The following is a 140,016-nucleotide window of genomic DNA, read 5'->3' as shown; positions in this document are numbered from 1 at the left end:
ATAGTTTATAAAATTAGAAAAGTAATAAATATACACTCATCTGTTTTAAGGCCAATATATGGGTTGGCCAAAAAGTTCATTCGGATTTTCCTGTAAGCTCCTATGGGAAACTCAGACAAACTTTTGGCCAACCCAATACATATGTGCATAAATTTAGAAGTACAAGTTACTTGTGTTTCTACCAAAGCAGCAGCCCCGTTAACAGTTTTGGTGTGTATTCTTCCTAACGTCTTTCTCTACAGCAACAATAGGTATTTAAATAATGTTTCCCCTCAAAGTGGAAGCTACATACTGTTCTGTAACTTGATTTTTGTCAGTTACAGATTAATCTTGGCTGTTAAGAATGGTAACTTTTGCAAGTCAGTTTTTTTAACCTCTGTAAGTTGACAGTATATCACCATAGATACGGCTTCCTTTGGGAGTAATCCAGCCCCAACTAATGGGCTAGAACAGATAAGGCCTTTAGAGACATATCAAGTAGCTCACTCTGTGCAGATCATTTCTCCTGCAGCTCCAGGGTCTTGCACTTGGGGGACGTTTTATATATACATAGTTGGAGGAGCTTAGACTGGAGGGGAGGTTGCTGAGAATAATCCCAAGGAAAGAGGGCTCACATTGAGGCCTTAAAGGAGCCAGCACCTGAAAACTCATTTTGACTTTCAAAAGATTTGTCTTCTCACCTAATTAAAGGTGTTTTTTTTGTTGTTGTTGTTGTTTTGTTTTTAAGATGCAACCTTGAATAAATCTGCAAAGAGGAGTGGAGTCAAAACAGTGGGTGGACAGAAGTGGGTTCCTCTGTTTGCAGGGCAGGAATAGAGGCTTAGACATAGAGAGCAGGCGTGTAGACACAGTGGGGGCAGGAGAGGCTGGGATGAACTGAGAGAGCAGCGCTAAAACCTGTACATTACCATGTGGGAAACAGCTAGCTAGTGGGAAGTTGCTGTATAACACAGGAAGCTCCACCCGGTGCTCTGTGACAACCTAGAGGGTGGGATGGGGTTGGGGGAAGGAGGTTCAAGAGAAAGGGGACATAGACATACTTACGGCTGATTCACATTCTTGTATGGCAGAAACCAACACTACATTGTAAAGCAATTATCCTCCAATTTAACAAATTAATTAATAAAAAAAAGTCGATTTCAAGGAGACTCACCCTAGCTCTCCAGAAGTGGGATTGTCTGCTCTGCACACTGGAGCAGCTCCGCCTGCAGAAGGCTGGCCTGTTCCCCCAGGTGGATCTGCTGTGCATCGCCTCCAAGGACTGAGTCCTGCTCTCCCAGGGCCCCAGCCGGAAGGGGTGCCTACAGGTAGGGGGTGCTCTGAAGTGAAGGTAGAGGGGCTGCTCCAGGGTTGTCATGCAGGGCGGAGAAGTCTGCTTTATACAAACACGCCCAATGCAGAAGGCCTCCACTCACCGAGCCTTGTGTCCTGGCCAGGCTGCTTCTCTCTGGAGAAAGGGGCCCTTTTTCTTCCCAACAAAGGCACTTTCTGCTCAGCCAAGCCCCCAGGGGCTGCATGTGCCTAGGGTTGGGGGGGGCCTTCTTCCGAGTCAGCCCAGACTCTCCAGGCCCTGGCAGTCTTGCCTGGCACAGCTTCAGGAGGCTCCGGATGGTCTGCCTGGGACAGCCCTGACCCAGGAGGTTGGGTCTTCCCCAGCATCCTTTGGGGCCACCCTTGAGCTGCTCTCCTACTTGGGAAGTAACTTGAGTTCTGGGAGGGTGGCTGGGTAGCAGTTTTCTTGAATAGAATCCATTCTGTGTTCATTCAACAAATATTTGAGGCCCTACCATATGCCAAGGCCTGTTGTAGCTCTGAAAATAGGCAGAACAGGACAGACGAGGTCCTGTCTTTGTGGGGCTGGCATTCCAAGTGGGGGATGCCAGACAGGGAACAAGTCAAATGAGTAAACAAGATCATTTTCCAGAGAGCGCTGTGAGGAAAAGAAAATGCACAGTGGCCAAAGGAGCAATGGGAGAGGTAGCTCGTGAACAACACGTCCCTGAGCGGAACCTCACGGAGAAGGTGAGGCTCCAACGACAGGAAGGAAAGAGCCATGCCAACATCTGGGAAGACACCCCAGGGAGCTGGCAGTGCAGCGCCCAAGGCTGGGAGCCCAGGGGGCAGACGAGGAGAGTCTGAGGTGTAAAGAGAGGAGAGGTGAGGGCCAAACCGTGCGAGACCGTGTGGTCAGGCCGAGACGCTGCCTGTCCTCTTCCACAGGCAGTGGGCAGTCCCAGGAGGGTGAAGCAGGTGAGCGTCATGATCCGAGGGTAACTCAGGCCGTTCCCTGGGGACAGTTAGTGGGCAAGGAGGGCAGCGGGGAAACACTCGGACACTGCTGCATGGCCCAGATGAGAGTGGGGGACCAGGATATCTGCAGGGTGAGCTGGAGGGAAGACATAAACTGGGCTACAGGCTTGGGATTACTGCTGACTGACGTGTCCTTGCACAGAAGCAGGGCCAGAAGCAGTGGGATCACCGCCCTCTTGTTTGCACTGAAGGGTGCTGGCCCCGCCAGAGTGCTGAGACCCTGCCTCGCGGGTCCTGCATAGCATCCTTCAGCTCAGGCTCCCCGAGCTGGACCCCCAAGTGGGATCCCCCCCCACATTAGAAGGGCCCACTCACACCCTCCTCTGGCTGCTCCCTTCCCTCAGGGTGAGGACCCTACAGGCCAAGCAATTTTCTGCCCAAACAGCCCAGACCCAGCTGCCTGGGTCCTCATGGACCACTTTACCAGGCACTTGCAGTGTGCACACACCGAGATTAAGGGGTGACGGGAGGGGAGCAGTTTTCAAGGGGGGTGGATAACGCTGGAGCCCTGCACTGGGTATCTACACCCACCTGACTAAGGACCCCTTTGGTGGGGGATGGCACGAGGGGTGGGAAGAGAATGGGGTGTCCTGATACAACCATGTTCCAGAGTCCCGGTTCTAAATTGAAATCTAACCTTCTAGGACCCAGTGAAGATTTATTTGTCAAGGCAGGAAGGTAGAACGTATTTTATCTAACAGTTTCTTCATTGGATTGATAACATCTAATGTTTAAACAGATGGTGTGGGGGCTGCTACTTGTAATCTTGTCCCTGATCTCACAAAAATGTGGGGTGGGCTCCCCCCACCCACATCCAACAGCTTGCTTTCTGGAGTGTTCCCCAAATGCTGGATGGGCAGTTCTGGGGCCCACTATCTACCAAAGGAATTTTGTACCGAAATAAAGGACTTTTCCTAATTTACTAAACAAAATTAAGATAATGGAGAACTTTCCAAATTTTTAATTTTGACTCAATTTTCTTTTTCTTCAATCTTTGCCTATCTGCTAGCAGTTACAAGCACCTAAACAGGAAACATAACAAAAAACATACACACACATTAGAGGGGATAGAAATCGAGAGAAAACTAGAAACAGCTGAGCCTGACAGTGTGGGTCTTCTATGGACCTGAGTAACTCATGGTTTTGATTTTGTATGGTCAATATAGCCATCTTTCCCAACAGTTAAATCATTTCTAGCTCATGGTGACAGAATTAATTATGCCTTATCATATTCTGTGTGACTTCTCAGTGCTTTATCCTAGAACAAGCTGAGAATGCGCTCTAGTGAATTATTGCCCTCAGTTTACAGAAAAGGCTAAGAGAAATTCAATAACTTTCCTGAGGTCACCCTAGTATTAATAAATGGTAAAGTAGGAGTTGTAACAGGCCTGAGGAATCCTCCACACCACCTGACCTCTTGATGAGATAGAACACCTTGTCTAAGGGTAATAAGAATGTCTTCTCCTGAACTTTCCTGGTGGCCTAGTGGTTAAGAATACATCTTCCAATGCAGGGGAAAGTGAAAGTCCCTCAGTCATGTCTGACTCTTTAAGATACCATGGACTATACAGTCCGTGGAGTTCTCTTGGCCAGAATACTGGAGTGGGTAGCCGTTCCCTTCTCCAGGGGATATTCCCTTCTCCAGGGGATGTTCCCGACCCAGGGGTCGAATCCAGTCTCCCACATTGCAGGCAGATTCTTTACCAGCTGAGCCACCAGAGAAGCCCAAGAATACTGGAGTAGGTAGCCTATTCCCTTCTCCAGGGGATCTTCCCGACCCAGGAATCAAACTGGGGTCTCCTGCATTGCAGGAGGATTCTTTACCAACTGAGCTATCAGGGATCCAATGCAGGGAACATGGGTTCAACCCCTGATCTGGGAACTAAGATCCCACATGCTGTGAGGCAACTATGCCTTCATGCTGCAACTGAAGAGCTCACATGCTTCAACAAAGACCCAGCACAGCCAAAATTAAAAATAAATAAAAAGAAAAGAAAAGAAAAACAGAGCCTTAAAAAAAAATGAATGTCTTCTCCAAGTGCCCAGGTTCTGTTCATAATCGCAGTGCTGTTTATAATAGCCAGGACATGGAAGCAACCTAGATGTCCATCAGCAGATGAATGGATAAGAAAGCTGTGGTACATATACACAATGAAGTATTACTCAGCCATTAAAAAGAATATATTTGAATCAGTTCTAATGAGGTGGATGAAACTGGAGCCTACTATACAGAGTGAAGTAAGCCAGAAAGAAAAACACCAATACAGTATACTAATGCATATAAATGGAATTTAGAAAGATGGTAACGATAACCCTGTATGTGAGATAGCAAAAGAGACACAGATGTATAGAACAGTCTTTTGGACTCTGTGGGAGAAGGAGAGGGTGGGATGATTTGGGAGAATGGCATTGAAACATGTATAATATCATATAAGAAATGAGTCGCCAGTCTAGGTTTGATGCAGGGTGCAGGATGCTTGGGGCTGGTGCACTGGGATGACCTGGAGGGATGGAGTTGAGGGGGAGCTGGGAGAGGGGTTCAGGATTGGGAACACGTGTACACCCGTGGCAGATTCATGTTGATGTATGGCAAAACCAATACAATATTGTAAAGCAAAATAATAATAATAAATTTTAAAAAAAAGAAACAAAAAGAAACACTAGACTTTAGGTTGACTGTCCATTGAGTTCATATGTTTTACCATATGCACTTGTATTAAAAAGTAATTGGCATTTTGTTTTGTTTGTCTCCATTTTAGGAAGGTCTTTGAGAGTATTTTATTGAATTGTCATATTGGATATACTAAATTAGCCAGAGGGCAAACCATGATGGAAAATTATAGTTCTTGTCTTCTATCTTAATTAGAGCTTACTAATTATCTTAACTAGTACTGCTTTGGCGGAGAAGGCAATGGCACCCCACTCCAGTACTCTTGCCTGGAAAATCCCATGGACGGAGGAGCCTGGTGGGCTGCAGTCCATGGGGTCGCTAAGAGTCGGACATGACTGAGCAACTTCACTTTCACTTTTCACTGTCATGCATTGGAGAAGGAAATGACAACCCACTCCAGTGTTCTTGCCTGGAGAATCCCAGGGATGGGGGAGCCTGGTGGGCTGCCATCTATGGGGTTGCACAGAGGCGGACACGACTGAAGCGACTTAGCAGCAGCAGCAGTACTGCCTTGGAGTGATAAATCCTACATCTGTTTAGCCGTAGATAAAGTTGGTGGCTCAGCTGGTAAAGAGTCCACCCACAGTGCGGGAGACCTGGGTTCGATCCCTGAGTTGGGAAGATCCCCTGGAGGAGGGCATGGCAACCCACTCCAGTATTCTTGCCTGAAGAATCCCATGGACAGAGGAGCCTGGTGGGCTACAGTCCATGGGGTGGCCGAGAGTCGGACACGACTGACCACCTAAGCACAGCACAGCACAAAGTGAGAAACTAAATCAGGAGGGTTCATTCTGGCTTTGTTCTTCAGAATTCAACTGATTTTCAAACATAGGTACTAATTCTCTTGTAGGCATTGCATTAGGAAGGTTGAATCAAAGTAAAGTAAGAACTTCCTTACTCTGTCTTTTCAAAATGATCAGTGTTATGAGTGACTCTGAAACTCACGGAGCACCCAAAACTCAGGACCACGATTCAAGGGAGGGTTTGGCTCTCACCCACCCTCTCCCCACCCAGCCTGCCTGCCCCCAGCTCAACAGCCTCCTCCCCTGAGCTGTCTGGAGCATAATTCACACCTACAAACTGCATTTTCACTTCTATTGCTAATTTGTAAAAAGTAGAACCAGAGCCAGCGCATGCTTCTTCTCTCCCAGGGCCCCTGTGCTGGCAGAAGTCAGGTCCCAGGAGCTGGTGGCCTCGACGCGGGGTCCCTGCCCCACGTCCCCTGGCTAAGCACACTGCGGTCAGGGCTCATCAGAAAGCCCTCCCTCCACTCGCTCCTCGAGGACGGCCAAGTGCCATCAATTAAGATGAAGCAGAAGGATTGTAAAGGTGGTCAGATTTATGAGCCTCTCTTATTACTGGCCCTGTCTCAACTGAGTGTGAGCCACAGGGCTATCTCCCTCCCAAGTGACTCCAACCAAACACTGGCTGCCCACGTGTCCCATCAGGCCACGCCCCCTTCCATCTGTGGGCGCCTCTCATAGAAAGAGGCTCCAGTGACCCTGGGCTCTCCCCCAGGTACAGCAGCCACTTCTTGTTTCATGTCTTAGATGGCCCCACGACTCCCCCTCACCTCTGGGCTGCCTAGCCACAATCCACTGTGCGTGCGGGCACGCTCAGTTGCTTCAGTCGTGTCCGACTCTTTGTGACCCTATGAACTGTAGCCCACCAGGCTCCACTGTCCATGGAGATTCTACAGACATGAATGCTGGAGTGAGTGACCACGCCCTCCTCCAAGGGATCTTCCCAACACAGGGATTAAACCCAGGTCTCCTGCGTCTTCTGCATTCGCAGGCAGGTTCCTTACCACTAGCACCACCTGAGAAGCCCCCACAAAGCCACTGCCTGCCCTCTAAACTCCTTCCTCTTCATCCCAAGGTGTTCTCTTGGCTCTCAAAGGAAAAACTGGACTCTGGAGGTGGATCTTGGCGGCTGTTCCTGGGTCATGGTCCTGGCAAATCAGGCAGGGGTTGTCCTGTGGGTGGTGAGACCCCACAACCCCCGGGGATTGGGGGGAGACCTTCTATTTTCCCTGCATTACATATCTTGGGTGATGGTGACCCCAGCCAGAAGCCAGCCATTCAGATCCACCCAGACTCCAAGTTCTGACATCTCATTCAAATTTCATCTAATTCATATCAACAGATAGTCCCTGCCCTCTATCCCACCTCCAGGGCCTCGGGCCTCCTTTACTTCTCATCTGGTCCACCATCCCCTCTCCAGCCCCTGGTAGAGTGGCTTTTCAGAAAGCCAGATTGGATCACGGCCCTCCGCTGCTAAAAAATGGACAGAAAACTCCTGTAAGAGAGGCTCTCTCCTTCCCCGCAGTCTCTCTGGCCATGGACTCAGCCCCGTCTGTGGATCCAGCCTTATCTAGGCCCCTCCCCAGCAATACCTGCACTCCAGTCCATCCAACGTCTTGTCCTTTGTCACCAGAACATGACATGCACTCGCAGCTGCTCCACCTTTGCACATGCCGTCCTGCAAATTGCACCTCTCTTCTAGCAAATTCCTGCTCATCCTTCAAGTTGGAGCTCAAAGGTCCACTCCTACAGGAAGCCCTCTCCTATCCAGGTCAGCTTGAGCCACCATAACAAAAACCACAGACTGAGGACTTAAACCACAAAATGAGTTTTTCCCAGTTCAGGAGACTGGAAGTCTTTGAAGGGTGCCAGCATGGTCAGGCTCTGGTGAGGGCTCTCCTCCTGGCTTACTGATGCCACCTTCTCCCTGGGTCCTCACATGCGGGGTGATGAGTGGTGGGGAGACGCTCCCTTTTTTCCTTTTTTTTAATAAGCCACTAATCCTATCAGACTAAGACCCCACATTTATGACCTCATTGAACTGTAACTAGTTACGACCAACCTAGATAGCATATTGAAAAGCAGAGGTATTACTTTGCCAACAAAGGTCCGTCTAGTCAAGGCTATGGTTTTTCCAGTGGTCATGTATGGATGTGAGAGTTGGACTGTGAAGAAAGCTGAGCGCCGAAGAATTGATGCTTTTGAACTGCGGTGTTGGAGAAGACTCTTGAGAGTCCCTTGGACTGCAAGGAGATCCAACCAGTCCATTCTGAAGATCAGCCCTGGGATTTCTTTGGAGGGAATGATGATAAAGCTGAAACTCCAGTACTTTGGCCACCTCATGCGAAGAGTTGACTCGTTGGAAAAGACTCTGATGCTGGAAGGGATTGGGGGCAGGAGGAGAAGGGGACGACAGAGGATGAGAAGGCTGGATAGCATCACCGACTTGATGGACATGAGTTTGAGTGAACTCCGGGAGTTGGTGATGGACAGGGAGGCCTGGCATGCTGCAATTCATGGGGTCGCAAAGAGTCAGACACAACTGAGCGACTGAACTGAACTGTAACTACCTCCTGAGAAATCCATCTCCAAATGTAATTACATGGGGGGTTGTGGCTTCAGCATATGAATTTGAGGCAAATATAATGGTAACCCACTGCAGTACTCTTGCCTGGAGACTTTCATGGACAGAGGAGCCTGGTGGGCTATGTCCCTGGGGTTGCAAAGAGTCAGACTTACGACTGAATGACAAACACTTTCACAATTTAGCCTGTAGCACCTCCTCAGTTGGTTGCACCCTCCTTCAAAGCCATATCTGCCAGAGCAGGATGTTCCTTTACCACAACACACTCATCCTTCCTCTGAATCCATGTCTCCCAACATACATCTGACAGAGTCATGAATTTGTTGCGTCTACCCAGTCCCATTTCCTGCTCCTTCAGCACTGCTTCCTCTGTGAGGAGCCCCCTGTCTTTCAGCAGACTTTATATGACGATGTGTCTGTCTCCCCACCTGTGACCAGAGCTCTGAGAGGGCAGGAGCTGCTTCTCCCTCACCTCTGGGCACTAAACACCTTGCACAGAGCTGGCCTGGTGGGGAGCTTTCTGCTTCTGCTATGGGAAGACCTACAGCCCTGCCTCTGAGCCCCACCTGGTATCCCTCACTCCCACAGTGAGGTCTTACTAACAAGGTCTTATTCCAATGCTCCCCCAGCCCAGGAGCCTCTGCAATTTTCCTGGATCCTAAGAGGAGACTTGTCTGCTGTGTACACAGGGCAGCAGATGTACAAGCTAGAACAGGTCATTGTTAGTAGCCCTCTCTTTGTTCCTGCACTGGGGCAGACTTATTTTTAGCATCTCAGCAAAAATGAAAATCCCATTCCATGTTTTCCCTCCAGGTCTCCAGAGGTGCATGGTGTATAAATGGTCCTGCACGCTGGGGCAGAGAGCAGCTCCTCATATAGGCATTTATTGAATACATCCACTTTTACTCCCAGGCCAAAAGTATCAAGCTGAAAATATCTTATGTATGAGCTCTGGACCAAAACATGAAGCAACTGGGTTATTAATCATGGGTAATATGTTGAATAGGAACTTGATTAAAGCACAGTCTGCGTTCCCCAGACGAAGCTGCTTCTTTGCTGTGACCACAGTGGAAGTTTAGCCTCCCCCGGCCTTGCTTTCACGCTGCGCCTCCTTGAGGGCTCCTGGACGAGTGGTGGCCTCTTGCCAGCCTTTGGAAGCCTGCTGTCCGGGAGGGCTGGTCACCGGCTCAGCCCCAGGGATTCTCAAACTTCCAAATAGAGCCGGGCACTTAGTCGATAAGGAGCAATGGGGACTAGAAGCGGGAGCAACTTGCCGGCTCTCAAAGCCCCAAGGGAGTAGGCTGTCCCCGCGATCCCTAAGTAGAACGCGCGAGGCGCCACGTGGCTGGGGAAACGCGCTGCCTTTAACCCCTTCCCCCAGCAGCAGCCAGTGCGGAGGCGGCGCGGCGCCCAGGGGTCACCGGGGCCCGGCCACCTTGTTCCTCACAATTCCAGGGACCCAGCGCCCTGCGAACAAGCCCGCAGGGCTCTCACACTAGATGCTCGGACCGTGAGCCGCAGAGATTCGGAGGCCCCGGCTTTCTCCACAGCCCCGCTCCCGCCTTGGAGAGCACCTGAATGGGGAGTCGGGGAGAAGGTTGAGGGCCTTTGATCGCCGGCCCCGCTTCGGGATCCCCGTCTCGGAGTCAAATTCGCCTCCTCCCCCTATGCGTCTCCCCTCGCCCTGGTACCCCAGCCCCGGAATCCAGCTGGGCCCGTCCCGCTGGGAAAAAAACTGGCGGCCCCGCGCCGGGTAGCAGCGCCAACTCCGTGCACCTAGCAACACCTAGAGCTCGGGCAAGGAGAAGTAAATTACAAGAAAGTTTCCCAGCCCGGGCGGGTGGACAAATCGAGTCCTCTAGACTCCCGGATTGCGGCCGCCTCCCCTTTCCTCTGCTCCCCGCGGGGTCCTAGCGCCTGAAACTGCTGGCCCGTATGACCCTGGAGTACTTGCACGGGGCAAGCGGAGCGGAGAGGTACTTTTGCGCGGAATCTGTGCGGGTGCCTGGGTATCAGAGAAGCAAAATCCCGGTTCTCCTTGGTGTCTCCAAGTGGCAGCATGCACTGGGCCGCACGTCCGAAACTGTTCCCTGCCCCCTACCCCTGACCCCTTCTTTACGCAACCTCCTTGCAGAGTACCCGGACCCGGACGGAACCGGTTCCAGCTTTTAAAGTGAGTCCGCGCCAGGAAAGCTCAGAGACCAAGACCTGCCTCTCCGCCCACCCCAACCAACCCTAACCCCCTGTGTGGCGTCGGGTGTTCCGGGGCTCCCCGGTCTTTGGCTGGAGGTGGGTCCCCTGGACAGGCTACAGGAGGGGGCCCTGCCGTCGACCACTCGTGCGCGGGGGCGACAACTCTACCGAGGGTGGGGCACCGCGCGCGAGTCTCGGTTCGGCGGGCGACGCGGGAGGTAGTAGGCGTTGCCCCGCGGCCCCTCCCCGCCAGCTCTGAGCTCCAGCCGCACTCGCCGCCCTCTGCAGCCCGCAGGCGCTAAGACCCAGGAGGCGCTGCGCCGTTGTCACCGTTTGCACACTAGAGGGCGACAAACGCCCCGGTATAAATGCGGGCCCCGCGCGGGCCTGGCCATTCGCGACCGGGAGCTGAGCGGGCGCGAGCGAGTAGGGGCTCTGGGTGGGCGGCGGCAGCAGCGGCGCCCCGCGCAGGCTGGAGGCCGCCGAGGCTCGCCATGCCGGGAGGACTTTAGCTCCCCCATGGAGTCGGCCGACTTCTACGAGGCGGAGCCGCGGCCCCCGATGAGCAGCCACCTCCAGAGCCCCGCACACGCGCCCAGCAGCGCCGCTTTCGGCTTTCCCCGGGGCGCGGGCCCCTCGCAGCCCCCCGCCCCACCTGCCGCCCCGGAGCCTCTGGGCGGCATCTGCGAACACGAGACGTCCATCGACATCAGCGCCTACATCGACCCGGCCGCCTTCAACGACGAGTTCCTGGCCGACCTGTTCCAACACAGCCGGCAGCAGGAGAAGGCCAAGGCGGCCGCGGCCCCCGCAGGAGGCGGCAACGACTTTGACTACCCGGGCGCCCCCGTGGGCCCCGGAGGCGCCGTCATGCCCGGGGGGACGCACGGTCCCCCTCCCGGCTACGGCTGCGCGGCGGCCGGCTACCTGGACAGCAGGCTGGAGCCTCTGTACGAGCGGGTCGGGGCGCCGGCGCTGCGGCCGCTGGTGATCAAGCAGGAGCCGCGCGAGGAGGACGAAGCGAAGCAGCTGGCGCTGGCCGGCCTCTTTCCCTACCAGCCGCCGCCGCCGCCGCCGCCGCCGCACTCGCACCCGCCGCCCGCTCACCTGGCCGCCCCGCACCTGCAGTTCCAGATCGCACACTGCGGCCAGACCACCATGCACCTGCAGCCCGGCCACCCCACGCCGCCGCCCACGCCCGTGCCCAGCCCGCACCCAGCGCCCGCGCTCGGCGCCGCTGGCCTGCCAGGCCCCGGCGGCGCGCTCAAGGGGCTGGCCGCCGCGCACCCCGACCTCCGTGCGGGCGGCGGCGGCGGCGGCAAAGCCAAGAAGTCCGTGGACAAGAACAGCAACGAATACCGGGTGCGGCGCGAGCGCAACAACATCGCGGTGCGCAAGAGCCGGGACAAGGCCAAGCAGCGCAACGTGGAGACGCAACAGAAGGTGCTGGAGCTGACCAGTGACAATGACCGCCTGCGCAAGCGGGTGGAACAACTGAGCCGCGAACTGGACACACTGCGGGGCATCTTCCGTCAGCTGCCCGAGAGCTCCCTGGTCAAGGCCATGGGCAACTGCGCGTGAGGCGCGAAGCGGCGGGACCGCCCTGGGCTGGCCGCCGGCTGGGACCCAGGGAGTGGCTTCGGGTCTCCGGATCTCAAGACTGCCCGAACAGCGTAAGCCAGGACCAGGAGATTCCGGTGCCGCCTGAGAGCCTGGCCTGCTGCGCGTGCCCCTTGCCTTCCTCTGCGCCCAACACGGTGCGTCTAAGATGAGGGGTCAGGCCGAGAGGAGAAGCACCATGGGGCTGAGCCGGGAGCCCGGCAACTCTAGTATTAAAGGAATAACCCTGTGCCTTGGAAACGCAAACTCACCGCTCCGATTCCTACCGAGTAGGGGGAGCAAATATGTGCCTTGTCAATTTATCTGGAGGGTTCCTGCCCCCACGAGAGGAGGGGTGCAGGCCCCCGACAGGAGCAAGGTTCAGGGAGCTGAGATCCCGATAAGCCAGCCCTGGAGGCGGCTCCTGAGCGCCTGTCCTTGGAGGGGAGGAAACACAGGGACTTGGGGCTTTGAACCTAAGGTTGTTCCCCTTGTTCTACGTGAAGGTGGAGGGTCCCTAGTTCCTTGCCTCTGAACTCCCAGCCTGCAAAAGGCTGGGCTCTCCCAGGCAGAACTCACTGAGATGGATGTCACCAGGTGACCAGTGGGAGCCTGCGACCCCTAGGCAGATCAGAAAGCTAGGTCGAGGGTTAGCTAGGAGGACATATGTTCATGGGATTGGTGGCCTGGTGGAAGAGGGGAACCTAGAGATCTGGTCTGGGGGTCAGGAGCGGGTGGTGAAGGGACACCGGGACCATCAGCCTTGTCTGTACTGTATGTCGCCAGCATTGCCATATACACATGGAGCACAATCAGTCCATCCCAGAGGGACCGGAGTTATGAGAAGCTTTCCAAATATTTTGCTTTATCAGCCGACATCAACACTTGTATCTGGCCTCTCTGTGTCCCTGCGGTGCCTTGTGCAATGTGAATGTGCACGTCTATGCTAAACCACCATTTTATTTGGTTTTTGTTTTGTTTTGGTTTTGCTCAGAAACTTGCCAGAATGAGGCTCTTCGTCAGCAGCTGCAGGGAGGGTCTGCGGCTGTCTTTCCTTTTGGTTTTGGGATTGTTTTGCTCCCAGGGGAACCAAAGAGGCGAGGTGGGCTTCCCCTTTCCCCTCAGCTCTCCCTGGGGGTGGCTGTGGGCCTCGGTCCCCTCCGGCCTGGGCTGCCCACAGCCTGGTCCCCCAAGAGGCCCTGGCTCCCGGTCTGGGAGGGAGGCGGCCTCAGCCAGCGTTCACTCACCGATGCGATCGCTGGGCCTGGGAGCGGGGAGGGCGGCTTTGGTTCCCTTCTTTGGGGAGGACATAGAGTTTCATGCTAGGTGTTTTATGTATTATATCTATAATATAAACATATCAAAGTCAGTTTTGGTGTCTTTTTAAAACTAGAAAATCTACTTCCAAGGTTTTCTGTGGGCCAGGTCACATTTGTGAATAATCACAGCATATTCTTTGGCTGAGAGCCTGACTTTCATTAGCTCTCCACCCATCCTGAGCCCCTCTTTACATTAAAGGGGTGACTTCTCCCAACCAAGGCAAATAAGTGGCAGAAGGTAGACAAAGCTCCAAGCTGAGAAGGCCAAAGCCTGGAGAGGATCTGGGTAATATGTGGTGGGAAGAGGGGTGTGCCGAGGTATCATGGGGCCTTGGTGTGGCCTCTCAGCCCCTGGGAGAAGAAGAGGGACTTGGAGAGAGGGCCCTCTGCCTGAAGTTGCCACAGCCTCTCTGGAACGTGGGCAGGCCTGGCCCAGGAGCTCCAGGCTCCAGAGGCCCTTTGGCCACACTGACTTCCAGATCACTCACAGCCCCAGCTCTGGAAGCCTTGCTCACACCTGCCTTTGCCCCAGCCCTCCGGCGGGACCGTGGGCGGGCAGGGAGAGGCCACAAGTGGAAAGGACCCTCCACCCCTCCCCGCTTGCTCAGGCCCACGTGACTGCTGCCTCTCCCAGCGGGGGGCCCTGACGGGAGCCCTCCACCAGTCCTCCTCACCTGCCCCGCCCCAGCCCACCCAGGAAGAGGGACCCACAGCAGGCCTACACTGGATGTCTGGCCCTTCCCCACACACTACGGGAAAGGCAAGGAACAGGCCCAGCATTTGCTTCCCCACTGTGCCCACCCTGGACCAAGCCCCTGACTCCAACAACTGCCCCATGAGGACAGGTATTCAGGAACCCCCGGCAGCAGTGCTGGCCTACCAAGGGAGGGCACGCACTCATGCCTGCAAGAAGAGGGCCCAGCAGGAAGTAACCCAGGAGACCAGCAGGGCTTTCAGAGTTGACTCTCTCTGAGGGTAAAAGGCAAAACTCTTTGCCTTCTGTTTTCACCCCGAGACTGTTCACTTGAGCAGCTGACACCGTATGCCAACGTGGGATGTAACCATTTCAAGAAATTACACATTCTTTCTAAATTCTGAAAATTTTCGCTTCACCTGCCCGTGTGGTTAATGGGGTGACTTAGCCACCTCCCACCCCACTCCCCCACCCCCTCCGCAGCCCTATCTCTGGGTCCCTGTCTTGCCTCCTCCTCACCCTTGGCCGCCCTTGGTGGAGGAAAAGCCGGGAGCCCCGGTGAGGAGGCGGCAGCCTGCCCCACTGCCTGGGAACCAAGGAGGCAGAGCCCCACCGCCTGCCTAGAGGCCTGGGGCAGGCCACAGCTTGCTAGGCCCCAGCAAACCCTCTCTGAGTTCAGTGCTAATTCCAGTTTTTCTTGTTTGAGGGGGCCAAGCCTCGGCTTCCCCCTTTGCCCCCAGAACAGATCCCAAGACAAATGGGGGAGGGGCGCCCCTCCTGCCTCACACCTCTCTCTCTGGTTCCACTGTCCCAACTCCAGGGGTTTCCTCTTTCAAAGCTGTCTGCTCACGAAAGGGCACCCTTCCTGTCACCGACCCTGAGGTCCAAGGCAGGCTTTGTTGGGAACAAGACAACCCCAGGAAAAGGGTGGGGCCCATGAGGCCCCCAGTAGGGTCCCCAGTAGACAGAGCAACCCACCTGGGGGGAGGGGGAGCATGGGGTGAACCTGCCTGGCACTTGCCCTGTGCCAAGGCAGACGGGCCCCCACGGAGAGCTGGTCCTTACCACCCACTGCTTCCTGAAGGGGCCCTCATGGTTCCCCTCCTGACTGCAGCCTTCATGAAGACTTACTTCAAGAGTCTGGCACGAGAACACACCCCAAGTATTTATTGGATGCCTACTGTATGCTGGCAGCGGGTGGGGTGGGGGAGGCACGCACAGTCCTGTAGGCCCGAGATGTGCTTCAAGGGCGGCAGGGCAATAAGGGGAAGTTCAAAGTGGAGCAGAGGCCCCCAGGGAAGGCTTCTTGGAGGCAACAGTTTTGACCAAGACCCGGCCATGGGCCACATCCACTATGCCTGGCTGCCTCTCCTATGAGGGGCGACAGGGACCTCTGCCCCGCAGTAGGCCACTGGAGCCCAAGGTCCCCTGAGAGCGCTGTTCGGGGGAGCCAGCCTCCAGGGAAGGAGCAAGGGCAGAAGGCAGAAGGGAGGTGCCCCTTGGCACTGGATGCCTCCTGACGGTTGAGCAGTGTCACCGTGTGGCCCTTATCTCCTGGATCTCCTGGGAATCTGTGAACAGGGGTTTGGCCCTTACACCTGTGATGAGCCACTGGGACTGCTGAGGAGTGTCTGCCGCTCCCAGGTCTCCCAGCTCCACCTTCCCAGGCAGGAACCTGCCACATCTCCTCTCAGAAAGCTGCCGATCTCCTGGGAGGAAACGGGGAGCGGGGAGGAAGCAGGAGGCCGCTCGTGGAGCAGGTCCAGGGGGAGCAGAAACCCTGGCATTGCTCAGCCACGAAGCTCACCTTCCAGGCACCCACAGGCCTTCCACGGACATGGGGCTGCGTCCGTGCCTGGGCCGAGGCAGTGTTCCTTCTGTTCCTTCCTACGCTGGCGGGAAGGGCAGGGCTTTACTCTTCTTCAAATGAAGCTAAACCACCGACGCCTTGCCTTCGAAAGGTCTTTCTTGCTTCTCTGCAAGTCTCTCGCTGTCTCCCTTCTCAGGACACCCCCTGCCCCTCCCCCTCCCCCAAACGCCTTTCTGCGGATGGAGGATTTGACGCAAGCAGAGACATAGGAAAGATACCAATTCACTATCAAAGCATCCTAGCCCCATCCCAGAGCAATTAAAAAGCCAGATGGAATCTCTGGGAAAACGGCATTAATAACACGAACAATCTGTGCAGGCCGGCAGGGACCCAGGAGCTGCGAGCGGGGGCGGGGAGAGGCTGGGTGCTGGAGTGTGAGCTCAGAGCAAGGGCTCCGCTCGCTGTGGCCAACTGGGGAAGAGGCCTTCACAAAGGATACGTCTAGGCCTAGGTCTGGCCACAGCTGGGCTGTCCCCTCTGGCCCCTGCAGGGCCAACTGTGCATTCTGGATCCTGGTCGCTGAGAGCCAGGCAAATGTGGAACCCATTACTCAGGCAGCCACAGCCTCGGCCAGCCCCTTTCTGGCACCCAAGAGCTGTGCTTCTCTTCACTTTTGTTTTTGTTTATTATTTTTCTAGCCTTCTGGCCCCACCCATCTGAAACAGGCCTCCCTGGGTGCATGTCGCCCAAAGATTTCCTTTCTCTTCATTAGCTGTGTCCAAACCTACTGCCCATTCTTGAGGACAGCAGGAGGTGGTGTTGGGGACCCCCATGGGGCCTGAACCCCAGGCACTCCCCTTAGATTGCAGAGCAGCAGGCAGTCCTGGAAGGGCCAGCTGAGCTCTCAGAGGCTGGCATGATTGCTAGGAGAGCAGAGCACCGGGGGTCTGTGCTGCCTGGCTGCCTTGTGGGGCCTAGAAGGGGCTGAATGAACCCCACAGGCAAAGAAACTTTCGCTGCTCTGAAGCCTTTTCTAGGCTGAGCCAAGGCAGACACTTCCGTAGCCCCATTTTCCAGACCATAGTTTGGAGCCTCACCCAGGGTGGACTTAAAGATGTAGTTTTCTTATAGCCATCAAGTTGGGATGGGAATCGGTGTTATTAAAAGCATCCTTTGTGATTCTTACATACCCAGAGAGCCACTTTCTGAACTTCATCTTCTCCTTCCCCATCCTTACCCTCCACCGTCACCCTCCCTGGAAACTGTTCTCCTCCAGGTCACTAGAGCTAAAGCACGCAAGCTTGCCTGGGATCCTGCCTTTCTTGGCCCCTGGCTGAATCTGGCCCCCATGGACGTCCAGTGTCTGGCCCACAACAGGTCTTCAACATGTGTGTCTGAATGCACGGATCTCTCCGCAACTCATCTCTCACCCTTAAAAAAAACATCCACACCCTCTCCACTCCATGCAGGGTCTGGGGCAGGGGGAGTTGGCCTGAGGTTCACCAAGCAGGGGTTGGAGGGTCGGGAGGCAACAAAAGGGCACCAGAGATAAGGCTCCACCGGGCTGGCCCACTCTAGGTGAGTTGTTGCTTCTACCAAGTTAATTTTTAAAAGCAAGAATCCTACGAAAGGTGACCTATCCAGTTCTAGATAATCTTCAACACGTCTGTGTGATTAGCTCACCTCCAAGTCTAGCTGGGCCCCAGCAAGATGGTTATACTGGTGGGGAGTATACAGGGAGGAGGTGGGATTCCAGGAGAAAGGGGAGAGGGTTGGAGAGGGGCAGCGTGCACCAAGCCTGCGGGGGCTGCTCAGAGACACCGGGGCAGCTGGGGTCATGGTGTTTCTGAAGGAAAGATCTTTCAGCCCTGTATCTCCCCCTTTTGTGTCTCTCTAGGGTGACTGGCAAAGTCGTTATTGAGAGACTATGACCCAGGAGCAGAAAGCATCAGTGACCAAATATGGTGGCCTAGAGTCAGAACATGTCACCCAAGACAGGGTTGAAAGGGAATCATCAGAGCCTGACCCAAGCCTACTTCGTGGCGGGTGGCAAGAAAATATTCTTGCTTCTTGGCAGGTGGCAGCCAAGCTTTCACCAGGAAGTAAGCTTGTTCTTCTGGAGCAGCCCCTGGCTCTACCCTACCTAGCCAGGGAGGGCTCAGCAAGTCCATCCCCTTCCCCCAGCCAACACAAGTGTTTTCCCTGGAGCCCCTGGGAATCCGGGCCGCTCCGGCTGGTGAGGAAACATGGCTGATTTATGGCTGCCCTTCCGGCTCGCACACTGGGCATTCGTCTCAGCTGGATGTGACAGCCCCTGTCCCCGAGAACGGGGAGGAGAGGTGTCAGGGCTGGGGTGCCTGCCCCAGAGGGAGCCGCTGTGGCCTTCCACATCAGGTTCGGACCCGTCTCAGGTAGCCTCCTCAAGTGATTTACAATTTGCAAACACGTTTTATTTGATTCCTCAGTTTTGCTAGAGCAATTACAGTGACTCAGCATGACAAATCACTCCCAACACGGTGTCTACGCACTGTTAGGAAATGCATTTCCTTCACTATTTTGCCTGGTGCGGCAACATTTTAAAAATAGACTCACTCACTGTACTTGAAGGCAATTTGCTCCAAATTTTCCCACTAATTTGATTTTAATCTGATATTTAAAATTCGTGTGACCACATTCCCACTGATTTATAGGGAATAAGCCCTACCTGGCAGCAGTTTAACTGGCCTTTATCCAAGAGTCCACAGGATGAAGGATGTATCCTGGGACAATTCGAAGGCAGAGGAGTCTGTGCTGCTTAACTCTACGTCTAGTTCAGCCTTGCAGGTGCCTCTCACCTGGGGCCAGCGAGTGTGGGCTGGAGGTCGCTGCCACTCTCCTGCAGAGCCCTGGCACACGGTAGGTCAACAGTCCTTGTTGAGTGGATGCACCCAGCCCAGATGACCTGGCATGATACGCCCACCGCTGAGCTGGGTGCTAGAGGAAAGCACTTTGTTCACACTTGATGAACAGCAGTTTCGTCTTGCTCCCAACTCCCAACTCCCTAGGGTTGGAATGGGCCAGTGGAGGTGGGCCTGAGGCACTGGCACCACCGGACTCCTGGCTTTGCCTCTTAATGTCTGTGGGGGCCTCACCAAGTCTTTTCATTTCTCTGGGCTTCAGTTTCCTTTTATGCAAAATGTATGCAAAACAAGTCCCACATCATGGAGCTGTTGTGAAAGGTAAGCAGGCAAAGCTTGTGAGACACTTGGCTCAAGCTGATGAGATTGCCATCTCTGAGAGTTAGGGCAGGAGGCAGAGTGGGCGCAAAGGCCACGCCCGGTCCCTGAAAACTCTCCTGGAAGGAGACAGTCATCTGAATAATTCAGGGCAAAAATCCTTGTACCCAGAATAACCAAGTTCCTGAAGTCACTTTAGTGTCGCTTAGATTTTTTTTTTTTCCCCAGGAGACCTTCCATTTACTCACGAAGCATTTAATGAGTTCCTCCTGGGTGCAGAACCCTCTTCCCTGTGACCTTGAAGGGTGAGCAGAGGTCACACCCTCCTCCACTGCTCTCACCTCCACGGGATGAGAACACCCTGTGTGTGTCGTAGTAGAAGTTTCTTGATACTAGTGTAAAATCCTACTGGATGACTCCTGGTTAGTGAGGACAAGCATTCTCACACTTGGGGGGTGTCAGCTTCCCCAAGTCCTGAAAGACACTCCCTCCCCGCTCCCCTGGTCCTTCCCTCACTAACTCCTTTCCATCTGGGGGGCTGAGACCCCAGCTAGGAGGGTGGCCTTGCCTCCTCCGTTACTGCTGGATGGGAGTGGAGGGTACACCGGTGTGTCGGGGACACAGGGTTGAGGGGACACCGCCCACGCCCTTGCCTCCCTCAGCTCCCCACTGGGTCACAGCAGCCCTTGGCCAACCAGCTGGTTCCCATTTGCCAACCCAGCTCAAGCCCAGGAAGTAAGGGGAAAAGGCTGCCCTGGGCCCTGTGAGGTGGCCAGGCTGGGCTCACACGACCAAGGCAACCCCTGGGGTCCAAGGAGGCTGAGAAGTCCTTCCCCAGAGCTGGGCCCCAACAGGAAAGAGCTCTGGAACTGACCCTGCTTCTCCCTTGGCTGCTGGGAATGCCACCGTAAGAGTAACTCGAGTTAATGAGCAAACTCCTCAGGAGAGGGAGGCAGGCGGCCTTCCTCTGGGGCACCTCCACACAGGAAGCAGTTGGCTGCCACTTGTCAAGGGAGGGCTGGGGAAGGGCTAGGCTGCCCACTCCAGTATCCTTGGGCTTCACTTGTGGCTCAGCTGGTAAAGAATCCGCCTGCAACCCTGGAGACCTGGGTTCGATCCCTGGGTTGAGAAGGTCCCCTGGAGAAGGGAAAGGCTACCCCCTCCAGTATTCTGGCCTGCAGAATGCCATGGTCTGCAATAGTCCATGGAGTCGCAGAGAGTCGGACATGACTGAGTGACTTTCACTTTGTCAAGGGAGGGCAGCAGGGAAGCAGAGGGGCCGGGAGGCCCTCAACCATTGGCTCCTCCACAGCCGGTTCAGGCTGGAAAGGAGAGCGGGCAATTCCCTGGGGTGAGCATGGCCGTGGAGTGCAGGCAGGGGTGCAAGAGCATGCTGTGGACACATAGATTCGGCTGATTTCGAACCTCCAGCTGGAGGCACTTTCAGGCCCAGGAGGAGTGGCGGGTACTCCCAAGAGCAATTCCCAAGTTCACCAAGGCCTGACCTCTATTCCGGGAACGATCTCACCTGGGAGGGTATGTGAGTCATGGGCCAGGCCCCTGAGCCGAGGAGGGGAGGTGGGGACAATGGCTCCGAGCCTGAAGTATGTCAGAGGCGAGATGAGCATCTTGAGTGATGTGCGGTTTATGTAATTATGTGGGCAGCGCTGCCCAGGGTGTGTGTGAGGCGAGCTGGAAAGGGCAGCAGCGCTCTTGGGTCCTCTACTCACCAGCTGAGCTGTATCCCAGTCTCCCCGGGGCCCCAGATGCTCACCAAGGAGCCCAATCTGCCAGGACCAGTGATGAGACCCAGGGCAGAGGCAGTATCACCACCGGGGCCCCTATGCTCTGCATCCAGTGGGAGAGTTTCACCCTCTCCACCCCCAGATCCACCCAGGGGAGTGAAATGCTCATGTATTCCTAAGTCTCTCCTTACAGGCCATACTCCATGACACCCTCTCCCTCCCCTGCCTCGGCCCAACATTCCTCAACTTAATCTACTTGAGTATTTCATTTTAAAAATTAAATTAACTGCACGTTGCTTGGAATATCTTTGAGGATTTCAGAAATTGGAAGGGCATGTCTGAGACACCGCAGAGCCAGGTGTGGGGGCCTGCACAGGCACACCCGCCCCTCCCCGACCATCTTCACGCATCATAGGCTTTCCCCATGAGACAAGCCACTGGGATGGTACCCCCAACAGCACAGTGGTTTGGAGAGACCTGCTGCTGGGGGTGGGGAGATGGTTACACAAGGGCTGGGCCTGCATCGCCACCCAAGCGGGGGCGTGAGACCGTGAGTGTCCTTGCCCGATCACACACCGGCTGTGTGACCGAGCGCAGGTTTGGCAGCCTCTCTGTTTGAGCGTGCCTAAGAGGTGTGCCGGATTCCCAGAGGCAAGATGATGAATGGGTGTCCCTGCAGAACAGAGCAACCACAAGAACCTGATCCCAGGACGAGTCACACTGAGGAGGACAAGGACCAGGCCACCTGGCAGCCAAGAGGGTGAGTCAGAAACAAACTAGCATCGACACAGAAGCACTAACCAGGTGTAAAATAGACAGCTAGTGGGGAGCTGCTGTGCAAAACAGGGTGCTCAGCTCGGCTCTGTGATGACCTAGAGGGGTGGGATGGTGGGGTGGGAGGGAGGCTCAGTAGGAAGGAGGTCTGTGTATGCTTATAGCTCATTCACCTTGTTGTACAGCAGAATCTAACACAACATTGTAAAGCAATTATCCTCCAATTAACAATAAAAGAAAGAAACAAACTCTCCGCCTGCCAGCCAGGTCACTTTCCCGCTTTGCTAAGAAGCCAGAGGGAGGCAGGATCAAGGGTTGGGCATTTCCCCTCCTGCCTCTGCAGCCCAGCTTCAGGATCCTGGTGACGATGAAGACAACAGTGCTCCACGGTTCCTGGTCGGACCCGGGGTTGAAGACCCTCAAGTGGGGCTGGCATCATCAAGGCTTCTTTGCTATGGCAAGAGAACACTCTATCACCTCCTCTTTTAGATCCAGGCCCCCTCCACCCCTCCCCAGCCAGGATCAGATCAAATCAGCCAACGAGTCAGTAAGTCTCCAGCAAGCACCTCTGAGAGCCAAGATGGGAGTCCAGCCACAAGGAGACCAGGGTCAGAGGAGAGAAGAGGCGCAGCGTCTAGGAGAAGGAGGCCAGCGTAAGTGCTGAATGAGAATGCCACCCACCCATGCCACTGCACCTCCAGGTGACCTTGGAGGGACCCTAGGGACTGGCATTCTGTAATCTCCCAGTGACGGGTCAGCAAGGCCTGCAGGAGGGCAGAAGGGACAGGAGGCTGAAGCTAGGGTCATCTCAGGCCTTTCCCAATTGTTCCTAAGAAGGCAGGGGTGAACTGCAGAGGCAAGGGACAGGCAGGAGTCGATTTTTCACTTTTTTCGTGTCTTTTACTGCATTGAGCTTGGCATTGTACACCATCATGGCCCTTGGCCAAGAGCAAACTACGTCCAGAATCTCTCACGAGTATTTTTTGAGCTCGTCTGAAACACGGAGCTGTATCACCAAAGCACAACTACCCATTCAATGGGTCAGTGCCTTTCTCACATGTCCATTCACTGGCTCCAGAAAATCCTTGCCCATTAATCCTTAAAGCATTGCTTCTTCCCCACTTCTCTCCTCTCCTTGGGGGAAAATGTCAATTATATGCTACACCTTCTCTTCCTCTTTGCGTCATATCATCTCCTCCATGGGTCCTTCCTTTTGTCTCTGCGTGCCCCATTTGTGATCATTTCTTTGGACTTCTCTTCTAATTCCCCAATTCGCTTCTCTACGGTGTTTCCTCAGCTATTAGACCATGGAGTTCTTAATTTTAGTTATTGCCGTTTTTACTTCTAGAGACTCAACTTGATTCTTTTGCAGATCAACTATGTTACTTTTCATAGATTCTCATTCCCTGCATTTATCTGTAAGCATCTCATATTTCTTTAAACATCGCATGCGCAGTTTTTTTCATAGACAATAATTTGAAGTCTTAAGGGTCTATTTCTGTTTCCTGTTGAGTCTTCTGGTTTTTGCTCTAGTGCTTCGTTTTCTTGTGTGTCTAATCTTCTTTGACCACGTGCCTATCATTGTTTTAGAAAAAATTGTTCGCAAGAAAAATCTTGGATTTAGCACAACAATCCCTTCTGCTAGAGAGCATTTTTATTTGCTCCTGCCAAACAGTGAGGAATACGCCTAGTTCAAGGCCACCTTATTCCATCTGTAAGGCTAGCTCACCTAGGAGAAAAGACTTAGATTGCAAACTCGCGTGAGGGCTGGTCTACTTCTGGTTCACCCTTATCCTGAGAGTGTAGCTCTTGGAGTTCCATATCAGCATGGGGGTGGGGTGTCTTATTATCTGGGCCCACCTGTGTGAGCTCTGAGATTTGATTTCTGTCTGTCTCATTCATGAGGCTGTCAAAATAAAATTCAAATTGGTTGGGATCAGACAAGGCCTCAAGGGAAAAAAGTGGCTTCTCCTCTTGCTTACCTGTCTGGATTCCTTTCTCACCCAGTTTTGGCCTGGCAATTCCCTTTGATACTGCCAATGCTTCAGTGCCTTTAATACATTTCAAAATGTTATCCAGCATGTTTAGTTGTTTTCAGTGCAAGGATGGGCCCAAATCACCTAACCTGACATTACTAGAAGCGGGAAGTTCTCCTTCAGTCCTTTAGCAAGCAGTTGTGAGTGTCTGCTGTGTGCCCAGCACGTGCCAGGCAGAGCAGAAAACTAGACAGACAGAGTGGGCTCTTGAGGTACTCACCGACTGTCTCTCTAGGGAGACAGACAATAAACAAAAAGTTACTCAATTGGTTAGTTAACTACAGTTGTAAGGCATATTGCAAAGAAAGGAGATTTGGGAGTGACAAGAAGGAGCCCTTGCTGGCTCTGTGGTCTCAGGGAAGTCATTCCTAGGGATGCGGTTTTTAAGCGGAGATCTGAAGAATTGGTGGGATTTATAAATAGTCGGGGGCTGGATGGACAGCATCCAGACAGAGGGAAACGCATGGACCAGTCGCTGCGGTAGGAGGGAGCATGGCCTTCTAGGTCCTGAAGAACATCCACTGTGGCAGCCACAGGGCCTGGCACAGGGGGTGGAGGATGAGAGGTGAGGCCGGAGGTCAGCTGGGTCAGACAATCAGGCTCTCGAAAGCAAGGATTTGGTCAACAAGCCAAAAGCCGCAGGAGTCATGGAGAACATCAAGGTCAGGCTTGCTTATTACCGTGCCTCTGCGGGAGTGCGGGGGGTGGGCACCGGGCATCAGTCAGGCCACTGCAGGAGCTTGGTAGCCCAGAGGTGGACAAATTCCAGGGATGGTTAGGGGAACAAGAGAAGAAGGATTTCCGCCAAGCTTGACCATTTTGTTATCCCAGAATGCCTTCCCCAGTCCTGCTGGGTTTTCTTCATTTGCCCTCAGATCAACTTGATACCTGCTCCGTCTGCTGTCTGCCCTGTGAGTCTGGCCTAGGTGGGCCGCACCAAGGGTCTCCTGGGCCTCTGGCTTCCTGTCGGGCTTGGCCAATGGTAGGTACCAGCCAGAAATGAGATGGAGGAAGGAGAGAGAGACGGGGGGCGTTTTATCTCCGCTCTCTTCCTGCTGCAGCACCCCATCTGCAAATCGAGGAGACTACAGCCCCCCTCAGGTGGCCAGTGCTCCGTGCCCCATGGGTCCAGTTCTCCTGGGGCTCTGGCAGCACCGATGCTTGCCTCACCTCTGGAGCCTGTGTGGGTGCCTATTGCTGCTGCGGCCTGGGGGCCTCCTTGATTTCTTCAACCTGGGTCACACCCCGAAGTGGTCCCCCATTGTTAACATCCCTCTACTGGAAGCAGCAAGGTTGAATTTGGTTTTCTGCCAAGGACCCTTGAGTGACCACCAAGACTCAGGTTTTTTCGCTTTAAAGAATCTGGAGAAGCGAATCTGTCTGGCAATCCTGGAGAAGGGCCAGTCCCTCGTGGCAGCCAAAAGGGTGGTGTCAGAGCGACATGAAGGCCCCGCCGCCATCTGCATTCCGTAAACAAACACCCGCGTGCGTGCAGGGCGAGCCAGAGCCCAGTGACAACCACGGCTGTGACAATTTTATAGAGCCCCCATATCAGAGAGGACAGAAGTAATTAGGAAAATCATAAACATTTCTGGTGTCTTCCGTCCGGCTGCTGGGAGCTCCAAAGATGTTGCTTCCCAATCCGCAGTCACATTCAGGTTCCAGACACTTCTTAAAAGAAGTGTCCGAGCGGCTGGGGTCAGAGTGCATCTGATTTCTGGGGTGAATGTGATGGGCCTACTGCTGAGCTTAGTTCTGGAAGAATCCTGACCCCGCTCCCTGGCTCCCTGCTCTCTTCCTCACTCTTCTCCACTTCCCGCTTGCCCGCCTCCCTCCCAGGCTGAAGCTCCCTCTCTTTACTTTCACTTTGGAGATGTGTGCTTGGAGCACCAGCCTCCACTCAGAGGTTGATCAGAACTGTGTTCCCAAACATCGTGGGTTCATTCCCACCCCCTCCCCGTCTATGCTGAGGGCAGAGAGCCTAGGGCAAGAAGAAAAGATGAAACTCAACCTCATGGCAGAGGTTGCCTGGGTGGAGGTGGGTGGTCAGGGAAGGCCCCCCCTACCCCTGAGGAGGCAGTGTTCAGGGGACACCAAAGTGATGAGAAAGATCCAGGCGCTCAGAGGACTTCTCCTCTGAGAAGTAGAGAAACAGAACAAAGGTCTGGGGAAAGGCCAGTGAGCTGGGGTGGTGGTGGGGAGGGGGGAGGGGCAGAAGATGAAGCCGGAGAGCCAGGCAGAGACCAGCCCCTTGGTAGCTTTGGAGTGGAGCTGCCCCACATCCCAGCTGCTGTTCCAACACAATTGTTTATGCTACCCCCTTTGACTCACAGAGTACCCCTGCTTATTCAAGAAATGACATGGTGGTCTTCCTTACAGGATAGAGCAAAGAAATCTAGGTTTTTCATATTTTAATGGCCATGGGAAGCCACCAGAGGATTTCAAGCAGAGGAGGGACAGAATCCAAGCTTTTTCCTTCATTCACCAAATGTTTACCGAGTTGTCCTCCTCAGCTCTGGGGCACAGCACTGAGCTCCACTTGGCAGACCTGCCCTCACGGAGTTTACATTCCACTGTTAGAAATGCCAACACACTTCCAACAAGAGGGACTAACTCTCCACCCTCAATGCCCTCCACAACTGGAGGTGCCCATTGGACAGATGGAAAGATGAAGCCAAATCAGTGTCCTGATGGTTGGTTTTCTACATGCAATCATTGGAAAATCCTAAGCTACTTTCTATGAAGTCTGCTCCCAAATTGGCCCCTGAGGGAGGTTTCCATGGGGAGCCACTTTTAATATGGCTTGCCCTTGACTCCCCTTTCACCTACACACCTAGGTTTCCATGGTTGGTGAGCCTGGCTATGTGTGGTTTGCTCTGACAGGGCCCCTCGCTCCAGGCTGGTCCTTGGCTCTAGGTAATAGGCTTATAAACGCTTACAGAACCCTAGCTTGAGTGGTCTAAGCAGAAAGGACCATTTGATACTGGCACCTCTCACCCCAAATCCTGCCTCTGTGCCAGGCATGGAGCCAATGAGGAAGAGAAAACTTGGGCAGATGTGTCTTCAGGCACAGCTGGATCCAGCAGCCGGATTGGGTCATCAAGAGTCCTCTCTCACTGTATCTCCTGATTCGCCATCCTTCATGCTGCCTTCAGTTTCCCTTAAGAAGTTCCCAGGGACCCAAAACCTCTAAACAGCCACCCAGCCATCCAGAAGAGAGCTTTGATTTTTTTTATTAGTTCTGTCAAAAGTCCTAGAATTGGGTTCTCTTGGCCCATAGGCTCCTGAACCAGTTACTATCTCCAGGAAGATGGACGACCCTAACTGGCCAGTCCTGAGTCATGTTCTGACCCCTGCCACAGACCCTTTGGGAGGGGGTCAGCCCCACTCACACTGCATGGATTGAGAGTGGCAGAGAGGTAGGTGCTCCAGGGAAAATCCAGGGGTTTGGAATGAGAGAAAATGAGGCAAGCAAAACAGCTCGTGCCCACTGTCCTGTTGTCCCCGGTAGAACAGAGCCCATGGAGAGAGAGGACAACTGAGAGTGACTCCTTGCTTCCAAACAAAAAGCAAATTCACCTTCCCTGGGGGCGGAAGATGGGGGTGGGGGTGGGTTCTGGCATCAGCTGTTGCGACTTGGGCCCCAGATCCACTTCTGACTTCTGCCCCACCTCAGGCTGCCAGCAGCCTCTTCCCACAGGCGGCACAGATCCTCTGGGCCCCAGGCCATCCGTGAGACCTGTGACTCTAGTGGAGGCAGGGCTGCAAGGTGCACACGTGGTGATGGGCAGCTGCCCCAGCAGAGGCTCCAGGCAGCGGCCTCACCTCCTGCTCCCACTCAACACCTACCGGGGATTGGAAGCTGTAACCTGAGTCCTCTGGAGCCACCCGGTCCTATTCCCCCCTGGGTTAGTCACTCAGTCGTATCCGACTCTTTGCGACTCCATGGACTATAGCTCGCCAGGCTCCTCTGTCCAAGGGATTCTCCAAGCAAGAATACTGGAGTGGGTTGCCCTCCAGCCCTTCTCCAGGGGATCTTCCTGACCTGGAATACCTTGATCCTAGCCTTTCTGAGGGCTTCCCAGGTGGCTCAGTGGTAAAGAATCCACCATCCAAGGCAGGAGAAACATGGGTTCAATCCCTGGGTCAGGAAGATCCCCTGGAGAAGGAAATAGCAACCCACACCAGTCTTCTTGCCTGGAGAATCCCATGGACCGAGGAGCCTGGTGGGCTACAGTCCATGAGGCCACAAAGAGTCGGACAGGACTGAGCGACTTAACCACAACAACAGCAAGCCTTTCTGAGACCTCCAACCCTTGGGCAGGAATTCTGCTTCCAGCCCCTGGGACCAGAGTTGGGGGAGGCCAGAGGAGCACGGTGAGGTGGGAATGCTGACTGTGTAGGGGAGGTGAGAAGAGGGCTTCTGCCCTTCTGGCCTTAAGAACCTCCAAAGGAACAGGTTGCCCCTCATGCCCCTTGTCACCTGTATTCTTGGATACTGCTTGATGGTGGGGAAGGAAGGTCTTTTTCACTGAGCACCAATGACCTGCAGGTCCTTTTGTAAGCTCCTCGGCTGCTCTGGGGATGGTCCCACACCAGCCTGTCCAAGGGATGAGGGGGTAGGAGGCTCCGGAGGTTGACTGGACTTCAACCAGATTCTCTGACTGTACATGGTGAAACCGGTACCCACCATGCAGCCACCCCCTTCCCAGCCTCCCTCCTGCCAAAAAGAATGGGGCGTGAGGTCAGGGAGGTAGAGGCTGAGGCCCGGGGGATGAGAAGGCAGGCCGTCAGAAGGGGCATGCACTCATCTCCTCTGGGAGGGTGAGAGCCCCCAGCTCAGGAAGATTGGGGCCCTGCAGCCCAGGCTGGCGCATGGGAAGCCCCTCCAGGGACCAGGAGGAGGGCTTCCTCTCAGTGTCTTCATACCACAAGATGTAAAATAATCCCCTCGGCTCAGAAAAACACGTTTTATGGCCATCTGACTCATTTCCCACAAAGCTAGGTTCAACCCCCATCCCCGCCACCCCACCACGTGTAGAGCTTTTGTTTTGAAAAATTAAAAAATATGTTGAAAATTTCAAGATGACTTTAGACATAAATCGTTCCCTTCCTCACCCCCGTCCCAGACCCCCCTCACCTAATTTCCCAAACACTGGCTTCCAGAGCCTCAGGAGGATCCGGTCCAAGTGGGTGTGGGTGACTCTGGGCAACACGGCCCCCAGGTCCAGGCCAGAGAATGTCTGCTGGGCATGGAGGTGGGCCGAGGGGCCCTCCAGGGAGGCGGGCCTCCCTGGCATCTGCTGCGGTGCCCCGATCCTTCTGGTTTGGGGTCCCCCGTGGGCCCCAACACCCACTCCAGCCCTGCTGTATCTCCAGGCCCAGGCCCCTCTCCAGAGTTCCTGGGACGCAGGTAATGTCTGGCTGGTTCCTCCCTTCCCCGAATCTCTAGGCCAAGGGTTGCTCCCAGGTGATCTCAGACACCCAGCTGGGGACTCGCCCCAGCCCTCTCTGCTATGTGGCTCCTCCCGCGGCCAGCAAAGAGTGGTGCTGAGCCTGACTGCCCCTGAGGCCCCAAAACTGAAGCACAGGGCCCTCTGTTCCCCCAGCTACATCAGGGCTTTCCATTACCCCACAGGCGCCCTGGGGCTTGGCCTCTCGGCTCCCTCTTACTCTGCCATTGCTTTAATTTCCCAACGACCTCGAGCCGTGGGCATCGGTATCTCCATGTCTCAGGCAGGAAACAGAGCCCCAGACAGCACGTGACCCTTGTCAGATGAGGAAAGCCTGAGGGCAGACGAGTGGGCAGCCTCATGGTTCCTGCTGACTCCCAGATAGCCAAGGAAGTGCACCAGGGTCGAAAGGGCAGGGCTGGGTGGAAGGCCCCTGGTTTCTGGCATGTGGCACAGATATACTTAGAGAACACCCACCCCAAGAGCCAGCCTCCCCTCTTTGCCAGGCAACTAGTGCATTCAAGGCCCTCCACATGGCAGTCAGGTGGCCGCCCACACCTTCCTGATCTTCCCAGAGGGTGGCCTCTGGAAGCTTCCTAAGGGTCTCCAAGGGATGGGCAGCAGCCTGTAGCCAGGCAGGGGCACCCACCAGCCTGAGCTTCCATTGAACAAGTAGCCCAAGCCGGGCAAAAACCCACCACTCTTGGGCCGAGCATCTCAGCCCGTGGGCTCAGGCTCCTCAGATTCACGACGAGACAGAGCCACCCATTCCCCACCTCTGCAGCAAGCCTCCTTGGGGCCTGAGACTGTGGGCCAGAGGGCACCCAGAGCACACTCCCCGCCAGAGCTGCCCACTTCTCATCCATTGTAGCCCACACAGTCCACACTGGGGTGCCACCGGAGTTCCTGGTTCTCCAGGGCTCTGGGTCCCCACCCAGGAGCAGGAACAAGCCGTGGGAAGCAGCAGGGGGCCTGAGTATCTTACCGTCAAGGGCTCTGCGGAGAAGACCCTGGGGTTAACCAGAGGCAGGCATGGGGGAGTGGATTGGGGTCCTCCAGGCTGACTGGGCCCTGAGCATCAAGGGAAGGGCCAGAGGCGACCTGGACTTCCTTAACCACAAGATAATGACTCAGCTAAATTGAGGAAGATTTCCGTTTCGGCAGACTACTTTTTCCACTATGGTAAGAGCTTTTTACCCACAGGCTCCAGAGGAGCTGATACCCCAGAGAGGGGCTTAGGGAGTTTCGATTTGAATAGTCAATGCTGATTCTTAATCATTATTTTGAAAAAGCAGCTTTTGGTTTTCCAGCAGGTGGTTGGGTCCTGGGGAGTGAAGCCAGGTGTGTGTGTGTGTGTGTGTGTGTGTGTGTGTGTATACACAACTGCATGTTTGTGCCTTGAGGACACTGGGGCCCAGAAAGAGATCTAGTCAGGAGTTTTTCCCTTTGCCTAGAGACAGGTCTTGGCCAGGTCTCCAGAAATGACGAATTTTCCAGCCCTCAGAACGTGTTGACCTGAACAGGACTAATGGCTCCGTGGATTGAAGGCTAAGCTTGTGCCAGGCAGCAGGCTGGACACATGTGCATGTTATAGAGGCACAACCCACTCCTGGATGGAAAAGCAGAGTCAGATGCAAACCCAGGCAGCCGTAGTAGACACTGATCACCGCCCCCACCTGCCCTTCCTCCAGCTGCTTGTGTCTCCTGACATTTTCCAGGCTCATCTGCCATAGCAACCTGCAGCTCTGGGCTGCAACCTGCAACCAGTCAGGGCTGAGGGCTTCCCAGCAAGGGTCCTGCTCAAACTCCAGCCCATCAGCGATCAGAAGCTGGGCCTTGCCCTGGATTCTGAGATGTCAGGTCGGAGCATCTCCAGCGGAGCCCTGGCTCTCAGTGACCAGCCCAGTCTTGAGGCCCAAGAATGGGAGGTGACTGCTAAGATCTTCCCAGAGCAGAGGGCCCAGGCCTGTTCCTGCAACTTCTAGCCTAACGAACATTATGAGGACAAGGTGCTCATCATGGTCCAGGTGCTTAGTGAGGAAGAAGGCCAGTTGATCTGAGGTCCTCCCACTTCTGGTTCAGCCCAGGTGGGCTTCCTGGAGGTGGGTGCCAGCAGGCTCTGAACTGAATGACAACACTGATCACAATAAGGGCCTCCAGGACAGTGATTGCCCAGGCTGGAAGATGCTCCTCCCTATCCTCCTGAAGGAGATCCCCTAGTCAGCTCCCACCCTGGAAAGATCCACAGCTGAGAGAGGGTCCTTGTTTCTCACTGCCCCTCCCAGGAAAGGCTCTTCCCTGAGATCCCACTGAGAGGGGTGACAGGGCCATCACTGGCTGACCTCAATTCTGCTGGAGGTCACCCCACAACACATCTTGCTTCACCAACTGGGCTCAGTTTCCCAACCTGGAGTGGAGTGAGGGGTCCACTGCCTAGGCAGGAGCCTTGCCCTCTACTTGCTCCGGGAACCTCAGGGGACAGAGCTGGGCCTGGCCAGTGTGGCTCTGTGGCCAGCGCTCGGCTTCTGCCTGGGGCCAGGACACGTGTCCAGGCTCTGCGGCCTCCCCACGGTCCAGCCCGCTGGCCAACCTCCCGGGGGAGGAGCAGGGGCTGCAGAGGCTGGGGGAGGAGGCGAGGCTAGTGGCCCCCACGGGTGCTGGCAGTTCCAGGACAAAGGGCAAGACGCTCTGGCTGGAGTAAGGGAGCAGGGCAGGGAGCAGCATGAAGATGAGAGCTGGGCGGAGTGGCCGAGGGGCCTGAGCCCAAGTTCTAGGCTCGGTTCCTCCCCTGGGTGCCCGCCTGGGAGACAGAGAAGGAAAGCCAAAAATGGGGAAGGGGCTGAAATAGGCCAAGACTAAGGTAGCGAAAGGGAAAGGAACAGAAAAAGAGTATCAGAGGAGCAGCTTAAAGAGGAGGCCCCCAGCCAGGAGTCCCAGCGCTAGTAAGGAGATCTTCTCCAGGCCAGAGCCCAGAGGTCAGGCAGGAGCCTTGGAGGCGGGGCTCCCTGTTTATAGTCCTTGCTCCCTTCCACAGAGTCCCACACCTCCCCCTGCCCTGCAAGGCTCACACTTGATGGCCATCTGTGAGTGTGTCATCCATGTGCTGTGTCTGTCATAGGCATGTATGTGGTGTATGTGAATGGTGCGTACCATGTGTCTGAAGCCCTCTGCCTCTAAGACGCTTACCTGCCCAGAGTCTTGGGGACAGCCTAAGCACCAGGACAAGGCCTCCCTCTGAGTTCAGCCTCCTTGGTGGGGCTGAGTCTCTGCCCCTCCAGAGGCCCACCCAGGTGTCTCAATTGCCCTGTGAGGGACACAGAGGAAGCAGCCCCTTCTCCTTGGGTTCCCTCTACACAAGAGGTCCTTGTGAGCCATGCAGCCCCAAGTGGAGGGGGCCTTACTGACCAGAGGCCTCTGACTGACTCAGGTGCAGAGTCAGCTCCAGGCCTCTGCAAGGGACAGAGACTCAAAGACTCCCAGAGTGGGCCACAGAATGTTTGCTGCATGCGAGGATCAATGTGTGTGTGAGTGTGTGTGTGTGTGTGCGTGCGCATGTGTGTGTATGCTTCCACACAGACATCAGGGACAAACGTTCATACTCGTCCCCTTGTTGGTGAGCTCCAGCCGGTTAGCCTCACCCATTTGCCCATCATCTCCTCACCCAGAACCTCCAGTGGCTCCCAAGACCCCAGGGTACCAAGCTCTCTGTCACTAACTTGGCCTGGCCCTTCCTTTCATGCTAATTCCTCCCTCCAAGCCCTGGCTACCCAGGCTGGTTCCCTCAGTGACCCTCGTCTTCATTCACTTTTTCTATGCAGAAGTATAGCAGCGTGTACATTTGCAGCTAGCCTGTGTGTGTGGCATCTTCTCTGCATGGTCTGAGTCAGGTGTGAGAATGTGCAAATTGGGGAAGAAACCTGATTTGCACTGCTTTGAGCAGAAAGGAAGTTCATCAGCTCTTGTGATGGAAAAGCCCGGGATGGTACTGACTTCAGGCACAGCTGGCTCTCAGCTGTGCAAACCCACGCCCCTCTCCCAGCCCTACTCCCCACTGCGCTCTTCCACATCCATCCCCACACACCCGCACCCACCACCCCCAATACAGGCTCCCAGCAGGACAGCCTCCAGGCTCATATTCCCCTGCTTTGCCACCTAGGGAAAGGGAAATGATTTTCCCCAGTATTTACAACAGAAGTCTCAGGGCTGACACCCATTGGGCAAGCCCAGGGCACGTGACCAACTTCCGGAGGCCAGGACTGGGGCAGCCCTGCCTGAACCACATGGTCGGAGAGCAGGAGAGAGCTGGTTCCCCAGAACAGCCCTAGAGGAAGGAAGTCGACGCTGGCAGTCAGAGACACTGGGGCTCAGGTGACTGTATCCACGAGTGATGATCTGGGGCAGGGACGGACATGCAATATTCCTGCCCTGGGTCTCACTCCAAGCCAGGATACAGTCTAAAATCCTGGGGCTGGCAAGTCTGGGATCGGTATGCCATTGCTTGCAGTGCATATGGGGAAACTGAGGCCCAGAGGGTAAGGGTCACACCATCAGTTAGGGCAGAGCCAGAGCTAGAACATGAGCCTTTTGACAGCTGACCCTAACTGTCTACACAGGGAGCGTTCAATGCAGCCCAAGCTGCTTGCTGTGTGCCTGGGAGAGTCTGACTTATTGACCTGGGATGTCTATCCCAGATCAACCGGTCAGACCTGGGATGCGGGTCCCAAATGTCAGTGTCCACGAGCATCACATTACAGAAAGTTAGCACTGAACCCCCAGGTTGTGCTGGGGGTTCCAAGCTCAACGAGCCGTGGCAGTGCTGATGCAGGGGGCTGAGGCCGGGCCCGAGACATCCGTCAGCAAACCCTAGTCCAGGAAGAGGCCCCCCATCTCAAAGGCCAGGAGCAGCGGGGAACGGCGCTGAGAGCCTGAGTGCTGGGGCAGGAATAGGTGGCAGGCAGAGGTGTGGGGGTCAGAGAGACCCAGACATCCAGATCACTAACCACTGCCCCAGCCCGCAGCTGAGGAGGGGAGGGAGGCCTGGACCACGAGGCCAGAAGAGCTCAAGGGGAGGAGAGGCCGTGATGGGCCCAGCGGGCTGCAGCAGGTTGAGGACGCTTGGCCAGAAAGGCCTGTTTACTCAGAGGCCCACGAGGTCAAGGCCCGAGCCCGGGGTTAATTATTAACAGCCACCCGGCTTGTGGCTGCCCGGTGTGGTGGAGGCCGGAGACTGGAGGCCCGGAACCGCGCCCCCAGGTCACCCTGTGAAAGAGGGGCCCGGAGCGCTCTCCTTCCCTCAGCTTCCAAAGGCACCCGCAGTCGTTCAGACACCCTCCTTCCCAACTCTGGCCAGAGGGAGGCCTGTTTTTCTGGCAGGGGAGAGCCATGGTGCTAGTATCTGTGAGGGAACAGGCACCGCAAGCCTGAGCTCATGGGGGTGGGGGTGGACTGAAGGTGCTCCGGGGACCCCCAAAGGGGCCATCACCTGTGTTGATCCTGAGCGGGGATAGCTGAAGTCTTGGTTGTATGGACCATCCTAAACGAGCCAGGACAGGCGGCTCCCTGAGTGCTGAGGACGCTTCCTCCCTCCCCACGGAGCAGGTGCTGACAGAGGCCAAATTAGCGGCTTTGGGGCTGCAAATCCCCGCTTTGTCCTGCAGATTAGGCTCTTCTACGGGGCTGGAGAAGGGAGCCTGAGGGGCCAGGGCTGGGCGCCCACCTCTCCAGCCTCAGCCCAGCCTCCCTCCCAGAGCCCACTCCCTCAGCATCTTGCCTGCCCTCCCCAACCCCAACCCCAGGCAGCCTTGCCCTCATCCAACCCAAGACACAGGTTTCACAGGGGAACTAGAGTGATGGGGCGTGGTGGGGCAGATCAGCATCCCCAGGGCCCCTCTTGGAAGGTGGGCAGCAACACCTGGAGGGGACCTTGTTGAACCAGGGACTGACTCAGCAGATTCACAGCCCAGGACTCTGCCTTTCTCAGTAATGATGGAGGGGTCAGAGCTCCTGGACCCCCCGAGAGAGGCAATGCTTCAGAAGGGGCCCCCAAGAGGCAGAACTCTCCTGGGATTTTTCACTCCCTCCTAGATTGGGACCATCAGCCTTGGAAGATTTTCATTTTTGTCTCCGGAGGCTGTGGTGGATGGGGCCTGTGGAGGGAGAAATGGGCAGGGAAACACAGACGTCCTGGCCCCACCCGGGGGGCCCCTGGGCCAGCGGGTTCCCGGGGGCACTGGAGGTCCCCCTTCCCTCGGGCTGTGCCCTTCCCTCCAGGCTGTAAAGGGGGCAACCAGGCCCAGAGCCCCAGCCTGTGTGGCCCCCTGAGCATGTGCAGAGCATCTGGAAGGGCTTTTGGGCAAGTCCTCCAGGCCCGCTCTGGGCAAAGCATTTCTGTAGCTGCCTCTAGAAGCTCAGCCCAGACGGCCTTGAGCCCCAAGGAGCACTGCCAGCCCAGACCCTTCAGCGTCCACTTCAGGATACAATTGTTCCCTTTTTGAGACACCACTTCTGCCCAACCAGGAAATCCTGAACCAAGGCTGCCCGTCCCTCCCTGAGTCAACACTCGCTAAGAAGGAGGGTGGGGGAGAAGGGAAACAGGCCAGGGGACGCGCTTCGAGCCACGCCAGCCCCAGGAGTGCAGACCACACACACACGTGCACACACACGCACACACTTACAGAGATGTGCACACAGGTGCACGCAGATCCTCCTCATACGCTCAGTCACCTGTACACATGAAGACACCACGCACACATAGGCACACACGCACAGACACACCCATACTTCCCCATCATTCACACCCACACACCCACGCACACTCAGAGTCACACATGTACACACAGACGCACACACATGCCCGGGCCTTCCTGTCCCCGAGCTCCCACACACGCTCACACACCCAGACGCCCCCCCCCAATTCCATTCTGCTTGCCCGGCGGCCTTCATGCTGTTTGGTGCCCTCGCTTGAAGCCGCTAGCCACACAGTGCCCTGCTCCTGGCAGCCTAGGAAGTCTGAGACCAGGACCGAATACCTGAATCTCACTCAGGGTTCTGTCTTAGGGGGCAGATACCGCCCGGGACATCCTGGCACCTCTGCAGAAACAGGGACAGGGAGGAGGAGAGGCAGCTGGGGCCAGACTGGGGCGCAAGGTGCCCACGACACTTTCATGGGAGAGGCACCCATCAGATGCAGATGGCTCTCTCGTCAGACCAGACGCTCGCTTCCTGCAGGTCTGCCTGGCTAGACAGACCCTGGGACAGGGCCGTGCCTAGCTGTGCCTGGCAGTGAGCCCTCGACGTGGACTGGCTGGACAGACAGACAACAGCTGGGTAAAGGTGGAGAAGCTCTCTGTCCCCTGGGCTGGCCCCTGCCACCCACCGCCCAGCTTACTCCACAGCACTGAGATCTTGCCCACGGTTTCTGTCTCCAGAGCGGCGGGCGGGCAGCCCTGGGACATGCCCACACACGGCTCCCTGGCGGCCGCACGCCAAGCCAACGCCAGAGCCAGGCCAAGAGCAAGAGTCTCGGGGCCTGCCCACCGCCCACGTCCCGCCCAGCCTTCTGCGCCTGCTCCAGCGCGAGACACAGCCCTGACCCCCCAGAGCCCAGAGTCCTATCCACACACTAGCTCCACCATGTACCCGGGGACAGGTATCTTCCTCTGCAGGTCCCACCCTCAACAGCGCCCAGGGATCTTTGCAAATGTCAGTCTGGCCCTGTTCCTGGCCTGGCCCCCAAAGGTGCTCCAGGCCCTTGTATCTGCTGCCCTCCTCCCCAGTGTCCTGTTGGGTTCAAGGTGGCAAGGCCACCTCCCTGTCCCCATACTTGATGCTCTGCCCGTCTCTCTGGGCTGTCTCTCAAGCAGCTTGCTCCTGCCCCGGGGTTCCCTCTAGGTCTTTGCTCGGCTGGCCCTTCTCCTCACTCAGGTTCAGGCTCTACTGCCTCCCACTCCAGGGATCCCCTCCTGAAGTAACCCCCAGTCACTGTCCAGGGACTCGCTGGCCATGCCCCCACCGTGCTGGACTCCCAGTTCCTGGTGCCCTTAGCAATGGCCCTGTCCTTGGCCTCACTTGACCGTATCTGTCTTCTCTGCTGGATTGTCAGCCCCATGAAGTAAGAGCCTTGAAACTCGAAGGGGATCTGTCTGGCAGGTAGTTGGTGGGAGGTGTGCCAATGGTTGTTGAGTGAATGAGTGATGGACACAGGGCAATACTGAACCCAAACTCAGGAGTGTGGAATAGGGAGAGCCTCGCGACAGGTGTGGAGGCAGGCTTACAGGAGGCAAGCTGGGGCCTCCTGGGAGCCTCCTGGCTCACTCACACCCCACGGGCGGGCCCAGCCGAGCAGGTGAGGAGCCCTTCAAATCAGCTCCCCTGGGTTTACTGTGGTGTACTCTGGCAGGTCCGGCTCCCGGAACCTTTGTCCCCTGCTTGCCCAGACAACCCTACCCCACCCCCAGGTGCAGCCAGAACCCCCTCTCAGCCCCAAACCCTTCACCCACACACACAGCCACCCTGCCCTCCTCTGCCACGCGGCTCCCTTGGCCCAGCAGTGCTGAGTGTCCATTAGAAGCTTCTGGACATTTGCTAGGCTTCTCTCCACCGTCTTGGGCAGCTTGAAGGTAGATGAGAGGCCTGGTCAGAGGTCAGAAAGATGAGGGTTGGGCAACAGGTCAGTGGGACAGGTCAGAGGACAAGGGATCCATCAAGTCTAATGAAGCCCAGACTCAGGAAGGGGGTTACTGTGAACCCAGAATATAAGGCCTTAGTTAACTGGTCAGTTGGCTAGTTGGTTAGTTAGCTCCCTCATTCGTTTGGCCCTCCATTTGTTGAGCACACACCATGTTTGAGCGGGGACCCCCGGGGACCACTGACCGGGTCAGTCTCAGTGTGGGGAGGCTTGGTTCTTGCCCTGGACCCTGGATTAGTCTTACACCAGCCCCAGCCCATAATACAATCTGTGAGCGAATGATTTTTACACTTTTTAAAAGGTAGGAAAAAATCAACAGGAAAAACTCTTATTCTGCGACATATGAACATGATGAGAAATGCATACAGAAAATTTTACTGAAGCACAGCACAGCCTTTCTCAAACCCCCCGTCTGTGGCTGCTCTTGCCCTGCAGTGGCAGCAGAATAGGAGCCAAACAGGCCACGGAGCCTAAGAGATTTCCCATCTGACCTTTTACCAAACAGGTTTGCTGTTCACTGCCCAGACTCTCCACCCACCATCCGAAGGGCCGTGGGCAGGCCAGCTCTGTGCCCAGCTCTCGGATTCCCTCTCTGTTCCATGCGGTGAAGCTTCTTCCCTCAGGCAGTTGCAGTGAGCACTCGGGGGTTTACAGCCTGCCACTGCCCCTCCTCACTTTTCCTTTCCTTTTTCCCTTTAAGGAACTGAGGGCTTAAAATTCCGAGTCGGACACAGGGCTGGTCTGACACCCAAGACCTGCCCTCAAGGGACACACACCGTGGGGCATGGAGACGGTGTAGCTGGGGGTTCAGAGGAGGGTAAGGGAACCTGGCCTGGAGTGCAGAGAAGGCTCCTGGGGGGTGATGCCCAGGCTAAGTCTTCACACACAGGTAGAAATTTCCTAAGGGGAAAGGAGCAGGGAAAAGCATCGAGGGTGGAGGGAACAGCTTTAGCAAAGGTACAGAGGCTGCGAAAGGGGCAGGCCGAGACCTGGTGGAGGTGGCATGAAGCCAGGCCATGCAGGGCTTTGGGCCATCAGAGGTCACCCCTCATCGCCAGCCCCACCCCATCCCAACCTGGGTTTGGCTTCAGGCTGGCAGCGCATAGGATAAGGCAAGGGAGGGGCATCCTCAGGACTGCACTCCTGGGGCCCTGCCCACGGCCAGCAGCGCCACTGGAACAGGAACCACTAGTGGTTGGGGCCGGGGGGCTCAGCCCGGCAGGGTGGGGGCTGCAGGAGCTGCCTGGCCCTGCCCCTGGCCCGGGGCAGACGCCGAAGTCCAGGGACCAGGCAGGCTGCCACAGGAGGGGAGCTGGCAACAAAGGCCTATTCTTCATGCTTTAAAAAAGCCTTAAAACCTGTCCAACTTTCCTTCATTAGATGCTCCGGGATGTTTCCCCTTCGGAGGCTGCTCGAGATAACCTGGCCGATAAAGGCCTGATTCTCGGAGTCTTAATTATGGCCCCGAGACCTCTGCATAAACAATCAGCCAGAGCTTGTTCTCTGCCTCCCCTCAGTGCTCAGGGGAGCACAAGCCAGGTGCCAAGCAGGAACCGGGTGACCCCGGGCTCCTGAGTTCTCTATGCTGCCTCCCTGTGAGGCTGTCCCCAGGGAGCTGGGTGGCCAGGCCCTGAGCTTGATGCACGTCCCTGCACGGTGGCCACCGGCTTTGGGTCCCAGAGCCACAGCCTCCTGACCACATGGCCTTAGCCTGCCCATCCGTAAGTGACAGTGACAGTCATCAGACAGTGAAGGAGACCCCTGGCCCACAGCAAGTGCTCAGGAAGCGCTGGACAGAACCTGCGGTGGAGAGGCACCGTCCTGACATTGACCCCTGCCACAGCCCCTGGGAGGAAGCCTCTGAATTCTCAGCTCCATCCCCGCTCAGTTGGACGAACAGGGAGGTGGACGTGAGCCCGGCCCCCGGCAGCTCTGCCCAAGCCCCACTCTAGGCCCAGGTGCCCACCAGGTGCCCGTGATTTCACGCCGCCAGTGGATCAAGGTGGTCCAAGGTGGCAACTTGAGGCCTACCTTGGGTACCCTTCCTGGCACCCTCCCCCCATACCCTGTGCAGTACCATGCCCCCCACCCTCACCTTAGGTACCCCCAAGGAGTCACCCAGGGAGGGAAGCCCACCCTGAGGGCAAGCTTGGGGACTTGGCAGGATGCATCTCAGCCTCATTTGAGGGAGAGGCTCTGCTCAGTATGAAGGATGCGTTTGGGAGGAGATGGCACCCCCCACATGTTCACCCGGAGAGACCTGCACACACATACACGTGATCCCCCCACACACCTACACACCCACCAAGGCATGCACACACGAGGACATCCCCCAGGCCAGGCCTCAGCAGCTCAGCTCCTGGCGGGGCCATCTGCATGTGTGTGTGTGCCTGTGTGTGCGTGTGCGCGCGTGGGCCAATGTGGTGTTGCCCATGAAGCTTCTGTGTCGAGTGCAAGCGTGCCTGGGAGGAAGCAGGAAGACGAGGAGGGCAAGAAGCCCTCTGGTGCCCTGTCTGAGGCAAGAAGGGGACGGCAGTGACTATGCAATGTCCCAAGCCACTGTGGCCTTGAGCAGGGCTCACTCCGGACGCCCCGAGGAGCTGGGGATGGAGCCTTGTCAGGGCTGGGGCGCTGGCCTCTGCGGGCACCGCCACCCCCAGCGGCACAGAGCTCCCGCTCCTTCTCTCTGTCCGTTTGCCTTGGTCTGGGGCGACCAGCCTCCCGCTGGGCCTCCAGCTGAGACGAGCCAGCCATTTTGAACCATAATGAGAAGAGGAAGTTCCTGAGGCCCCAAAACAGGAACAGGAAGCTGGGAGGGGGTGTATGGATAGGGAACGGGGAAGGGGGACACGGGCACTCTGCTGGTGCACACAGACAGCCCCAGCCTTCCTGGGCCCAGCCCAGCTGCCGTGTCTGGGTGTCTCCACCTGATCGCAATGCCATGGGGTTCACCTGTCTGGCTGCCCCAACCCCAGAGCCAGGCTCCCTGAGGGGTCCTCAGATGCTGGCCAGTTGTCCACCCAGGCATGTTCAATCGTTCAGGCTCATCTGGTCCTGATCGAGAGGATTCCGTGGGTCTGCTCAAAGCTTCCTGTCCAGCCAGGCTCTGTGTCTAGCCACACCACCTCTCCCTGGCCCGGGCTCGTGGCCATGTGGGACTCTCCACCGGGCTGGCCCACGACGTCTGTGTGGCCACCTGACCACTCCCCTGACCAAGCACGCGACTTGCCGTCTCCCTGGCCGTGGATCTGATGACTCCCAGCCCCAGCCTGTTTTCTCAGCTGCCTTGTGGGACGTGGCAAGTCTCCAGCCACACCCTCACTTGGTAACAGGACACAGCACTGTCCTGACCCCTCCTCAGCAGAGTGGGAGAAGCTGGGGTTCTGCCACCCAAACACCCCTGCCTCACCCTACATCCTGAGTGGGAGGGCCTGGGGCCTTCATCTCCCCTCCACTATGTGGGGTGGGAGAAGGCCTGTCTGAGAACACCGTGCCCCTGACGGAGGCACAGCAGTGCACGGAATCACGTGCCAACCTCCAGACCTGGGGAGTGCCCACCTTGCACAGGGCCCAGGCAGGGGTGGGGGTGTGGAGAGCAGGAGGGTGCACTCACTCAGGGAGCACACGGCTGCTCCTCCTCCCGGCTTTGGAGGGAGCGCCTGCAGACTCTGGGGCGAGTGGGCGGGGGTGGGAGCCCAGGGGCCCCGAAAGGCAGATGTCACCAATTTCAGTTCTGCCCCGGCCAGCCTGAGGCAGCCTGGGACTTCCCAGAGTGGAAGGACAAGCTGGGGGGCCAGGCCACTTGGATGCAGGGGGACCCCTTCCTCGCCCCAGCTGGGCACCGTCTGCAAAGGAAGCGATGGAAGTGCTGGGGATCCAGGGTGGGCTGAGTGGAGCTCCCTGGGGTCCCCACTCTCTCCTTGATCTGCCAGAGCAGGTCCCTCTGGTACCCCATGCCAGTCAGCTCCAACCCAAGATCCTGGCAACAAAGGAAATTATTGGCCTTCTTGTCCCCACAGATGAAGGTTATAAAGGGCACACCTGCCCCCAGAGGCATCTAGAAAGATTTCCAGGATGGGAGAGGGGTGGGTGCCACGTGGATCCCTCTCCCCACGCCAAAGGACCAAGCGGAAGCCACACGAGCCCCCTCCAGTTGGCTCCATCATCTCAGCTCCTCATGCTCATCCCCCAAAGAGGGAACGCGGGGAGCAAGTGGGGTGGGCGGGCAAAGCCCCCTGCCTCAGCCTTGGCCCTCCCCTTGCTCGCAGCCCAGCCGGGCGGGCGGTCAGCACCGGAGCCAGCAGGGAAACGGGCCCCCCGGCAGGGAACCCTTCTGACTGGACCGTGTTCTTGGGAGATCAGTTGTGAAACTTGCTTCAAACCCCCAAACCACAAAAACGGCCGATTTTCCCAGCCCTGTTCTCACGTTTCTCAGATCAGCCTAGGAGTCTTCAGTGTTTCCATCCGAGAGACGCCAGGCCAGCCGCCAGCCCCGGCGGGGGGGGGGGGGGGGGGGGCGCGACGAGGAAACGGGGCGCAAGAGACTAGGGTGCTGCGGAAGCCCCTCCACCCTTCCCCACAGGGCACCGTTCCGTTCCGGCCAGTATGTCTGGAAACGTGAGGTCCGGGCTGGGGGCAAGGGCTGGGCCTGGTGCAAGAGACTGGAAATCCGGACAGAGGCATCTCGAAGCTGCTAGAGGCTGCCAGGGACAGAGAATTTGAGAGCACCCTTCTCTTAAGTGTGGGGGACGGTGGAGGGGTCTGGCTGGCAGAGGGTTAGCCAGTGGGTACCTGGGAAGATGCCCTTCGATCTGAAGGAAGGTCCCAGCGGTGTCCCCTGTTGTCTTCCTCCTCCACCAGGGGCCCAGAGCACATGGTTCTAGTTCTTTCTCGTCGGGGCTGTGACAGCAGAGAAGTAGCCTCTCGTCAGGCAAAGATTGACATGGGGACCCTCAGAAGTCATCAGAACCCCAGGAAGGCCTTCCTGCTTTTCTCTGCTGGGTGGGGATGGTGGCAGAAGCCAGCTGAGAGAGAGAAGCGGCCTGCAGCTGCTTTGGAAGACGGCTGCCTCGAAGCCTCAAGGCCCCAGTCCCTGCTGCAGGAAGGCAGGCTAGTCTCTGCACCCCACCTCGGCTGCCTTCCTGGGGCCAGATGTCCCCACCCCCACCCCGCCCCCACTCACAGAGGAAGCCAGGTGAGGCCCCACCCCACCCCGTGCCACTGCCACCCTCCTGCTGCCAGCAACCCCCTGCCCGAGGGCCTGCCCTCCACACGGCCTGCCACCCTTCACCCCTGTCTGCCATCACGGCCGCCTGTTTCCAGCTGGAACCTCCTTGAGTCTGGGACAGAAACTCTAACCGGATTAACTTCAGCAGTGATTTCCAAAAGCAAAACATTGCTGAGAAGAATGAGCTTTAGCTTCGTGCGTGCTACTCCAATCTCTCCCTGAACTCTCACCTCTCTTTAAAACACCACATAAGAGGTTAACTGATGCCATGCTCCCAGTGTTAATCTCCATGCTAGGTCATACTGGCTGTGGAAGTACGTGTAGGATCTGAAAGCTGCCTGATATAAGAACTAATACCTCCAGTCCACTGGCAGGGCCCAGAGAATCCTGCCTGGGGAGCCTGTGACCTGGGTTCCCTGAAGCCAAGGCCAGGGCAGCAACAGAATCCAGGAGGTCCCCACAGACAGGGGGTCCCACCTGAGGGGCAAGGTTGGGGGTGCCCATGAGCCAGGTGGCTGGGGTGCCCACCAGCTGATGAGACGCATAGGGGACACTGGGGACAGATATGTGTCTCCATCGCTCTTGTCTCTCTGTACTTGGGTTTGCAGGCCCATGTCTATGAATTTGCCTGGGTGTTTGTCTATGTGGCAGTTCTTGGGCATTGCCTGTGGGTGTGTTTGTGTGATTTTCTGTGTGCGCCTGTAAGCATCCACCTCTCTGTTCATGCAACCACTGTCTAATGGGCCCGGTCCTGGGCCAAGTCCTGGATGGGGGGGTGGAAGACTCGGTCCCTACCTCATCACACCCAGTCTGGTGAAAAGTGGATGGGACACAAGGAATCACTCCCTGAAAAGTGTAGCCCAGTGTGATGATGGAAATCCATGCTGCGCAGAGAGGGCATGGGATAAGGGGGAGGTCAGCAGAGACCCTGAGACAGTGCGCTGATGGAAACACTTGATGCTCTGAGAAAATGACAGGAAAGCTGAGTGAGCTGGGACGCATGGGGTCGGCCAGACGGGTGCGAGAGGAAAGTTTTCCAGGCAGAGGGAACAGCATGTGCAAAAGCTGGGGCACAGAGGAGGGTAAGGAGGCCAGGGTGGCAAAGCAGAGACAGCTGAGAGACAGCAGGGGGAGAGGGCACGGGGTGGGGCCGGAACTGGACCTAAAATCTTGGAGGCCACAGTGACAATACTGGGCTGGTCCTGAGCACTGCAGGAGTGTTTGGTTAGAAGGGCTACACCGTCTGCTAGGAGGAGAATGGGCTGCACCGGGCCTGGGGCAGGGCTGAGAAGTCATCCAGTGAAGAGAGTGGAAGGATAAGGGCAAAGCTTGGCAATGGGGGAAGTGTGCAATGGTGGCTTCTTGTGTATGTGTGTGCACGTATGCACGTGTGCCTGTGTGGGTGTGCACACGCCCAAAGACCTCTCCCTCTCCCCTGCCAACCTTGCACCCGTGTCCCCCCACCGCCTCGCCGCGGACATGACAGTGACGGTAAGAAGGGCTCGGTGTTGCAACTGCGTTTCCTCTCGAACCCGGGGCCACCAGAGATTAGCTGAGAGCCCCGTGTGCGCCAGGCGATAACACCCCCACTCCCCCCCGTTTCCTAATCTCTGATTCATTTCCAACTGATAACAGGACGAGGGCCCATGGGCGACTAAGAAATGCCCCAGCAGGTCCTGCCAAGACTGTGGCCGGGCTGCCTACAGGGGCTCTTGGACGGCAAGAGCCTCAGAAAGATGAGGGTCAGGGGTGAGCTTGGAGGGCGAGAGAGACAGGGAGAGAAGCAGGGAGGCAGGGAGATGGACACAGACACAGCAGACGCAGAGGAGCCGGGGTAGGGGTAGGTGATAGGAAAGAGATAAGGAGAGAGAAACACGGAGAGCCAGACAGACAGACTGACAGATGTATAAATACGGAAAGAGAGGGGTTGGGAGTCCCGGGGGCTGGATGGGCTTACGAAAGAGAGAGAAAAACAGACGAGACAGAGACAGACAGAGAAGAGGTGACCCAAGGTCAGGAGACGTGGGGGCGGTGGGCTGCCCCGGCCGTCCCCAGGCCCTGCGCATGCGGCAGAGGACAGTGAGCCAGAGGTGGGGGCTGGACTTGCTGACTCGATCTCTGCCAGACACAGGCCCCAGCTGGGAGCGGACCCCCCACACACATACCACACACCCACCCTCACTGGCCTCAGAGCCTCTGGAGGAGCACAGGGCTGTGGGCTGCACGGCTGTGGGGCTGATGGAGCCATGCTCCCCAGCCGCAGGGCTCACCAGAACGGGGGCTCAGCCAGGGCAGAAGGGACAGAGGAGCGCCCCGGGGTTTATTTGTATCCTGCTAAGGTCTGGTGTGGGCTTCCCCAGTGGCTCAGCGGCAAAGAATCCGCCTACAGTGCAGGAGACTCGGGAGATGTGGGTTTGATCCCTGGGTCGGGACGATCCCTTGGAGAAGGGAATGGCAACCCACTCCAGTATTCTATCCTGGAGAATCCCATGGACAGAGGAGCCTGGCGGGCTACAGTCCATGGGGTCACAAAGAGTCAGACACGACTGAAGCGACTGGACACACAAGGTCTGGTAGGGCTGGAGTAAAGCTGGACAGTCAAGGTGGGGTGGGAGGGACTCAGCTTAGAGGCAGGGGGAGCAGAGGGCCAGGCCACCTCTGTGCTGGGACCAGGGGGAAGCCAGTCTGCCCTCAGCTCCTCTCCCAGGTCCAGCTGTCACCTGGGGTCAGAGCCTGAGCTCATGCCCTGTAATGCTCAGAGGAGGGGAGGTGGGCTCCAGGAGCTGTGGGGACCTGGCCCCCTCCCTCACTCCTAGGCCGCCACTCCAGGCCCCTCCTTAACAAGGGACAGAAAAACGCAGACAGACAAGCTGCCTTCTTGAGCAGCACCAGGAGCTGGGCAGGCTGCATAGGCTTCTGGGCTATGGTCTTCGGGGAGAAAGGGGATTCCATGGAGCAGCCCAGCCAGGGGCTGAGGGCTGGGGAAGGGACATCAGGCCTCTGGGCAGAGGAACTGCGTGAACAGGTGCAGGATAGGCAGCGTCTGGAGATAACAAGGGGCAAGGTGCAATTCTCCAAACCTTGTGGACCTCATTCTGAGGGCAGAGCTGAGCTCCGGAAGATGCCCAAACGGAGGACCCAAGTCCCCCATGGGAGTTTTAGTAAGTCCCTTCATCCCAAAGCCCCCGGCCCAGACCCACGAAAGATAGCACAAGCTGCCTAGCCAGGGTCCCCTGGCCAGGCCTGCTCAGGGAGGCTCACCTCGCCCCCTCCTGGGGCAGGCCAGCCTCCCTTCTGATTTGCCATGCCTGCCCCGATGCCCTGACTGCCGCGACCACAGGAAACGCTGCCCCAGCTCAGCACTTCCCTTTTCTGAAATCTGCCCCCAGCAGCCTGGTGGCCAGGGAGGGCAGACTTCCCGCTGCCCCCACCCTGGTCTCTTCCCACCGGTCACAAGTGGTTTGTTCCTGAGCTTCCCTGGGCAGAGGTGACCTTCTTGCCTCAACCACAGATCAGTTATTTATCAGAACAGGAAAGATGGCACCAGAGATATGTCCTCACCCCCCACAGGAGGGCCTGGCCTGCTCCAACGACCGCATGCCTGCTCCCCACATCACAGAGAAGCGTGTGGCCGGCTCGTGCGGGCTGCACAGGGGAGGGAGCCGAGCCGAAGGCCTCATGGGCAGGTGGGGCAGGCCTGGGTGAGGCTCTGAGGGCAAGCTGGGAACATTCTGGGCATCAGGGTCCCTTGAATCTGATGAGACCCGTTCTTCCCCAGATGCAGTCTCAGTCTTAAGACTCCTCTGTCCCGCTGACTCCTGGGGTCAGAATCTCAGACCACTTCTCCGTCCCTCACTTCCATCACAGACCTAGGTCTTGGTGACTATGGACTCAGAGGCCAGTTGTAAGAAAAGGAAGAAGAGGTTATCAGCATTCTTTAACAGTGGCAGTGTAGACAGTTTTAGCCTGAAGAATTAATCCTGTATTGTTGAGGGCTGTCCTATGCATGGTAGAATGTTTAACAGCATCCCCAGCCATTATCTACTAAATGCCCACCAGCACCACCAGTCACAACATTCAAAACTGTCTCCAGATATTGCCAACCAGTCTCTAGGAGGACAAAAATGTCCCAGGTTGATAACCAGTGATCTAGGTATATCAAAAGGCCCTGGTTTCATGGGTAGAAAGTTCTTGGTCTCATTTGGCCTCTTTTACAGTTTTTTGCTAGAAGGTCACAGACTCAAAGGGTTTCCCTGGTAGCTCGGCTGGTAAAGATTCCACCTGCAACGCAGGAGACCCCAGTTCGATTCCTGGGTCAGGAAGATCCCCTGGAAAAAGGATAAGCTACCCACTCCAGTATTCTTGGGCTTCCCTGGTGGCTCAGACAGTAAAGAATCTACCTGCAATGCAGGAGGCCTAGGTTCGATCCCTAGGTTGGGAATATCCCCTGGAGGAGGACATAGCAACCCACTCTAGTATTCTTGCCTGGAGAATCCCCATGGACAGAGGGGTCTGGCGGGCTATAGTCCATGGGGACAAAGAGTCGGACATGACTGAACTGCTAAATACAGGACAGCACAGACTCAAAAGACTGTCACTGATCAGAGTCTGGGGTTCCTGGGAATTGGAGGATGTGTTTGAAGCATCTGTGCTTTCAGGCCCCATCTGGGATTCTGGGCATCACTGTGTTACAATCTGGAGCCAGAAAGAGGAGTCATGGAACTGGAAAGGGGAAGCTAAAGGTGGGAGGTTTCATTCAAAGGAAGATCCAGGAGATATACTGAGGGGAGTCATGCCTCATGCCTCATGAGTTGAGTCCTCTAGAAGCCCTCAGGTTCGTGGGCCACAAAAGCCGGGGAAAGCTACAGAATCCATAACACAGGGGCAGGATATTTGTCCTGGACTCCCTGAGGTGGTAAGCTGGAACTGACATCCTCATGTAAAGCCCAGGCCTAAAAGTGCTGCCCTGAGCAAAGTAGATTTGTAAAGCTGACCCAAGAGACGAAACTTTTCATCTTCCTTAGAACAGTGGGCAGGGAAAAGAAGTCAACTGTGAGAAAACAAAACCCTCACCAGAGATACAAATAGGTATGGGATTCAAATTTACACAATCCAGCCTCAAGTCTAGAAATTAATATAAAAACTGATAAAGAACTATAAAACTTACTTCTAACCACTTTGTATGAACACTTCCACCCAGGGCAATTTCTACAGAAAAACAATCCCTGGTGAAGATGAGCTCACAATAAAAAGAAATTATGAAGAATCTGAGAAAGCAAGTCGCTGCATCAGCAGGAGATCATAGATGTATTAATAGATACTAGAACAATTTTTTTAAAACTGCATAATAGAAATTTTGAATTACTAAGGAGATAGAATCAGAAGTGGAAGACATAATAAAAATATTACTTTAAAATGAACAGATAGACTTCAAACGATATCAAATAGTCATCACAGTCTAAAATAGAAGTTCAGTGGATGGATTATATAGCAAATTAGCTAAGGTGGAAGAGGGAACTGGAAAACACATCTGAAGAAATTTCATGAAATGCAGCACAGAGATATAAAAACAAGGAAAGATAACATACAAAGTCTCTTAAAGGATAAAATGAAATGGTCCAAGAAGGTCTAACATGCATGGAATAGGAATTCCAGAAGGTGAAAGCAGGAAAAACTCAAGACCTAATGGTTGAGAAATGTCCAGAATGAAAGACGAAGTCCTCACACTGAAGGTGCACACTGAGTCCTAAGAAGCATAAATAAAAAGAAATTCACATAATAGGAAAACAGCAGAACTTAAAAAAAACAATCTTAAAGGTACCAGAAAGAAATGGCAGTGAGACTGATAACAGACTTCTCCTCAGCAGCACGGATGCCAGAGGACTAGGGAGTCAAGTGTTCCAGGTGCTTAGCGAGATAACTTTGCACCAAGAATCCCACGCTCCACTAACGGCACGTCATGGATTAGTCGCTCAGTCGTGTCTGACTCTTGGCGACCCCATGGACTGTAGCCCACCAGGCTCCTCTGTCCATGAAATTCTCCAGGCAAGAATACTGGAGTGGGTTGCCATTTCCTCCTCCAGGGGGTCTTCCCAACCCAGGGACTGAACCCAGGTGTCCTACATTGCAGGCAGATTCTTTACTGCCTGAGCCACTAAGCTGTGTCCATAACTCCACTAAACGGAAGTGAAATAAAGAATTGGGGTGCAAGTAGTGGGCTCGATCTGTGGTGAGAAGATAGCGTTCGTGATCAGGAGTAGAACTGACGGCCTTCAGAGCAATCAATCGTGGTGGAGGGCAGAGTGGACAGATGGGCCAGTCTGGCCTCTTGGAGAATGGTTTACTTTTGATAGACACATGAGACAGGAGAGTGGTGAAAGGCAAGGTCAGACACTATTCCAGAAAAGAACATGATAAAGCGGCAAGAGAAGTCCAGCAAGACAGCTCTGTATGTGGTTTTGACAAGTCGTGGGGGTGAGGTCAAAAGCCACTAAGGGCCCCTTTAGCCCTGGAGACACACTGGCTTCAGAGTGCAGCCACATTTTCCCTACATCTCCACCTGACCTGCTCTTTGCGCTCCACTCCATTGCTACCTCTTTTTCCCTGACCCCTCACCAGATGCAAGTTCTCTACTCTGTGAACCCCCTATGAAATCTTGCGAGCTATGTCAATTCAGTCGTGTGCGATTCTTTGCAACCCTATGGACTGTAGCCCGCCAGGCTCCTCTATCCATGGGGTTCTCCAGGCAAGAATACTGGAGTGGGTTGCCATGTTCTCTTCCAGAGGATCTTCCCAACGCAGAGATCCAACCTGCATCTCTTATGTCTCCTGCATTGGCAGGCGGGTTCCTTAACGCTAGCACCACATGGGAAGCTCATGAACTATTTTAGACGGTTTTTAAAATATTTATTTATGGCTGTGCTATAAATAAATATTTTTTTTTAAACTTCAAGGAGATCCAACCAGTCCATCCTAAAGGAAATCAGCCCTGAATATTCATTGGAAGGACAGATGCTGAAACTGAAACTCCAATACTTTGACCACCAGATGCGAAGAACTGACTCACTGGAAAAGACCCTGATGCTGGGTCTGAAGGTAGAAGGAGAAGGGGATGACAGAGGATGAGATGGTTGGATGACATCACCGACTCGATGGACGTGAGTCTGAGTAAGCTCCGGGAGTTGGTGATGGACAGGGAAGCCTGGCGTGCTGCAGTTCACGGGGTCACAAAGAGCTGGACATGACTGAGCGACTGAACTGAGCTGAACTGATGGCTGTGCTGAGTCTTTGATGCTGCGTGGGCTTTTCTCTAGTTGCAGGGAGCGGGGACTACACTCTAGTTTTGGTACACGGGCTTCTCATTGTGGTGGCTTCTCTTGTTGTGAAACATGGACTCCAGGGCACACAGGCTCCAGTAGTTGCGGTTCCTGGGCTCTAAAGCACAGGCTCAGTAGTTGTGGCGGACAGGCTTAGTTGCTCTAAGGCATGTGGGATCTTCCTGGATCTTTCTAGACATAGAACCTATGTCTTCTGCCCTTGCAGGCTGATTCTTTACCACTGAGCCATCAGGGAAGCCCTATCTTAGATGATTTTTATCTGGACTTCTGTGTTCTTTCCCTATGAAACACCCACCCCAGGATCTGCTTTGCACGCAAATCTTCCATGATTCCCTTTCCCTGGTGAGTGGCCAGGAAGTGTGCCCTGCTCACTCATCAGAAGCTGTACACAGGCTCAGCCACACCACAGCTACCCTTAGACAGAGCAAGGCTTCAATAGAGCTAGAGGACTCGAATGCCTACAACTACCCCCAGGACCACTCTGAGAAGCTCCCATCACAGCACCTGTGACTCAAGGGGTCAAGGGGTCCTGTAAGTCAGCCTGAAGCACAGAGGGAAATGGATAAAACCATCTATTACAGCGAAGTCATGCTGTCATCCCTTCCTGTCATCCCTGGCCTGTCCTCTGGGAAGTTATGGAGGAAAATTTCTAGTACTCCATGTAGGAATCTTCAGAGGCAGGAATTCATCCACTGTGAAGCCGGCACAGCTCCCGTGACCGGCGGCACAGGGCTTAGAACAGATGCCCACGCCCATCTGCATTGGGTGGTCAGGTTATCTGTATTGGGTGGTGGGGTGGTGGCCTACATCTTGGCACCACTGGAACTGTTAACTGGACAGTTAACCTGGAACCGTCCTCTAAAGACTTCCAACCTGTTCCTGCCACAGGGCCTTTGCACTCCCTGTTCCTCTGCCTAGTACACCCTTTCCTCTTAGTCATTTTGTTGGCTCCTTCTTGTCATAAAGTGTCAGCTCAAGTGTCACCTCCCAGGGAGGAGATCACCTCTGACCCCCTCAGCTAAAACCCCATGGCCACTCTCATCACCCTCATCACTCTGATGGGTGTCCTTCATGGCCTTTATCAAAAGCTGAAATTACATCATTTTCTTATTTGTTTACTGGTTGATCATTGCCTCTTCACAGAATGTCAGCTCTCCAAAGGCAGGGTTGAACACACCTTGCTCACCACTGAGTTCCTGGTGCATCACAGAGCACACGGTAGGATCTCAACAGATGCTGAGCAGGAGTGACCTTAACACCCAGAGGGCACCGGAGGTGGACAATGCCAGCCCTGGACTCCAAGCCTCAGGCCACCCTGATGACTCCCTACGCAACAGGGCTCACTCGGCCTCACCCTCCCAGCTGCTCCCTGGCCCTGGCCTTGGAGGCTGGACCCCACAATGGAGCCCTGGACCTAAACCCTCCCAAGGTCACATCCTGGCACTGCCAGTAGTCAGCTGTGGGACCCTGAACACGTGTCTAGGCCTTGGCTTCCTCATCTGTAACATGAGTTTGCCCAGCAGGGATGCTGGGAAGATGAACTGGAATAAGAGACTTCAACATGGTTATGTTCCTAATGGGTGCCCTGGCAGAGTGGGCCTTTGGGCCTCGGGGGAGTCCAGCTGAATGGCCGGCAGCGTTTCCCAGAGGCTGGGCACAGGGTTCCCAGCAGCTGACTGGGCGGCTGACTAAGGCCCTTCCTTCCTGGGAGCAGCCGCCCCCACATCCAGGAAGAATGGCAGGCGGGTACCCGCCTGGCACTGGAGACCACTTCCTATTTTCATCCTATCCTATGAACATGCCTCCTGCCAGAGCGAGCCGGACTGCCATCCTCCACAAGAGCCAGAGCCTGGCGCTGGGCAACAGTGGCCTGCTGTAGACCCGGATGAGGGCTGGGGTCCAATCAGACCCAGTCGGGGGGCTTCCTGAGAGGAGCCCCTCACCCTCAGTGCTCCCCAGGGCTGCCTTCTCCCCCAGACCCTCTACTCAGCAGGAGGCTGCTGGCAGTGAAAGCTAGTGGGCACTGACTGGAGCAGACAGTGATCACCCTCGGGCTCAGCGACTGGCCCTCTGTGCCCGAAGAACCACTGTGTGAGCCGGGACTCAGCCCTGGCTGCACCTTTTGCTATCCTGTCACTGCCTTTCTGGGCCCCAGCCCGGGAAGGGGTGGCAGCCTGGACGGTTTAGGATCCCACTGCCCACCACAACTGACCTCTGGAAAGAGCCCCACAGGACTAGGGAAAAACTTACTCCTCCTGGGAGCCTCACCACCAGGGCCCCACTGGCCTTCACCGCCCCACCCCCTCCAATCATCCACAAATGGCCCAGGAGAGCCTTGGGCACTTTCCAGCAGAAAATCAGGCTCCACCGCTGGAATGTCAGGCAGACTCAGTGGGTCAGAGGTGTCAGAGGCCCTGCTCTTCACGATGGGACCTCTGCTCTGACCAGCTCAGGCTCGGGGAGGAAGACTGGCCTGGCTTCGGGTCTGGGAAAGTTCTCAGGCCCTGGAGCGGGTGGGGGGTCTTGGCCCAGGCCAAGAGTGACACCAGCAGTCACGCCACTCGTCCAGGGCACAAGACACAGGGACCCCTCCTTTTGAACTCCTGCAGAGTTCCAAGCCAGGAGGGCAGCAGGGTGGGGGCCCAGCTGGCCTTGAGTCAACCGTGAAGGGGGCTGGGTGGAGTCAGAGACCAGGGCCTCTTTTGTGCCCACATACACCCTGGGGTGGCAGAAGCAGTCCCAAGGAGGGGGCAGACCCTGCTCTGAGAGTGCAGGAGGTGTGGGGGAGGAGGAGGGACACCCCTCAGCCTCAGGCCTCAGCGGCCAGCCACCCACCCCTGGAGGCACAACTCCCCCCACCCACAGGCGCCCGCCCTGCAGGATGTCCCCTCTGAATTCCTCCCCTCAGGCACCCAGCCGAGGACACCCTGCCCTCTCCTGAGCTCTGGCTTCTGCCAAGCGGAGGCCGGGGCGCCTCTGGGCTGGGGGAAGGGCTGTGTGGCCCCAGGGCTCCTGCCGGCTGACATGGCTGACTCTGTGAGTCGGGGTACCTGGAGGAGCAGGACGTGTAGCAGGCGAGCGTAGGGTCAAAGCCTGGTCAGTGTGTGTCTGTGGGCTGTGTCGCTGAGTAGTGTGTGGTGTCCATGGGCCATATCAATGCAGCCCGTGTGTCGGTGTGTGGCGTGTGGGTCTGTGTACGGTGCGTGTGTCTGTGATCTGTATCAGTGTGCACTGTATGATGTGGGCATTGTGTGGCAGCTGTGTTAGTGTGTGGCATCGAGGTCTATATGGTCTGTGTCTGGGTGTGATGTGAAATGTGTGATGTGAGGGTCTGTGCGTGTAGTTTTTGTGTCTGTGTACGGTATGTGTCGGAGAAGGCGATGGCACCCCACTCCAGTACTCTTGCCTGGAAAATCCCATGAACGGAGGAGCCTGGTGGGCTGTAGTCCATGGGGTCATGAAGAGTCAGACACTTACTGAGCGACTTCACTTTCACTTTTCACTTTCATGCATTGGAGAAGGAAATGGCAACCCACTCCAGTGTTCTTGCCGGGAGAATCCCAGGGACGGGGGAGCCTGGTGGGCTGCCGTCTGTGGGGTCACACAGAGTCGGACACGACTGAAGTGACTTAGCAGCAGCATGGTATATGTATCTGCGTGTGGTGTGGGAGTCTGTGTGTGATGTGTGTGTCTGTGTGTGATGAGGGAGGCCTGTGTGTATGGTGTGTCTCCTTGTGTCGTATGTTTGTGGTGTGGGGTCCCTGTGTAGTGTGGGGTCTGTGTACGGTATGAGGGTCTGTGTGTGATATGTGTGTCTGAGTGTGATGTGTGTGTCTGTGGGTAATGTGGGGTGCTCTGTGTGTATGGTGTGTGTCTCTGTGTGGTATGTTTGTGGTGTGGGGTCCATGTGTAGTGTGGGGTCTGTGTGTGGTGTGAGGGTTTGTGTGTGATGTGTGTGTCTGAGTGTGATGTGTGTGTCTGAGTGTGATGTGTGTGTCTGTGGGTGATGTGGGGTGGTCTGTGTGTATGATGTGTGTCTCTGTGTGGTACGTTTGTGGTGTGGGATCTGTGTATGATATGTGTGTCTGTGTGTGGTGTGGTTTTGTGTATAATGTGGGGTCCATGTGTGGTGTGGGGATCTGTGTGTGGTGTGTGTGTCTATATATGGAATGTGTGTCTGTGTGTGGTGTGTGTCTGTGTATGGTGTTTGTGTCTGTGTGTGGTGTGGGGGTCTGTGGCATGCTGGTCTGGGTGTGGTGTGTATCTGTGTGTGGTGTGTGTCTGTGTGCGGTGTGTGTCTGTGTGTGGTGTGGGGGTCTGTGTCTGGTGTGGGGGTCTGCAGCGTGATGATCTGTGTGTGGTGTGGGTCTGTGTGTGGTGTGGGGGTCTGTGTCTGGTGGGGGTCTGGGTGTGGTGTGGGGGTCTGTGTGTGGTGTGGGTCTGTGTGTGGTGTGGGGTCTGCGGTGTGATGGTCTGTGTGTGGTGTGTGTCTGTGTGTGGTGTGTGTCTGTGTGTGGTGTGTGTCTGTGTATGGTGTGGGTCTGTGTGTGGTGTGTGTGTCTGTGTGTGGTGTGGGGGTCTGCGGCATGCTGGTCTGTGTATGGTGTGATGGTCTGTGTGTGGTGTGGGTCTGTGTGTGGTGTGGGTCTGTGTGTGGTGTGTTTCTGTGTGTGGTGTGTGTGTGTCTGTGTGTGGTGTGGGTCTGTGTGTGGTGTGGGTCTGTGTGTGGTGTATGTCTGTGTGTGGTGTCTGTGTGTGGTGTGGGTCTGTGTGTGGTGTGGGTCTGTGTGTGGTGTGTGTGTCTGTGTGTGGTGTGTGTGTCTGTGTGTGGTGTGGGTCTGTGTGTGGTGTGGGTCTGTGTGTGGTGTGTGTGTCTGTGTGTGGTGTGGGTCTGTGTGTGGTGTGGGTCTGTGTGTGGTGTGTGTCTGTGTGTGGTGTGGGTCTGTGTGTGGTGTGTGTGTCTGTGTGTGGTGTGGGTCTGTGTGTGGTGTGTATCTGTGTGTGGTGTGTGTGTCTGTGTGTGGTGTGTGTCTGTGTGTGGTGCGGGTCTGTGTGTGGTGTGGATCTGTGTGTGGTGTGTTTCCATGTGCGGTGTGTTTCCATGTGTGGTGTGTGTGTCTGTGTGTGGTGTGTATCTGTGTGTGGTGTGTATCTGTGTGTGGTGTGTGTGTCTGTGTGTGGTGTGTGTCTGTGTGTGGTGCGGGTCTGTGTGTGGTGTGGATCTGTGTGTGGTGTGTTTCCATGTGTGGTGTGTTTCCATGTGTGGTGTGTGTGTCTGTGTGTGGTGTGGGTCTCTGTGTGGTGTGTTTCTGTGTGATGTGTGTCTGTGTGTGGTGTGTGTCTGTGTGTGGTGTGTGTGTCTGTGTGTGGTGTGTGTCTGTGTGGTGTGTGGGTCTGTGTGTGGTGCGGGTCTGTGTGTGGTGTGTGTCTGTGTGTGGTGTGTGTCTGTGTGTGGTGTGTGTGTCTGTGTGTGGTGTGTGTCTGTGTGTGGCGCGGGTCTCTGTGTGGTGTGTTTCTGTGTGGTGTGTGTCTGTGTGTGGTGTGTGTCTGTGTGTGGTGTGTGTGTCTGTGTGTGGTGTGTGTCTGTGTGTGGTGTGGGTCTGTGTGTGGTGTGTGTGTCTGTGTGTGGTGTGGGTCTGTGTGTGGTGTGTTTCTGTGTGTGGCGTGTGTCTGTGTGTGGTGTGGGTCTGCGTGTGGTGTGTGTGTCTGTGTGTGGTGCGGGTCTGTGTGTGGTGTGTGTCTGTGTGTGGTGCGGGTCTGTGTGTGGTGTGGGTCTGTGTGTGGTGTGTTTCTGTGTGTGGTGTGTGTGTCTGTGTGTGGTGTGGGTCTGTGTGTGGTGTGTGTGTCTGTGTGTGGTGTGGGTCTCTGTATGGTGTGTTTCTGTGTGTGGTGTGTGTGTCTGTGTGTGGTGCGGGTCTGTGTGTGGTGCGGGTCTGTGTGTGGTGTGTTTCTGTGTGTGGTGTGTTTCTGTGTGTGGTGCGGGTCTGTGTGTGGTGCGGGTCTGTGTGTGGTGTGGGTCTGTGTGTGGTGTGTTTCTGTGTGTGGTGTGTGTGTCTGTGTGTGGTGTGGGTCTCTGTATGGTGTGTTTCTGTGTGTGGTGTGTGTGTCTGTGTGTGGTGCGGGTCTGTGTGTGGTGTGTTTCTGTGTGTGGTGTGTTTCTGTGTGTGGTGTGTGTGTCTGTGTGTGGTGCGGGTCTGTGTGTGGTGTGTTTCTGTGTGTGGTGTGTTTCTGTGTGTGGTGCGGGTCTGTGTGTGGTGCGGGTCTGTGTGTGGTGCGGGTCTGTGTGTGGTGTGTGTCTGTGTGTGGTGTGTGTCTGTGTGTGGTGTGGGTCTCTGTATGGTGTGTTTCTGTGTGTGGTGTGTGTGTCTGTGTGTGGTGTGTGTCTGTGTGTGGTGTGGGTCTGTGTGTGGTGTGTGTCTGTGTGTGGTGTGTGTCTGTGTGTGGTGTGTGTGTCTGTGTGTGGTGTGTGTCTGTGTGTGGTGTGTGTCTGTGTGTGGTGTGTGTGTCTGTGTGTGGTGTGTGTCTGTGTGTGGTGTGGGTCTGTGTGTGGTGTGTTTCTGTGTGTGGTGTGTGTGTCTGTGTGTGGTGTGTGTCTGTGTGTGGTGTGTGTCTGTGTGTGGTGTGGGTCTGTGTGTGGTGTGTTTCTGTGTGTGGTGTGTGGGTCTGTGTGTGGTGCAGGTCTGTGTGTGGTGTGTGTCTGTGTGTGGTGTGGGTCTGTGTGTGGTGTGTGTCTGTGTGTGGTGTGTGTCTGTGTGTGGTGTGTTTCTGTGTGTGGTGTGTGGGTCTGTGTGTGGTGCAGGTCTGTGTGTGGTGTGTGTCTGTGTGTGGTGTGGGTCTGTGTGTGGTGTGTGTCTGTGTGTGGTGTGTGTCTGTGTGTGGTGTGTGTCTGTGTGTGGTGTGGGTCTGTGTGTGGTGTGTGGGTCTGTGTGTGGTGTGTGGGTCTGTGTGTGGTGTGTGTGTCTGTGTGGAGTGTGCCCGTGTCTGAGGGCCTGACTGGCGCCAGGGGTGATGCGGTGTCTGGTGCAGAATCTGACTCCACGGGAGCCCAGGAGCCCCGGGAGCGGAAGAAGGGCCCGGTCCCTGTGCGGTTACCTCACGGGGTGCGGCACAGGGAGGGTGCCGAGGGGCCTGGGGACCCAGGGCTCCCGGGGCTCATTTCCCCTCTCTTCCCAGGCCCGCATGGCCCATGTGCCAGCCAGAGAGCGGTGGCTCTCACAGCAGGATCCCCGCCCCGTGGCCTGGACTCCCTGCCTGGGGTCCGAGTCCAGCTCCGTCCCCTGTGGGCTCTGTGCGAGCCGCTTTTCCCTCTGATGCTCAGCCGCAGCACCCAGGTAGGGTGACCAGCAGCTTGAGCTCAGGGAAAGGCATGCACGGAGGGGTCACACGGCACGCGTGACACCACTGCTCCTGTCCTCACTCTTTCCTCCGGTCCAGGACCCTTTGGCTGGGTGGGGGCAGGCTGTTCCCACCTGACGGGTCCGGGTCCCAAGCGGAGAAGGAACTGGGGGCCAAACGGTGGCCCCAGTCATGGTAAATCCAAGTGCGGGTAGTGGGCCTCCAGGATCCCCTGTCCCCACCCCACCCACCAACCTCAGGGCTTACTGCCCACGCAGCTACCAGCCTGGGCCAGCACAACCAGTCTTCCATCCCAAGCCTGGCCCATCCCTCCTGGCACCCGACAGTGCCCCAGGGAGGCAACCTGGAGTCAGGCCCACTTGAGCCCACTTCCAGGTGTTCCTTCTCCCTGCTTCTTTGACTCCCCAATTCCACACGCTTCTCAGCTGCATCTCCCACCTTAGAGGGTGGCCCCTGCTCATCCTCCTCCTCCGCTCCTCTCCCTCATAGTCTTTCCTCCTCACCCTCCGCTTCTGTTCTTCCTCCCCCCTGGGGGGAGTCTCTTTTCTGGAGTTCCTGGGCCATCCTTAACCCCTCCCACTACTGCAAACCCAGATGGACCCAGGACAGAGGGCCGCTGGGCTCCACGGCCCTCAGAGCACCCGTGTTGGAGGTGGGTCCCCTTTTAGAAGCAGGAGCCAGGGTGGCGATACTCCAGGCGCCAAGAGAGGCAACCAGGTAAGAGTCACATGGTGAGTGACTGGCACGTTCTGTTGTCCTGGCCAGACCCTCTGGGGGCAGAGTCTGGGGACAGCAGTGTCTGCCAGGACTCCCCAGGGGATAGGGGTCTCAGAGTCCATGAGGGGATTTCAATGGGACAATGGGCTAAATACCCACCCAGGCTGGTACAGGCTGGGTGAGGGGGCCAGGGTGACCAGGGCAGTGTCACTCCCAGTTGAGTCAAAGGGGACTGGGCCCAGGTAGCTTGGGAGGGGCCTCTGCTCAGCCTCTACCTCATTCTTAGCTCAGGGCTGAGACACAGATCTAGGATACAGATAGGTCAGGGGGATGGCTGCAGGGAGGGAAAATGCTGGATGGGGAAGCCAGGGTCCCTCCATCCCCTAGAGGTTTATGGGCAGGTGCCCCAGCTATGGGGCCAACGTAGGCTACAAGCAATCCATAGCTGCCCTTCCTGTTCCAGGCCCCTTCTCAGCCAGGACCACGCTGAGCGCCAGAGGGTTAAAGGGTGGGGGTCTTGAGCCTCAGGTCCCCCACCTGGTGCACGCCAATTTGCAGGGGGCAGGGTAGGGAGACGCCTTAGAGGCCTCAGATAGGAGACAGGAAGCCCAGAATCCCTTCTCTGATGGCTAGACCTCCAAGGCCTCTGGGCCCCAGAAAGGAGCCTCTGACTCCTTCATCCACAGCCCTTGGCTGCTTGCCTATTGCTCCAGGGCCCAGCCGTCTTCCCCTGCCCAGCAGGGCCCCCTCCCAGAGCCGGCCACCCGCCTGCCCTGGGCCCGCTGCTGACCACAGCCCTGAGTGTGGAGTGAAGGGAAGAGGCTGGGCCATGGAGACCGAGGGCCTCCCACTCCCGCCCGTCACAGCCAGGGTTGGAGCCAGGGGTCACCCCCTCATCCACCCCAGAGACCAGGGCAAGGATTGGTGGGAAGGCTGAGAGGTTCAGGGGTCACAGTGTATCGCTGGGTCGGAGGTCAAAGATTTGCTGACAACAGCCTTGGAGGTATTGATCCGGTGGGGGGAGGTGACAGAACTCTGTCCCCTGCCAAGAGCTGTGGGCATGGGCTGGTGGTCAGCAAGCTGGATGCAGCAGAGCCCACCCCAGAACAGGCTCCTGGGGATGGGGGGCAGGGGGCTACACAGCTCCTCTCATGGCACCAAGTCCCTCGACAGGCAGGGGACCAGTCATATCACAAGGGATTTCGGTTATCATGCTGAGCTGATGGTCCAGCATGCCTGGGCCTGTCGCCAAGGGGACAGCAGGGACCTGGCGGCTATGTGCTCCAGCACCCAGAGCTCTCACAGGTATGAGACGACAGGCCCCGGGGGAGCTGGGAACTGAGGAGTCAAAAAACCCGACATCATCTTTAAGACAACAGCAGGCCGAGGGCCGGGCTGGCTTCCTGGGGGAGGGTGCACAGCTGCAGTGACCTGCAAAGGCTTCCCCCAGTCTTACCTGCTCACCCCAGAGGTCAGCTTCTAGTGGATGCAGGCATCATTCCAGCTCCCTCCCACCCCAGAAAGATGTAGTGAATCCTCCCCACTCCCATCCCCAACTTGTGCCCAGAGCCCACCTGGAGGTGGCCAGACACTCTGACTGCCCCTTACTCATCTCGCACACACCCATCCACCCAGCCTTGGCCCAGAAGGAAGGAGCCCCCGTGACCGAGAGGGTGAAGGGGCATCTCACTCAAATGAACTCACCCCAAACAGACTGGACCCAAAGGTGTTTCCTTTTCTTTTGGATTATATGAATGTGTACATATCTTTGTATGGAGGGGATTTTATTTATTTACTTACTTAGCTATTTGTTTACTTTGGCCGCACCATGTGGCATGTGGGATCTTAGTTCCCCAACCAGGAATCAAATCCATGCCCCCTGTAGTGGGAGCACGGAGTCTTAACCACTGGACCACCAGGACATCCCCCCGAAGGAGTCTCTGCATCTATCCTTGAGGGTGCCTGGGGAGAGAGAGGAGGGGAGTGTGCGTGCCTGTGTGTGATTGCGTGTACCTGTACATGTGTATGTCCATGTGCTTGTTGCTATGTGTGCACGTGTTTTTCCTGTGTGTGTGTGTATGTGCACAGAGCATGTGTGTGAACATGCAGTTGTGTGCATGTGTGAACTGTGTGCTCATGTGCACGTGGGTGCAGTGTGTGTGTGTGTGTGTGTGTGTATGCATGTACTCACATGTGCTTGGCCCAGGCCCGAGGCTGGGCTGGCCCCCTTCCAGGCACTGCCTGGAGAGACACTCCAGCTGTCCCTTGGAATGGCTTGATCGGGGCTTAGCCAGAAACCCTTACGAGTCCCTGTGGCCCTGGCCCTGGCAGCTGGCCCAGAGCTGAGGGCTTCTGATCAGCCCTGGCCAAGCTGGCAGCATGGCCAGAGGGCAGCTCTGTCCACTGGGAAGGCATGTGGTGGCCCCTGACTCAGAGCATACCTAGGTTCGAGGTCACTGGCACTGAGATGGGATGAGACACGTGGCCCCCTGGGGTCTGGAACTTCTTGATGCAAATGGGGCCCCCTAGCAGTGGCCCCTGCTGGGAACATCAGGTATTGCAGACTGACTCTGCAAGCCGTGGTCAGGCAAAGGGCCCCCTTCGCTGCAAGAGATTGCTCTCTGAAAGGAGCAGTGGGTTGATACACGTGGTTTTCAAACTGTGCTCTCAGGAAGCCTGGGGTTCCTCAGGTCTCTCCAGGGGCTCCCCAAAGTCAGCACTCTCAGCTTCTCACCTTCCTTCTCAAAAGAGCATTGCTTTTAAGTATTGAGCTTTTGAAGCTATTTCTCCCAAAATACTTAAAATCTCCCGGCTGATTTTGACCTTTCAGTTCTGGGAGTCTATTTATGAGTGTGTCTCAGTCAGATCTGCGTTTAGAACAATTCGTTGTGCTTTAACCCCATCATCTTCTGCCAGGTGTACAATGCCACTTTAGGTTGGGTTCTGACTTAAATACCACTTGGAAAGCAGAAGAAGCAATAAAGAGAGGGGAGTTCGCTTCAGAGCTGGGCAGCTTTGCGGGTCCCCTGGGGCCCAACTCTTTGGCAAGGGCAGAGTTCATGCCCTCCAACCAAAGGGTATGTATGTGAGAGGCTCCAGGAGATGGGCTGCCTCATCACTCTGGCCCTGACATGGGGAGACCCTGATAACAGGGCATCTCCACCCAACAGCCCGCCGGCTCCCCCCACCACTCCAGAGGGGCGGAGCAGTTACTGCAGGTCTCCCGCTGGCACATGGCTTCTGGCACCCTCCCGCACGTCCCCAGCTCCTGCACATAACACACGGGGTACACCACGCCGCCTGCACTCCACACCTTGCTGTGTTTGCCTGAAGCCATAAAATGTGATTTGCTAGATATAAAACATGGTTCACAGGGAGGTAAAGCAGGGCCAGAGGTGCGGTTGGTGGCGGCCTGCCACCCTGGCCCAGCCTGGCCCACCACTTCTAGCTTAGACTGGCCCCAGAAGCTCCCCATGGGAGCCACTTCCCTGTAATTTCCTAGGGGGTGTGGCCACAATAGACCAATCAGAGCACGACAAGGTCTGGGGACAACTGGGGCAGACACAGCTTGCTCAGGTCTCTGGCTTTGTTCCGGGGGGATGGGCGCTAAGGCCCAGGGTTGGTCCTGCCATGACCAGACCAGGTTGGGATGGGTGGGGGACAGCCTTGACCCGCTCATCCCTGTTCATTCCTTCATTCGTTCAGCAGTGGAGAGACTGTTTTCTTGCCCTTCCCTCTGCCCCACTCCCTCTGACTTTGCTCCCAGCCAAGAAGACACTATCCAGGAGCCTGGAGACAGACCAGCCCTGTCCTGCCCTGGGGAGCCCTCAACCAGCGGGGAAAGGCCCTCGAGGGTTTTAACTGCTTCTCAGCCTACAAAGATATGAGGATTGGGTCCTATTGGATCCACCACGAGCTGTGGCCTCCACTCCTCACCAGCCATTACCAGCCCCAGATAGAACAAGCCCTTCAGCCACACCCCAGCATGAAGGCTCCACTGCCTGCCCCCCAAGGGCTTCTGCATATTGCATGTCCTTGGGGGGAAGAAGGCAACGTAGCCTGAGGCCCTGTGCAGTCTGTTTTCTCCCACCCTCCACCCTTTATCGCTTCACCCATCCACACAGGCCTAGGTGTTTCACTAGTAACAGGTTCAGCTTGTTCCTGCCTCAGGACCTTTGCACATACTGTTCCAGGTACCCTGAATGCTCTTCCCTGTAGTGTTCACACAACTGGCCCTCTTCATTACCTGTTCACAGAAGCCCTCCCTGGACCCTCCTTGCCCATGACCCTCCCAGTTCCTCCATGAATGATTTCCCCTATGACAAGGTCCCCACCACGAGTTCTCTGGCTCATTTACTGCTGACTTGAGCATTCTGCAGCCTGCAGGCTCCGTGGGGTAGAGTCCAGTCGTCATCTATGGCTGAATCCCCGGCGCCGGGCACACAGTGGGTCCCGCTCACTCTTGCTGAGCAGTGCACAAGTAAGTGCATGTCTAAGGGCTGGGAACTAGGCCCACGGGCAGCAGAGTAGGGCTGTGGGAATCTAACTGCCGAGCTGGACGTGGCGGGCAGGTGCAAGTAGGACTCTACCCTCCTCCTTCACCTGGCAGGTAGGCCTGCCTGCTGGCAAAGTGCTCACCTGGAAGTGTCAGCAGGAAGAGGCTCCCTCCCCCGCAGCAAGGCATCTAGGCCAGGGAGGGGCCAGGTGGCCAAGAGTTAGTGCTGCCCCACCACTCACTAACTCTGTCCTCAGCCTGGGCAGGAGGTGGGGATGGGCTGAATTCCATGGAGAGTGTCTCCTCCTGGACAAGGCGATGTCACCCCCATGGGCTAAACACAGCTAGTGGGTGCTCAGGTGTCTTGACAGGCTGGAAAGCACTTCTTGATCAAGGAAAGGGGGGCAAGCCTAGGGGGGCGGATAAGGGGACTTCTGTCCCATGGGCTCCTGGTGACACCTAGTGGCCAGCATTCCTGATGCACTGTTTCCCCCATTCCCTGAACTCTCTCTTGGGGGAGGTCCCAGGGAGCAAGGGCCCCCCAGCCCTCGGTCTCACCCACTCACGTTCTCACGATCCCTGTCTCTGGGCCCACGCCCACACACTCACTGTCATACCCTCTCTCAAGGCTCTTCCCACCCACGCGCAGTCACAGAGCCACCTGGGGCCCCTAGGGTTTCCCTGGGCCCTGTAGGCAAAGGGTCTTCACCAGGGGAGCTCCTACCCTCCAGCCTCCCCACCCCCACCCAGATGCACCATGACCAGCTAGTTGCTCCTGGGGAGGGAGGCCTCAAGGGGGAGGCTGCAGTGGCACGCTGGGCTCCCTGCCCACCCCCTCCCCCTGATAAAAACAAACCCCAGACCAAGGTCGAGAAGCAGCAGGAACCCAGGAGGTCACCATGCTGACCAGAAGCCCAGGAAGAACCAGCCCATGAGCAAGGCCTGCATGAATGAGGGTGGTGACCCTTAAGGACACGGGGCAGGGGAAGGGGCCTGGGAGCCAGGCCAGGCCCCGGAGTGGGTACGTCCACACTGGCCAAGAACAACCTCAGCTGAGCCGGGGCCAGGCTGCCTGCGTCACTGAGAGGAGCCTGAGGAACTGGGGGAAAGGCCTGGGGGGCGGGGTGTCTGAGCCCTACCAACAGGCATGGGGCACGCGAGGCCAGTGGTACAGGGCGGGGCCTGACTGGGCCCCGGAACCTCAGACTCCGGGGACTGGAGGGATCCATTTCAGGTATACTGCAGGCCCTCCCCTGCAATAGCCACCAGGAAAGGAGGGCAAAGGTCACTTTCCCCATTTTTCCTCCAGTTGGGAGCACAAGGCCCAATGGGAGCTGACCGAGACAGGAGTTGCTGGCGCCTCCCTTCCCAGCCTGGAGCATCAGGGCCTTCACCTCCTATCAGGCTTCCTTGATGGCCCAGACAGCAAAGAATCAGCCTGCAACACCGGAGATCTGGGTGTGTTCCCTGAGTCAGGAAGATCCCCTGGAGAAGGGAATGGCTACCCACTCCGGTATTCTGGCCTGGAGAATTCCATGGACAGAGGAGCCTGGTGGACCACAGTCCATAGGGTCGCAGAGAGTCAGGCAAGACTGAGCCAGTAACACTTTCACCTCCCATATCCTCCCAGGATCTGGTATCCCTCAGCGCTGTGCACCAGCTCAGCCAGCTTGGAGATCCACCAGCGCACCCTCCCTGAGCCCCAGCCATCTGCACCACAGAGAGGAGGTGTCCCAGAAGCCAGAGCACCCCCGGGATGGGATGCAGTCTCTGCCAAGGGCTGAGAGGTGGCCAGGCAGGGGTGCCCACAGCCCTTCTCTGCCCTGTCCACAGCCCTGGCCCACTTGCAAGGCGTGAACCTTGCTCAGGGACAAGCAGGCTTGCAGGGAGTTGAGGAGTGAGGTGAAGGCCACCCCAGGACGTGCCCCATGCCCCAGGGACACCTTAAGTGCTGGAAGTTCTGGTTCCTCAAGAGGTAGATGCCAGGAACTGAACTGGAGGCGGGCCGCTTCCCTCTGCCTCCCCAGCGCTCATCCTCAGCCCTAGCCCCACTTTGGACCGGAGTAGACCTTCCCCAGTAGACACACCTGCGGATGGAGAGATTCCAGGGTCCTGTGAGAGAAGGGGCAGAAGCTCTGGGCAGGGAGACTCCAAGTCCTTCCCCTACCCCACAGGCTGTAACCCACTGCCCTCCCAGAGCTGCCCCTCAACAGGCATCTCCTCCAGTCTCTGGCGGGGGGTGGGGGGCACTGGAGGCCTCAGCAGATGAAATGAAGCTTGAACTGAGTTGCTGTCTCAGCCACATCACCTCCTTGGGAGTCATACTCTGACAATGCTGACCCTGGGGGCTGGGACATGTGGAAGCAAATACTGGCCCAGGTGATGCTGGGGAGAGGCTCTGGTGGAGGGCTCCCTGGAGAAGACCCCTAGGCTGAGAAAGCTCCTCCAGACCAGAGGTGCGGATAGAATTCCAGGCTAATGCAGAGGAAAGGGCCCCGAGAAGGATGAGACCCCGAGCTGCTGGGAGGGTGACATGGGAGGGGCAGGTGGGCGAGGCTGGAGCAACAAGGACCCTGAGGGCCATAGGTGGGATGGGTCAGCTGTCCCTGCAGGGGCCAGGGAGGCAGTGGTGACTGGGCCCGAGGGAGAAGTCCGGACATAGGTCTTACAATGTTTGTGGGAAAGTGGAAGGGGCTTCTGTTTGGAAGGGGCCTGGCTGCCCTTCCAGATCAGAGAGCCAGCTGGGCAAGAGCCCTGGTAGTTCTTGTGCTTCTCCCAGGGGGTGTCTGAGAAATGGAGGGAAACACCGGGTGTCATGCAGTGAGAGTGCTACGGGCATTGCCGAGGAGCGGGGGTGGGGCTGGGGGCTGGGTGTGGGGGCCATCCTGCCCAGCGGCAAGTCGTCCTGTGCCCACACAGCGTCTGAATATCACACGGGACACTCTGGTGGGGGTGGTTCTGCCCCTCAGGGAACCTCTGGCAATGTCTGGTCCCACTTCTGCTCATCACCTGGGGTGGGAGTGCTCCTGACCTCTAGTGGATGGAGGCCAGGGATGCTGCCAACATCCCACAACGCACCATAGCACAGCTGTAGCACCAAGGCTGAGGAATTCCTGGTGAAGGTGAAGACTCTCTCGGTAATGATAAGTCTGGAAACTGCTTTCGTTTTACACGGTTTCCAAATACAGGATTTCCTAGGATGCAACAAGCGTGACAATCCTGGGAAAATGCGTCCTTGTTTCATGTGGATGTTTATCAAGAGTTGTTTCTTCTGGCAGTCCAGTGGTTAAGACTCTGACTTCCAATGCAGAGGGCACAGGCTTGATCCCTGGTCAGGGAACTAAGATCCTACATGCCACAAGATATGGCCAAAAATTGGACAATAAACCTTAAAAAGTTTTAAATAAAACTGATTGGGAGCTGCTGTGTAGCACAGGGAACTCTACTCAGTGTTTCATATAGAAAGTGAAAGTGAAGTCGCTCAGTCGTGTCCGACTCTTTGCGACCCCATGGACAGTAGCCTACCGGGCTCCACCGTCCATGGGATTTTCCAGGCAAGAATACTGGAGTGGGGTGCCATTTCTTTCTCCAGGAGATCTTCCCAAACCAGGGATCGAAGCCGGGTCTCCTGCACTGCAGACAGACGCTTTACCGTCTGAGCCACCAGGGAGGCCCGTTCTGTATAGAGGGGGAAAGAATCTAAACAAGAGTGGATATATGTGTGTGTGGCTGATTTGCTTTGCTGTACACCTCAAACTAACACAACACTGTAAACCAACTACACTCCAATAAAAAATTCAAAATATATAAAATATAAAAAACAGAGTTGTTTGTCATTTTGGAAATTTGCCATCCCTAAGCTGCGGCTCCTGCAGCCATCTGAGCCTGGAAGGATGCTCCGAGCTCAGTCTGGTCTACAGCTGCCACAGCCTCCACGATTCTACGCAGCCGGTAACTGAGCCCTCTGTAGGGCATACGCAAGCATTCTTCAAATCAAACACACATTGTGAACTTACAATTTACATCCCCTTTATTTCTCTCTCGTTTTAAAGTTAGGGCATTATGTTCATTTTTATTAAATTTGACTGTAGGTTACATTACCTATGAATTTTACTCTGGGGTGGCAAGAAGACATGATAACATTCTTTATAGAAAGGCCAATGAATCAACAGGCTGGGCTGAATGCCAGGACGGACCCCAGGGAGCAGCTCAGGACCAGGAGGCCCATGCCTCCCAGGGGTCGTAGTTTCCACATCTGACTATCCCAGCTCCCCACTTATCAGCTACGTGACTATGTCCACTCCACGCCACAGCTTTTCCACCTTAAAAATGAGGAGACAACACAGCGCCGGGCCCATTCCCATCTCCCCACCACCAGACAACGCCCTGAACCTATCTTGTGCCTGGCCCCCTCCCACCTTGGCACGACTCACCCTTAGCCAGGCTGACCTGGACCCTATGGGCAGCCTGGAGTCGGCTGAAGCCCTGGGAATCCTCACTTCACACATCTTCCTTCCTGTGAAGTGGGCCCAAGGGAACGTGGCATCCTCCTCTTGGGAAAGAGTTCCAACAGATGCTGGTCCTGAGGTCCTCTGGGATGGTGCTGAGTGGGCTCGAAGCCCCAGCCCCACTGGGTGACTCATGTCAGGAACAGACTGGGTGGGGTCAGATTCAGGCCCTCCCCTAATGCAGATCTCAGTCCAGCCCACCCAGAGTGGATGGTGCTTTGTGCCCAAAGGGGTGGTCCCAGGAGGGTGACCCAGGGGCCAGGGGTGGGGAGATCCCTCTGACACTGAGACAGCTGCTCTCCAGACCCTTCTCTGTGGGCACCCAGGGTCCAGCAGGCCCATCTGCACAGGGCCCTGGAAAAGCAGATGGACCTGCGTTTCCAGAGTGAATCACCCCTCACCACCCAGGGGATACAGACCCCTACCCTCCCGCACAAGGAGGGCCCCCTAGGAGGGGGATCCAGCTTGGGGGCACCCAGAGAGCTGTCCTGTCCAGGGTCCCATGTTTAGACTTTCTGTGAGGTCCCCCAGTGACATTCCACCATGGCCCCTAAGCTGCCTGCAAGACTGAGGACAGTCCCCACCCATTAAATAATAAAATCCTGCAGTGTCCCAGGGGCTGGTGAGTCTCAAATTCAGAAGTATCTGGTGATGCCAAAGTCTTGTTTCCACGTTAAAAGCGTTAGTTTGCTACAAGTACATGCCTAGACTGCCCCAATATTTAGTAGTAACTGGTTTTGACCTATCTCTGTGTTTTGAGGCACCAGGTCTCTGAGGGACCCGCCTAAGCGCCCAGGCCCATGGTGCCCGCTCCCCTCCTGCAGCGCCCACTCCTCCGCCCGCACCTTTCTCAGGCTCACTGCCTCCCTGCGTTTTGGGCAGGTGGGGAAGCTGGGCCCACGGGGCCTACAGAGCCCCTGCCCACCAGGCTGTGGTCGGCCTGTCAGGGCAGCTCCACTCTGCTGTGAGAAAGGCCAGGGCCCATCAGATAAGGCCCTGGGCCCTCCCCACACCACCACCACTGCAGAGGCTCTGTCGCCTCCCGTCCTTCCCCAGCCCTGCCCTGAGGCAGGTGTGCTGCACGGAATGAATTTCACTACGAGATCTCTCTGGTTTCACTATGAGTTTCCTGACCCAGGCCAGCACCCACAGCCCCTGGGGCCTCCCCTCCATGTCTAGGGCCAGGACAGGCAGCAGAAGAGGGAAGCAGGCACAGCCCTTGGGAAGGACTTCCCTGGCTCCCAGCTCACTCCAAGAGAGGCTAGGTCCTTTCCCAAGAAGCCTGGCCACCCCGTCCCAACCCCTTAGGACAGGATTCGCCGGGGCATGATTTCCTTGATGTATGAATGGGAGGCAGGCTACAGGGTCCACCCCAAGGTCAGGAGGCTGCCCTCTGGTGGCGTCTTTTGGAATGGCAGGTGTCCTTGAGAGAAGGCCAGGGCGAAGGTGTCCTGGTCCAGGAAGCTCACCTGGCAAGATTTGGGACTGGGACAACCAGGAGGGAGAGGAGAGTCCAATTCCAGAGCAGAGGCCCAAGCCACAACTTCTCATGTTTTCTACTGGTCCCTGTTACTCACAGCCCTCACCACCTCCAACAGGGGGCTACACAGGGCTGTGCCTATGGGGGTCTCAGGGGAGACCATGGGTAACACAGGACGACGTGAGAGTCCCAGACTCCCCAGCAGGTCACCCTACCCCTCTTTTTCCCTCTTCCAACCAGTGGGCCAGGAACCCCAGGCGCTGGGCAAGCTGCCCCCCAGAATGGCTGTGGCCCTGAGGGATCATGGCCCATTCCCACGCCCTCCCCTTCACAGATGGTCAGTGACTCATCTGCTTAGAAGTCAGGAGCAGGACTGGGGCTGGAAGCTGTATCTCTGAGTTCCCAGTCAGATGCTTGGGAACCCACATTGAAGACCTACTGTGTGCTGGGAATAAGGCGAGATTGCCTATGAGGAGCATCAGGTCCAGCAGGGAGGGAAGTAGTAAGGAGAGGGGCAAAGTGGGCCCAGAAGAGGCACGCGGTCCCATCTGGGGACCAGGAGGTCTTCCTGGAGAAGGTGGTGAGCAGGCTGACTCACGAGCAACACAGAAGCAGGAAGGTGTGTGTGAGGGGGAGCAGGCCAAGCAGATGGCATGGGCAAGGCAAGATGGGGACTGACATCTAAGCATGCAGAGCCTGGCACAGTGGCTTTAAGGAAGGTGACCGCACATCCCAGATTGCTCAGACATCCAGTTAACGCCCTCTCATCCTTCTGTAATTACTAATAGCACCCCCTTGCATTTTCAAACGGACCCAGTTTGGACTGTTAGTCAAATGGCCTCCCTGGATTTCCCTGGTGGTCCAGTGGTTAAGAATCCGCCTGCCAGGGGCAGGGGAATGGGGTCGATCCCAGGTCCAGGAAGATCCCACATGCCTTGGAGCAACAAAGCCTGTGTGCCACAACTACTGAGCCCGCCTGCTGCAACTGCCGAAAGCTGCTTGCCTAGAGCCCATGCTCCTCACCGAGAGAAGCCACTGCAAGGAGAGGACTGTGCGTCACAGCTCCTGCTTGCTGCAACTAGAGAAAGCACAGCCATGGACACCCAGTGAAGACAAAGATACATAAATGCATATTCTTTTAAAAAAAGAAAAAGAAACCTGTTCTTTAAAAACAATTTTTTTAATAAAAAAATAAATGGCCTCCCTGCTGAAACTGAGCAGGGAGACTTTGGGATGGGGGAGAGAAATTTGATTTGCATTTTGGAGAAATCTTGGGGTGATGAAGAAGCGGCCGTCAGCCTGGAGGAAAGAGTGGGTGGTGGAGAGTACTGGCGAGGCTGGTGTGGAGGATGGAGAAGTTAGAGCTCCGGGAGTGGCGACCGAGATAGGGATCGCAGGGTGGGCGAGGGCTTGGTGTCCTGACACACCCTTCATGTGATCATTCTAGAAGCACCGAATGTGCAGGCTGAGCCCTCAGCTTTGGGCACAGGGGTCCCTGCCATGGACCCTCACACCACGGAGAGCCAGAATGTCACCAGCCCAGAATACAAAGATGTTGTTTTTAATTTCAGTCTCACAGAATATTTTAAAGTTTGGTAACTAGCTGAACAAAGGTGAACTGTGAGAGAGGGGCAAGAGTAATACAAGGGCCCCCCTCCCAAGGCCAGAAGATGCTGGGCTAAGGAGTGGTAAGTGTGTGTGTGTGCACATGTGCATGGGGCAGTCATGACCCCTGCCCTGGGAAACTAGAAGAGACAATGCTTTCACTTAAAGTTGGTGGCCTCAGGTCACCAAGGACAGTGTCCTGGTTTTCCTCTAACTGTGCTTTCTTCATTGTCTATTCCATAGTGACCTTAGGAGCTGGGATTTAAACTAAATATTTAGGCATGCGTATGTGGAGCCTTTGTTTGGACTCCTGCCAGCGTCCAACCAGTGTTAGGGCTAGACATGGACAGTGGCTGTCCAGGGGCGTGCGGAGACTGGAGACAGAAAGCATGGAGAGGCAGAGACAGCCCCGTGAGACAGAAACAGAACAGCCGCCTAGAACCACCCACAAGGAGATGCTGGAGACTTAGGGAGGGGTTTGGGATCAGGATGGCAGAAACCAAGGAGAAACAGGCTGCCTGAGCAGCCACCCAGGCTGGAATGTAAGTGGCAGGAGAAGGGAGGTTAAGGCCAGAACAGGTAGGGAGGTACCGAGCAGGTTCAACACCCTTGAGGAGCTGGTGGAAAAAGAACTGGCCCAAGGACACCCCAGCTCAGATCCTGTCCCATCCAGGGATGCTGCAAAGGACACGCTTAATGTCCTATTCTTATTGAAGTGAGCACAACCTACATATGAAATATTGCACACATCCTAAGTGTTTTGCTTGATGAATTTTCACAAACTGAACATATTCATACACCCAGATCAAGAAACAGAACACCAACAACACCCCAGATTCCCTCCCTTGCCCCTCACCAGTCACCACCTCCAAGACACCTCTGTCTTAACTTATAGCATCATACATTAGTTTAGCTGAAAATGTTATATCACATTCAGCTTATTTTGTTCAATATTATGTCTATAAGGTCTATCCAGGTTGGGGCATGGTAGTAATTTGTTCATTTCCTTTGCAGTACAGGCAGGACTCCAGGATTTGAATGTACTGCGACATATTTATCCATGCTACTACTAATGGTTTCCTGTTTGGGGCTACTGCGAAGAAGGCTGCTATGAATAGCATTATAGGGACTTTCCTGGCAGTCCAGTGGTTAAGACTCCAATTCTACTGCAGGGGCACAGGTTCTATCCCTGATCAGAGAAGATCCTGCATGCCCCACAGCATGGCCAAAAAATAAACAATAAAACAGCTAGTTCTTTTAAAAATAATAACAGTGCTCGCTTCGGCAGCACATATACTAAAATTGGAATGATACAGAGAAGATTAGCATGGCCCCTGCGCAAGGATGACACGCAAATTTGTGAAGCGTTCCATATTTTTTATAAAACTCCTAGAGGAGAACATAGGCAAAACACTCTCAGACATAAATCACAGCAGGATCCTCTATGATCCACCTCCCAGAATTCTGGAAATAAAAGCAAAAATAAACAAATGGGATCTAATTAAAATTAAAAGCTTCTGCACAACAAAGGAAAATATAAGCAAGGTGAAAAGACAGCCTTCTGAATGGGAGAAAATAATAGCAAATGAAGCAACTGACAAACAACTAATCTCAAAAATATACAAGCAACTTATGCAGCTCAATTCCAGAAAAATAAACGACCCAATCAAAAAATGGGCCAAAGAACTAAATAGACATTTCTCCAAAGAAGACATACAGATGGCTAACAAACACATGAAAAGATGCTCAACATCACTCATTATTAGAGAAATGCAAATCAAAACCACAATGAGGTACCACTTCACACCAGTCAGAACGGCTGCGATCCAAAAATCTGCAAGCAATAAATGCTGGAGAGGGTGTGGAGAAAAGGGAACCCTCCTACACTGTTGGTGGGAATGCAAACTAGTACAGCCACTATGGAGAACAGTGTGGAGATTCCTTAAAAAATTGCAAATAGAACTACCTTATGACCCAGCAATCCCACTGCTGGGCATACACACCGAGGAAACCAGAATTGAAAGAGACACAGGCACCCCAATGTTCATCGCAGCACTGTTTATAATAGCCAGGACATGGAAACAACCTAGATGTCCATGAGCAGATGAATGGATAAGAAAGCTGTGGTACATATACACAATGGAGTATTACTCAGCCATTAAAAAGAATTCATTTGAATCAGTTCTGATGAGATGGATGAAACTGGAGCCGATTATACAGAGTGAAGTAAGCCAGAAAGAAAAACACCAATACAGTATACTAACACATATATATGGAATTTAGAAAGATAGCAATGACGACCCTGTATGCAAGACAGCAAAAAAGACACAAATGTGTATAACGGACTTTTGGACTCAGAGGGAGAGGGAGAGGGTGGGATGACTTGGGAGAATGGCATTCTAACATGTATACTATCATGTAAGAATCGAATCGCCAGTCTATGTCTGACGTAGGACACAGCATGCTTGGGGCTGGTGCATGGGGATGACCCAGAGAGATGTTATGGGGAGGGAGGTGGGGGGGGGGGGTTCATGTTTGGGAACGCATGTAAGAATTAAAGATTTTAAAATTATAAAAAAATTAAAAAAATTTAAAAAAATAAAAATAATAACAATGTTATAAACATCTGGCAGTGCAGTTGTATCTCTGTTTCTGAAAGGTAGCCGTGAGTGTATCTTTGCCTGGGCTCTCCAGAAACAGCCTGAGGTCACAGCTTAGGTGGTATTTCTTAACCAGAGTGTGAAATCACAGGGAATCAAGAGTGAGGGTAGAGACTCCCCTGGTGGGCCAGTGCTTAAGAATCCGCCTTGCAATGCAAGGGGTGTGACTTGTAAGATAGCACATGCCTCTCGGCAAAAACATAAAACAGAAGTAATACGGTTACAAATTCAATAAGGACTTAAAAACGAGGGACTTCCGAGCTGGTCCAGTGGTTAAGAACCCACCTTGCAGTGCAGGGGATGTGGGTTTGATCCCTGGTTGGGGAACTAAGATCCCAGATGCCGTGCAGCAACTAAGCCTGCCCTCTGCAACTACAAAATCCACGCACTGCAATGAAAGATCCCACATGATGCAAGGAAAATCCTGCGTGCTGCAACTAAGACACAGCCAAATAAATAGTTTAAAAAAAAAAAAAAGACTGAGGGGAAGGGAAGTGAGGCAGGGAAGGCAAGAGAGCCAATATGAGGGTGAGTTTCTGAACTGGCTACAGCTTGCCAAAAGCATCTGATTGCTGGGCCGGTGGGACCCTCTTGCAAGAGGCTTTATAATGAACAGGACTCGTGACAGCCCATCCAGGATGAGGAATGGCGGAGAATGTGTCCACTGGTTACCACCTGCCATCATCAAAAGTTAGGCCCAAGTATGTTAATTCCTCTGCATTTTGGGTTACAAATGTGTGGGTATCGGTTTCAACCCTCATGGTCTCAGACCTCAAGGGATAGCAGAGAAGACCTGAGTGGGGGTAACGGTGATGGGAGGTGTCCGTAGGTTGTACTTGAAAAGGAAAAGAAAGTAGCCAAGGGCTTCACAGCAAGGTGAGGCTGGAGGACCCGAGGTGGAAGCTGGCAGGTGTCTGATATAGAATGGAGATGCTGGGCCATAGGGATTTAGTGCCTGTGTGCATGGGCAGTCAGTCATGCCTGACATTTTGTGACCCCAGGGATTGCAACCCACCAGACTCCTCTGTCCATAGAACTTTCAAGCAAGAACACTAGAGTGGATTACCATTTCCTTCTCCAGGGGACCTTCCCAACCCAGGGATGGAACAAACCTGCGCCTCTTGCGTCTCCTGCATTGGCAGGCAGATTCTTTACCAGCTGAGCCACCGGGGAAGCCCATAGCAGTTTAGAAATACTGCCAAAAAGGCTTCCAAGCTGGTGTACCGAGGCACACTCCCTCCACATCCTTGGCGACAGTGGTGTTTACTTTTAAGCACTGTGATGGACGTGCCGTGGTAGCTCATTCTGGTTTTAATTTGCATTTCCCTCATGGCTAATGAGATTGAACACCTGTTCAAGAGTTTACCAGCTATTTGGACATGCTCCCTTGTGAAGCACCTACATAAGAAGTCTTTTTCCTACTAATCTGTAGTTTTTTTTAAGATACAGGTCCCTTATCAGATATATGTACTGAAATAACTTCTCTCAAAGGTGGCTTACTTTTCCCTCTCTTAATCATGACTTTTGATTAACAGAAGTTTTTATTTTTTAAGGAGTCAAATATATCACTCGTTTACTGACCTTGCCTTTTGTGTCCTGGGTAAGGCAATGAATCTATTCTTTCCTCTAAGTCTTCTTTTAGCAGCCTGGTTGCTTTACCTTTCACGAGTTCATTCAGCTTTCATGCGCACATCCATGGACTTGGTTTTAGGGTATAGTGTCAGGCAGAGATGAAGGGTTTTTTTTGTTTGTTTTCCAATACGGACACTTCATTGATTCAGCACCATTTTATGAAAAGTCCGTCCCATTTCTCTCCCCTGCTCTGTGATGTCAACTTTGTGGTAACAAAACAGGAGTCCAAAAATGAATGAGTCTGTTTCTCATTTTCTATTCTGCTCCTAGTTGATTTGTTTATCCTTGCACCTGTCTTCCTAACTGCAGTGTAAGTCCTCCAGCTTTGTTCTTCTTCATCTATGTTTTAAAATCAGCCACTTTGCTAAACTACCTGATTAACCTTGAGTCATAAACATAAATGTTTTGTATAATATAAGTGTTTTTGGATTTTCTATCCAACAGTGTTACATATAAATGACAGTCGTATGTTTTCCTTTCCTATCTTCATACCTTTTTTATTCTCTTCAGGTTGGCTTCTTTCACTTAATAACATGCATTTAAGTTTTCTCCATGTTTCTTCATGGCTGATAGTGCATTTCTTTTTAGTGCTAAGTATTATTCTCTTAAGGGATTCCCTGGTGGTTCAGACAGGAAAGAATCTACCTACAGTACAGGAGATTTGGGTTTGATCCCTGGCTTGGGAAGATTCCTTGGAGAAGGGCATGGAAACCCACTCCAGTATTCTTGCCTGGAGAATCCTATTGACAGAGGAGCCTGGTGGGCTACAGTCCATGGGGTCGCAAAGAGTCAGACACGACTGAGTGACTAAGCACAGCACACATTATTCTATCATCTAAACTGTAGATGTACCATTCACCTACTGAAGGACATCTAGATTACTTCCAGGTTTTGACAATTCTGAATAAAGCTGCTATAAACATCCATCTGAAGATTTTTGTGTGGGCATGAGTTTTCAACTCCTTTGGGTAAATAAATACCAAGGAGCACGATTGCTGAGTTGTATGATAAGAGTATGTTAGTTTTTTAAAAAACTGCCAAACTATCTTCCAAAGTGGCTGTACCATTTTGCATCCCCACCAGCAACCAGTAAGAGTTACTGTAGCTACACATCCTCGACAGCATTTGGTGTTGTCAGTATTTCAGATTTTAGTCATTAAAAGGTTGTGTCTTATCACTTCTTTTTCTTGCGTTATTGCACTGGGAGGACCACCCTCCCAGTACTGTATAGAAAAGAGTGCTAACTAACATTCCTTCTCATCTCCAGTCTCAGTGGGAAAGCAATCATTTCGCCATTGAGCACGAAGTTACTGAATGGGTTTTGTTTGTTGTTTCCTGTATTTTGGAGAGTTTGGTAAGATACCTTTATCAAATTGAGAAATCTCCTTACTGTTTCTAATTTGCTAACAGGTTTTTTGGTTTGTTTAAATCGTAGAAGACTGTTTTCTGAATCTTTTGAGAACATCCTATGATTTTATTTTTTCCTCCTGTTAATGTGGGGCCTTATATACCTCTTGTCATTTGGATGGTAAACCAATCTTGCCAACTTTTTTTCCCATCAGGGTTTGCAAGTTCAGGTGTATTCCACTAAAATGACCTCCTGAACTGTGGCCCTGGAAAACAAAATGCAAATTCCATTCTGCGCAGTGCCCTAGGGTCAACCCCCCTCCACCTCCTGAAACACCGACTCCACATTTCAAGGACCATGAGAGGCTCACCTTGGAAAACCACAGGCCCCTGGCCCGTGAGGCTCATGCCAACCCTGGAGGGACCCTCTCCCAACAGACTTTATCGTTGCAAGGCTAGCTGGGTGCGGAGAGTCGAACAGGTCAGACCCCAGCCCCCATCACGCGCGACAATTAAAAAGTCCCCAGAGCTCGCGCCGCTTGCCCTCACCCCACCGCCCGCGCGAGGCTCCTTTAAGAGAGTCCGCGCTGAACGCGTCTCTGGGGCGGGAGGCTGAGGGCGCCAAGAATGCGGGACTCCGACGGGAGCGCGAGGGCTGCAGCCCCGCCGGGCGGCCTCCCCCTCCGCGTCCCGCCAGGGTCGTCCCACGCCTACTCCCAGGTCCCCACCCCCGGCTTCGAAGGTCCCCCTCGCCTGCAACCCCGGTGCACCGCCACGCTGGCAGCCCGACGCTCCGCGCGCAGCCCAGCGCGGGGCCAGACCCCGCCCCACCCCCGTCCGCCCGTCGGAGGCCGCGGGCGGGGGGAACGCAGGTCGCCCGGCGCGGCTCATCCGCATTCAGGGGACAGCGCGTCGCGGCGGCCGCCAGGAAGGGACAAAGGCTGTTCCGCCGCCGGCCGCACCGTGCCAGACTCTCCCCTCCCGCCGCCCTGGTGGCTCCCGACGCGGCCCCCCTCGTGTCTGCTCCGCCGGGCCGGGCTGCGCAGTCCTGACGGCTTCCGGGAGGAGGAGGCAGCGGCAACCTCCCTTGGACTCTGCACACCCGACCCCCGCCTGTGACCCCAGAGGCCAGGGTCCCCTTCTCCGCGTCTCCGGGGCAGTTGAGCTGGCCTCGTGTCCTGGTGCTGGCTGGACTGCGCGGGGCCTTCGCCAGAGACCCGAGTTCTGGTGCACCGAGCCCGAATTCTCACCTGTGGCCAGGCGTCTGAGGATAGAACCTGCCAGGCTCAGCGCAGAGCCGGGCTGGGCGGAGAGCGAGGGAAGGTGGGGTTTTGAGCCCAAGCCCTCCCAGGCCCCCCACGAGGCACTGGGTCCCCTCTGGTTGGCCGTTGAGGGCTCCAAAGTCTTCACCCCGACCCCGTCTCCCCAGACTTTTGATGGCGTGGGCTTAGGGTCTCCTGACCCCTTCGAGGGGATCCCGGACACAACCTATACCCCTTGGAGAACTGTAGCTCCTACACCCTCCACCCAGCGTCTGTCAGGAGGCCAAGGCGGCATGGGAAAGGGCTTGCGCCTGGCGCAAGCCACTCGGTCAGCTCCCTTTTCTATCCCGGGAGCTCAGCGTCCACCCGGAGAATGGGCCCAACCTCCATCCCTCTCCTGGCACTCGCGCTCTAGGAACCCGTGCCAGGATGTAAGGGGTCCGGCAGCGCTGGCGCACAGGGGATCTCAGCACACAGACGGCTATGATGGTGGCCAGCTTCCTTCAGTCTCCTTGAGGGCAGGGACAGTCCTGCCTTTGAGCCCTGCTCCCCTACCCCCACCCCAGGAATGGCTGTAACTCAGGCAGCGGGAAGACCCACTTCTTAAGCCTTCTTGGGTCTGGGAAGTTCTTCCTAAGTCTGCCCCAAGTCCTCTCCTTCTTTCCAGGCCCGGGATGGGACGGGGAGAGCCACGGGGAGGGGGGGAGAGTTCCCTTTAAGGAAGGTGGGGGAGGGGGCTGCCGGCCGGTCTTCCTTCCGCCCCTCCCCGGCCCCCGCCGCCGGGGCTCAGGGCCCGGGCCCCGCGCCCGCGCATGCGCCCGCCTGTGGGCGCTGTCCCGGCTGCGAGGGCGGCGCGCACCGACAGCCGGACGGACAGGCGGCCGGTCGGACCGACGGGGCAGCGCGGGGAGCGGGGACGCGGCGGGACAGCGACATGGCCGGCCACACACAGCAGCCGAGCGGGCGCGGGAACCCGGGCCCTGCGCCCTCGCCCTCCCCCGGCCGGGGTCCCGGCCCGGGCACCTCGGAGCGGGTGGCGCTCAAGAAGGAGATCGGGCTGGTGAGCGCCTGTACCATCATCATCGGTGAGTGGGACCGGGGCGGGCGGGTGCCTGGGGCGGTGAGGCCTGAGGCGGACAGCGGCTTGGGACAAGGAGCACCCCTCTCCGGGTGCGCCTAGCGGTCCGCGACGGTGGACCATGGATGAAGGATGCACTCCCGCGGCACATGCGGCGTCTCCCTTCACACCCCAGCCGCAGAGTTCCCAAGTGGCCCGAACTTCAGCGCTCTAAAGAGGTGCAGGTCCCATCCACCGCTGGAATCCTCCTGCCACCCTTATTTCTTTAAACTTCTGCAGGGCAGTTTCTCTCAGTCTTATCATCTCTAACATGTGGTCCTGCCTTGAGTGCAGGAGCCTTGCCAAGTGAGCGGACACTGTAAGCTGGCCTCCTGCTAAGGCCCCCCCAGTTCTGGGTCTTGTTGCTCCAGCAGAGTTCCTACGGTGTGCAGGGTCCAGGTGCCATAGCGTGTGAAGGATTTATTCTTCCAAAGCAGGAGGGACTGTGGGTAGCCTGGACAGGTAGAAACAGCCCAGAGTGGAAATGGGTTCAGAGAATGTAATTAGTGCCAAGATTTGCAGCTGGACCCTGGCGCAGGGGGGCGGATCAGCAGTGATGGGGTGGCTGAGTTGGGGTGGGCAGATCCCACCTGCAGAGAGGCTTCCTGGGCTGGGACCCCACTCGCATCCTCTCTGGCCCAGCTTCCCCACCTGAGAATGAGTGCATACATCCTGCCCACATATGGGGACTTCTGGGTAGGCAGAGGGCTCAGTGCCCAGTGAAAACAGTGGTGGGATTTTCTTCCTGCTGTCCCAAGTCATGAACACGGACACCTCAGGAACTGGCTAACCCAGACCTGTGTTCACACAAGGTGCTCCAGACACCCTTGTGGGAGGAGTCTGTTCCACCTCCAGTGTCCCAGGAGACACGGACTGGAAGGATGAATGGAGTGGACTTCGACTGCTTTCCCTTTATCACCTGCTCATGCTTCCCATCCCCAGTTAGTGGGAGCTGCTTGTTCATCCTCGGATCCCTGGAGATGGAAAAAGCTGGGGGCTCAGGAGGACAGTCTGGGGTCTTCACTTCCTCCTCCGCTGCCCGCCCCCGCCCCCGCACTGGAGCTCCTGGGCCAAGTCTGGGGTCTAGCTCTTGCTCAACCCCCACACTCACACTGAGAGTTGCCCCAGGACACAGCCCCTGTGCAGATACCCCTCTGTCTCACCCCCTTGCACCTGGAAAGGTATCTTCTAGGGGCTGATCCTGATCTGGTCTGGAGCCCTTCTTGACCTCGAGTGCCCCTGTCCGTCTGCTGAGAGGACAGGCTCCTTCCAGGGATTCAGTCAGAGTACTGGCTAGAGCTTTGCCCTGACCCACACCCTCTCCAGGAGCTGTGCCCCCAGCAAGAGGAAGCCAACACATCGTGGGTGGACCAGGGAGTCCAGAGGCTGACCAGCTACGGTGCCCAGAAGGGGCAGAGAGAGACGTGATTCTTCCTGGGCTGCCTCAGCTAAACCCAGAATCCTCGAGCATAGACCTACTCTGCCTTCTCCCCGTATCCCATCCCCACTCCCCTGAGTCAGGCAGAGGCTGCTGGCTCATCTCGCCTCCTGAGAGGGCCCTGGTGGTGATGGTAGGAGCAGATGAGGCTAACTCAGCAGGAGTTTTTCTGTGCAGCACGGGTCTGCCCTCCCAGCTTCCCCACCTCTCGTGCCATTTTTGCTGTTCAGAGCCACTGTTCCCTTGGCCTCAGACCTTGAAGACTGAGCTGGGCTTTAGGAGTGACTTAGCCAAGGGTGGCAGACTCAAAAACAGAGCCCAGATGATCTGACCGCAGCCTAGGACACTCAGGGGTGGTCCTATAACCCTACTTGGGGAGTTTTGAAGGGTTTCAGCAGGTGGGAGGCTAGCCTGGGCAGAAAACAGACAAGGGGAGAATGGACCTGTTTCAGAAGGTGACAGACGAGGCAGGTGTGGGCTGAATCACTGCACCACCATCTCCCTCCTGACACCCTGAAGGTCCCCTCTTCACTGTTCCAGGGGCCACATCTCCCACGTCTTATCCCACGTTCCTGCTCTGGGGAGCCTGGTCAGAGTAAAAAATATCTTCAGAGAGTCCTATTTTAGCCTAAAAAGTCTTGAGAACTTTATAGCCTTCTTCATAATCTTTCTTGTTTGTTAGCAGCTACTCTTCTTATCTCTAAAACTTCCAAATACTCTCCCAGAAGAACCTATAATTCTCTCCCCTTGCAGCCCCTACCTCAGGCTGAGTAGGGCTTTGGGCTGGAAAAAGACTCCACCTAAAACGTGCTTAGGACCACTGAAGCAAGCACAGCTGGAGGGGAATAGGGAACCAGCCTGGAGGAAAAAGAGTCCTCTGGGGCCGGAGCTGTGCAAGACATCACTACATCCATCTATTCAGAAAACCACGCCTGGCTACATTATGAAAACACGGTCTCCCTTTATCTCACGTGATTGCCCACCTTGCAAGATGGGAATTTTCATACCACTTTATAGATATAGAAACTGCTGTTGAAAGTTAAATGATCCTGCTGCAAGGGGTGGACTTGCTATTTGGAACCAGAATTGGACTCCTCTCCCAGTCCAGCGTGCTTCTTCGCACTGCTGTGGTGCAGGGCAAAATCAGAGCCAGATTCAGAGCCCATGATAGGGGAAGGTTGAGGATTAAGCTGGGAGCTCATCCAACCAAGATTTACTGAACTCCTCACTCTACTATAAATAGACAAACAGGTGGACAGAGAAATCTCCTGTGACTCCTCACCCCCACCCAAGGCTGTATGTACAGGATCCCTTGTCCTGACTCAGGGACCGCAAACAGCTACCTCCCCAATTCATGCCCAAGGAGGGACTGTGCCCAGGTTCAGCAGAGTGAGAACCACCTGGGTCTGCTGACCAGGCTGTCCTGGCCTCCACTGTCTCCCTTTGACCCAAATATCTGGCCTGTGTTTGTGGATCAGGCTCAAGTGTGTTCTGGGGCTCTGGGGTCTCCTTTCTGAACCCCATCTCCTTAGGAGCCAGTACCTATGCATCCAGCTGTGGCCAGGTCCCTCCATTGTCTCCGGGGCTGGAGATTCTGGGCTGCTCAGAATAGCCCTCTTCAGAACCCTCGCCCACCAGCCTGTCTTTGCTTCACCATAGCCCCAATTTGCAGATGAGAGAAGTAGGGACCTGAGGCTGCCACCAGCCCAGGGTCAGATGCTTTTGGTGTGCTCTGGAACACCCTTGGGGGCTGAGGCAGCTCCAGCCACAAGGGTGGGGCTGGCCAGCACCGGTCATGTTCATGCATCTATTCAACAGTTAGGTACCAAACAGTGCAGGGCCCTGTTCTAGATGCTGGAGGCACAACAGGGAACAGGACAGACAAACCCCTATCCTCCTGGAGCTGACGTTCCAGCGTGAGAAGTCGAAGAGCAAACAGGATAAGCCACCTGAGTGTTTAGCTGACGGGGTCATGATTACATGCTAAGGTGAGAAGATGATAGAGAGAGGTTTATAGATAGGAGATGAGTCAGGCATGGGATGGGGTCCAGTCTTTGTGGGTCTTGCAGCCATAGTAAGGACCTTGCCTCTTTTTCTTTGTCAGATGGGAGCCCGAGGAGGGCTTTGAGCAGAAGAGGGATGGCGTGGGGTGGAGTAGGACGGAATAGAACAGGATGGCATGGCATGACATGGCCTGGGGCTTACTCTGGGGGAGAGGCTGCGGGCAACAGGGGCTGAAGCCGGAAGCCCAGTCAGGAGTCACCGGGGTAAGAGATAATAGTGGCAGAGAGCAGGGTGATGCTAATGGAGGTGCTGAGAGGAGGTTCAGTCCTGGGCATGTCTCGAAGATTGAGCCAAAGGACTTGTGATGAACTGGATGAAGGATATGGCCGAGTAGAGTCTAGGTGATAGCGAATTGGAGCCTGAGCAGCTGGGGGCCTGGTTTGCCATTCATTATCTGGGAAGACTGTGAGATGAGTAGGTCCAGGGAAGAGAGTCATGTCCTTCTGCTCATCACCCTTTCAAAAGGAAAGTGGGTCAGTCTGGTGGTACACACTGGCTGATTGGAAATTTCAGGCATGTCTTGGAAATGTCCCCGCTCACCTCCCTGGAGTTTTGCCACGACTTCAGCGGGCACCTGTGTCCCCCAGAGGGGTGCCTGACACGTGCTCACCACCAGGACACTGGGAGGCAGAGGCTTCACTCAGAGCAATAGCAAGGCCCCCAAAGCGGGGCTCTGGCTGCTGACCCCAGGGTGTTGAGGTCCCCAGGGGCTCAGGTCTCCATAGGCCAGCCTGGGTGGCTGGGTGTCTCCAAAGTAGACAGCAATTAGGACTACCCATAAACACTTCCCAGGACCTCTGAGGTAGCAGACGGGATGAGTATGGAACCACATCACTCCCCCATCTCCCCATCTTACAGATGAGAAGGTTCAGAGAGTGGAGCAGTTGTCCACAGCCCCCCACCACAAGGGACCTAGGGTTTGAATTCAGATTTAGGGGTTCTCAACTAGTCGTTGGCCCTGCCCATGGTCCCAGGACATTTGGGACTTACCAGCAGGAATTTTGAGTTCTTCCCTGGAAATCTCACAGGTCACATCCTAATGGGGAGGTGCTGGGACTCATTGCCCAGTGCAAGGGAAGGAGGCCTGGCCCATCGCCAGTCCCTGACAGGGCCCAGGAGCCCCGGAGCTGTTCTCTGTCAGGCCAGCAGGCCAGTGTGGCAGAAGGAGGCCCCGTCATAGCCATGCTCACTGAAAAGATGGGCATATGTAAAAGGACCTAGGCCCTAGGCCTTTTAGGGGGCTCAAACTCCTCATCTCAGCAGGTCAGGGCATAGTCCCTGCCCTCTGGGAATGCAGGGTCCACCCAGGATGGAAAGTAAAGTAATCACTTCCTGGTCATCCTCCAGGCACCATGGGAGAGGAGGAGGGGCCATATTATAGAGATCATGGTGGGAGATCAGGGAGGGCTTCCTGGAGGTGGCCAGTGAGCTGGGAAGAGACCTGCCACAGGGGAGGACAGAGGGCCCTGAGCAGGCCGTGTTTCCTCTGGCAGCTGTGCAGGACACATCCATCCTGCCCAGCAGTACCTCTGCCAAAGTCAGGGTTGCCCCAGCCCTCTGCTGCCCCCCGAGCCCCATGGCCCTTCCTGGCAGAAGAGGAACCTGAGGCTTAAAGGGAGCAGCACAGGCCTGAGGTCACACAGCTGACTCCTGTTCAGGGATGGGGTGGTGGTGACAGGACCACACCGACCCCTCCCTGAATCAGACTCTGCACATTCCCCCCACACACACCCAGGGCAGCCAGCCCCTTCCACCGGCACGACCTTCGTGGTCTACCCCGGCGACCTCCATAGTCGGCCACTGCCTCCCAGAAATAGGTCAGCACGCACTGCAGCAGCCGGGGGAACAATGGCCCTTTCTTCATTCCTCCACGGAGCCGGGTAAGCCCCATCAGGCCAAACATCTTAATGTGATAAAAACCACCCAGCTCGGGCTGAGGGAAGAGGGCCGGGAGGATACTGGAGGGGGGGCCCCTGGTCGGGGGGACTCATCCTCACCACCCTCCTGGGAGCTCTGGCCCTGCCGAGGACCCATGGGGACCGCAGAGCAGCCGTCCCATTGGGTAGATGGGAATATGGAGGCCTCGGAACACACATTCCTCCAGCCCATTGAGACAGCTGACCAGGTGCTCAGCAGTATCCCCCAGCCCATCCCACCTTCCATGGTCCCCACCCTTCCTCCGCTTCCTCCAGAGCAGGATCCCCCAAAGGTTGGACTTGTCCACTGTGCTTAGTCACTCAGTCATGTCCAACTCTTTGCAACCCCATGGACCGTACCCTGCCAGGCTCCTCTGTCCGTGGGGATTCTCCAGGCAAGAATACTGGAGTGGGTTGCCATGCCCTCCTCCAGGGGTTCTTCCCAAACCAGGGATTGAACCCAGGTCTTCAGCATTGCAGGCAGATTCTTGATCAGCTGAGCCACCAGGGAAGCCCATGAATACTGGGATGGGTAGCCTATCCCTTCTCCAGGGTCTCTCTCCGACCCAAGAATTGAACCAGGGTCTCCTGCACTGCAGGAAGATTCTTGACCAGCTGAGCCACCAGGGAAGCCCAGACTTGTCCCCTGCTGCTCACCAAATCTTGCAGAGCTGATTCTGCCGGGCCTGAACATGGGGCTGAGAAGGGAGGCCTGAACCCTCCACCACCAGGAACGATAGGCATCCCTTACGGCTCTGTGGTCCCTTCTCCACACCCCTAAACATCCGCTGCTGGAGGCGCACTCCTCAGCAACATCCCTCCTTCTTGCCCTCTGCCCTTCATCTAGCCTTTTTGCTCCTTGCATAGCCCCATCCCACCCACATGGTACCAAGAGCAGCCAGTGGACCTCGATGGGGTTTTCTGCCACCTTCCAGCGCAGACCCGGGGCAGAGGCTGGAGGATGTCCAGGCCTGGAGGAAGAGGCCCCCAAAGACCTCAGACGCCTGCTGGCACACGTGTCCCTTTGAGCCATGGGGGGAGAAGTCCTGCACTGTAGCCTGAGGCCATGTGTCTGAAACAATAGCAATCTCTACCCCCGGCCCATCCCCCAGTTCCCAGCATCCAAGTCTCCAACCAGTGGGCAATGACTAGTGATATGTCCCTTTCAGATCCCAGCCTTGGGAGATGAGGTGCCAGGTGTGGCTTCCCCAAGGGCTACCCTGGTGAGGCCCTGTTAGGCTGAATTGTTCAGGGTGGTGGGGGCCCCCACGGTGGGGTGGGGGCGCCGCATGGCTCAGGGCCCTGGATGCACCCAGCTCCTTCCAAGGCCACCCAACCCCCGCTGGCTTCCAACCTCCTTGGCTTTTGGCAAATCCTGCTCCACCAGGTCCTGAGAACAGAGGCTGTACTACTGGACAGAGTGAACTCAAAGACCCTTTAGAAACCCGAGAGCCCATGGAGGCCCCGGGCCCCATGGTGAATGAAGGAGGTGGCCCTTCTCCCCTGGAGGCAAGCTGAGGGCACAGCCTACCTGGGGGGAGGCTGGGAGACAGGAATTCTTTCCTCCTTATCTGGATGTGTTTGGGGCTCCTGGGATGTGACTGGAAAGCCAAGCGGGGCATCGTGGCCATCCAGACTGGAAATCTGTGTCGGCCGGGTGGGGGTGGGGTAGGACTGTGAACAGGGAATCCATGCAGATGGGCGGCCCCAGCTGTGTCCTCATCCAGACCCGCCTGTGGGCCCTGCAGGTGGAGCCGGCAGACTCTGCCCTCATGGTCGGGCGCTCCCCACCTGGGCCCCAGCAGATGGGGCCATTTGAGGAGGGGCTGAGGCCCAGGTCCCAGCAGTGTGACTTTTTATTCATGTGGCCTGTGGGTGTGTATGTGCTTGCGTGCTCAGTTGTATTCGACTCTTTGTAACCCCTTGGGCTGTAGCCTGCCAGGCTCCTCTGTCCATGGGATTTCCCAGGGAAGAATACTGGAATGGGTTGCCATTTCCATCTCCAGGGGATTTTCCTGACCCAGGGATCGAACCTGTGTCTCCTGCATTGGTGGGCGGGTTCTTTAGCAGCTGAGCCACCAGGGAAGCCCATGCCCTGTGGGTTCTGGGGTTATCTCCTCTTGGGCAGGCCCTAGTGTACATCACCAGTGATACGACTGGATTCATTAGCACAGATGATGAGGGCCAGGTCACCCAGTACATTGTCCTCTTTGCCCTAACTGCCAGGGAGCTCAGGGTTAAGTGGGCGCTAGGCATTTTGCTCATTCTGGGAGCCTGCTCTGCAGCCTGCGGCCTGGCTTTCTGAGGGTCTCCCCCTGTTCTGCTCCCAGACCCCACGAGTCAACAGAGAGCCCCACCCTGACCAGCGCCCATCCTTCCAAGACTCAAGAGTCAGTCCAGGGGCAGGCCAGGCTTTTTGTGACCCATGACCTGCCAGATTCCACTGGCACCCAAACCTAGAAAGCCAGCCACCCCCTCTGCTCCTGCCCAGAGTCCCCTTCTGGGAGGGCCGAGTGGAGACAGCTGCATCCACTTCACAGATGAGAACACTGGTCCCTCACATCGGGGCACCAGTGCCATTTTGGACCTCAGGCCATTCACTCATCCCGTAGTTTGCGCAACAGATGTGTATTGACCACCTACTATGTGCTGGAGGCCCTAGGTGAGGTTTCAGACAGTACACACAGAATCACCCGGAGATGCAAAGACCGTCTGGATGCAGCTGTGAATGAGCTGAGGCTTCCTGTACAGTACTTCACGGAATCCTCACTACAGCCCTGTCGTGCAGGCAGGACTCTGGAGGCGACCTGAGCTAGGAGAGAGTCCTGGCTTTCTGAGCCCCCAACCAGGACTTCCCACTGTGGTCCTGGGATTTGAGTAGTAACTCCTGTTTGCAGCCAGTGGCTGCTCCCAAGGGAGAGGCATCTGTGCCCAGACCCCAGGCTGAGCCAACCGAGTCCTGCCAGCCTGCCACCGTCCACCCCATCCCTGAAAATGCACCAGGTCCTCCCCCTCACCCCACTGCCCTTTGCCCAGAAGCTGAACCATTTTAAGAACACCAGGAAACCAGATCTCTTCTGAGTCTGTGTCCATAGTCTGGGTTCTAGGTCAAAGAGGAGCCCAGCAGGCAAAGGGCTCTCTGACAGGGAAACAGGAGACGGAAGATAAAGAGAGTATGGAGCAGGGTCTGGAGCTGTGAAGAGGGAGGGGGAACCTCACCAGCTGGTCAAGGAGGGCTGGAGGAGGTGCCAGTCCCCAAGACACTGTGAGTTTGGATTTCGGCCAGTAAGAAAGTGGCAACAGTATCATGGTCAAGGTCTTGCTTTAAGTAACCGGCTCTGCTAGCAGACGGGGAAGAAGGAGGTGGCTGGAGGCTGACAAGCCTGGAGGCCTTGGCCAGCATTGAGGGGCTGCGCTTGGACCCTTTGGGGAGGCACCGGAGTGGCTGCCACTGCTTGGGCTTGGCCCACCTCGTGAGAGTGAGAGGCAGAGGAATTTGGAGCCTGTCTGGACAGACAAAGGTGTCACTGCCCATGTCAGGGGCTGGGGAGGGGAAATGAGGTGGCCAGAGTGGGGCTTACAGGGTCTGAGGGGCCCGTGGCATCCACATGCCTCCAGGCCCCCCTGCAGGGAGCAGCCCAAGCTCCCCTCCTCACTGCAGCATCTAGAGCTGCACAGAGAGGCTGGCCTGCTGGGGGCACCCCAGACCTGACCCCTCCCTACCTTTCCCCACTACAGGAAACATCATTGGCTCGGGCATCTTCATCTCCCCCAAAGGGGTCCTAGAGCACTCTGGCTCTGTGGGTCTGGCCCTCTTCGTCTGGGTCCTGGGTGGAGGCATCACTGCCCTGGGCTCACTCTGCTATGCAGAGCTGGGAGTGGCCATCCCCAAGTCTGGCGGGGACTACGCCTATGTCACTGAGATCTTTGGGGGCCTGGCTGGGTAAGTGTGGGGCTCCAGCAGCTGGGGGTGGGGACAGCCTCTCCAGAACCGATGGCCTGCTGGGCGCTGGACCCCAGTATCCTCTTCTGCTTCTCACATCCTGGGGAGGTCATGGGAGTGGGTGGAGGGAAGGAGGGAGTGTTGGATGGCCTTCTAAGGCTAGGGTGTGTGGGGCCAATGCCCATGCCACTCCAGCCAGACACTAGCTGGCCCCTGACCTCTCTGTGCTACCTTTTAAATAAGCCTCACCTCCCTCCCAGGTGTTTACAGGTGAGAAAGTCCTTACTATGGAAACCTCTAGATGCTGTCAGCATGCAGGCAGTGAGGGGCATGATATTCCTATTAATGCTCTGCAAGAACTTTTCTTTAAATGACTTCTAGTTTTCCTTTAGTCACCACGAACGTTAGCTAAGCACTTGCTGCTTGCTGAAGGCCGGGACGCAGTGATAAAAGGGTCCAGCCCAGTCGTCAAGTTGCTTACAGTGCAAAAGGGAAACCCCTCCAATGTGATCAGGACCAGGAGGAGCCTTGCTCTGAACGTGTAAGAGGTAGCTGCCCAGTAGCCAAGAAAATAGCTGCCCACCACCCGGAGGAGGCTGCTGGAGAAAACACGTTTGCGCTGAGGCTTGAAGGGGGAGGTGGGGATTTTTTGGCCAACCAGTGAGGAAGGATGGGGTGCATGTACAGAGGGTGGTGGCCTGGGCGCTTAAGCTGTCTTCCGCAGCCAGAAGCGAGGTCACATCCACGGCAGACACCAGCGCTTGGCGGGGACTCGGCAGCCTGTGGGTGGAGGGGAACCCAAGCTCCATCTAGCTGAGCCATGCTGAGGGCCTGAACAAAGGTCCAGGAAGATTCCAGAACCATTTAGGGGTCCAAATCGCAGGGACGTGGTGGCCGGTGTGGCATGCGGGAGGGGTTTAGCGAGACTCCACCGATGGGGGTTCCTGATCAGGAGGGGGAGATTTCAGGCTGGGGTTTGTCACTTGGGTGGGATCTTCGGCACACGTGGGAGATGCTCAGTCAGGCCTTGGGTGGGGTGTCTGGAGCACAGAGAAGTCTAGGCTGAAGAACTTAAAGGGTGGTTCTGAGCGATGTGGTCAGGGGCCTTTAAGAGAATGGAGTGTGGCAGGGCGTGCACACTCCTCTGGGTGTATCTGGGAGTGTTCTCTGGGGAGGAGGTCCTCAAAGGGGCCTGGGACCCACGAAAGCAGAAGAATCATGCTGTGTGGCTGGAATACTCGAGAAGATGGGAGAGGAGGGCCCAACCCCCACCCCAGGGACACCTAACACTGAGTGGGTGGGCGGCTGTGCAGAGGGGAGCACCCAGTATGAGAGGGGGGCCAGGGTGCTAGGATGTCCCAGAAGTGAAAGGAGTGGGGCGTGGGGGGAATGTGTACAGCAAGGAGTAAGGAGGCAGGGCCACAGAGCAAAGGCCAGGACCAAGAGGAAGCCACTGAGCTTGGTGCCCCAGAGGCCACTGGTATCCTTAGATAAGGCAGTGCCCACCTTCAAGGTGGGGTGGACAGGCGTCCAGCACCACCCCCACGGACAGGTGCTGCCCTGGGTGCAGCCAGAGCCCCCAGGAACAGGTCAGGTCTCACTCCCACATGGACGCCCTGCAGAGGGGAGTTTCTGGCAGAAGGGACCTGAATCCTTCCCACCCTACCAGGGTGCTTTGCAAGGTCTGGTCCCTTGGGGCTCACAGCTCAGAGTCAGCCGTCTGTAGCCACAGGGCTCTGCTGGGGACTACTTCTAGAGCCAGGACTGGAGGTCCCAGGAGAGCCCAGCCCAGCTCAGGAACAGCCTGGGGCTGAGGACCTTTTCTAAGGTATCCTTAGAAAAGGGGTGGGTTCCCTAGTCGCTCTCCACACCTGCCCAAAGACAGCCCATAGCCGTGTGTGCTGTACAATCATCTCTGTTGAGACAGTTCATCAATAGAGCAGAGACCTCAACAAGGTGGGCCCTGCCTCCCTAGACCGAAGCCGGCCTCTGGGCGCCCACAGCAGCCCTGGGTACCAGGACTCAGGGTGCAGCCCCGCTCCCCACACCTGGGCCCACTTGGCCCTGAGGGTCCCGGGAGGCCCGCCCCACTCGGGCCCTGGCTCATTCCAGCTTCCTGCTGCTCTGGAGCGCCGTGCTCATCATGTACCCCACGAGCCTGGCTGTCATCTCCATGACTTTCTCCAACTACGTGCTGCAGCCGGTGTTCCCCAACTGCATCCCGCCGGCCGCCGCCTCCCGCGCACTCTCCATGGCTTGCCTGAGTGAGTGCCCAGTCGTGGGGGTGGGCAGGGCCTCTGTCCCCAGGACCCGCCCTGCAGGGGAGGACTTGGGGGTTTGCCTTTTTTTTTTTCCCCAATGTGGACCATTTTTAAAGTTTTTATTGAATTTGTTGCAAGATTGTTTCTGTTTTATGCTTTGGCTTTGGGGCCTGGAGGCTTGTGGGATCCTAGCTCCCCACTCAGGGATTGAACCCACACCCCTGCATTGGAAAGCTGAGCCTTAACCACTGGACCACCGGGGAAGTCCCCTGCGGGAGGACTTTGGGAGGGGGCATCCCTCCAGCTGCCAGCCCCCCGTGAAGCTGGCCTCGACCGGGGTGGGGGGGGGGCGGGGGGGCGGGGGGGGCTTCTGGCACTCGGGCTGCTGCATGAGACACCCCGTCCTGCAGCTGGGGCTGGACTTGGCCGTGGCCCACCATGAGAGGCTCAGCCTCGGGTGCCTGCTCACCCACCCGCCCTCCTGTCCTTCCTCTGCAGTGCTCTTGACGTGGGTGAACAGCTCGAGTGTGCGCTGGGCCACGCGCATCCAGGACGTGTTCACCGGCGGGAAGCTGCTGGCCCTCTCACTCATCATTGGCGTGGGCTTTGTCCAGATCTTCCAAGGTAGGGCCGGGCGTGGGGCTGGGCGCAGGGCCAGGGAGATGATGCTGACCCTTGGCCTCCGGACCCCCCCAGGACACTTCGAGGAGCTGAGGCCCAGCAACGCCTTTGACTTCTGGATGACGCCATCCGTGGGCCACCTGGCCCTGGCCTTCCTCCAGGGCTCCTTCGCCTTCAGCGGCTGGAACTTCCTCAACTATGTCACAGAGGAGCTGGTGGACCCTCGAAAGTGAGTGAGGCATCAGCCTAGCCCTGGGAAGTGGTGGGAGAGGCGACCTCCCCACACAGGCCCACAGTCAGCTATGGCCAGCAGGGCTGGTAATCAGCCTGGCTGCGCTGCTGATCCCCACGAGAGGCTCTGGAAAGGCAGGCGGGAGGCCTGTGTTCCAGCCTGACCCTGCTCTGTATGGTTGTGGATGAGTCACGGCCCCTCGCTGGGTCTTGGAAACACTGAGTCTCATTGTCTCCCTGTAAACGGATCCAGCTATGTGCTTGGCCAAAAAATTACACATGTGCACACAACATGGTCCCTAGAAAAGAAGCCAATGGTTCTGTCTGATGCTCGGCTGGGACCTTGACGGTGAACAGTTACAGCTGGGGCTGGGGGTGGGGGATGCTGATGCGAGTCCCCAGGGACCCTGGCCTGTGGACTGAGCTCTGAGGACACTCTGAGGAGCTTCAAAGCTGATTTTGGCTGTATGCAACGTTCTTTTCATGTGCAGACATGAGATCCGCCCCCTCCCCCAGGATATTAGTGGCTCCTCCTCCTACCAGGCCGTGCAAAGGCTGGGCTGCAGAGTGGTGGGGAGACAGACAGATTGCAGGGCTGTCCTCTCCCCTGCCCCAGGGCCCCCCAGGAGATGGGGCCAAAGCCCCGTACCACCCTGAGGCCCCACCCCAGCCCCGCAAGAGCCAATGCTGACACGCTCCACCACTGTCCCCAGGAACCTACCTCGTGCCATCTTCATCTCCATCCCCCTGGTGACCTTTGTGTACACCTTCACCAATGTCGCCTACTTCACTGCCATGGCCCCCCAGGAGCTGCTGGCCTCCAATGCCGTGGCCGTGGTGAGTGGGGGCCCCCGCCTGGTCCCTGGCTCCTGCCCGGCCCCCGCCCCACCTCACGCTCCGCTTCTCTTCTGTGCCCACCCAGACCTTCGGGGAGAAGCTGCTGGGCTACTTTTCTTGGGTCATGCCCGTCTCCGTGGCACTTTCCACTTTTGGAGGGATCAATGGCTACCTGTTCACCTCCTCCAGGTGACCAAGCTGGAGGGAGGGTGGTCAGGGTGAGGCCAGGCCACCGCCCTTGTGCATGGGAGCAGTGCTGGGGGAAGGGAGATCCCGCCTGGTGGAGCCCGCCTGAAAGTGGGACGAGGAACTCCCGGGGAGCAGAGACCTGATCCCACTTCTGAGGAACAGGAAGCAGAAGGGAGGCAGGCTGGATGAGGGGAAAAACTGCCCGGTGGGGCTGCTGGAGCAGGTGGTCAGAGGTGACAGCTCAAGAGGGCCATCAGGTCCAGAGCTGAGGTCGGGCTCTAGCCGGCAGGGAGGCCCTAGGCCAGGCTCATGGCCCCCACCCATCTGTCCCCATCCTCCAGACTGTGCTTCTCTGGAGCCCGAGAGGGGCACCTGCCCAGCCTGCTAGCCATGATCCACGTCAGACGCTGCACCCCTATTCCCGCCCTCCTCGTCTGTGTAAGCTGGGGGACCAGACTGGCAGGGAGGGAAGCCAGGGCCACGCAGCAGCCTGGGTGGTGGCAGGGGGTGAGGCCTGGCCCTGTGGGAGGGGAGGGCCGGGCTCACCGACGTCCTGGACCGAGCTGGCCAGCCCAGGGCCCCTCCTGGGCTGACGGGAGGCAGGTGGGAGCCAGCCCTCAGCCCGGTCCTCTCCCAGTGCGGGGCCACGGCAGTCATCATGCTCGTGGGAGACACGTACACGCTCATCAACTACGTGTCCTTCATCAACTACCTCTGCTATGGTGTCACCATCCTGGGCCTGCTCGTGCTACGCTGGAGGCGGCCGGCGCTCCACAGGCCCATCAAGGTGAGGCCGGGGAAGGACTGGCTGGCTCACGTGCTGGAAGCAGTCAGGACTTCCCCTTTACCCATTTGGGCACCAGGGGCAGCGATGGCAGCAATGGGGAGGCCAGCCTTTGCCATGTGCCCGGCTCTGCCTGGGGCCCTGTGTGCACTGGCGTATTCAGTCCTTAAGCAGCCCTGTGAGGTGGGTGCTGTGAATACTCCCACTTCATGGACAGGAAAATAAGGCTAAGACACGGTCACAGAGGATTCCACGAGCCCACACAAAACAGAAGCCCCGAAAGCGAGCTAAAAGAAAAGTCCTCCCATTTGCATATCAATCCTTGAGCTGGAGAAGTAAGTGCTCAGTGCCTGAAATGTGGAACACTGAAAATCATTCACCTACAGCCAAGTGCGAGCGGCCAGTCCACGTACAGTCACTGTGGGGAGCTCAGAGGCACTGAAGTTGACAAACCCTCAACAGTTGGGCCAACTGGGCTCCTCAGGTCTCAGCTCCCAGGAAATGGCCCGAGACCCCCAGGGTTGGGGGTTGGGCAGGAGAGCTGGGGTGGGGGGTGTCCTGCACTGCCGCTTGCTGTCCCCCAGGTGAACCTCCTCATCCCCGTGGCGTACTTGGTCTTCTGGGCATTCCTGCTGGTCTTCAGCTTCATCTCGGAGCCCATGGTGTGTGGGGTAGGCGTTATCATCATCCTCACGGGGGTGCCCGTCTTCTTCCTGGGAGCATTCTGGAGAAGCAAACCAAAGTGTGTGCACAGACTCACAGGTGAGCTGAGCAGCTCCCCGAAGGGGCGGGGCCTGGAGATAGGATCCTCTTTGGGGTTTGCCCTAAAGCAGGGATCTCCTGGCAGCCGAGGTGGCCACACAGGGCCCAGCTACCACCAGACGTCTGTCCATGGCGTGGCTCACGTGTCTGGGTCCCGCGTGCAGAGAGCAGCTCCCTGAGGACCCGTGTCCCACGGGGTCAGACCCCAGCGTCCATGTGTTGGTCTGTCTGTCTGTCCTCAGAGTCAGTGACACGCTGGGGCCAGGAGCTGTGTTTCGTGGTCTACCCGCAGGGCTCCCCAGAGGAGGAGGAAAATGGCCCCTGCCAGCCCTCCCCACTGCCTGCCACGGACAAGCCCTTGAAGACACAATGAGACATTTGTGGAGCCTGAAGCAGCTGTTTCTGTTTACATGTTGTTTATTGAGGAGGTGTTTTTGCAAAAAAAAAAAAAAATTTTTTTCCTGGGGAAAAATAAAAAGAGCTCTGACTCTTACAAGGGCTTGGTAAGGAAGCCCTGAAGATGTGGACTGGGTCCCCTGTCAGCACTGCCCCGCTAGCTTTTCCTGGAAAGATCTGTGCATAAAACAGGGCTGGTGGTGCACCTGTCTCAGGAACTTGTTGGGCCCCCCTGGGCTGGGGGCATGTGTGGAGCTGGCTGGAGCAGGTGGCCTGGTTGGCTCGGGAGGAGGCTCTTGACTTTTGGGGGGTTCTGATGCTTGAGCCAGACACTCCTTCTTTGGGGTTGGCACCTTGGGGTCCAGGGCCAACCCTGCCCTACAGACGTGGAGGACTGAGAACTGGCTGGGTATGCCCCTCTCCCCCAGACCCTGCTGGAGGCTCAGCCACCCAGGAGAGCCTGGGGTTCCCGCCAGAACTGCCTTTCTTCCCCTAAATCCCCAGGTAGTGAGTGTCAGGACTCAGTGGCCTGGCTTGGTTTACAGGTGGGGAAACTGGGGTTTTGAGACGGGATGGCATGGGTTTGGCTGCTGTCAGTTGGTGCCTCAGCCTCTGCCCTCTGAGAAAGCATCGGGCACCATCTTCTTGGGACCTTGGGGCCTGTAAGAGATCCCGTGAGCTTTCTCTACCCCGTACCTACTTTCTCAGCCTGGCATCAAGCTGACCAGGCCCACACTGACCCCACAGGCATGAGGTTGGGGGCAGAAGCCTCCTGGCCCAGCTTCTCCGGGGCCTGTGCCACCAGAGCGCTCACCGTGGACTAGGTCTGATGTACCCATGGCCACGTCCAGTCCAGGGACAGCTCTGGCACCCCACAGGATGAATGGAGGGAGAAGCCACAGGAAACATTCCAGGAAGCCCTGGCCCTCCTTCTCTGGAAAAGGATTCCCAGAATGGGGTCGGGGTAGGCAGATGGGGACCCCCCCCAGGTGCATTGTGTACACTGGAGCCCTGGAGAGGGGCTCACCACTCCACCCTCTTCCCGCGTTCAACCCCCAGCAAGTCCATCTGCCCACCATGCCCACGGGGGGGGGGGGGGGGGGGGGGGCGGGCCAGGGTGCTGACACAGGAAGCTGGCAGGGCTCCCGGGTGGGCCTCTCCATAACAAAGAAGGACACGGAGGCAGGGCAGAAATGACTGTGTATTCCCTGGTTACAAAGCGGGGCTGTGGCGGTCATCAGCATGTCCGGCGGGTCAGCAGACCAGCAGGGCCTCATCGTCACTGGCCTCCAACGTTGGGGAGCAGGGTGGCGGGGGGCTCCTGCAGACACCCAGTGGCTCTGATGGGTGGGGGCCGAGGGTGCTACCGGCAGTGAGGGCCAGGGGGTGAGGGTCCTGGCCGGAGCAGGACTCCTGAGGCACGTCCACAGGGGCTGGGCTGGCCACCAGAGGGTCCCTGCCAGCCTTTCTGTCCTTGTCAGCCGGCCTGGACTCCAAGGGGTCCCGAAGGCCGGAGGCGGGTGGCACAGAAGGTCCCACCTCCAAGGCGTGGCTGGGGGCGCCAGGGGGCCCCTCCCCTGCTGCCCCCGGGCTGCTTGTGTCCGTGAGGGGTGCCGGGGGGTCCCGGGCAGCCCCCGGTGCCGGTTGGAGGAGCCCGTCACCCAGCACCGTCTGGGAGGTGCGCGCCGCCGTCAGCAGCGGGATCTGCCCGCGCGGCGCCCGTGGCCGGTGAAACAGCCGGTTCCAGAGGCGGCCGAGGCGGCGGCGGGAGGGCCCGCGGCGGGAGGCGTGTCTGCGCATCTGTCGCCGCATGGCCGTGCGCAGGTTCTGTAGCACCGAGGCCTGGAGGGTGGGGCGGCGGCTGAGGGGGCAGAGGTCAGCACGACCCCACCCCCCGCCGAGGGGACCCCTTGTCCCCTCCCCTGGCCGGTCACCCTGCTGAGGCCTCATCTCCCACCTCCCTCAACCCCAGGACCAGCCCGGCTGCACGCTGTCGCACCCGGCCCCTGGGCCTCCCTGCACCCCGCGTTCTCTGAGGTCTGGCTGGGCGGGTCGCGGGGGCGGGGCAGGGGGGCCGGTCTGAAGCTCTCCGGCTCACCTGGGATGCACTGTAGACGGGAAAGTCCTCGACGGGTGGAATGAGGCCCTGTGCGATGAGCTGCCCGTATGACGGGGGTGCCTCCCGCCGCACAAACTCAGCCTCCAGGCGTGTCATCTGGGTCTCAAAGGCCCTGAGGGCAACGGCAGAAGGGCAGCATGGCAGGCCGGCCAGGCGGGGGTGGGGGTCGCACTTCCCGCTTCCCACGCGGCCCGCCCGCGGCAGGATGTGGGCCCGCCTCCCTCCATCCGGGCCTCCCGAGGGGCCCAGACAGGAGAAGCCCCCCGGGTGGGTGGCCCAGAGCTGCCGGAAGCGAGAGCCCAGGCCCTCTCTCCAGGAACAGGGAGGAAGCGAGGCTCCGGCCCCAGCGCCCACCTGTACTCCTGCGTGCGCAGGGAGTAGAGCTTGAAGGCACAGCCCAGGGCGATGACGAGCAGCAGCCCGCAGACCAGGCTGCCGATGAGCGCGGCGGTGATGACCTTGCGGGGCACGGCCGCCAGGCAGCCGTGCTCGTCGCTGCCGTCCTGGCAGTCCTCCTGGCCGTCACAGCGCCACGTCTCGAAGATGCACAGGTTGGTGCCGCAGTGGAAGGTGCCTGGCTGGCAGGAGAAGCAGTTCTTCTCGTCCGCGCCGTCGGGGCAGCTCTTCTGGTTGTTGCAGCGGTCGGCGGGTGTGTAGCACAGGCCGCTGCCCCCCTCGCAGGGGTACTGGTCCGGGGGGCAGGCGGGGCAGCCCTGCTCGTCCCGGCCGCTGGCACAGTGCCACCAGCCGTCGCAGCGCTGTGGCTCCGAGAAGCAGCCTTGCTCGCCTGGGTCCTCCGCGTCGCCCTCGCGGCTGCTCCCGCACGGCTGCTCCCACGGGAGGCAGTAGCCCTTCACTTGGTAGGTGGCATTGAAGCCGTGGCCGGCGCTGCGGGCGCGGGCGTGGTAGGCCACAGTGAGGCGGCCCTGGGCGGCCTCCAGGCTCACCGGCCGGTGGTTGCTGCGGTAGGATAGCGTCTGCAGCAGGCGGTCCCCGCGCTCGCCCAGGCCCTCGTACACCTGCACGTAGTCGTCGTAGCCTAGCCGCAGCTCCAGCTGCAGCAGCACGCGCCGCGGGTCCTGCGTGTCCACCAGCCACGTGCAGTGAAGGTCCGAGGGCCCGCGGGCCGCGCCGAACAGGTCTGGGGAAGCAAAGGAGCCGTAGAAGCTGCCCAGCCGCCGGCCGCAGGCCAGGTCGGGGCAGCCAGCCTCATCGGAGCCGTCGCCGCAGTCCTGAGTGCCGTCGCAGCGCCGCTCGGCGGGCAGGCAGCGCGTGGAGCGCGCCCCGCTGCAGGGGAAGGTGCCCCCGGGGCACAGGCTGCCTGGCGGCTCCGAGGCGGGAGCCGAGCAGTTGCCCTCATCCGAGCCGTCGCCACACTCGTCCACGGTGTTGCACTGCCAAGGGCCCGGCAGGCACTTGCCGTTGTCACAGCGGAACTCGTCAGCCTGGCAGGACACCTGGCCCAGCTTCCCTGCAGGGTGAGGTGTATGGTGGAGACGGTCAGGGGTGCGCAGAACCACCCTCCTCATGGGGCCTGGGGCCAGCAGCCCACGGGAGGTCCCCCCCCCAATCCCAGAAAGGCCTCTGCAGGGTCCACGGAGGGGCAGGACCCAAGGAGAAGGGCCCTGGATTCCCTCTCTCCCTGGCCACCTGAGGGGTAGAGACGCCTCAAAGCCAGGGAGTCTCAGGTCCTGACTTGAACCGGGGTCTATAACGTAAGGTCAGTGATCTCGAGGGGTTCCAAGTCACCCCGAGGCAGCAAGATGACCAGTTCCTGTCCCAACACTGGGCTCCAACTTTGGGGCTACTGGGGGAGACCCTGAGGGTAGGGGGCAGATGGAGGGCGCCACCCCCACCCCCGGGGAGCCCATCGGTGCACCTGCCATTGGTGTTACCTCGGATGTAGGAGAGACGGAAGCCCTGGGCCTGGCCAGAGCTGGAGGTGTCGGAGTGGAAGAAGATCCAGACATGGTCCCGGGCAGAGATGAAGGCAGGCGGGATGGCAGAGCCGCAGAGCCGGAAGGCCTCCTGGCGGGGCGGGGCCGCGGGGCCCAGCATGAGCCAGTCCAGGGAGCACTGGTGGGACTCCTCCACGTCAAAGTTGCGGAAGCTGCAGGGTTAGGGAGGACCGCAGACGTGAGTGGGTGGCCAGAGAGCAGCAGTGAGCTTAAGCTCACAAGGACGGCCAGCCCCAGCATCCCTTCTCTCCTCCACTTCCAGCCACTCAGCAGACCCCAGGGGTCCAAGAGTGGCTCCATGAAGAATCAGGACAGTGTGGACGACTAGGAACATGTCAGCCCCCATGCAGCTCTGTGCAGGCCTCCTCTGTGCCTCTCCACCCTCCACCAGAACGCACATGGTGCCCCAACCCAAGGCCACACGCAGGTGGAAGCAGGAGTCCCATGGTAGGCACTTCCCTCCACTTACACTCTCTCCTGAAGGACAAGGCCCAAGGGTCCAGATCCCCCTACGCTGGCTTTGCTTCAACAGACCCGGCACGAATCCCAGGCCAGGGCACTGAGGGGGCCTGTGTGCACAGGGCAGGCCTGGGCTGGGGGACAGCTCATCCCCTGGGGAGAAGCACTGGCCCAGGCTGTGGACGAGCAGGGCCAAGGAGTACTCTAGAAGTGGCCAAGAAGGCTGGCATCTTTGAAGAGATTCCCAGTGGCCACAGGAAAACAGGCACAGACCCTGATGTGTTCCCATCAGACCGCTGGCCTTGAAGACTTGGAGTGACTGGGTCTTCCAGGCTTTGCATTTACGGGAGTGACACCCCAGCCAAACTCCAGCCTCGGTTCCACCATCTGATCGCCTCACCCCGCTTCCCTCTGCACATCCCCACAGCTTATATCCCCGCAGCTTGAGCACCTGGCTCTTCCCTGCTTCCGTCTCCTGCTGAGATGGCCCCAAGGGCCCGGGGGGGGGGGGGGGGCGGGGGCGGGAACCCGCTCTGGGCTTAGTGCCAGCCTGGCCTCAAGCCACCCCTGCATCCCAGACAGGACACTTCTGCCACCTCACAGACAACTGGGCCATGCCCTCCAGTCCCAGGGCTCCCCTCCCTGGCAGGCCTGAGGAGACAGACAGCCTCACAAGCCCGTGGGAGAGGCCCAGAGACCCACACCCACATGTTCACATGCATTCGATTCATACCTGTGCACACATAGACTCACACATGTATTTGCACACCTACACATCTCACACACATGCCCTCCACGCCTACGCACGCATGTGCTCACAAACGCACAGACGCATGTCCATACCTGCTCAGGTTGGGCTCACACACATACACAAGCACATGTGTGTTCACACACCTCTGGTCACTGTGCTTGTCACAGGCATTCACATGCACACCATCACACATGCAGCACATGCAGGCCCACATCGAGCCGCTCTGACACCCCCGCACGCACGTACCTGATGGTGATCATGTCCCCGCGGTCGCCCTGTATGTACCAGCTGCAGTTGGTGCCCGGCGGGTAGTTGAGGGGCCAGGCTGGGCTGTAGATGACGCCGCGGCGTGCAGTGTGCCGCTCCAGCTGCCCGCTGCAGGCGGCTGTCAGGAGAGGAGGCTGAGAGGCGCTGGCTTCACCTTTGGGTGGGAGGGGGCAGTGAGGGAGGGTGACCCTGAGCCCCCCACCCCGTGACCTGAGCACAGGCCTTCCCCAGGTAGGCTCAAGGCCAGCTAAGGTGGTCATGGCCAAGGGCATGGGCGTGCCGTGAGACTTTAGGGAAGTGGTATGTATGGAGTGGGGAGAGGAGGAACCCCATGGACTCGGGACAGTCCACCCTGTGCCCCAGAGCCCAGCTGTTCTCAGGGCTGGGAGCCAGCCTACCAACTCGCCTTGGCACCTCAGAGGTAAGGCCTCTCGGCCTCGGGTCTCAGCTCAGTGGAGAATCCTGGGGCCCTAGGCCTGGTGGCCCAGCATAAGCAGACCCACTATGGTTCCCTGCCTGCCACCCCACCACCCCAGGGCCTAATACAGGCCTCACAGAACACATGCTTTTTGAGGACCTACTATGTGGCAAGCACAGTACCAGGCATGCCCATAAGACAGGTAAAAGTCTGGCTCTGTGGGGCTCACAGACTAGGGGAGGAGCAGACAGACAATGCAGATTCCCTGGGCAAAGTGAAGTTTATAAAACGGGCCTGAAGGGAGGGGCTGACATCCTGAGGTGGCTGGAAACACAGGCTGGGTCTGATGGCATCTTGTGTGGCATTTAGATTTTATTCTGAGTGTGAGTGGGAGGCCACCAAGAGGGGATCTCAAAACCAGATGAGGAAACCAAGGTTCAGAGAGGGTCAGTGAGTTGCCCATGGCCACAGAGGGTAAGTGGCAGAGTCAGGGCCCACCCTGGTCCTCTAGTGGGCTGAGCCTCTCACTGATAAAGTGTCAACTCATTGATAAAGTGTCAACCGTCCACTGTGTCAGTGAGCACAAGGGATCACTCTGGCCAGCACGGGTGATGAGCCTCTATGCCCAGCCCCGCAGGCCTCATTATACCCACCTCATTAGTTACACATGCCCTCTGCACCCAGCCAAGCTCACCTAGCTGAAAGGTGGCAAACCCTGCCCTGGTGTGCCCTGGCCTTTGCAGGACCAAGCAAGGTCCTGCACTTGGTTGCCCCTGCCCCTCATAGCCCCTTACCATACTTCTTCATCTGATCTTCACAACAGCCTGTGGCACAGGCAGGCCCAATTTACAGAGGGAAAAACTGAGGCCTCAGGGAAACAAATCATAGTCCTTTTCCTGAGCCCAGTGACACTACCTACCTCTTCACTCTCCCTGACCCCTGACTGTGGCCCTGCAAGCAGGGTCTCTCTGCTGGCTCTCAACAAGACTGTTTGGAACCCCAAAAGACTCAGCTGCAGAAAGAAGAGTGAAAGCCCTCCAGCAGCCTCCCATGCTCCACCCGTGGAGGTCTGGGTGATCCAAGGCTGTGACCCACAGGGGGTTAACCCCCAGCAGTGACTCACAGGAACATCAAGGCCTGGAAGAGAAACACCCACACTGATCCTAAAGCAGGGCTGACCACATCAGGTCGCCGTCAGAGCCTTGACAGCCCCAGGTTGGTGAGGTACCAGCCAGGGCTCCCCACTTGGCACTCACCAGGGCCTGGGAGGTCATCCTCCCTGAGCCTCAGCATTTTCGCAACCCAGGAGGGTAAGGACTAAACAACCTGAGTGGTGATCAGGGGCCTGAGCAACTGGTTCCTTGGATGGGTGAGGCTTTGTGGGCTTCCCAGGGACACTGACCTGGGGACACCCTGGCAGGTGTGAAGTCTGGGTGCCTCCGCCTCCAGGATGCTGGGTGGGGGGGGTGGTCCCTAGGCAGGGTTGGGAGCACATCCTCCCCCAACATTGAGTCTCTAAAGCAAACATTACACCCGGAGTCAGATGCTCCATCAGCCAGTGTGGGAGTCACCCCCGTCCCCTCAGCCCCCAGGACAGGCCTGAGGCAAAGCAATACCCACTGTGGCCTAGAGGCTTTCTCCACAGGATGGAGCCCTCGTGGAGGCCGGGTTTCTCCCCCATACTGTCCAGAGAAAGCCAGGCCTGCAGGGACCCATGTCTGGCCCTCTTTCATGACATGGGTAAGCCTGTCTCTCCAGACCACCAGCCTAGTCAGGAGCAGAAATCCAGACACTGCTTCGACAATCCCCTGGCAACATGTTCCCCCAGACATGCCTCACCCCAAGTGCCCCTCAGATGCACCAGACATTTCCCCATTGGGGGCAGCAATGTCCCTGAGTCACTGTTATTCTTCTGCAAGGGGGGTGGGCAGAGAGACCACGGTTACTGCAGCCATCAGCCTGGCGCAGGCAGAGTGACTGTGGAGGGGGAGGGATGCTGGGGTCCCTACAGGACCCCAAACTGGCCACTGCCTGGCCATGGGCCTGGAGGGCATCACCAGCTCAGACGACCAGCCCCAGGCTTCTCTGTGACGGCAATCTCACTCCCATCCCACCGCCACCCCAGCGCCCAGGCGCAGGCAGGAGAAAGAGCTTAGTGAATCCAGTCCAGTCCTGGAGTCCACACTGCTGGTCGCACCCTAGGCCCCAGCTTGCCCATCAGTGAAATGGAGTCAGAGGGTGCTGCTCATCTCAGGGTGGCTGGAAGATGTGGGGGAGCAGCAGTCTGGAGGCAGACATGCGTGTGGGGTGAGTAGGGGGGATGCCTGTGGGAAGTGAGGGCAGAGATGGCATGTATGATGAGGGGTGGGCAGTGAAGGGAGCTGGGAGATACTGACGCAGGATGGAGGCTCTTGGGGGTCTTTAGGGGCCGTCAGAGAAGTCTGTCTGAGCTTAACTGAAAGTGACCTGTGTTCACTTGGACAGTTTTGCTCAAGTCAGTGTTGCCTGCTCAAGGGAGCAAGGGGTGACTGAGCGCTTTCAGACCAGCGTCCTTCTTTCTTGGTCCAAAGAAATGTCAAATACTCCTGAGAGGGTATGAGCAAGCCTGAAGACACACAGCTTACAAATCTGGTTTCCACGGGCTGCCGGCACTCTGGACAACCTGCCAGTGTGCTTGATGACTAGGAGCCGGGAGCCCCAGCAGAGTGCCTGGGCGGAGCTGCCAGATGAATGGAGAACACGCTGAAGACCCTGCTCAGGCTCAGCCCCTGGGTCACAGTGGCCAAAGTCTGGGCTGCATAGGGTGAGTTATTCAACCCAGTTAGTGTCTGACAAGCTGGGGCAGGATGGGGACTGAGAGGCAAAAGCCTGTGAGGTCCCCGGGTGGCCCAGCTGGGCCCTGCGGAGGGACTGAGCCCAGTGAGGGTGGGGAAGCGGCAGGCGAGACAGTGATGACCCGGGCTCCTCACAGCAGGAATCGCACGGAAAACCTGGAAGTGCAGAGGCACGGAGCTTCAGGTGGGAGGAGACACTAGCAGCCAGAAGCTGGTCTCCACTTCTCTCAGCAATGCTAGAGGGTGAGAGACAGGCTCCAGGACAGCCTCAGCTCAGCCCAGCCCCTGCGGCCACACAGGCTCCGTGTGCAGCTTCAGGACACCGGGGGCGGGGTGGGGAAGGCAGGCACAGACAGCTTGAACCCCGCTGGCGGTCAAACAGGAGGCTGAACCTGGATGGATTTCTCTCCTGGCTCTACAGATGGACTTTGTCCCCCGAGCATCTCTTTTCAAAGCCGGGACAGACATGTTTGGAGCCACATGCCCACCCACACACCAGCAGGAGGACTGGCCTGGGACTCACAGGTGTAAGACCTGCCACCCCCTTGTCCCCTTCCCCCTGCGCCCACTCTCTACCATGGCCACGGGCACCTGACTCAGGTGAGGCCAGTCTGTCTGGTCCTGGAAATTGAGGTGGGGAGACTGGGTGGTTAGCTGTGGGGGCCGTGACGTCAGGCAGGACTGAGGCTGGCTCAGTGCTGAGCAAAGCCGGGCCCTGAGCCAGCATGGTCAGCAGTGGCGGCCAGGCTGCAGGAGCAGGAAGGAGCTGCTTGAAGGGAGAATGGGAAAGGAGGCTGAGAGTCTGCATCTAAGAGACAAGCCTGGGAGAGCAGCTTCTGTGAATCCTGAGCCTCCCCATCGCAGGGACAGCGACCAGGAGACAGCCCACCCCACCCCACCCCTCCACCTCCCTGAGCTGCCTCAGTGGGCCTCTGCTGCCAGCCAGACCCTGAGCAGAACTATTAATAAAAATCCCAGGTACCTCTTGCCCCACGACGGAGCTCAGGACACAGCAAACAAGCCCACAGCCCCGAGACTCCAGCTCCCGAGGCCCTTCTCAGATGTCTCCCCTGGCACCAAGGGACCCAGGGCCTGGGCCTATGCATTCGCCAACCCCTGGCAGCCCCCTCAGCAAAGGGCAAATGCCCCTGATGGCCTCAGCCCTGAAGGTTCCCACTCCTGGCGGCCTTTGCTGTACTTGGCACTAGGCCCAAGCATGAAGACGGCCAGCGGATGGACAGACCCGCTCTAACAGGCAGGAGGCAGCCACGGAGTTCAACTGTGTTTTCTTAGATCCCGTGTGTCTATTTGGCACCTGCTTATCACAGGGCCAAACTATCAGCCAAAGTGTTTACATCTCTCCTGCAAACCGGTGTCCGTGAAACTGGTCTTTCCCTGGCAGACAGGCTGATGCAAGACGGAACCCCTACAGACTTCTTACCTAATTCATACCCCAAGCCAATATTTCATCCCAGGGTCAGGTACCAGGCATGGAGAGACCACCTCCCCAGCCCAGAGCTCTTGGGGATTAGCCAAACTAGCCAGCCCTAAGATGTTTACTCTGCCCTGTCTTGCCCTTCTCCCCGAAACTTTGATCAAGGCTCTGGCCAAAGCCTTCCCCTAACTTCTGTCTGCCTTGACTAGACCTGATGTTGCCCAAGTGACCCTAAGCGGCATGGCATGTCCCCTCCTCACAAGACACAAGTAACAAATTCTTCCATCAATGGCTTTGGCCTCTCGGTGTTATCACTCAGTCATACCTTCATAAACTAAATCCCAGGTGGAATTGTAAAGCAGGCAGGCATCTTATGGTGCCCTATGGTTCTCTGGGACCCCCACTGCCTACAGGAAGCACAGTCTGCCAAGTGTGCAGGCCATGACAGTTTGCTAGTGGTATGAGGCTACCACGTGCAAAAGCTGTGCTGAACACCCTACCTCACTGGCCCATTTAACCAGGCTTCATGGTTAAAGGCACCCATTTTACAGAAGAGGAAACTGAGGCTCAGAGAGGTTATAAGCTTGCCCAATGCCAAAAAACTCCTTTGTGATGCAAAGATGCCCAGGAATTGAGGTGGAAAAAGGCCAGCTGACCTCAGGGGTGGATCCAGGATCCTGAAGGTTGGTACTCAGAGGTCATTAAACCAGGAGAGCAGGGAGGAGGGGAGGAAGGGGAGAAGCATGTCACTCACCTAAGGCAGGAACGGCGCTGCTGAACCGCCCGGTGAGAACAATGTTCACTGTGGGAGACACAAAGCGGGTTCAGTGGTGTGGGGGAGGGGAGGAGAAGAGGGGGTGGCTCTCGGGGCTTAAACACTTGGGGTGCAAAACAACACAGCCCAAACTCCAGGCTGATTCTCTTCATCTCGAAGGGCAAGGCCTAGAACACTGTTACAGTCCTGCTGGGATGGGCAGAATGAGAACCCCAGGGGATCTCAGGACTCACCCAAACACCCATAGTGGGAGAGAGCAGGGTGCAAGCCTGGCTGCATCAGGCCACTCCCGCCATTCCCCACGCTTGGGAATTCTAACTCACATTGGAGGGGGTTTGCTTGTACCTTCTCAGGCTTGGGAACCACAGGCCTTGACCATCCTTCAGGGAAAGACCTTGCTCAACCCGGGGAACGGGCCCTACTTATGAAGGGGACTCCTACCACACTGTAGGGCTTCCTCCCTCTGAGAGGCCTTGCCAGCCAGCCAGGGAGGGAGGGAAGCAGTTCTGATCACCCCCATTCTACAGGCACTCACAGCCACCAGGGCTCAAGGTCCTCCTCAATGTGCCATGCTGACCTTGCTAAGAGAGGCAAAGAATTTGCCTGCCACCTACCCCTTCAAGTACCCACCATGGGATCTGTCCTTTGCTTTCACCGAATGCTTTCCTGCAGCGATTATGGGAGCAGAAGATGTAGGCACACTCAACTTCCTGAGGTTCAGGGTGCCCCCTTCCCCAACATCAATGATGCCAAGGGAAGCAGAGAACATCTCTACAGGGGTGACCCCACGTCTGGTGAAGAAGAGACCCAGCTGCCCCCTGGCAGGACACCCAGGCTCTGCTGGACGGGGAGGGCCTTGGGGGAGGCCATAGGGTCTGCACCTTGCCTTGCACCCTGGGGGAAGCCAGGCACTCAGGAGCACGGGACCACACAGACAGATTGGGGAGTGGGCACTCTGGGGGCCATGAAGCCTACTGAGATCTGCTCACGCAGCTAAGGCAGGGGCCTTCCCCCAGCTCCTAGATTCTTGGGGGCAGAGGAGAGTGCACCCTAAAATGAACAGGCTTCTTTTTTCACTTTGTCATTTCAGTGGCTTCAACAAACCTTCTGGGATTACAGAGCCTTCACTGACAACACCATAGGGTGTCCCCTAATGACCCCGGGCTTAGATAATGGCCTCCCTCCTTCATCATGGTAAATAAAGGAGCCATGTGGCTACAGGATTTAACCCCTTGCTTCCCCTCTCCCGCACACACGGCCCTGGGAGGGTGGACGGAAAAGCTCTGGCAGGGCTGGATGTGTCCCCTCGGCCCTCCCCAGACACATCCCCCTGGGCTGCTGAGGCCTGCCCTGCCGGGTCCGAGAAGACACAAAGGGAAGACAGGAGTCATTCCAGCAACTGCCTCCTGCCGCGCATCCCGATCCCGGCTCCGGCTGGCTCCCGCCCCCAACCCACTCCAGGCAGGAAATAGTTCCTCGTTCAGGGGACCGCCGGCCCCAGCCCCGCGGGCTTCGCCTTTGTCCGCAGCTCCGGAGGCCCGGATCCTCCATCGCCGCCAGGCTAAGAGCGGGGAAGTCAGGCAAAAGTCACTGCCCGCCAATCCCAGGCGTCCGCAGAGCGGGCCGCCCCGCGCGCCGCTCACCCGGACTCCCGGACGCTATTCTGCACCCTGCTAGAGAGGCCTAAGACCCCAGCAGGCCGGGATGCCGGGGAGCCGCAGTCTCCTCCGCCTCTGGCTGGAGCTCTCGCAGTGCCCGCCCGCCCCGGGAGCCCCGGCCGAAACCAGGAGAGAGGGGCGCCCCGAGTCCGACCAGGGCGCGGTGCGGAACTACGAGGCAGGGGACCGATCCCGCTGCGGCCGCGCGGCCCACTCACCCAGGCAGACGACAGCGAGCTGCGCCCGGGCGCCCGGCGCCCCCTCCGGCCCCGCGGCTGCCCGCTTCTCCATGCCGGGACCGGCCGGCCGCCCGCGGGCGCCGCCTCCTGCCCCGCGCCTGCGGCTCCGGCTCGGGCTCCCGCGGCTGCTGCGGCCCGGATGCGGGCGGCGGCTCCGGCGGCGTCTTTGTGAGGCGGCGGTGCAGGCCCGCAGCGCGCGCGGGGCCACATCGGCCGCGGCTTCACGGGCCCCGCGGGGGCTCAGCGGCGGCAGCCAGGGAGGACCCCCGCCCGCCGCTGCCCCCGCGCCCCGGGCCCCGCGGCTCGGCCGGCCTGTGCCCGGGGGCCCCCGGCGCGCCCATGCCCCGCGGCGCGCAGCCCGCCCGGCCCTGGCGCCTCCCCGCGCGGCCGCCCCTCGCTGCGCCCAGCCCGCCCGGCCGGTGCCGCCGGTGGAGCGTCCGCGGGTCTGTGGGTCCCGCCGCCCGGCCCCTGGCCCGCCCGAGCCCGGAGGCCGCGCCGCGCCAGCCACGTGACACGCCCGCCGAGCCGCAGTGGCGCTGGCAGGGCGGGTGCGGGCGGCTGGGGCGGGCGAGGGGCGCGCGCCCCGCCTCGGGTGCTGGACAGCTCCACGCAGGCGGCCCCTGGCCAGTGCGCGCCCTCCCGGCCCGAGCCTGGCGCTCCCAGCAGCCCGCCTCCCTGCCCAAGAATCGGTCCCTCCCGGAGCCGGCTGAGATGGGAGGGGAGGTGGGTGGTGATGGGTAGGGGGTGGCAGAGAACGGGGCTCCGAGGAGCTGCTAAGGGCACCTGAGGGCAGGACCGCGCCTAGTGGCGCAGGACTAAGGCCTGTCTTCTGTGTGAGGACCTGCCCCCCTCATTGGCCACGACCAAGCAGACCCGCCACATCCCCGAGATGAATCGCTCTTCGCAGAGCGAGGCCTGTGAGGCGACACTGCTGACCAGGTGACCATTCTAAGAGGCCTCTGGAAACCCACCCCTCCCGCGGGCCCCAGAGCCCACGCAGTCATCCCGACAGGCACTGGGAAGTGGAGAAAAGGCCTGTTTTCCAGCCTTTTCCATCCGGGAGTGTTGTCAACCAAGGGACTGGGCCCAGGAGAAGCCGAAACCCTGGGAAACAGTTTGAGGAGACCACCTAAAGGGCCAACCCTTCTTTCTTGAGAACCTTGTGAAATGGGAGGTCCCCAGAGCGTCCCTCTCTGTCCCGGCTGCTGGGTATAACCTTCCCTGCCTGCCTCCCCAAGCCAAGGCTCAGGATTGGTCTCCCCTTGATGTTCCCTGTTTTGCAAAGAAGGTAGAGAGAAACCGGTGTTATGTTAGTGAACATTGTAGACAGAACTTTGTAGATGCTGTAATTCAACTAACTCATTTTCACAGTGCAGGCCAACTGGATTTTAATTTTTAAAAATCTGGGGAAAAAACAACTTTTAGGTTTTCTGTCTTCCCTTGTTCTCTCTTCTAATTCTTCTGGTGATTTTTCCAAAGTGGACTTCTTGGGAGATGTATTAAAGGATTTAAGAACCAAATAACAGGATAAATGATTCATTTATGGTAAAGAGCACTAGCCTGCCGTAATTCGGTTTCAAAATTTCATCAGGCTGCTGACCACCCTGTAATGGGTGTTTATGCAGAGGTAGGAATAGGCAGAGTCTGCCGTTTTGTTTCCATCTGAAGATGCTTTCTGCCTCAGTGTATGTTTTGCTAGCTGTCCTTACATATCATATCTTACATGTCTTACAAGCTTATCCAGGGTTGACACCAGGGCCCTGGGGAGTCCTACTGGAGCTTGTGGGGAATGAAAAAATATGAGCCCCTATGTACACTTCTCAAATACAAAATATGTTTAACCAAGTGGGAAAATATGGTTAGCTAAAAAGCTCCAATTTGCCCAGTCTGTTCAGACTCACTGTCAACCCTCACAAACCCACAGGCCAGAGCACAGACAGCCTGGGACCCTTTGGTCAATTGGGAACAAGTCTTCCTACTGCCCAGTAGAGGAGGGTCAGAAAACAACCACCACCTACCTTTATGTAAAGTTTTGATAATTTGTTCAGCACAAATTTTTCTTGCATTTATATACATTTTAAAAACTATAATTTATCTGGAACTTCCCTGCTGGTCCAGTGGTTAAGAATTTACCTACCGATGCAGGGGACCCGGATTCAATCCCTGGTCTGGGAAGATTCCATGTGCCACAGAGCATCTAAGCCCATGTGCCACAACTACCGAAGCCTGAGCGCCTAGACTCCATGCTCTGCAACAAGAGTATGTGTTGGTTGCTCAGTTGTGTCTCACTCTTTGCAACTCCACAAACTGTAGCCTGCCAGGCTCCTGTGTCCATGGGATTCTCCAGGCAAGAATACTGGAGTGGATTGTCATTTCCTTCTCCAGGGGATCTTTCCAACTCAGGGATCAAACCTGAGTCTCCAGGGGCTCCTGCATTGGCAGGCAGGTTCTTTACCACTGAACCACCTGGGAGAAGACACCACAGTGAGAAGCCCACACACAGAAACTACAGAGTACCCCCCCCCCATTCACTGCAACTAGAGAAAATCCACGTGCAGCAACAGAGACCCAGCACAGTCAAAAAATAAAAAATAATAATTAATGAAATTTAGAAATATATGAAGGGAATGGCAACCCACTCCAATATTCTTGCCTGGAGAACCCCCTGGACAGAGGAGCCTGGTGGGCTACAATACATGGGGTTGCCAAGAGCTGGACATGACTGAAGCGACTTAGCACATACACACACATCTTGATTACTGAGTCTTCTGGCACAAACTTAGTTCCTCCCTGTGCTGCTGCTGCTAAGTCGCTTCAGTCTTGTCCGACTCTGTGCGGCCCCATAGACAGCAGCCCACCAGGCTCCTCTCTCCATGGGATTCTTCAGGCAAGAACACTGGAGTGGGTTGCCATCTCCTTCTCCAATGCAGGAAAGTGAAAAGTGAAAGGGAAGCCACTCATTTGTGTCCAACTCTTCTTGACCCTATGGACGGCAGCCTACCAGGCTCCTCCTTCCATGGGATTTTCCAGGTAAGAGTACTGGAGTGGGGTGCCATTGTCTTCTCTGGACCTTGCCTATATGGAGACCTTGACTATCTGACATCCCTTTCCAGTTTAGTCTCCTGGTAGTCTAGTGCCCTCTGGAGGCTGCTGCCCCAGGCAGGGCCTCCCTAGGGGTCTCTGGTGTAGCCCTGACCCAGTCTTCTCCTGTAACCCTTCTAATCGCTTCTGGCGCAGTTCCTGGCAGCCTAAACTCTGCTGCAGGACTTGACAGTCTGGTTGCAGTCACCAGGTCCCCCACAACTTTTTAACAAACATCTCACCTTGGCTTCATTGTCTCCAGAAGGTCTGTGTCCCTCACAACCAAATCTTCCAACTAGTGGAGAATTTAGTACTGGATACTAAAGGGGTGATTCAAGTAACAAACCCCGAGAACCTGAAGACTGGCTGGGGCAGATGAGGAAGCAGTGGGGCAGAGGAACCCAGGCAGGGGATCAAGGTCTTCCTGGCAGGAAGCTGACCTTCCTAGTTAGGAGGAAGGGAAGCTGCTGTTCCTTCCACATGTCTCATAAGCTTCAGCATGTGGGACACTGAAGCCTTCAGCAATCTGCTCCAGGAGTGAGGCAAGAAGGGCAAGCAGAGAGAAGGAAGGGGCTTGGAGGCATCCCACATAAAATCCCCTTCTGGAACAACCCCTTCACCAAAATGCAGGCACAACTCAAGCCTGCTCTTACTCAATGGTTGCTGGACTCTATGTAGAGGATGCCAAGTTGACTGGTAATTGTCTTTCTCAATCTCACATAGTGAGCATCGTTTTGAGGAGCAAAGGCCAAATGTGGCTTTGGCAAGTCAAACTGAAACAAGGGCTTATGATCACTTGGCCCAGGTCTACTGAAAGTGCCTTCCGGGGTGGCGGGCAAGCTCTCCATTTTCCAGACACTTCTAAATCTGCCATCTGCACCTTTGCTATTGTGTCCATCTCGGTTCATGGTGGCATCATTTGCTGAATTAATAATTTCTACTCCAATCCCCCCAGAGCCATCCATGACTAAATCCTGATAGCTCAACCCCACAATGTATCTCAAATCAAATCTACCCACTTCTCTTCATTACCACAGCCAGCTCCCTGGTCCCAGCCACCATCTCCTCTCTCTTGGGCCTCCTACATGGTCCCCTGCCTCCCAGTTAACAGCTCACATTTTTAACATGCAAAGTGAATCAGGCTTCCTACAGAAAATGCACCAGGGCAGACTTTGAAGTTTTTAACCTGAGCTTTGTGATCCTATGGGATGAGCCCTGCCTACCACCCTCTCCAAGGCCCCCTCTCCACCCAACTCGTTCTGGCCCCAAAATGTTTCCACCTGAGCCAGAGCTAAGGTCTACGTTTCCTTCTTGGCCAGAAGAGCAGTCAAGAAGCAGAGGAGGAGAGCATTTGGAGAGATGTTCTTAGCCCTGTGAGCAGCCCTCCAGTATGTGGAGGTAACTGTTGCTTCATGTCCAGGACCACCTTGGAGAGATACGCTCCAAGCCCCCGAGGATGGCCACTCACTGGAGCCAGTGGTGGGAGAGTTGATCTCTCTGCATTTAAGTCTCTCTTTGGGCAGAAGCAACCCTTGAATGCTTTATAATATCCCTCTGGGACCCAGCAGAGAAGCCTCACAAGACAGTACTTTCTCTATTTTGCTATTTCTTCGCTATTTTGCTTTCATATACATCAAAATCCATGTTTCCCAAATGATATTTTAAAATCTCAGCCTTTTAGGTAGAAACTAACAGGAAAACCTGCAACTATGGGACTTCTGAATGGCAGCTAACGGTGTACAGCTTTAATATAAGCTGGTAGAAGGACAGGAAAGAAGCAAGAAGAGAAAGAATAGCTTCAGAGAAAGAGAGTTAAGGTTTATTTGCCTTAGAAGTACTAAATATCAAAACCACAATGAGACACCACTTTATATCCATTAAGATGGCTATTATAAAAAAGAAAGAAAGAAAGAAAATATCAAGTGTTGGCAAGAATGCGGAGAAGTTAGAACACTTGTGCATTTCTGATGGGAACGTAAAATGGTACAGCTGCTGTGGGAAACAGTTTGGCAGTTTCTCAAAAGGCTAAATATAGAACTACCATATGATCCAGCTATTCCACTTCTGAGTATGCACCCAAAAGAACTGAAAGCAGGAACTCCAGGAAATGTTTGTACACTCCTGTTCGTGGAAGCATTATTCATAATAACCGACAAGTAGAAGCAACACAGGGGAAGTGAAAGTGTTAGCCCCTCAGTCTAACGACTGAGGTGGCCACCACGACTCTTGGAGACCCCCATGGGCTGTAGCCCGCCAGGCTCCTCTGTCCATGGAATTCTCCAGGCAAGAATACTGGAGTGGGTAGCTTTTCCCTTCTCCAGGGGATCTTCCTGACCCAGGGATCAAACCCAGGTCTCCTGCATTGCAGGCTGGTTCTTTACCATCTGAGCCACCAGGGAAGCCCAGAACAACATAAGTGCCCATTAATAAATGAATGGATAAGTAAAGTGTGATATATAGTTATAGGCATAGACATAATGCTATTCAGTGAAAAAGGAAGGATGTTCTGATACATGCTTCAACATGGATGAACCTTGAGAACATTATGCTAAGTGAAACAAGCCAGTCACAAAAGAACAAATAGTGCATGATTCCACTTACATGAGGGACGTAGAGCCATCAGATTCACAGAGACAGAAAGGAGAAAGGTCATTGCTAGGGACTGGGGGAGGAGGGACCATCGGGGAGTCACTGATGAACAAGAGTTTCCCTTTGGGAAAATGAAAGTTCTGGAGATGGAGCGTGTTGATGGTTACACAGCAACATGACTGTACTTAATGCCACTGAACTGTACACCTCAAAGTGCTTAAAACGGTAAATTTTGTGTAATAGGTGTTTGCCCACAAATGAAAAATACTGAAAATAGGGATGTGCCCAGTGTTCCAGTGGCTAAGACGCCATGCTCCCAATGCTGGGGGCCTGGGTTCGATTCCTGGGCAGGGAACTAGATCTCACATGCCGCAGCTAAGAGTTTGCATGCTACAACTTAAAAAAAAAAAAAAATCCTGCATGCCACAATGAAGACTGAGGATCCTTCGTGCCACAGCTAAGAACTGGCATAGCCAGATAAATAAATAGGTATTTTTAAAAGTACTAAAACTGGCAAAATTCCAAGTCTTGACAACATTTCCACCTGGACTCTGGGGTGAGGTGGCCAGCCTAAGTGGCTGCTGTGGATTTAATGTGTTTCCCAGCATCCCTACCCTCCCAGAACCTCACAAAGCTCAGAACAGAGCCCTGCTCCACCCTGGGCAGCCCAGGGACCCTGCCTGCTGCATCTGCAGGCACATTGGCAATGGACTCAGTGCAGCAAAGTACATCTACCTATAGACACTCCCCAGGCCGCCGCTGGTTCTTCCAACTTTAATAGACCTGCAGCAGTAAAATCATTTTACCTTCAGTATTGAGCGGTAATTTTCAAAGCATAGGCCTGGAACAGTGATAGTATGCTGTAAAAGCCCCATTGCAAAAAAAAAAAAAAAAAGGCTTTTTACTGCAATAAAAATGTTAGTGCCAGGTCACCCCCTTGGTTTACATAACCCTCTCCACAGTAATTTTGAATAAGGAGTGCAGTTTTAATTTTCAATCAAAAAGCCCCCCCTCGGCCTGCTGAACCACTCAGAAGTACCCTGAAACAGTAATCATTTTGTATATTGATTTGGGGGGGGGGAATCAATCCAATTCAGTCCACCTCACTAAATTATTAATGGAGCAAAGTACATCAGAACCCGGAGGTGAGTAAACAGGTACTGTTTGTTCTTTAACTTCATTGCTGCCACAGGAATGAAGGTGACAGTTTGAAACCCTGAGTCCAGAGGCCAGTGTACAGCTCTGGGAAACCCAAGGGCAGAGGGAGAGATGAGGAAAGGCATGGGGACAAGCCCTCACAAGCCAAAGTGTCTCCTTCATGGTTGAAGTCAAGAGAGTGGAGACTCAGCTCCCTTCCAGCATGTGGGCGAGACGAAAGAGCCTGTTGAGGGGCCCCAGGTGGCCCCTAGGGAGGCCACTTTTCCCTGTTGAGTTCCAAGGACTCCTGGGGGACAATAGGGAGCCTACTGCCGTGCTGCTCACTCACCCAGGCTAGGAGGACCCCTCCTCTACCATGGTGGGTTGTGAGCCTTTATTATGGACTTAGTAGTTGTATTTAAGTCAGCTCATTCTAAAATAAGAAATATACTTACGTGTTTCTGCTTCAGAAAGAAATCTTACATCATTACCCTGAACATAAATCCAGATCTCTAGCCATAACTTAGGAACTATGATCTATGATCCAAACAAAACATTGCACCTTTTTTTTTTTTTTGCCTACATCCCTGTTTTCACCACCGAGAACATTTAGGAAGTAATCTAGAGAATTAAAGATGCACTAGCTTCAGGACTTCCCTGGTGGACCAGCGGAAAAGACTTCATCTTCAGAGCAGGAGGTATGAGTTAGATCCCTGGTCGGGGAGCTGAGATCACACATACCTTGTGCCAAAAAAAAAAAAAAACCTAAAACAGAAGCTATCTTGTAACAAATTCAATAAAGACTTTAAAAATGATGCGCATTAAAAAAAACTTTAAAAAAAGACGTACTACCTTCAAAAAAAACTTTAAAAAAAGACGTACTACCTTCAAAGCAAAGATTTTCTCTTCAATCAAATGAGAAACACTGGAGAAGAACTGAAAGAGAGGAGCATCCTAGCATTGTGGTTCAATAGTATTTATGGCCTTTGGACAGCAAGGAGATCAAACCAGTCAATCATAAAGGAAATCAACCCTGAATATTCCTTGGAAGGGCTGAGGTGGAAGCTGAAGCTCCGATTCTTTGGCCACCTGATGTGAAGAGCTCACTCGTTGGAAAAGACCCCAATGCTGGGAAAGATTGAGGGCTGGAGGAGAAGGGGATCATAGAGGATGAGATGGCTGGATGGAATCACTGACTCAATGGACTTGAGTTTGAGCAAGCTCTAGGAGATAGTGAAGGACAGGGAAGCCTGGCATGCTGCAGGACTTGGGGTTGCAAAGCATCAGACACGACTGAGAAACTGAACAACCAGTATTTATGGCAGGACGCAACAGCACTGATTAGGATCGTCCCAGTCACACTAGAAGTCATCCCACGCATCCCACATCCCACAAGCAGGAAGATGGACATGATTAAGCACAGAAGTTTTGGAGTCAACCTGCGGAGAATTCAACCTGTCTCCCCATGGACTCCCCACGTGAGCAGGTTAGTAACTGCTATGAATCATGGCTTCCTCCTCTGCAAATACGACCATAACAGTACCTACTTTTCTAGGTCGTGGTAAGAGCTCAAAGCAGTAATACCTGCAAGGCACTCACAACAGTGCCCAGCACGGAGTGAGCACTCAGTAAATATTAATACTAGTCATTATCCAGCTGCAATGCCCTTCAGAAAAACTCCTGTTCAGTTTTCAGAACCCAGGCCAACGATCCTCTGTGCATCCTCCCAGAGGAAGATAAAACTCCCTCTCACCTCACTGCTTCTTCTATATCTTAAACAGGGTTCTGGGACTGAGCACATCCTCCTCTTGTAATTCACAAGCTTATTTTCACGGCTATCTGTGTCCTTAAGCTGTCAGTTCCTTCCGAGAGATGTTAACTACCTTTTATACCCTAATCATCCAGGGCAATTCTGCCCACACCTAGTAGGTGATTAGCAGGTGTTGACTGACTTGGGTTGAAGCAGGTGACAGCCTGGCTCGGGCTGCCTGCAGAAATACTGTCTTCCATCATGTCTCCAATCTTTCATTCCATAAATCACCCTCCTCACCCCAGAGGAAAGGAGTCCACCCAGCGCCCCTTAGAATCAACCATCACCTCCAGAGAATCCTGCCCCATCCCATTCTCCATCACTAACCCAGCCTGAGTCTGGTATACATATTTACTCTTCATGTTTATACTTTCACTACATAGTATATACCCATGACCAATGTATCATATTGGGTTTTTTCTGAGTTCTTTTTTAAATTGGAATATAATTGCTTTACAGTGTGTGTTAGCTTCTGCTGCACAACAACGTGCATCGGTCACGTGTATGCAGATATCCCCTCCCTACTGAGCTTCCCTCGCACCCCCACATCCCACACTCTGGGTCATCACAGAGCACCAAGCTGAGCTCCCTACACTATACAGCAACTCCCCACTAGCTAGTTTACACAATAGTGTATATATGTGATGCTTCTCTCTCGATTTGTCTCACCCTCTTCATTTTGTATTTTACATAAGAGGTTATTCTCTGACAACTTGCTTTTCACCCAGTGTTATATCTACAAGATCTATCCACACTGATATGCCCAGACCTAGTTTATTCACCTAGGAGCCATGAAAATGCATGGGTCCCATGCCACACTTCCTGCATGCTGCTCCCAGCCAGGGGCTGAGCATAGCTGGGGTGCTAATGCCAGTCCACTGCTGCAAGATGAGGTGGGATGGGGGCTCCCCTAATGGGCAACTATGACTCAGCCTGGCCAGACTGAGCCTCTTGCCAGCTACCCACTCACTCCTCTTTCCCAGGGTAAGGTCTGCATCTGACCCGGAGGCTGCCCCCCTCACCCCCTACTGCCATTTCTCCGGCTCCCTCCCCTTTTATTGTTCAGGCATTTCCCCCAGTAATTACCTTGCAGATCTAATATCATCTTCATGGCTGCTTCTCAAAGGACCCGCACAAGCACAATTCCTTTTAACTTATTGTTATTCTGTTTATACATATGTGTGAATTTCATGGGCTTCCCTGGTGACTCAGTGGTAAAGAATCCACCTGCAATGCAAGAGATGAGGTTCGATCCCTAGGTTGGGAAGATGCCCTGGAGTAGGGCATGGCAACCCACTCTAGTATTCTTGCCTGGAGAATCCCATGGGCAGAGGAGCCTGGAGGGCTACAGTCCATGGGGTCACAAAGAGTTGGTCATGACTGAAGCCACTTGGCACGCATGCATGTGCATTTCATACCAGGGGACATTCAGGCTGTTAAAACAGTGTTTTGCTATTGCCAAGAATGCTGACACCTGTCATGGTTTCTAAATGGTGGGGGATGAACAATGAGAGTTTCCTCCTTAGCTTGGCATCAGGGTATCTGTGTCCACAGTGGTCTCCAATGGTCCCAGACTCCTGACAGTCATGCTCCTCTGAGTGTCCCCGTCCCTGCTCCCTTTGAAGGTGGACTGGACCTAGTGATTCTCTTCCATGAATAGCAAAAGCGATGGATGCCACTTCCAAGATTACGGCCTTCATGCATCTTGGACTGCTCTCTCCCACCCTCCTCCTCTGAGGGAAGCTGTGAGCAAAACTGCTGACACCTTGATCTTGGACTTCCAGCCTCTAATACTGTGAGAGAACAAATATCTGTTGTTGAGTTTCCCCAGTCTGTGGTATTTTGTTATGGCAGCTCTAGGTGACAAATACAAGGACCAACAGAAAGGTCCCTAAACATGCAGGTGAGTGAATACAACACCCTCAGGTGAAGATATGTACCTCAGAGAAAATAAGATGTGGGATCAGGATGGAGGAATCTTCAGTGGCCTGCCAGAGGGATGCACCAAGACAGCCTTCAAGCTGAGACATGAATACAAGGAGGTAGTGAGGCAGAGGTTTGGAGACAGATTGTGGCAGGCAGAGGGAATAGCTTGTGAAGAGTTTTCAAGCTCTGGAAGTTTGCTGCCAAGTGGGCAGCTGCCAGGGTTAGACGGTTCTCCCTTCCTGGTCCCAGCCACAGTCTCCTTTGGAGGATGCTCTGCCCCCGGCCATTGCTAGAAGCGCAGAGGTCTATCAGTGACACTCTGTCCCACTCTTGCAAGCACTGACATGCACACAACCAAGATCAGCCAATCACCACACTCTCAGGCCCTGGTTACCGATCAGGAAAGGTGGGGGGAAGTGGGGGAAGAAGGGTTGGTGTTACCAAACCAAACTGGGTCCACTCACCTGTGCCCAGTAAAGCCAATCTAGCGACACCAGGCTGTGGTGAAGGAAAGCGAGGCATTTTTGCAAGGCATTCAACATGGGGCCAAACAAAGAGAATGGGCAGCTCATGCTCAAAAGACCCCGAACTCCCCAAAGTCTCCCGGGGGAGGGTTTCAAAGACAACACTAGGGTTGAGGATCGCAGGATAACTGATCAGCTGCTGGCCATTCTTCTGATTGTTTGCTGCTGAGATAATCAGGTTCATCAACCTTCCGGTTCCAACCAGTCTGGAGTCTACGTGCTTGTGGTCAGCATGCAGTCAACTTCTACCTGGTAGGGGGTTTTAGTATCTGTAAAACAGCTGAGTTTATGGCTCAGGATATTACCTACAACCCTTGAGGAGGGAACTAAAGGTGCTTGACTTTGTTCTCTGGCTAAACTATTATTATTTTGTCTTGCTAACTGTTTTCCTTTGTTTCTGTATTTTTTTCATTTCCCTGATCCAATTTGCTCTTTGGAACTCAGAATGGGTCTAGGAGGCTGAAGCTTTTCTACAAATGAGAGGCAGGAGACACAGAGGGTTCTGTCCCTGGAGGGGCCCTACAGGACCCTGCTTCATTGCAGTGGGGAAGAGGCATCTGGTGGCTGGTTCCTGGGACTGCTCTGCCAGTGAGTGCCAAGCTGGTGTCTAGCTTTGCTGCTGTGGGTTCCATGACCTCGCTCCATCCCTGAATGTCCTCCTCTCCCTCCTCAGCAAACTTCCCTGGCAGCTAGAACAGTCAGTGGTGCCCACCGTGGGTAAGAGCAATCGGCAGGCCCTGAGGCTGACATTCTACAAGGCCGTGCGGCAGGACCCATGCCGGAGTGTTCCCCCTCCGCTAGGGGAAGTTTGGAAAGTCTGTGGGGTGGGAGGGGTAAGCAGGGGTGGGGGGTGGAAAGGAAAAGAGGCAACAATTGTACATTTGCTTCTAGGGGAAAATTTGACAGAAACACCCCCCAAAGAGATCATGGGTGCAGGCTTCGAGTCAACGTAATAGCATTTTAATTCTTTAATGGAAATAGAGGTAGTTAATGAACTACCTCACTAGCTGCCCACAAAATAGAAAAGCAATGTATGCATGTTATAAGGAAAACAAAGATCAACCATACAGGGTTATTTTGGCAAAAATCCTTCCAGTTTCTTTTAAAATAAATCTTCTTGTGGTAAAATATACATAACATGATATTTACCATTTTAACCTTTTTGAAGTTTTTTTTTATTGAAGTATAGTTGATTTACAATGTTGTTAATTACTGCTATACAGCAAAGTGATTCAGTCACACATACATATGCATTCTTTTTTAAATATTCTTTTCCATTATGGTTTATCATAGGATATCAAGTATACTTCTCTGTGCTATACAGTAGGACCTTGCTGTTTGTCAATGAGCCATTCTAACCATTTTTAGAAATTTTTATTTTGTTGATTTATTTGACTGTGCAGGTCTTGGTTGTGGCACATGGGATCCTTAGTTGCAACATGTGGAATCCAGTTCCTTGACCAGGGATTGAACCCCAGGCTCCTTGCATTGGGAGCACAGAGTATAAGCCACTAGACCACCAGGAAAGCCCCCATTTTAACTGTTTTTAAGCGTACAATTCAGTGGCACTAAACTATCACCATCATCCCACTCCAGAATTTTTTCCCAAACTGCATCCGTGTACCCAGTAAACAGTAACTCCCCAACCTCGCACCCCCACTGCCCTGGCAACCCCCATTCTACTTCCTCATCTATGAATGTGACTGTTGCAGGTACCCCGTCTGATTGCAGTCATACAGTATTTATTCTTTGGTGACTCCCCAGACTACTTTTTTAAAACACACACGCAAATGTTTTACAGAAATGAAATCACAATGAGCACAGATTAGTCGCTTTTTTCACTTGGCAGTACACAGACCTCCTGTCCCCACATTTGCATATAAATGTTTGCACCCCCATCCTTAGCACCTGCCCACGCTCTGTGGAGAGCCGTGGAGAGCTGTACAGCATGCGTCTCACCCTTCCCCGCTGTGGGCGTGAGGTTGTTTCTGGTCTCTCTCCTAAGCAGTCTTCAGTCAGTGGCCTCAGTTTCCATCCTCATAAAGGGCTTCAGTTAGAGCTTCAAGACTGTGCTTGGAGGTACAGTTTCTGAGCCAAAGGGAGCAGTGTAAACCCCGGTGAACGTTGCCAGATTGCACCTGGAAGGTGGGATATAAACAGTGCTCATTTTCTCAGCAATGCAGAATTGTCATTAGCCTTTATATAATAGTTTCTTGTGTGGCTGGAGAGAAAAAAACACCTCACTGCTTCAATTTGCATTTGCTCAATTGAACATTTTTTCATATGCTTTTTTTTTCCATCTTTTGTTTGCTTTTCTTCCTTGCCTATTTCTCCTTTTTGCAACTATTTTGCAATTTGTTTTTTCCAAGGGAAAAAGTATTTAGAGAGAATGAGAGGTATGTGCACTACCTTTAGGAACAAGAGCAAATAAAATCGTGCCTCCATAGGCCTCTCAGAAGGGCACATTTGTCAACAGAATGAACACGCTTTGAAATTCCTCCTTTAGCAGGTTTCTAGGATATTTTATTCCTTCAACATGCGAATCATTAGCTTCACAGCAGTTGAAATAATCAGTGCCAAGAATTTTAGAGGTCTCCTTCCAGCTCCTTCTCAGATAACAAAGAAAATGAGCAGGTTACGTAGCACTGGAAATACAAGTTTACACTCTCTCAAGTAGCTGAAGGGCCTGGAAGTCACCGGGGGGCATGGGGCTGAGTTTTGTCCACTCAACTCCCCATGTTATCAACAACAGAAGTCGTACAGCAAATAAGGGAGTGACAGTTTCATCTAGAGAATGAGCATCAGAAATGTCCATCCCACAAGTTCATTCAACTGTTTATGTAAATAATATTCTATACCACCTAGAACACCGAGAGATAATGTTCTTTTCATTTTTTCTTTTTTTTTTTAAATTTCTATAAATAAAGAGGAGAAAATAATCTCAGTTTCCTTAATCTTGTTCGCAAGATACAAAGTCTAATCGGTTTTAAAGTCTAAAGGTCGGTCACAGGTCGCCATGGAGTGGTCAAATTTGGGAGGCGGCAAGGGAGGCCAAGGGCACACCTAGAACCATGTGAATTCAGGGTGCTCGGTTATGGCTAGCTGTAACAATAATGACAAGGACAACCACAATCATAATAATATCTGCTCTCGGGAGGGTTATGACAACTTCAAGGCCAACTAGGGAGGCAAAAATTGTTTCCTACTCCTGGGGAGGCAAAAATCCCAAATCATCATCCCCATTACCATCATCACTATTGGACAGGTGTGTGTGCTAAGTCGTTCAGTCGTGTCTGACTCTTTGTGACCCTAAGGGCTGTAGCCCACCAGGCTACTCTCTTGGATTTATTTTAGCCCAAAATTCAGATGATTGAAATTCTTCGTGGCCCTCCTTCCAACATCTTTGTCCTGGCAGTCCTTTGAATACCCTCTCCGTCCAAGATCCCTGCATGAAAGTCAGAGAGGATTTCCTTCACTTTATGAAAGATGAAAATGAGAATCAGCATGGTGTGGCTCAGCCACAGTGATCCCCAACTTAGACTGGGGAGGAGGAGGCCAGTTGAGGGAGAGTGACCAGTGATACTTATGGCTGCAAGTAACAGAAACCCAACTCAAGTCTTCCTAAGGGACTGTGGCCTAAGGTATGTCCAAGAGCTCAGATGTATTTGCTGTTTTTCCTAAAGGCAGTACACATACCTCTCTGTCTCTAAATACTTTCATCCCTTGAAAAGAAATGCAAACAGTAGAAACAGGCAGATTGTGTCGTTTGGGTCTCTCGTCCTAGCCCTTCTCCCTGTACCTGATCTGTTCTCTTCTCCAGCATCTTCTGTTTCTTGCAACTACATAGCAGAAAGCATGGCACCCACCACCGCCTCCATCACCCACAGCACTGGGGTCTGCATGTTACAGGCCAGCCAATCAAGTTCCAAACTCTATGGAAGGTCTCTGATTAGCTGAGCCTGGCCAGGAGCTCTCCTGTATAGGCCATCCTGGGACAAGCGTCCAGCTGTGGTCAATGGACAGTGTTGTCTGATCGTAAAGCCCTGGGAATTGGCATCAAACCATGCCACCTGACACAGCCAAAAAAAATTTTTTTTTAATTTAATACAGCAATATATTAAAAAGGTACTAAGTGGAGTTTATCCCAAGAATGCAAGGCTGGTTCAACACTGAAAAATAAGTGTGTGTAATTTGTCAAAAATCTATAGATCTGTATACCACAAAGAGTAAATTTTACGATATAAAATTTTTTTAGAAATCATCCAGAATGTCAAGGGAATCCAAAGTGAAATGTATACTCTGAAATTTGAAAATGAAACGCAGACAAATAAATCTGCTTGCAAATAGATGGTTTAGCCACAACGAAACTGGTGAGGAAGAAAAGAACCAAGGCAGTGTACTGATGAGATACAGTAAAACTAAAGATAAAAAGAAATGTACATAAACTGTACTCTGGTTGGAAGATTTGTTTCTCAAACAGATGTGTGTATCTGCTCAGTTGCTGAGTCAAGTCCGACTCTTTGTGACCCCACGGGACTCCATGTCGTCCACCAGGCTCCTCTGTCCATGGGGATTCTTCAGGCAAGAATACGGGAGCAGGTTGCCATTTCCTTCCCCAGGGGGTCTTCCTGACCCAAGGATCGAACCCTCGTCTCCTACATGGGCAGGCAGATTCTTTACCACTGTGACACCTGTGAGGCCCTCTCAAACAGATACAGGCTATGAATTCTGAAACCATTTTACATGTCTAGTAGAACTGAACAAAGAAGTAAATGTGGAGATAATGAGAAAAATAGATTTTTCACTGAGTGGGAATGAAATTACCAGAAAAGCAAGGGGGAAATGCTAGAATGAACAATGTGGTGGGTCAGAAACTGCACTCTGGTTTGGTCCCTTCAAACACTTCCCTTGTGGTCTACTGGTGAAGAACCCGCCGGCCTGCAGGGAACATGGGCTCAGCCTCTGGGCCTGGAGAATCCCACGTGGCAAGGAGCAGCTAAGCCCGTGTGCCACGACTGCTGAGCCTGCGCTCTGGGCCCCACGGGCTGCAAACACGGAAAGCTGCGAGTCCTAGGGCCTGTGCTCTGCGATAAGGGGAAGACAGCAAAACGGGCAGCCCACGCATCACCACTAAAGAGTAGCTCCTGCTTGCCGCAACTAGAGAGAGCCTGCTTCCAGCAAGGGCAGCCAAAAGGAAATTAAAAAATAAAAAAGGAGGTCTCTCGAGTCATTCAGGAGATGATTCTGATGTGTTGCCAGGACCACAAGGGGACACCGTGGGATTCACCCACTGAGCCCCCCGCCTCCTTTCCTCTGGGTGACAGCATCTCACCCAGGAAAGGCCTGAGGCCCAACTCTGGCTCACAAAGATGAGCCTGAGATTTCGAAGCTGGGGAAACTCTCTACCCTGAGCTGGTGGGGCAGCGGGATGCCCGCCTGAGGCCACTGGCAGCAAGCTCCCCTCCCACCTGGAAAGGAGGCAACCCCAATGGAAGCAGAGCCAAGCGATAGAGAATACACAGACCCTGAGGCACTGTGGGAAGACTGGGCCACCCCACCAGAAGCCAGTGCCACCCTGGGACTTCCCAGAGCCTGGACCCAACCAAGTCCTCTTTTTCCTTCAGTGGGGGAAGTTCTAAGGAGCACACAGGGACCAGGTGCTGGGCTCCCAACCAAGAGGCCACCTCGCTTCCCACCGGGGCTTCAGTCCTGTGAGCGGCCACACAGGCGGCCCTCAAGCCCTCCATCTCGTGTGCCTTGACCCCCTCTCCTTTGTTTGGCCCTGCCTCCAAAGGCACTGATGACAATACCAGGAAGCAAAGTCCTGCCAGGAGCAACACATCCTTGGCTGACACCTGCTTTATCTGTTGGATCCCACTGGCCCCTTTGTCAAAGACTGCTCCCCACATTTGCCTCTTCTGTTTCATCAGCTCGATTGTTTCATTTTGGGGTGGTGGATGGAGTTTGAAAGAATTTACTATTATTTTTTAAATTGTTACCAAAATCATAGACTATAAGATGCAATGATAAATGTGGCTGGTTGTGAATATAAAATCCAGCATCCTCTCAAAGTTATTGGGAGAAATTGTATGTATTTATGTAGCTAATGCTTTCCTGGTGGCTCAGTGGTAAAGAATCCACCTGTCAATGCAGGAGACCCAGGTTGAATCCCTGCGTTGGGAAGATCCCTTGGAGGAGGAAATGGCAGCTCACTCCAGTGTTCTTGCCTGGCAAATCTCATGGAGAGAGGAGCCTGGTGGGCTACAGTCCATAGGGTTGAAAAGAATCGAACACAACATAGCGACTAAACAACAACAAATGTAGTTAATAGATCACCACGTGCTAATTACAAATTGTTCAATTTTTTTGGCCTTGCCCCACAGCATGTGCAATCCTCATTCCCTGACCAGGAATCCAACCCATGCCCCTCTGTATTGACAGCACAGAGTCTTAACCACTGGACTGCCTGGGAAGTCCCAAATTTGTTCATTTTAGAATGTAAAGAATAATGCAGGTATCATAATTGCAAGTATCTCCATTTGTTTACCTCCAATCTCATTTTGAAATGCTATGATCTAGAATAAATTCTTATCTCTATGATATTTTACCACCAGGGATTCCCTGGTGGCTCACACGGTAAAGAATCTGCCTGCAATTCGGGAGACCTGAGTTTGATCCCTGGGTCCGAAAGATCCCCTGGAGAAGGAAATGGCGACCCACTCCAGTGTTCTTGCCTGGAAAATCCCGTGGAGAGAGGAGCCTGGAGGGCTACAGTCCATAGTGTCGCAAAGAGTCAGACACGATTGAGCAACTACACTTTCATGATATTTTACAAATTTGGAAAACATGGTCTAGAAGTACTTGTTTGATGAAATGAGTTTATATAATTATATTCTGTACTCTAAGTTATGGTGATTCAAACAAAATTCTTTTATTCTCATGCATTACAAAGAGCTTTGGGAGTCACTGAAAGAGGGAAATCAGGGGTGCCCATTCCACCAGGAAACTGATCAGTCTGGCTTTCTCCAGGGCTTGATTCTCATAGGTGTGGATTTACTGAGTCACTGGCTTGACAGCCATCCCAGGAATCCGCCCCACCCCCAGGTCACCTTTAGCTGTGTGCCCTTGGGGCTGACCTGCAGAAGCTCCACTGAGGCATTCCTCAGAAGACTTGCTCCCGGAAGCATCCACTGGCCTCCTGAACTCTCCTTAAAGCAAAGTTCCCAAGTTCCTCTCTGCACACAGGTATACCAGACACTGCAGAGAGCAGAGTAAGCACAGCCAGTGGCTGACTTGGTACCACATTATTGGTTAACATAGCAACAGTGGGACTTCCCTGGTGGTCCAGTGGCTGAGAATCTGCCTGCCAATGCAGGAGGACATGGGTTCGATTCCTGGTCCAGGAAGATCCCACAGGCTGAGGAGCAGCTGGGCCGGTGTGCCACACCTACTGAAGCCGAAGCGCTCTAGGACCCAGTCGCCACAACTACTGAAGACCAAGAGCCCTAGAGCCTGCGCTCTGCAACAAAGAGAAGCCACCACAATGAGAAGCCCTCACAAGGCAACTTGCAACTCAAGAGGAGCCAGCCCCTGCTCGCTGAAACTAGAGAGAGCCGGTGTGCTGCAATGAAGACCTAACACAACCAAAATAAGTGAATAAATAAATGAGTTTTAAAATAAAAAGCAAAATGCCAACAACAAGGTCCTACTATATATTAATAGCACAGGGAACTATTTTCGAATAAGTTATTATGGGAAAGAATACAAAAAAATAACGTAAGTGTAACAATCACTTTGCTATACGGCAGAAGCTAACACCACAGTGTAAATCAGGTATACTTCAATTAAAAATAAAATAACTGATTGCAACAGCCTTCTAAGAAGCCACTCTGTTCAGAAGTAAGTGATAGAATATCTCAGGGATGCAGACCAGTGAGGAATCAAAACGTGAAGGCTGGAAACCAGTCCGCACTAAATCCTACACCTGCCCTTCGCTCTCCATTTTAATGCCCCTCCAGCTTGAATTAGGGCACTCCCCCCACAGATCTTCTAAGCTCATGTTACAGCTCCCAGAGCACAGAGTAAATCATTTCACGCCTAATAGACACTCCATGCTTGCTGAGTTTCAGTTAAATTTAGATGAGTTTTTTTATTAAAGTATAATCTGATTATAAGAAATATAATGTAGTATGAAATGTTTTCTGTTTCTCCATTAGTTACCTATTAGCTTAAATAATAAAATCTTGTAAATATCATTTGTACAAATACATCCAACATTACAGTTTGATTTATAAAAATAACTGCATGATTGAACAGAGCTGGAGTGAAGGAACTCCATGATTGATTTTGTCTCCCTAAGAACCCAGCACAGCAGAGACCCTACTCCAGACTCTTCCCTGATAGCCAGGCTTCTTCCCCAGGAGGATATCAGAAGGTTCATCCCCAAGGCTGAGGCTGCCCTCCAGATGATAACTAAATGTGAGACCCTTCCCAGGAAGCAGCTAGTGGGGTGTGTACATCCCTGTCCTCCTGGCCCAGATGAACTACTGGAAAAACCAGTAGTCAAAGTCCAGCTTTGACTAGGACCTTTGTTGGCAAAGTAATGTCTCTGCTTTTCAATATGCTATCTAGGTTGGTCATAACTTTCCTTCCAGGAGTAAGCGTCTTTTAATTTCATGGCTACAGTCACCATCTGCAGTGATTCTGGAACCCAAAAAGATAAGGTCTGTTACTGTTTCCATTGTTTCCCCATCTATTTGGCATGAAGTGATGGGACCAGATGCCATGATTTTAGTTTTCTGAATGTTGAGCTTGAAGCCAACTTTTTCACTCTCCTATTTCACTTTCAAGAGGTTCTTTAGTTCCTCTTCACTTTCTGCCATAAGGGTGGTGTCATCTGCATATCTGAGGTTACTGATATTTCTCCTGGCAATCTTGATTCCAGCTAGTGCTTCTTCCAGCCCAGCATTTCTCATGATGTACTCTGCATATAATTTAAATAAGCAGGGTGACAGTATACAGCCTTGACGTACTCCTTTTCCTATTTGGAACCAGTCTGTTGTTCCATGTCCAGTTCTAACTGTTGCTTCCTGACCTGCATACAGATTTCTCAAGAGGCAGGTCAGGTGGTCTGGTATTCCCATCTCTTTAAGAATTTTCCACAGTTTGTTGTGATTCACACAGTCAAAGCCTGTGGCATAGTCAATAAAGCAGAAGTAGATGTTTTTCTGGAAGTCTCTTGAAATTCTGATAAGATGAGGTAATTTCTACGACTCTGCTAACCTCACTGGGCCCTTCCTCTGCCAAAAATTATTTTGTTACTAATATGTATTGCAGATGTCTTTTTCTAGTTTGTTGTGATCTTTTTTCCCCCTTAAGATTAAATTTATCATTCAATATCCCAATTTTCAAAACCCAGGATTCCTCCCCCTGCCAAATCTAGCAAACTATTGAAAGGATTATCATCAAACTGTAAGAGACTCAGGCAAGAGGGCTTCTTTAAAAAGCCATATCCAAACATAAAGGGCAGTCCTGCATAGCAGGAGTATAGAAATTTTAAAATAATAGGAGTATTATCCCTTTCACCATCAGTTCAGTTCAGTCGCTCAGTCGTATCTGACTCTGCAACCCCATGGACCGCATCACACCAGGCCTCCCTGGCCATCACCAACTCCCAGAGTTTACCCACATTCATGTCCAACTAGAAATAAACCCAGCAAGAAACAATACAAGACCTAGATTAAGAACACTGTAAACTGACCAAAGGACTTGAAAGAGGACATAAATAACCAAAAAGATAAAACTGTAATAGTCCAAAGGCAAATGGCGTACTGAGAAAAAATATTGGTTACACCTATAAAAGGCAAGGGGTTCTTATCTAATATAAATCCCACCTGCAAATCAATAAGAAAAACAAACAACACAGCTGTAATCCTGAGCAAAGGATGTGGACAGGCAATTCACAGAACAAATGCCATGCCTAACAAACATATAGAAGGATACCCACTCCATTTGTATGCAAAGGAAATGTGGATTAAAACAATAAGACCTCATTTTACAAAGCTATCCCTGATATTGGCAGTCTCCAGTGCTGGCAGATGTGGAGGAGTACATTTTCCAGAACAGCTGGTGGAGGAGGGAAAAGTGTGACCCGTCCACACTACAATCAGCAATCCCTTCTCAACTTTGTCTTCATGTGCAATAAGAAACCTGTATGTGAGGGGAGTGATATACCAGATTTGTCCTTGGTGGTGAGATTCAGAGAAAACCTCACACCACCATGATGTCCACCAACAAGGGAGGGGTCCTTGTTGGTGCAATAGGACCAACAATTCATGCAATGGTCATAGCTGGGGTTGGGGAGTGGGAGGGAGGCTCAAGAGAGAGGGAGTATATGTATACATATAGTGATTTGTGCTGTTGTACAGCAGAAACTACCACAACATTGTAAAACAATTTTACACCACTTAAATAAATAAATAAAATTTAAAAACAGCCACAGCCAAGCCAGAAACACAAGAGAGTGATAAATGAGAATATAAGGAATTTAGGGGCACGCACCTTGAAAGACTTCCAAGATAAAGTTGTTGATTACATATGTTAAAAACACATCTGTGTGAGGTTTATCACAGGAATGCAAAGTTGGTTTAACATCTGAAAATGAATGAATGTAATACAACAATAAAATAAAAAACAAAACACATAATTATCTCAACAGATACAGACAAAGCATCTGACAAAATCTTTTCATGGATAAATACACTCAGCAAACTAGGAATAGAGAACTTCCTCAACCTCATAACAGACATCTATGAAGAATCCACTGCTAACATCATACTTAATAGTGAAAAACTGGATGCTTTGCCCCTAAGATCAGGAAAAAAACAAGAATGTTGCTCTCACCACTTCTATTCAGTACTGTACTAGAGGATCTAGCCAAAGCAATTAGGCACAAAAATGAAATAAATGATACCAGAATGGAAAAAAGAAGCAATTTTTTCTATTCACAGAATATATGATTTGTATATTACAGCTCTAAAGAACTCACTAAAAAAGTATTAGAACTAATAAAAGAGTTCATCAGGGCTTCAGGATATAAGATTAAGATTTTTAAAAAAACAATTGTATTTCTATATATTTGCAGTGAACAATATGAAAATGCAATTAAGAAAATAATTACATTCATAATAACATCAAAAAGAAGAAAATAGTTGGCAATAAATTTAACAAAAGTCCAAAATGTTTACTCCAAAAAGGAAAAAAAAAACGTTGAAAGAAATTAAAGACCTGAATAAAGGAAAACGAATGATATGTTTATGGATTAGAAGAGTTAATATTGCTAAGGCAGCAATTCTCTCCCCAAAATTATCTACAAATTCAAAGTAACCCTTAACAAAATCCCAGCTGGCTTCCTTGCAGAAATTGAAAAACATTCTAAAATACATATGGAAATTCAAGGGACCCAGAGTAGCCAAAACAATCTTGAAGAATTAAGCTGGAGGATTCAAAATGCCCAATTTCCAAACTTATTGCAAAACTGCAGTTATCAAAACAATTCAGTACTTAAATAAGGATAGACATATAGACCAATGAATTTTATTTAGCTCTTATCTGAATGGTCTAGTAGTTTTCCCTACCTTCTTCAATTTAAGTCTGAATTTTGCAATAAGGAGTTCATGATCTGAGCCACAGTCAGCTCCTGGTCTTGTTTTTGCTTTTGAACTGTGGTGTTGGAGAAGACTCTTGAGAGTCCCTTAGACTGCAAGGAGATCCAACAAGTCCATCCTAAAGGAAATCAGTCCTGAATATTCATTGGAAGGATTGATGCTGAAGCTGAAACTCCAATGCTTTGGCCATCTGATGCAAAGAACTGACTCATTTGGAAAGACCCTGATGCTGGGAAAGATTGAAGGCAGGAAAGATGTGACGACAGAGGATGAGATGGTTGGATGGCATCACCAACTCAATGGACATGAGTCTGAGTGAACCCCAGGAGATAGTGATGGACAGGGAAGCCTGGCATGCTGCAGTCCATGGGGTCACCAGGAGTCGGACACAACTGAGCTGAAATGAACTGATAGATCAATGGAATAAGATTGAGAATTCAGAAGAAAAACACTCATGTTTACGATCAATTTATTTTCAATAAATGATGCTGAGATACCAGGACATCCACATGCAAAATAATGAAGTTAGACCCTTACTTCACAGGATATACAAAATTAACTTGAAATGAATCAGAAACCAAAGTAAAAGAAAAATTTTTAAACCCCTAAAAAAATATAATTGTCAAACTTTGTGACCTCGGATTTAGCAATGGAATCTTAGACACAAAAAAGCATGAAAAAAAGAAAAGAACAGATAAGTTAGACTTGATCAAAATTACAACTTCAAATGATGGTCAGAAAGATTCCACATGCCTCAGAGCAACTAAGCCTGAGCGACACCACCGCTGAAGCCCACACGCCCGAGGACCTGTGTTCTTCAACAAAAGAAGCCACCACAATGAGAAGCCCGTGCCCTGCAACTAAAGAAAGCCCATGCACAGCAATGAAGACCCAGTGTAGCCAGTAAATACTTAATAATTTTTTAAAATGACAGTATGAAGAAAGTGGGGGCTTCCAAGGTGGTGGTGCTGCTGCTGCTAAGTCACTTCAGTCCTGTCCATCTCTTAGCGACCCCATGGACTGCAGCCTACCAGGCTCTTCCGTCCATGGATTTACCAGGCAAGAGTACTGGAGTGGGGTGCCATTGCCTTCTCCAAGGTGGTGCTAGTGGTAAAGAACTTACCTGGCAATGCAGGAGACATAAGAGATGCATGTTCAATACTGGGTGCAGAAGATCCCCTGAAGGAAGTACAACCCACTCCATTATTCTTGCTTGAAAAATTCCATGGACAGAGAAGCCTGGCAGGCTCTAGTCCATAGGGTTTCAAATAGTCAGACACAACTGAAGCAACTTAGCATGCATGCACGCACGCACAAAGAAAATGAAAACTCACAGAACGGCATGAAATATTTGTAAATTATGTATCTGATAAGGAACGTGTATGAAGAATAATTAAATGCAATAAAAAAGACAACCCATTAATACTTTAATGGGCAAATGATCTGAACAGACATTTCTCCAAAGATATACAAATGGTCAATAAGCACATGAAAGACGCTCAACATCATGTCATTAAAAGAATGCAAATCAAAACCACAGTGAGATATCACATCAAACTTACTAGGGTGGCTATAAAAAAGATAATAACAAGTGTTGTCAAGGTTGTGGAGAAATTAGAACCCTCATAATTATAGGATATGTTTTGCAGGTTGTTTTGTGTGTGTGTGTGTGGGGAAGGGCAATTTTATGTGTCAACTTGACTGGGTCACCAGGGTGCCCAGACATTTGATCAAACATTATTCTGTGTGTGTCTATGAGGGTGTTTCTGGATGAAATTACACATTTGAATCGGTAGATTGAGTAAAGCATATTATGGAGTAATTACTGAGTAAATTGATTCCTAAGTTAATTACTGGGTAATTACCGAGTAATTACTGAGTGAAGCCTATGAACTCAGTAAAGCATATTACTCCCTAACCTGGGTGGGTCTTATCCAATCAACTGAAAACCTAACAGTAAACCCTTATGAAGTACTTTCTCTGTGTGATCTAAGGGTGAAAAGAACTCATTCAGTCTTTAGGACAACCAAATGAGGCAATTATTATTATTATTCTCATTTTACACATGCAGAAACTGAGCCTCGGAGAGGATAAGAAATGTGCCCAACATTTATCACCAGCAACAAACACACAGCTGCTGCTGCTGCTGCTGCTAGGTCTCCTCAGTCGTGTCCGACTCTGTGCGACCCCATAGACGGCAGCCCACCAGGCTCCCCCGTCCCTGGGATTCTCAAGGCAAGAACACTGGCGTGAGTTGCCATTTCCTTCTCCAATGCATGAAAGGAAAAAGTGAAAGTGAAATCGCTCAGTTGTGTCCAACTCTTAGTGACCCCATGGACTGCAACATACCGGGCTCCTCCGTCCATGGGATTTTCCACGCAAGAGTACTGGAGTGAGTTGCCACTGCCTTCTCCGAAACACACCGCTAGGACCTGGCAAAGCAGTCTGGTTCCAGAGTCAGTGATCTTACCCATTAACATAGATGATGCGCTGTGCTTAGTGGCTTAGTTGTGTCTGACTCTTTGTGATGGACTGTAGCCTGCCAATCTCCTCTGTCCACGGGAATTCTCCAGGCAAGAATACTGGAGTGGGTTGCCATTCCCTCCTCAATACAGACTATACTGCATCGCATATATCTTGGTCTATACATTTATTTTTTAATATTTATTTATTATTCCTTTATTTGACTGTGCTAAATCTTTAGCTGTGGCATGTGGGATCTAGTTCCCTGACCAGAGATCAAACCCAGGGCCCCTGCATTTTGAGTGTGAAGTCTTAGCCACTGAATGAGCGAGGAAGTTCCAGCCTATACATTTCTTATTTGAACTTTCATCAGGAGGCTATATTAGTATGATTTCAAAACTTTACTTAAATAATAATTTTGTCATCAAGATAATTCATTCAACACTATCAAAGGAGTCACTGGTCAATGAAAACGATGTTGTCACCACATTCCAATCGTCAGTTACCATAATTCAAAGTTGTTTCATTGAGGGGAACGCATACAACCCCTCACACATATTCCAACACTCTCTCTTATCCCGCCTCTCTTAAAATCCTTCAAGGCTCCAAAAGCTTTTTCACTAAAACAGTGGTTCTCAATTCTTTTTACCTTGAGATCTCTTTGTACTCTTAGAAATTACTGAGGATCCCAAAGAAGTTTTTATTTGGAATATATCTATCAATATTTGAGATATTAGAAATTAACATTGAGACAAATTTATAAATATGTATTAATGTTTTAAAGTAATAAAAAGTTTTAACAATAACTTTAAAACAATGTTTTAAAGTAATAATAATTACAAGTTAAATAACATTTTGCGTGAAACTATTTACAAAATAAAACAAAACTGAGTGAGAAGGATGGCATTGTTTTAGAGTCTGCAAATCTTTTACGTTGGGTTTAACAGAAGGCAGCTGAATCGTCATATCTACTCCTGCATTCAGTCTGCTGTGATATGTTATCTTGGTTGAAAATGAAGACAATGTGTCCTCAGAATGATATGTAGATAGAAAAGGAAGCAGTATTTTAATAGCTTTTTCCAGAAAATTGTGGATATTCTTCTTTTATCCTATACCTAGTACCCCCACCAAGGTTCTAAGGCGGATTCTTAACCCCTGGACCACCAGGGAAGTCCCAGAAAGTTTTTAAATACTGGAAAACTGTCAAGCTCATGGTGATGGATACAACTTTTCTAAAATTTGTGTTTTGGTTTGGAAATCCAGATTTTATCATTAGCAACAAATACTGTCCATTGGTTTCCTTGAAGTGATAGGTTCACTTCATTCATTTTTAAGATGTCTATTAAATCCCCAAGTGTGAATAAGCATAGTTTGCCTGTCGGTTATCTTTTCAAGTGGAAATGGTGTTCTGTGAAGACCGTTGTCTTGTCACCTGATAAACAATCACACAAGTACTTTTTCTCAAAACGACCACTGAACCATGATACTTGGCAGAAGGGCTCTTTGCCTACTTCCCATTTCCTCACACAAAATATTAAAGGACTCGTGTTAAGATTTAATGAAATTAATAATGCTTACTGCTTATAAGCACATTCTTAAGGGAGACTGGCTTTTTCTCTGTGAAAGAGTACTGAAAGCGAAGTTGCCCAGTCGTGCCCGACTCTCTGCGACCTCATGGACTGTAGCCCACTAGGCTCCTCTGTCCATGGGATTTTCCAGGCAAGAATACTGGAGTGGGTTGCCATTTCCTTCTCGGAGAAATCTTTTGGACCCAGGGATCAAACTCAGGTCTCCTGTATTGCAGGCAGATTCTTTACCATCCGGAGAAGGAAATGGCAACCCACTCCAGTATTCTTGCCTGGAGAATTCCACATACAGAGGAGACTTTGCTATAGTCCGTGGGGTAGCAAAGAGTCAGACATGACTGAGTGAGTAAAACAAACAAACATCTTTACCATCTGAGCCACCAGGGAATTCTGAAAGTGTAGTGAAGAATAAATATAATGATAGCTAGGGCCCTGTGGCGCCACTGCCTTAAATTTACCCTTCATCTATGCTGACGTGTTGCAGCTCATTGATGACAATGTCAGCGCAGGGGAAACGTGACATAACAGTAAGATCATGAGAGTAGATCTGACCACCTAAGAGAGTCTTAGGGACCCCTAGGGTTCCAAGAACCACATTTTGAGAACTGCTGCCTACGGTATTTGAAAAGGCTGAACTAACTGTCCAAAAAATGCATAATCCAATCAATATAATACGTTCAATTTTTAAAAAGTCATGTGTCCAGGGGCTTCCTTGGCAGTCCACTGGCTAAGAGTCCATGCTCCCAACGCAGAAGACCCAGGTTCAATCCCTGGTCAGGGAAACAGATCCCACATGTCACAACTAAGAGTTTGCATGCTGCTAGTAAAGATGTCCCTTGCCATAATAAGATCAAAGATCCCACGTGCCGAAACTAACACCCTGCACAGCCAAATACATATATTAAAAAAAAAAGTCATGTGTCCACCAATGCCTATTACGGTCCAAGCACCATTGGATAGACAGACATATGAGGCTGTCCACCTGCCCAGGCTTAATGCTCTTTGAGGAAGTGGACAAGGGACAAAATGATTTCATACTGTGAAAAGGCTATAAGGAAATAAGCAAGATGAGGTATGGGATGCTGACCTAGAGGAACCTGTACAGAGCATGGTGAGAGGAGGCCTCCCAAAGAGGTGAGACACTTACTGACCGCCAAGAGAGGAGAAAGATCCATTTCTGCAAACAGCCCAGGAAATAGCATTCCAAGTGCAGGGCACAGCAAGTAGAAAGGCCCCACGCAGAAATAGCGTGATGTTTTTAAAAGAAAAGAAGGAGGGTTGGGCTCAACCCTGGGCCTAAATCTCTTTTCTGGCTTTGCTCACTGTCCAGGAGTGAGGACATCTTCAAAGTTACCTGCGTGCTTAGTCACTCAGGCGTGTCTGATTCTCTGTGACCCCGTGGGCTGTGTAGCTCCACCAGGCTCCTCCACCCATGGAACTCTCCAGTCAAGACTACTGGAGTGGGTATTGGCACAAAAACAAATATAGACCAATGGAACAAGATAGAAAGCCCAGAAATAAACCCATGCACCTATGGGTACCTTATTTTTGACAAAGGAGGCAAGAATATACAAAGGGGCAAAGACAGCCTCTTCAATAAATGGTGCTGGAAAAACTGGACAGCTACACATAAAAGTATGAAATTAAAACACTTCCTTACACCATACACAAAAACAAACTCAAAATGGATTACAGTCATAAATGTAAGACCAGAAACTATAAAACTCTTAGAGGAAAACATAGGCAGAACACTCGATGACATAAATCAAAGCAAGATCCTCGATGACCCACCTCCTAGAGTAATAGAAATAAAAATGAAAGTAAACTAGTGGGACCTGATTAAACTTAAAAGCTTTTGCACAGCAAAGGAAACTATAAGCAAGGTGAAAAGACAACCCTCAGAATGGAAGAAAATAATAGCAAATGAAACAACTGACAAAGGATTAATTTCCAAAATATACAAACAGCTTATACAACTCAATACCAGAAAAACAAACAAAAAGTAGGAAAAAATGGTACTGAATCAAAAAGTAGGAAAAAGACCGAAATAGACATTTCGCCAAAGAAGACATACAGATGGCTGACAAGCACATGAAAAGATGCTCAACATCACTCATTATTAGAGAAATGCAAGTAAAAACTACAATGAGATATCACCTTACACCAGTCAGAATGGCCATCATCAAAAATAAATGCTGGAGAGGGTGTGGAGAAAATGAAACGCTCTTGCACTGTTGGTGGGAATAGAAATTGATACAGCCACTATGGAAGACAGTATGGAGATTCCTTAAAAAACTAGGAATAAAACCACCATATGACCCAGCAATCCCACTCCTAGGCATATACCCTGAGGAAACCAAAATTGAAAAAGACACATGTATCCCATTGTTCATTGCAGCACCATTTACAATAGCTAGAACATGGAAGCAACCTAGATGTCCATCGACAGATGAATGGATAAATTGTGGTCCATATACACAATGGAATATTACTTAGCCATAAAAAGGAACGCATTTGAGTCAGTTCTAATGAGGAGGATGAACCTAGAGCCTATTATACAGAATGAAGTAAGTCAAAAAGAGAAAGATAAATTATCGTATTCTAATGCATATATATGGAATCTAGAAAAATGGTACTGAAGAATTTACTTACAGGGCAACAATGGAGAAAGAGACATAGAGAATAGACTTATGGACATGGGGAGGGGGAGGAGAGGGTGAGAAGTATGGAAAGAGTAACAGGGAAACTTACATTACCATATGTAAAATAGTCATTGGGAATTTGCTGTATGGCTCAGGAAACTCAAACAGGGGCTCTGTATCAACCTAGAGGGGTGGGGTGGGAAGGGAGATGGGAGGGAGGTTCAAAAGGGAGGGAATATATGTATACCTATGGCTGATTCATGTTGAAGTTTGACAGAAAACAACAAAATTCTGTAAAGCAATTATCCTTCAAAAAAATAAAATAAAAATGTAAAAAAAAAAAAAGAATACTGGATTGGGTTGCCATTCCCTTTGCCAGGGAATCTTCCCAATCCAGGGATCAAACCCAGGACTCCTGCATTACAGGTGGATCCTTCACCGCCTGAGCCACCAGGTAAGCCAGCACAAAGGGATGACGGCTCACAGATGCTTTTCTCCAGCTGACTTTCCCTAAGACCCAGATTCACACTCCCCAACCAAGGACTCTCCTAATCTATCTAATAGGCAAATGCTCAAAACTGACTCCAAATACCTCAGGCTAGCAGTAAAAGTGTCCCAGAAAAAAAAACGCAGCACCACAATGACTCAAGCCCTATAACCAATAAAGTCTTCTCCAGTTGGGTTAGGAGGATTCTCCTATCAGAAATGCAAAGCCTCAAATTATTCCTACAAGTTTTCCTTTGCAACACCAAACAAGCTGCAAAGGGCAAGAACCGACAGGCAACAAAGAGGGAAACACCCACCCACACACACAGACACACACAATCACACAACTCAGAACCATGGGAGAAGGCGAGAAAGGTGCAGCTTCTGGAGCAGGTGATCTGAGTACAGACGCTGATGCCATAAACTGCGATTTCTGCAACTTGTCGGTACTGTCCTGAAGCATCTAACAGGAATATTGTTGAGGTTGACGTGAAAATTCCTGGATAACTTGTTCTTCTCATTCCAAGGCCTCATTGCCCCCGCCAGACTCCGGTGCAATTGCTCGGGGTCAGCACCCACAATCATCTATCTACTTGTGCAGCTCCGGGCCTTAGGATTCAGCCTCACAGAGGGCACCTCGGAGAAGCTGGCTCTAAGCTTGGCACAGGGAGTCCCATTCGAGGCTCCCTCCCTGGAAATTTCATACTTTAATCTCCGGAGAGTCGCTCTGGCGGGGTTCAATCCTCCTTTCTCCCCGGCGACTTTGGGCCTCCCTTGACCTCATCGAACCCGTCTTTCAGTCTGGGGAACGATGGTCTGGATCGTGTGGCTGGAGAGAGGGGAGTAAGTCGGGGGACCTGTGTGAGGGGCGCCCAGCACGGAGAAATCGGTGGAGGAGCGCGAGGGCTCGGCCTCGCCGCTCAGCCGCCGCGGAACTTGCGCAGGTCTCCAACCCCGAAGTGTTCCCGCGCCTCCAGCGAGCGTCCCCTCGGCACCGAAGCCCCAGTCAATGATCCCCCGCCACTCAAGAAACTCTAGGGACTCCGAGGAGGGCCAGCGCCCCACCGCGCCACGGGCAGGGGCTGACTAAAATGGCTTATTATGCTCTCTCTTTTCCCTGATGCTAGGAAAGATTGAAGGCAGTAGAAGAGGGAGACAGAGGATGAGACGGTTAGGGTTAGGGTGCATGGCATCACCGACTCCACGGACCTGAGTTTGAGCAAACTCTCTGAGATAATGAAGTCCAGGGAAGCCTGGCGTGCTGCCATCCATCGGGTCGCAAAGGGTCAGACGCGACAGAGACTGAACTACAACAAAGCCTCCTGTCACACCTCCAAGGCGAGGAGGAAAGGGGTAGAGGCGCAGCAAAATTGGGTGTGAACAAAAAGAGAGCCGGGACGCTCGGTTGAGGCACCGCTGGGATTCGAACCCAGGATCTCCTGTTTACTAGACAGGCGCTTTAACCAACTAAGCCACGGCGCCACTTGCGTTTCTTCTTTGCAAAACTGTTCCTCATCACTGTTTACTACATAGGCTGTGCGCATGCGCACAAATTTTGTTGGTGGATGACGCGTGCGCAGTGTAAGGTCTCGGTCACTGGCAACTTAGACCAGGGGGTACTCTGAAACCGGAAGCTCGGACAGTGAGCTGAGGGGCCCGGTGATCTCAGTGTTGTGGTATCTGCTCACCAACGTGGAGCTAGGATGGCCCGTCTTTAGGGGATGCTCGCGCAAGATCCGGTCCCCGGCCCTCCATAACTGGTGCAGGGAAGCCCCAGGCTGTCCGGCAAGGCCGAGCCCCTCCCGCTCCAGAGATCCCGGCCCCGCGAGCGCTGCCTGGCCGCCGGCTGCCTCCGCGTCGGGTCTCGGCTCACACCCGGCGCTGGTCCCACGGTGACCACGCGGCGGACCCATAGCACGGGCGCCCTCAGCCTGGGAAGCCGATTGCCCTCCTCGGCCGCACACTAGCCACCGTGATCTCCGGCGCCGCCAGTTCTGGGGGCTCATTCGCCCTCCACTGGGCCTCTTCCGCGGGTCCTGAGCACAGAAAGAATCCGGGGGCATTGAGGGGACCCTGAATAAGCACAGAAGGATCCAGAGTTTCAAGGGGCCTAGGCTGCCGCCCTTGGAGCATCAACACCATACGTCGGAGGATTCTGCTGCCAGAGAAAAGCAGAGCCCTGCCGACTAAGGTTCCTTATTTACGCCTTCTGGGGCTCCTCGCTCAGACACATCAGCCCCTTCGTCGCAACACTTTTCAGAGGGCTTTTGAGCAGCAACAAACCCGAAACCTGCTAATTCATTGACCCAGAGATTTCTCCAGTAGGAGAGTTTCATCCACAGAAGGAATGTCAGTCTCTGCAGACCTATGTACACAAGATGGTTCATTCCAGCTGACTATTTTGTAATAGTCAAAAAGGAGAAGCAACCTAAGTGTCTGTCCCTGGGGACAGTGTTGGTACATGCAGGCTGTCCATCCTCCTCCGCAGTGAGGAAAAATAATCTCTGCATATCTTCGTGTGAGGGAGAAGGGATAAGACTTCTCTTCCAAAAAGAGTCCAGTTACTGGGAGGCCATTCAGTGGAGTTTTGCCGTGTATCATCCATCATCATTCTTGTAAATTAATGGATAAATACTGAACAGTCTGCTGAAGCTGGGCGGTCACCCCGGTTGTGACGAAGGAGGGCAGCACCAAGCACAGGGCCTGCCCAGGCAATGACTACCGGGTTAGGGTGCTCTTGGACAGAATTATAGGATGCCAGTCAATTAACATTAAGTAAATCAAACCTGCACCTAAGTTTTTAAGAGAGACCAAGGGGCATACTAATGACAGTTGATGGAAATCCTGTGCTGTGCTGAGTCGCTCAGTTGTATTGGAGTCTTTGCCACCCCATGGGGGTAGCCAGGATGTCGCCTGCCAAGCTCCTCTGTCCATGGGATTCTCCAGGCAAGAGTACTGGAGAGAGTTGCCATGCCCTCCTCCAACCAGGGATCTTCCCAACCCAGGGATCAAACCCAGGTCTCCCGCAATGCAGGCGGATACTTTACCATCTGAGCCACCAGGGAATGGGATTGGTGTCCTATTACAGGGATGGGCCTCCCGTTCAGTTCAGTTCA

General features: G+C 54.3%; 3 protein-coding genes and 2 non-coding genes across 22 annotated transcripts; 3 read left to right on the top strand and 2 right to left on the bottom strand.

The window, feature by feature from the left end:
• Positions 1 to 10,945: 10,945 nt before the first annotated feature.
• On the top strand, positions 10,946 to 13,529 carry CEBPA (CCAAT enhancer binding protein alpha). The gene has a single exon (XM_069549027.1). It carries the CDS (start codon positions 11,081 to 11,083, stop codon positions 12,140 to 12,142), a length of 1,062 nt encoding a protein of 353 aa, XP_069405128.1. The 5' UTR covers positions 10,946 to 11,080; the 3' UTR covers positions 12,143 to 13,529.
• Positions 13,530 to 71,889: 58,360 nt separating this feature from the next.
• On the top strand, positions 71,890 to 71,996 carry LOC138419870 (U6 spliceosomal RNA). Its single transcript, XR_011249121.1, has one exon. It is a non-coding gene; the product is annotated as a U6 spliceosomal RNA (small nuclear RNA).
• A 5,266-nt stretch (positions 71,997 to 77,262) lies between these two features.
• SLC7A10 (solute carrier family 7 member 10) lies at positions 77,263 to 94,280 on the top strand. 15 transcript variants are annotated; one of them, XM_069549025.1, is made up of 13 exons: positions 78,433 to 78,603; positions 83,873 to 84,017; positions 85,441 to 85,562; positions 87,792 to 87,996; positions 90,109 to 90,260; positions 90,756 to 90,881; positions 90,954 to 91,107; positions 91,823 to 91,946; positions 92,032 to 92,135; positions 92,477 to 92,573; positions 92,773 to 92,922; positions 93,504 to 93,681; positions 93,974 to 94,280. In XM_069549025.1, the coding sequence occupies exons 5-13, from the start codon at positions 90,140 to 90,142 to the stop codon at positions 94,186 to 94,188; spliced, it is 1,269 nt and encodes a 422-aa protein (XP_069405126.1). In that variant the 5' UTR covers positions 78,433 to 78,603; positions 83,873 to 84,017; positions 85,441 to 85,562; positions 87,792 to 87,996; positions 90,109 to 90,139; the 3' UTR covers positions 94,189 to 94,280. The 15 variants fall into 15 exon arrangements, with proteins under 15 accessions (XP_069405118.1, XP_069405120.1, XP_069405127.1 ...); XM_069549021.1 differs by having other exon boundaries at positions 78,447 to 78,603; positions 92,477 to 92,922; positions 93,924 to 94,280; XM_069549017.1 differs by lacking the exons at positions 83,873 to 84,017; positions 85,441 to 85,562 and having other exon boundaries at positions 77,263 to 78,603.
• A 980-nt stretch (positions 94,281 to 95,260) lies between these two features.
• Positions 95,261 to 107,487, bottom strand: LRP3 (LDL receptor related protein 3). Of its 4 annotated transcripts, none has more exons than XM_069549007.1 (7): positions 106,970 to 107,487; positions 105,073 to 105,120; positions 99,611 to 99,785; positions 98,092 to 98,306; positions 96,551 to 97,667; positions 96,176 to 96,308; positions 95,261 to 95,919 (listed from the first exon to the last, which is right to left on the bottom strand). In XM_069549007.1, exons 1-7 carry the CDS (start codon positions 107,040 to 107,042, stop codon positions 95,332 to 95,334), a joined length of 2,349 nt encoding a protein of 782 aa, XP_069405108.1. In that variant the 5' UTR covers positions 107,043 to 107,487; the 3' UTR covers positions 95,261 to 95,331. The 4 variants fall into 4 exon arrangements, with proteins under 4 accessions (XP_069405108.1, XP_069405111.1, XP_069405112.1 ...); XM_069549010.1 differs by having other exon boundaries at positions 95,261 to 95,938; positions 106,970 to 107,483; XM_069549011.1 differs by having other exon boundaries at positions 95,261 to 95,938; positions 99,611 to 99,749; positions 106,970 to 107,483.
• Positions 107,488 to 138,308: 30,821 nt separating this feature from the next.
• Positions 138,309 to 138,382, bottom strand: TRNAT-AGU (transfer RNA threonine (anticodon AGU)). Its single transcript has one exon. It is a non-coding gene; the product is annotated as a tRNA-Thr (tRNA).
• Positions 138,383 to 140,016: the final 1,634 nt, after the last annotated feature.

The sequence above is a fragment of the Ovis canadensis genome, chromosome 14, assembly GCF_042477335.2.
Source record: "Ovis canadensis isolate MfBH-ARS-UI-01 breed Bighorn chromosome 14, ARS-UI_OviCan_v2, whole genome shotgun sequence".
NCBI lineage: Eukaryota > Metazoa > Chordata > Mammalia > Artiodactyla > Bovidae > Ovis > Ovis canadensis.
The sequence above is the reverse complement of the archived record's forward strand: the minus strand, read 5'-3'. Positions and strand labels throughout refer to the sequence as shown.

Bases quoted from the DNA above. Each gene is read 5' to 3' on its own strand.
- CEBPA (XM_069549027.1), top strand. From the start codon at position 11,081: ATGGAGTCGGCCGACTTCTACGAGGCGGAGCCGCGGCCCCCGATGAGC.
- SLC7A10 (XM_069549012.1), top strand. From the start codon at position 78,453: ATGGCCGGCCACACACAGCAGCCGAGCGGGCGCGGGAACCCGGGCCCT. The intron at 91,108-91,822 runs GTGAGTGAGGCA...CACTGTCCCCAG, and splicing joins GAGCTGGTGGACCCTCGAAA to GAACCTACCTCGTGCCATCT. The intron at 91,947-92,031 runs GTGAGTGGGGGC...GTGCCCACCCAG, and splicing joins CCTCCAATGCCGTGGCCGTG to ACCTTCGGGGAGAAGCTGCT.
- LRP3 (XM_069549007.1), bottom strand. From the start codon at position 107,042: ATGGAGAAGCGGGCAGCCGCGGGGCCGGAGGGGGCGCCGGGCGCCCGG. The intron at 99,786-105,072 runs GTGAGTGACATG...TCCCACCCAAAG, and splicing joins CAGCGCCGTTCCTGCCTTAG to GTGAAGCCAGCGCCTCTCAG. The intron at 96,309-96,550 runs GTGGGCGCTGGG...CGTTGCCCTCAG, and splicing joins CTGCGCACGCAGGAGTACAG to GGCCTTTGAGACCCAGATGA.